At 38.1% G+C, this 144,179-nt stretch overlaps 1 long non-coding RNA gene across 3 annotated transcripts; it reads left to right on the top strand.

Moving 5' to 3' along the window:
- The first annotated feature begins 39,771 nt into the window (after nt 1-39,771).
- Nucleotides 39,772-133,083, top strand: LOC120533617. Of its 3 annotated transcripts, none has more exons than XR_005634581.1 (7): nt 39,772-39,946; nt 85,428-85,540; nt 88,645-88,712; nt 93,298-93,400; nt 101,779-101,947; nt 105,474-105,624; nt 132,883-133,083. It is a non-coding gene; the product is annotated as an uncharacterized LOC120533617 (long non-coding RNA). The 3 variants fall into 3 exon arrangements; XR_005634579.1 differs by having other exon boundaries at nt 132,880-133,083; XR_005634576.1 differs by lacking the exon at nt 132,883-133,083 and having other exon boundaries at nt 105,474-108,330.
- The last annotated feature ends 11,096 nt before the right edge of the window (nt 133,084-144,179 follow it).

Here is a 144,179-nt window from a genome sequence, read left to right as displayed (position 1 = left end):
AACGGAAGAACTTAAACCCAATTACAGTAAAAATAATTTCTTTATTCTGTATTCTTGGTGAGCTAGAGAGATTGTGAGACTGCCTCTTCCTAACTCAGTCAACTGATTTGGGTTTAAGTAGAATATCTAAAGTAAAAACGTTCTCTCTTTTATATCCTAGAAAAGAGAAAAAAACCCCTAGCAGTTCATTCTAAGGTTATACATAGCTTAAGGTTAAATCTTAATTTATGACATACTGGAGTATCCTAAAACATGGAACAAACAGCCATTTGCATTCCTAAGGAATACACCTTTCTAATTATACACACTTAGAATCAATTTAAACATTCTTACAGTTCATTACATTAGTTATAAAGATCTTACATTCTTCACAGGGTCTTCTGATAGTATCAGAGGTCCGCCTTTTCTCATAAAGGAATGCAAGCTAATAATGTTTTATTTTTTTCTTTCTCAGTTTATAAAATAGATACTGCTTAAAACAATAATAAAAAACTGAAACATTATTTCCACATAAATTAGTAATTATCAGAATAACTTGGAACATTTTAATTTACACAAACTCTTTTTAAAGTTATGTTTATAGAAGAACATTTTCCAAATAAGGTCTGTCAGAAAATTAGTTTGTAAGATTTATGACATTTGCTGTTATGGGACAACATCAGTATGTGGAAGAGACATTAGTTGGTTAGTTACACTTATGAAGAGCAATTGTTAATGGACAAATCAAATTAATTCCAAATCTTTTCCTCCTTTTCAGACTTATCACAACTTTAAGGCTACCCATAAAAATCAAATTTGCTAATTTGAGAGGATAATTTCAGATTCTTTACCTCACATAAATGATCAGATTTTGCTATTGCTTATGTCTGTGCTTTATTACGGAATTGAATTGTACTGATGGTAAGTGCAGAAATTAGTTGTAACTACTTAGAACATTGTAATCGTTACTGTACTATTCAAATATGTGTTGTATATGCCTTAGTCAAATATTACTTGCTATACTAATACACTAATAAATATGACTTTGCTTTCAAAAACCCAACAAACAATACAAATTTAGTGTTTGCTGACTCATAATCAGGTATTAAGTATGCCATTTCAGCAGCTACTCTAATCACTAATCTCTGAGATTATGTACTTCCATTAACACATTGTATGTCATATGATTAGAGAGACTTGCCTTGTACTTGATAACATTAACAAACGTCTGACTAATGTGGAAATTTTGAAACTCTAACTAAATACATTTTATTTTGTAAAGATAAATAACTAGATATGTGTGTGAGGTTGGCACCCCATCAAAATTCAAATCCTGTCTTGCACCCCTTGCAGCCAGGATAGGCACTGAACTGGTTACATCAGTCAGAAAATGAATATTAACACTGAAAAGTGCAACTGTGCTCTTTTATTGCATCTGTGTTTGGCACTGTATTAAAAAGTGAATAATATCACCACTTGCTAAATTCTCTCAACCAACAGTTGACTGTTAACAAAATTACATTACAAAGTGTGTATTTTCAGGGCCCATTCACATCTAACCTTTGTTCTAGCCTTTCAGAGCTATTCCAGAATGCTTCTAAACCACTTGAAAAGTTATTTCTCATTATTTTCAATGACACTGTTCACATCTAAACTTATTAGCAGCAAGAAGTTTAGAAAACTCCATGCTGATTTTTGGAGTGTTTTCAGGCAAATTCAAATTCTTTGAAATCAACAATAATGTTCATAAAACGCTGGTAAAAGAAAACAAGCAGCCTAATTGCTGCGTTTTTACAGGAAGTCAGTGCCTCTTACTGGATCAGCTAGTAGTAAAGCAGCTCATTGAAACTAGTAAAAAAAATGTCATCATGTATGCACATGCTTCATAGAGAGTGAATGTGTACATGTACCTTGCAATCAAGTGGAAAGAATTTAAGAAAAGTTAAAGGTATACATTTAGTTTTAATCAGGTTAAAATTCAGTACATATGCTTTAACATATAGGCAGAATGGTAGCACAGAGCTGGCATTCCTTCCTTACAGCACAAACAGTAAAATGTTTGCATGTTCTGCCTGTGCATTTCTGGATTGATCAATATTAGTGATTGTGTTTTTAGGGAGTATTATTACCTGTTTTAACACTGAATACCAGAAATGTGTCAGTAATACTTTTCAAATAAGAAAATAGGATTTGTTCTTCGTAAAATAAATAACATCCATCCCATTTTTACATCCCCAATCTAAGCTACTGATAAACATTGGCCAGACTGCAATGTTTTATAAAAACTTTATAAAATAGCTGAATTAAAACTAAAGTGACACTTTATTAGTAGATTTTTGCTACTGAATTGCATGCAGCATACTCTTTTCTGATTGGCAATGCAATTGAGCCCTGAAAAGGACTGGTTCACTGCCCATCACATTCCCTTTTTACTTTATAACCAGTGCTGCTGCAAAAAACAGTGTGATCCTGGGAAGGTTAAATTTACCCCTCAGCACATGCAGGATTGAATGTATATGAATATCACACATGTTCAGTTCTGGATGCACCTGCATAACCTCTTCCTCACTAGCAGGACAGGACAGAGCATTTGCATGATGTTGCCATGACAGCAGAAGCCTTTATTTCCCAAAATAATGCAATACATTTTTTTGCCATATCACTACTTATGTGCTTATGAATGCACTTGTGTAAACCTAGAAGTTTTCAAGATGCTGCCTTCTTTATAGAAAGTCCATAATTGTCCTCTTAACTCCCTTTGCTGCAGAATTGGGTGACCCTGATATGTGCACTCACAATTTTGACGACAGCTCTTCTTCAGTACAGCAGGATTAAAAACACTAAACTTATAGAAGTCAGTCTGGAGACACAACAATCACTTCACAACATGACAACACTTCAGAACCTACAAAACTGAAATGATTTTATATTTTCCCTCGGAAATGCTTCTTTGAAAAATGCTTTGTAAGAACTAAAAAAAAACCCGAAAAGCACCTGGAAAATACTCAAAAAATTCCCCTTGGGATTAATAAAGTATCTATCTATCTATCTATCTATCTATCTATCTATCTATCTATCTAAAACAAGCCCAAAATATGCTTTCAAAGCAACATCAAAAAGCTCGAAAAATGCCAAACAAATGCTGAATATGTACAACACTCAAGTGTGAAAGGGCCCTTATTGTTAATTCTATGGTGGCATAAAAGACACTATACTGAAAGCCTTTTTAATCTTTGAAAGTGCAGCAGATTCCCCCACTTAATTACATTAAACCAGTGTTTTTCAGCCTTTTTGGTGGTTGTGACCTACTTTTTCCCATAAAAGTGGGAGAATCGATGCAAATCTAGAGTGATCATCTTAGCATCTCCTTTGGTGAACCAAGCATGATCATTAGAGCTGGAAGGGGACCAAGCACAATCTTTAGAGTGGTGACCCTTTGCCACCCACTAACGCCCACTATCAATATAAACAATAGCAACTCATGATCCCACTGGTCACAGCCCTATGAGAATTAAAAAACACTGAGTTAAACCATGCAGGATTTTTAAGTAAAGGGTAATGTCACAGGAGGCTGGGGGTCATACCCAGCCAGGATGCCTGGAAGGACCGCAGGAAGGAGGCAGTCAGTACGTTCCCCGGGCCTTCTGGGTGGCAGTTGTTTGTCTGATATTGCCAGCAGACTGTTTGGTAAGATGTCCTAAATCTATTTGACATATTTGGTACAGACCTTAATTTGGCCCTGGGCCAAAATGTTACCCTTTATTAAGATGTTGTGCCTTTTTGTGATTATTTTGTGCTCTAACAAATGTTCCATGCCTTAGAGTTCAAAATGTACTTTTATTTTTTGAAGCTAAATACCGGAAAACTTTGATTTGTTTCGTTCACAACCTGTTTGTTACAGGGTTGGGCAAACATTCTTGGTGGTGCACCAAATTGTCAATAATGACTCTTACAATGGGTCATGTAAAATCTATGTGGGCCTATAAACCCTGGTAATCTAGCACATACATTAATGACAAACATTAGCTTTGCTCTATTGAATAGTTTAAATCTAAAACCTTTTATTAAAAGCTATTTAGAGCAATGAACATTTTAGAACATTAATAAAGTTTTATTTCTAAAGCAGAGCACAGCAGGTTTGCAATCCTGTAAATCTATTTTTAAGGTCACTGTTGCACTGAATTTCAATTACTTCTGGAATATTGTTCACATTAACAGCAAAATAAGGTGATCAAACTGAAAAATCTGCCGCATGACATCTGAAGTCCTGAGAATGAGATTTAAATGCACATCAAAGGCTGGCAATCTGAGGTACATATATGGTAAAGTCCATACTTCTGTCTGAACACTGTTCCTTAAAATTGGGAAAATGAACAGGTTTGGCCTGTTGCAACTCTGTCAATTTACTGTAAATTTTGAAGAATGGTAAAAATCTTTACATATAATACGCTACCGTGGCTGTTCATTTGTCTGTCCAGGATTTTAAATCACCTGGGGCCTCATGTATAACGCCGTGCGTAGAACTCGCACTATAACATGGCGTAAGCACAAAAGCCGAAATGTGTTTACGCACAGAAAAATCCAGATGCAGGAATCTGTGCGTACTCCAACTTCCACGTTCTTCCGTTACATAAATCCCGATCAGCGTGAAAACTAACGCTCGTGCACGCGCATTATGTAACGCCCCAAATCCTCCCAGAATTACGCCTATTTGAATATGCAAATCAATATAAATCGCCCTTAAGCGCAGCCTTCTGTGAAAAGACAATGGGAAAAGCACGGGGAAAATATAAGAATTTCAGCGAATACCAAGTGGAGGCAAAGGAAAAACATACTATTTGTTCAAATAAACCGTGGTATAATCAACAAAATGAAGTTGATCGAGTGACATAGCGTGTTGGAGAAACTTGAAAGCTCACATTCACAAAATCGCACAGTGCCGGAAATAAAAAAGAAGTCACATATCAAAGTTGCCGTGAAAAGAAGAGTTGTAGCCCACCGTCTGAGTGTCATATGAAAGTTTATTAGGGTACAGAGAAAAAAGGCACACGGTGGGGAAAAAGCACGAAATGTCAACTTCAATCTCGACATTTCCACTTTAATCACGTAGTTTATTTTGTCATTTAGTAGAACATTATAAACTTCATCTTAAAATCGCTTAATTAACCAGTTTCTCAAATCACATCGTAATTAAAGTAGCACGTTAAATGCTTTGTTTTGTATTTGATCTTCTACTGTATGTGATCTATGTGTGTGAATCACTACTTGCTTCTTAAACTGGCTCTCTTCCTCCAACTGGACACAGAGTCCATTACATTTGTGATATTACAGCTCTCTGAATAACTAAAATACTGAGATGTATACGTGATGTCATTTTCATGATGATAGGAGCTAAAGCACATTATTAAACATGTGTTTCATGAGCCTCGTGCTCATGACAAGCATTTATCTTTTGTCAAAATTTGTCGCTGCGTTTTTAGCTGTGTTGTTATTTTCTTTCTGTTTTATATTCAATATATTTTATGCCCCAAGAGTCCTTGCTTTTCTTTCCCCAAGTAACCGATCGCCACACAATCAGCTCTGTAATAGAAGTTAAGCCATCTGTAAGCTTAGCACCGATTCTTCAAAACGTTTAAAGAACATTGAAATATCTTCGTAGTACATGTTTAATTATTCTATCCTTCACGACACTCCCAGTGAAGAATATAGATTATTTAAATGAAGTTAAAGTTTTATGTGTATAATTTAACAAACATATTTTGCTGCATTTCACCTTAAAATCTAAAAATGATATCGTCATATGTAAATACGCGCTTTATAAAGTGGCCCAGGTTGTGAGATATTATAACTGTAGTGCAAGTTTACAGTGTGGTGATTGTACTTATAAGTACAAACCGTTCTACAAGGAGCAATTGATTGAGTGCATTTAAAGTTCTTGGGATTAAACTGTTTCTGAACCGCGAGGTCTGTACAGGAAAGGCTTTAAAACGTTTTGCAGTGGCTGAGACAGCGTGTCCTTAAAGCTGTATACCGATAATTCTCTTCCGATCAGCTGCTGCTGTGATTCACACTCAGATACAGTGATATAAATACTCCGAGTCGTGCAGTGAGAGTAATATGGAAAAAGATGATCCGCTGTGGCAACTCCTAACGGGAGGAGCTGAAAGAAGAAGAAGAAGAAGAAGAAGAAGGAGAAGTGAGAGCAGTTATGGTATTTGGAATACTATGGCTGTTCCCTGGACCATTATATTGTTACGAAGTTAATTACAATCAGATGCATTACACTAATAAACAATATGCGGTTAGTTTCTGTGTATTTATAAAGCCGCGTCATGAAAATAATGAGTAATCACACAAGAACAGTACCATTGCTTTGACGCTGGGTGCCGCCAGTTTGCAAAACCGAAGCGGAGAACTTCGTGCATACAAGGCATGAGGTACCGTGGAAAAGTGCGTGGCTTTTACGCCAAGTGTAGGTTTTATACATCGCGATTTGAATGTGGAAAAGTTCTTACGCAACATTTCTGTGCGTACGCACCGTTTATACATGAGGCCCCTGTAGTTTGCAAACTGTTTGACCTATTAACCTGAAATGTGGTACACATATAATACGTGACGTCTACTATCCACTTTCAGGGCGAGGATTGACCTCCAAGGTTATTCCTCTTTTTATTTTAATTTTATTGTAGAATCAACTCTCTGTAGTGGCCAGCAGGGCGGCTGTGTGGCACATGTGTACGGGCGCCGTTCTCATCCCTACCACCTTCGCTGTCACTTCTCCTACTTCTTCATATCTTAAATCATTCTTGAGGCAGATTAAAGACTTAAGTGCCAGCTTAAGTGGAAAATTAAAGAAAACCTACTAAGTAATTCCAACACAAACACTGACTTAATCAGTTTTAATGCAAAAACATGTTAACAAAAGAAAAGAAGAAGCAGGCCGCTAGGGTGGAGAAAAGAACAGCTACTCAGGAAGCAGCAAGCACATCAACCTCTGAGCAAACGAATGCTAAATATACAGAGAAAGAGTATGAAAACTATGACTGCTCAAGTCAAGTGTATTCACTGCACGTTATCGTGCAGTGCGCGTTACTGGTGATAAAATAAAAGCTTTGCAACAAAACTGAAATGAGCTCATCAGGAGAGCTATAACTGTCATTCTCTTCTGACTGAGCCATTAAGTGTATGAAAAACACACACATTGCCTTAAGGCATGGTGGGGATGTTGCTGTTTAGTAAGTGTAGTGTCCGTTTTCATTGATCTGCAACCTAAAAACCTTTCTCCATTTCTAACTTCCTTCTTTCAAATTGGCAAACAGTGCTCTTTATATTGGTTTGTGCACAAACCTGGAGTCACACCCAAAGTTCTATCTTTAGGGGTGCAGCTGACAAGCACATCAATTGGTGATAAATTCAGCCATGTGCAAACTCAGATTCTTTAAAAATGTACACATAAGACAAAGGCAGGCAAGAAACATAAATATTTATCCTTCTATGTGGCATTGCTACAGACTGTCTTTTTATGCACAGAAAAGCTTGGTTTATTTAATTATTTTTTGAATAATATAGCATGGAAACTTATTATGCATACATCAGTATCGTCATCTTAAGAACACCTCTGGAGAGACTGAATATTATACAAGTAGCCTGTCCTATAGTCCTTATCTATAGTGTACCAAAACCTGGTTTAGCACCTCTGCCACTTGTAAATAAAAACTGGTGATTCTGTGGGTAAAAGTAAAAATGATTATTTTTTTATTTATTCGTTCAGTAGGATAACGACATATACACATCTAAGAGTTATAAGGGTGTGTCAAGAGGAATACATCCTTCACATATGTGCTTTGGGTGATTGAGCCAGTGTGTTTACACTGTGTGTATTTTCAAGAGTATGGAGCCAATTTCTAAAGACCAGAAGGGGGCGTCTGAAGTGGAAATCCATGGCTATTACCATTTTGATCAGGGAAAGATGAGTGCTTGAAAGCTGCAATTAATTCTTTTGCAACTAAAAATATATACATTTTACATCCAAATAAATGGAAGTTTGGTAAAAGGGTCAAAAATGTGCTATTGAATTAAGTTTAGATTCTACAATATTCAAAACTAGCCAACCTACGACTTACCATACGCTGCATAATCAGGCCGGTTTTCTAATGATTTTTAAGCACAGGGAGAAAATTAACATTTGAAAAATCGGTAATGTAATAAATCAACAAGAAAAGCAACATTGTAACAATGCACGGAACGAACCAACACACAATCGTCCGTGACTGAAAACTGGCGGACCGCCATCGCTCATGTGCCCACCTCCAACTCGTCACTTGAGTCGTTGTCGTCTTTGCACAGTCCAGATGCACCTGTGACTCATGTAGACTTTCCGTGTTCCTGTAGGAGCATCTAAGAAGACGCATGTTTGTCGTGGATGCAAATTGCTGTATGTAGCGTGTAAAACAGTTTGCTATGGTGCATGCGGTCGTGCGTCGTAACCGAAAACTCGGTTTTTAAAGACTGCTTACTTCATTGTGTTTTAACCTCAGTTGTAAAGGATTGTTTTAAGGATCCCATGGGATACCCCTCGCACACCGTTTTACACGCTGCATATGGCGATTCACCTTTGGTGTGGCTCCTTCCTGCATGCGCCATAGGTGTCTTACTTGTCGGCGGCTTAGTGAATCCACGCCCCTTCCGGCGTGCTTTCCATGGGTGTCTTTCCTTAGTGAATTATATATATAGATGTTGAAGAAGCTGATTTTAGTATCTTGTCTGTTTAATAAAAATTTTTTTCACATCTGAAACTACATCCTAGCAAATGTAGAACATTTTAGAACATGTGGTTTTCAAGATATCTACCCTCAACGCTGAGACCTATATACAATGATAACTTATGAAAACATTGACTTATCTTTTTCAAACAAGTCTTGTTATAGGCTGCAGGCTTATTATCCAATACTTATCATCATATCCTTCAAAATGGTTTGACCTATGTCCAATAATAACGGCTGTAAAAATTGGTTAATTTAACCAGGAAGTTTGCTATCCACACAAGTACTTTTTGACATAAACAATTAATTTAAATATACGTGTATGCACACATGCACATATGCACACGTCCACTCACTCACATACTCTAAAGAAATGTATAAGTGAAGGATTCTGACAGGTTGTTTGTCCTACCAGAGCACACACACCTAGATCTGGAAAGGTCAACGTGAACAAAGCGTTAAAGCCACCCTGTACCAATGTATCTATCTATGCAGCTTGTTTACTTCATGTCAATCGATATGTTTAGCTTCAAATTAAATCTTAATTTAAGTTGCTCATTTGATTCAATTTTCTTTTCATTTATCTCATAGTTTACTGTATATCAGTATAAAATAAGTATTATAGAAATTAATGTACTTAATTCAATACTATTGTACAGTACAATTGGTTGTCCTCATATCGTGGAATCTTCTTTAGCTATGTCTTTTCCAGGTTCCCCAAATCTAATAGAAAGTTTGTTTTTGAAAAATGGAAATCAATTATTTCTCTGTTCATTACAGTCTTAGCTTTCTCATGTTAAACTTCTGTTATGTTCTGAACTTAAAAGTTCTCTTCTTTGTCAAACTTGCATAGGCTTCATTTCGGTATGTTCAGTATACTCGGTACTGTCTGAAACAGTTAGCCCTCCATGCCTTACCAACAGCAAGGCAGATCATAGATTGGATTAGTCTCTACTTGGACTGTCAAGAAATAATTAGAATATTCCATTTACAAGCTAGCTTTAAGGGGTTATAATAGAACCTTCCATTAACTATGTAGTAATATATAGGCAAACATTTTAACATCATTTGAAAAATACTGATATCAATTTAATATAATCTAACTAACTAACAAATGAATTTTACAGCTTCTGATCATTGATTTCCTGTGGTATTACTAAAGTGTAATTTACACCGACCATTCTGTACGGATTTTTTCTTTATGGAGCCATAAGCTGACACAAATAATAGGTGACATAAATACTGTACATTACTTTCTTTAAGCAAGTAAATACTTTGAAATGTCAAGAGCATTCTATTGAAATCTCTTTGGCATGAAAGAGGGCCATCAGAGATTATCCCAAAACATTTTGTAAGGGTATAATCAACACGCACCTAAAATTTAAAACAGTTTTATAATACCTATTTCTAATTTTAATAAAAAATCGAACTTTTTATATATACATTACAAAGAAATTAAAGCTTCCTTGTAGTGTACAGTATATAAATATTTCAAGTACCTGTTGGCTGTGCTAACCATATATTCTCTGCCTTATTGAATGTACACAAATGAAGCACAGTGTTGGACCTGCACGAAAGTGTTAATTTTTTTCCTCTTTTCAGCTCAGTTCATTCTATTATTTATCCTGCCTCAAGCATATCAATTCACCGGTATGCTTCTACACAGAGAGCTTTTTGATATTTTCATTTTAATGTTCTGTATCATTAGTCGGCTCTGGGATAGGTTCAGGCTAATTCTGCTAGGAGTTGTCTGTTTGGAAACCACACACTGAGACAAGATCATTTCCAGGTGCAAACACATTCTTACGTTGCTTGTCCAGTCCATTCTTTTTTTTTTTTTTTGCAATAAAAGGATGCATTATAATTTTCTTCAGGCACTTTTGTCAAACAATGTGCAGAGGATAGGAATGAGGAGAAAATATTGAGAATTCTGGAGAAAGGTTTACGATTCATTTGTTTTGCTATAAGGTAGCTATCTTTTTTTTAATCATCAAATATTATGAAAATAATTTATCATTCATTGCAAACCTTTCCACAAAGCAAATGACAATATTAGAATGCACCTTATCTTATTTAGCTCTGCAATTGGCAAAAACAGACCCAAGATGGTACTAATGATGTTACTTATGTAATGTAAGCACTAATCTAATTCTCAGGAAGGTGATGGTAGGAACCAACCAGCCCCAAAGGCAGAAATCAAACAAGAAAAAAGCATCTACTATAGAAGACTGCGTTGTTTGCTTCCGTCAAAGCACATCAAATCTGGGGCTACCCAGTGGCACAGCCTAAACTGGGGATGTGTGGTTCACAGTTATTCACATTTTCCTTTCTTGCATCAGTCTGTTACATAAACTCAATTCATTTTCCTCGATTTACATGTTCAAAGCTGTTTTAGCTGTGCATAGACTCTTGCAGTTTAAAGGGAATAGCTAAGTGCCCATGAGCAACAGAAAATGATCAAAAAAGCTTCTCTTCATTTCACTTGCTGGAAGTTGACACTTGGAAGGGGGGCTAGTGAGCTGCAGTTTCAGTTTTCTTTGCCATTCTGCTCACATACGCTCATTTGGAAAACATTCCTTTTGAAAATAATGTTTTTTCCTACTTGGAGTTAAATAATCTAAAGTAAATCAGTATGAATGGAAGATTTTTAAATATATTGTATTTATCTCATTTGTCAGTTTGCTGTTTCCATTTTAATTTGCAGTTTACTTTGTTAGATCAGTAATGCTGTTTTGCATTTCTCGGTATAAATTAACATAACAGACTTTTCACCTCAGGCTAACATTTAGCAGTAAGCTAATATTGGTGGTGGTGTAACAAAATAATCACATTAAAGCTAATTTTTTTTAGAGTACTAAAATACCACTTTTGTAAATATGAGATGTGATTGGCTGAAAAGGATCCCATGACTGAGCAAGCATTGTCACAGTTTATATACTGTACATTTGACACATTTCTTGAAGTAGCTTTTTTGGTGATGTTGGTTTTAAGCAAAGCAAAGTGAAACTTGCAATTTACCTAATATGTCTTTTAATTTATATAGGGCCTTGTATGATGTAGCTGAACATGTAAGTTTAAATCTCAGTAAGTATATTTCATGTAAAATGTATTTGTCTAATCAAAAAACTACTCCAACTCCCATTGCAGTTGCCACTACTGCACGCAATGATTGCTCAGTCTATAGGTCTTTAAATAAAAACACAAGCTGATGTTATTACATTCCAAGCTCAGTAACATTTGTGCTGTTCATTTACTTCACTGTAAAGTGTAAAGGAAAACATAAGTCATTCAAATTAGGAAATGATGACTGCTGTTGGATCACCACAGCTACTGCCTCATAGCTCCCAAGTCCTGGCACAGACACTATATACAATAAGCATTGGTGACACATTCCTGTCATGTTCACATGGGCTTTCCCCTGGTTCTCAGGTTTCCTGTAGTAAACCCGAATACTTGCAATTTAAATTTCATTTATTAACTCTCAATTAAATCCTTATGTGTGTGGGTTTGAGAGTAAGAGTGCCCTGGCGTGGTCTGGTGTCCCATTCCAATAGGACTTGTATACACTCCAGCCACCTTCAGAAAAGCAGGGTATTCAAACATAATACATTTATTTAGCAGAATTCAACAAATTATGAATTTTATGTTCATACAGACACACTTGTCTTTAAAGCATATTTTGTAATGTTCACTCATGCAATAATTAGCTTTTTCACCCATATCCCATGGAAATTGACCTGGACTGCATATAGCATCACCTTATTAAAGGAAAGGTGGACATTTTATTGTGGTGAAATTGTATTCATTTCAAAAATACTTCATTTTGTCAGCCTGGTACTTGGGTGTCATCTAGACAATTAGAAATCTGGTATCACTCAAATTGCCAAGTTTCTGGTGGGGAAAGCAAACTAGGTGAGCTGCCCTAAACCCTTTGTTTCATTGAAAACCCTTCTTTTCATTGTTCTGTATTACAATAGAAATAAACTTCCAACACTGAAAACAGTTTGATGATACAAACTACAGGAGAATGTGAGTATGGAGCTTGGATATGGTCTTATGGTTAAGGTTTGTCATGGAATAGGCACGTGAGGTTTAGCAGATTGATGCACTGCTTATTAGGCAAAACAAAACACATTTGGAGAGCAGTAAAAGCCAAATGTGTACTCCGATGAAAGTAGTCTTCACAAGCTATAAAGTTTGTAGAAAAAAAATAGAGGCAAGGGTGCTAGACTGTATATATAATAAGAAGTCTATATCACCCACACACGTATATTTACACTAACATTTACAAGTATGAAGCACACACGAACCCAGTGCCGCAGCACCAATCACCCTCAGTCCAGGCCCTCAGTGCAATGTCTTTGCCTCTTCAGGTCCACCTCCATTCTTCTCCTCCAAGCTCTGTCCTCTTCTACCCACTCCAGCCATCAAATGGAGGGAGGTGGTCCCCTTTATACACACCCGGATGTGCTCCAGGTGTCTCCCGGCAATCTTCCACCGACACTCCTCAGTGTAGTGGAAGAACCCGCTCTGCATCCGGAAGCACTCCAGGTGTCCCTGATCCTGTTCCCCCCAGCACTTCCAGGTGTGGCGGAACTGCTAAGGTCCAGGGCTCCGTAGGCATCAGGGCGCCCCCTGGCGGTGACCACAGGCCCCTACGGGGCTGAGCTTCAAAGCTCTGTACCCGTGGTCCCTAAAGCCACCAGGGTGGTCGCCCCTCATGGTCTGGAGGTGCAAGCCCGGGTACCTTCCCCAGCCGCGTGCCACACCTTCAATTCAAGTTAAAAAGAAAAAAAACGATCTTGTCCAGTAAACAAGTCTGGAAAATAATTATAAATTGACCTCGAAGATGGACAGAAAGTAGAAACAGTTAAGAATTCTAAAACTGAAAACTATACAATAATGTAGTGCTTCGAATGTGCAATGCTTCTCTCTTGACATTACTATCATTCTTTTCACTAAGAAGCATATCTACTATATAATAAAAAGCTACTGTTCATGTGTGCGTGGACGTGTTCAGTCCGTCTGATCAATCTGATTGGTCAGATTTGGTCTGATTGATCAGTTTCATTTTGGTTGTTCAGTCAAACACACTCAAGACAGAAAGAGCTGGAAAAGACAGGTTCACACACAAAAGCATACTAAGGAAAGAAATAGGAGGAACCCTGAGTGTCACCTTAAAAAAATGGAAGTATTCTCTATCTGACTTTTTCACAGTGGGTAATGGGGGTCCATCTAAAATTGGTGGTAGTCGAAAAGTGGACAGGAGGTGAGCATGGTATCCTGAAATGACAGAGTCTGAGAAGCATGCTTTACAGGAATGCACCAGGCAAGAGAGGTTTAAGACAAATGAGAATACTGAATAAAGGTGTAGGAGGAACACTGAGGGTACACGAAAGGCAAGAGATTTCGAATATTTTTAAATATGTAATGCAGCTAGCTAGTATTTTATAAGACACATAGGTTTCACCTTCCCCACATCAGTCAGTAAAAAGTCACACCCATTTTCATTCTAAGATTTTGAAGACTGAAGAATCTGTCCAACCAACACAGGCTCCTAGTTTGATCCCCCTAACCTAAGACAGCATGACTTTAAGGGGCACTCAGCCCACATTAGTTGAACATCTTTTATCCCCTATACTCTGTCCTTGCCCTCTAGGAATGGTAGCATGAGTGGGCAAAGCCATTACTTGAGGAATTCTTAGGTATGGAAGGATGTCTTAGCAGCCACAGAAAATGTCACTAAAGCCTCTAGCTCTATCAGAAACATCCCAGTAAAATAAAAGTATTTGTGCATTTGATCAACTCTTGACATCCTTTACTGAAAAAAGACAGAGAAGTGTTGACAGAAGGTTTTGATATGAAATGCTTTTCATGTCTCCTGGTTACTTAATGGCCTGGTGCCGAACTTTGTAGAAGAAAGTTAAATATGTTATTTTTCAACCTTTCTTTGTATGAGCTTATGTATAGAGTGTTTAAAATTGGTCAGGGAAATTTATCAACACAGATTCAGACATTTGTTAGCTTGCACCTGATGCTCTGAGAAAGATATGCCTGACAGACAAGATACACCCAACTGTAATCAGTCATTTTGGCTCATATCACTGGGGTTCAACATTCTCCTTTTAAAAAACACATTACTATATCTCCTGTACCTTTCAGAAACTATTACCTTAGTTGAATTTACATGTTTTCACATTTTTGCAAGACTAATATTACATTGCTGGCTGCTGTTGAGTTAAGTACATTGGGTAATTTATTTCTTTTTATCCTCAGAAAATGAGATCTTTTTTATTTATTATTTTATTCTTCTTTTTACATTCATCTTAACTTTCAGCTTAAAGCGGGGACAAAAAGGTTTTCATCATTGCAGTATAGCTGTGAATGAACGAGATAGCATTTTGATGCATATGGAATTATAAAGAAATTACTGCTAGGAAGCCGTTTCCTCTGGCCATTTAGGTTTTAAAAAGGACACAGTGTTTTCTGCACTAGATGGTTAGTGTCTTCCAAGCAGGTGATGTTCATTTAATATTACTGACACTCTTGAGGAAAATACAATCTTCTTTTAGAGATGTGAGGTCAACTCACTCTGTGAAAAGGTTAGTCGATGGAGGAAGCAATTAGACGGGACTGAGAGGGAAAATCGGTGTTCTGGTATTCGGGGCCACTTTCACTTTGAGCTTTTATTTGAAAAATACCAAGTCTCTTCATAGATATGCGGTAACCTCTTCTTTTAGTCTTTTTTGTTAAGAAATTGCTTGCATTAAAATCCTTTATGGTTTGAGATTTTTTTTTTTTATTCCACGAGTTGCATTGCATGTGAATGACATATACTGTAAGTAGAGACTGGATTAATGTAAAAAATATATTTCTAGGTTTTTTAAAATATGTAATCTAGCATCTGAATAATTAGTGTACTGTTATGTACTGGAGTCCCATTCAGAGTTGGTTTCTGTCTTGCCTTAAATGCTGCTAATGTAGATTTTGGACTTCATGATCCTGAAACAGATTTAGTAGGTTGATAAATAGATTGCTAATCATTAGGCAATAAATTGCTGCATTCGTTATTAATGTACTTCAATTTAATTAACGATTTTATTCCTGTGGAAAATAAGAATATAACTTTTGTGTCTGACCATATCATTGGGAGGGGCACAATGGTGCAGGAGACTGGGTTTGAATCTTGCGCTGGTCACTGTGAGAGATCTGCATGTTCTCTAAATGTTTCTTTTCCCTTCAATTCTCTGGTTTCCCTCTCACATTCCAAAGGTGCGTATCTAAGGACTCTGTATTATAACTGAATGAGAATGTGCGTATGCAGTTCCTGCTGTTTCTCCCAGTGTTGTGCTCAGTGTCCTCAAGATAGGCTCTGGCCTCTTGTAGCTCTGATTTGTACAAAGCAGACTTGAAAATGGAGAGATGGAAGAGAAAAAAGGGGTGTGCAGACTAAAGGGTTTAGTGTTGGCCACAAGTCTTGAAATATAATTAGCAAGCCATTTCACAGTGATCAGTGCATTCAGATAATGAATAGATCATTAAAAATAGACCTTCAGCCCTTTGCTTACTTAAAAAAAATGCATTTTAAGTACAGCTTTCTGCTTACACAACTTATGCATCTTTGCGCTGAATTAGGACAAATAAAAAAATTGTTTACATAATATCCCAAATTAATTAGCACTGTATTAGTAGTACAAATGCCTACTGAAATTCTAGGTACAAAGAGTTTAAATCAGGTATTATGCTAAATAATAATTCAATTAAAAAATGTATCTAGTCACAGCTATAACTAATCACAAAGAATTAATGAATTAAATAAAAATTGAGAAAACAATCAGAAGTAAATATTTAGAAAAGTACAACTTGTGCACTTACTAATTACAATAGTAATAAACCCAGTAAAATTACATCAATAAACTACCATACAAGAGAAGGAGAAAATTATATTCCAAGCATTAGGTCACCATCAAGCAAAACATGTAACACTTCATGTAGTTACAGTCCATTGGGCTAATCAAAGAGTTAAGTATTTACAGTATAAAGATTTTGCTTTATGCTGCTCTACTATTTGGAATATAATTCTTTACTAAATTCTTTGCTTGTGGTTTACTGATGTAGTTTTACTGTATTTAGTAAGTGCACAAGTTACATTTTTCTAAATACTTCAGTTAGATTTAGATTATTTTCATTTTTTATTTAATTCATTCATTATTTGTAATTAGTTAAAGCTGTAACTTCATACATTTTTAATATAATTATCATCTAAGATAACACCTACTTCTGCGGTGGGTTGGCACCCTGCCCAGGATTGGTTCCTGCCTTGTGCCCTGTGTTGGCTGGGATTGGCTCCAGCAGACCCCCGTGACCCTGTATTCGGATTCAGCGGGTTAGAAAATGGATGGATGGATAATACCTACTTTATACTTCTTCTGCATAATATACATGGTATCTCATACTCAGTTACATTTTAAACACTACATGAGAGGAAAATACTACTACTACTAATAATAATAATAAAAATAATGTTGCAATATCAGCTGCCATCGCCACACTTACAAGCTATGATGTCTGGAGGTTTTGTGTGCTTTGATATTTTTCAGGTAAGGAAAGCAGAAATTTTGACGTAAGATAGTACCCAAGGTATGGTGCCCAAGAGTGGCTGTGTACTTTGCAGTATACGTATTGATTAGTACATTAAAGTATGAATTTCACTATACTTTGTATATGTGACAATACTAACCCTATAAAAGTATATATACACACGAATGGCGTCCAGCTGGCAAGTGGTCACTAGAAGAAAAAGTATCACTAGGATAGCACAGAGGAGGGCAATATCTCATAAAGAGCCTCCAATAAGACAAACAAAGCAGTAGTGGCAGCAAGAAAACCTCTTAATACTACAATGGAAACACAGAGGTTTCTGGGTGCAGTAGGCTGTATATGTATTCCAGGTGTCCCAGAAAGCCAGAGAGCAGGTACACCAGTATGAGAGAAAGAAAGAGAGATAAAGACAAACAGTCAACAGGGAATCATGTAATGCTTGCCAAGATTTTGAGTACACTGGTGGTCCAGCTACTAGCATTCCTTGTAGAGTGAGGAGGGAACACCAAAGAAATCACGGCCTCTAGAGGGCACATAGTTCATGAAGAGGATTATATTAGTTCTCTTATAATGCAGAATGCTGAGAAACTGTCTAGCTTTTTAGGCTCTAGCTTTGCATATCTGCAGCAAAAAGACGGCTACACCACACCATTAAAGTTATTTTAATGGTTCAGCTGAATGTGACTGTTTAAGGAGTTTTAAAGCTACCTCCATGCCAAAGAGAAGATGAGTGTAAAGTCAGGAAGATAATGGGTAAACTTGTAGGAGGAAGAGGTGCCATTATCTTAGGAAAAGAAATAGATGGGACGTGAACTACACTTGATGGACAGGGTCTCAGCCCCATTAATGTAGTTAGAGGTACAGTATAACCGCTTTAGTATCTTCACTGTTCTTTTTTTTACATTGATGTATCTCCTTTAGTGTATTCCCTTGCCATATTTAATTTTGCTAAATAAATGTTCCATTGCTGTATCTTTTTGTTTCCTTAGTATTTTTCTGTATGCGGAGTACTGCCACAAGGGGCCTCTCCTATTGCAATGTACAAATAAAATAATCTAATGTAGTGTCACTCAGCTAGACATTTATTCTCTCAAAGAGCAGAGGCTCAGTTTAAGAAGTAATGACGCCTCTAAAATCTCAGGATATCTTCTTTAAGCCATTACACAAACATCTAAATATTCAGTTAACGTTGTTTGGATTCATTTCAAAATGCTGGACATTTACAGAGGAATTACTTAGGAAGAGCTATTGAGCTTGTAATTTCATTTTATGCGAAGATAATTTTTTTGAGTTTGTCATGCCAAGTCTTCAAGCATTTTTGCCAGTATAATCTTCTTGCCTTGGGGATGTAATGTAGCTAAAATCAAATGTAAGTTGATCATGTTCTTGCATGCTTTATTTTATTAATACAATTATTAGTATCTATTCATTGATTTTCTAAACCAATTTCATCCAAATGTAGGGTCATGGTAAGCTGAAGCCTATAATGGATGCATCATATGCAAGGCAGGAACCAGCAACGGATGAGGCCCTAGTCCAACATATGACACACTACTCACACATCCACACTGACTCATACAATTCAGTTTATTATCACCAGTTAACATAATATGTTTGGCTTTGGGATCAGCAGGAGGCAGGAAGAACGTCAGGCTCCACACAGTGACTGGACTGTGAATCAAATATTGTGCCATTTCTGAATAATACATGGTTCTTAATATCACTTTGTTGGTGGAAAAGATTCTTTAGATCATGTGTCCTTTACCTCAAACTACATCCTCAGCTCTAGATGGAGGCTTCTTGTTTGAAGTTGACATTTTCTTCTCTGAAGCTTCCCTGAAGCTGGACTATAAGTGTGGTACTGAGTGACTTTAAAGCTGGGTTTGTACTGGGCACAGTATTGCAACTAAAGTTTGGATTACCCAAACCATTTGGTTTATTACACCTTCTCTTACAAAAAATGGAATATGGAATCTAATCGTGAAAGATTTCATTGGTCATTTTAATGTAGGAGACTGGAAATGACTGAATGGGAGGAACAACTAACTTAATTTAAGTCACAGTGATGAACTAGTATTGAATTTTACTGTTAACTATGAATTGTCTATGACAAACACCATTTCTGAATCAACACTTCAATACATTAAGTGTGCTAAGGTCACTAATGAACTTTGTTATTATGTTGTATCCAACAGAAGGCACACAATCTCTGAGACATCTGTTCTTTTAAATTAACAATCCAACTGAAAGGAAAAAAGTCCTTCTTTGTACTTCTTAGCCAGCAGCACAGACAGAACATAAGGCACAGAAGAATGTTTACACTTAACCAGTTTTAAATTTTGGCTTTTACTCCAAAATAATGCCTAAAAGGAAATCCAGTGAAATAGTACAATGCCAGTTTTGGAGATCTCAGCCTTACTGATATTACTTTCTCACACACTGTGTTATCGTCTGTCATTCATGAATAAGCTTTAAAGTATACGCAGGCTATGCCTGCCCTTTCATAATCTCAGGTCAGGCTTTGTTTCTAGTTCATCCAATGAAATTAAAACACATTATAAGCAGTTGCATGGTGCTCTAGCTAACATTTGTTCCTTCCTTGTCTTTTCATGGCTAACCTCCCCCCTACTGAACATAGCCTTTAACCTTTCAGAAATTCCTAGAACTTCAACAGTCCTTCTAAAAGGAGCCTACTTTTATTAACTCTTGTCTTCTTTTTGTTTAAAAGTGTAATATTTAAAATGTGTATAGAGTACTTACACATACAGATGTATAGATATATACACATAATTACAAGACCACAGCATTGTGCTGATTACTAATTGTTACTCATTAACCTAATGTTATAGCTGATCGGTGTTTTTTTACAATAGACAAACAGAATGTTAACTAGATTAACTGGTGCACCCAAATGGATAGTGTGGAGATGCTGGGAAAACTAGCTGATTCATTGTGAGATCACCTCCCAACTCTAGAAGAACTTCTTCTACATCTCAGGAAGGTACTAAACATGTGCTGTGTAAGATTATGTAGTAAATTTAAAGCACAGTAGTGTGATTTAAATCTGGGCCTTACACATCATAGTAGCAATTCTGAGATCAACTGGTGGATATCACCATTGATGGAGGCCATTGAGTTAAAAACGAAGACCCTCTCTGAGGTGTTAGAACAAAGGCACATCACTTTGATGTGGAGGTAAAATTGACAACAAAAAAAACTAATTGAAATGGTGTCTGAAACAAAAGGGCAAATGATGAGCTGAAATGGAATATGGTCTGAAGAAGGAATGGTCATTATGTGAAGCACCAAAATGTGCTAATATACTCTTTAAATATTAAGGATCATTGTATTTTTCAGTTGTGGGTGAGGCATTTCAGAAAATGTTTTTCCCCAGAGAAAGTATCTTGAATGATCTTTTAGGACTCTTATGTTGTCCAGATTATGCTGAAATGTATGGGTAACATGATTCTGTAATTTTGCAGTGAAGGTGGGGATTTTGCCACTAAATTAGAGATATGATGGTTCCCATTTTTAAAAAGAATACAGATTTCAGCTAATAATGAACCATAATCCATACCCTTATTGGTAAATTCTATGCAAAGCATGGAAAAGGATTACAGATGTTTGCTGAACTACAGAATCAAGAGGAGCAGGAGTTAATTCCCAGACAATGTTCTATTTAAAGGTCAACTTACTCCCCTTCTTCCCCTTCAACCACATGTGTAGCTACGTAAAGAATATGACTGGAGCAAACATGAGCTTTGCAGAAATCAAAATTATCTTCCACTGTGCTCTTATTCTGTTCCAATGATAACAGTACAGTTCGTGGAGAGCCAGTAGATGTAGATTGCATCCCATGGCTGTCCTGGGAAGAATTGAAACTACTTGCTTGGTAAACGCAAATTTGGTCTGCCTGAGGGCTGTTCCACGAAGCGAGCTAACCTCAAAATCCAGGCTTATTTCGATAATCCCGGTTTAATTTCTCAAAATTCGGTTCCACGAACGAGGCTAACCTGAAGCTCCGCTTAATTACTATGTCAACATGTGCTCTTGGACAAGCCTGCTTCGTGGCAGGTTAGTTGTGAAGCTTAGCTTAGCTTTATGAATATGATTGGAGAAGCCATGTGATGTCACAGCACGACATTCTGCGGGGCTGGGATTATTCTGCTGCTGTTCACTCCCTCTTTCGCACACATCGACCCTCCAATATAAAATTATTACAGATTACATGCAGGCGATTCTAATTACTTAGAAAGTATAAAATGACAAGGAGTGCATTGAAGGCTTTTACATGAATAACCATGGCGTGCCCATTTATTCATAATCCAGTTGATGAGGGAGCGAGGCTCCAGGGTTCCACAATTACTTCGGCCCAGGATAGATCCGTTGCATTTTGCGGATGATTATTTATACGAGCGCTATAGATTTAGTAGACACAGTATTGCATATTTGTGTCAGTTATTGGAACCTTACATTTCTAAAAAAATGAAATCAGGAAGGTTTGCATTGCATTAAAGTCCTTTTTAAATATATTCATTACCTTTCCTGGCCACCGAGGAATTCTTGCCATTAAGGAAACTTTCTTTGGAATTAATGGTGCTTAATCTTTAAACATCTACTCATTTACAGCACATAAATCATTACCTGATAAGTAACTGAATTTAATTTGTCAGGCTTTCCTAACATCATTGGAGCCATTGACTGTACACACGTTAGGATAAAGGCTCCAGCAGGTCCAACAGAGCCTGATTACGTAAACCGCAAATCATATCACAGTGTTAATGTACAGGTAAGTACTGATAATATCTCACATTTATATACAGGAGGTGAAAGTGTAGTCGTCCAACATTAGCAATGTATGTCATTACCATTTCCTAAAATGTTTCAGATGGTATGCACTGCTGAACATCTAATTTCAAACATTGTGGCAAAATGGCCAGGATCAGTACATGATACACAAATTTTTCGCGAGTCTTCACTGGCTCAAAGCCTCAGACAAGGCAAGTCAACTAAAATTCACAAATATACTATAGTTTATTATACTACAGTCTAATGTGTCTACTTTCCATTATAGGAATTTTTCCTGGTGTGCTGCTTGGTGACAGAGGATACCCATGTCTACCGTTTCTTCTCACACCATATACAGATCCTGCAACACAAGCAGAAAGACATTTCAACCATGCCCATTGTAAGACAAGGGCACGCATTGAAATGACATTTGGACAGTTAAAATCCAGGTTTAACTGCCTGCGGCATCTCAGAGTTACACCAGACAGAGTGTATGACATTGTAGTAGCCTGTGCAGTTTTGCATAATGTGGCAATACTGCAGCAGGAGCGTATGCCAATAATGACAAATTCTTCACTTGCTGCCAGGACCTTTTCGTTCCACTCATGTTGCTCCTGAAACCAAGCATTATTAATAATTATATTAATAATTACAATTATACATCACTTTTTATCCAAGATGACCCTATATAATTAACATGCTGTCCTGTTTATCAATGTGTTAAAATAACCTTAAAGTACCTTACAAGTGGTAACAAAATGCATATGTAAAAGGAAATTTTAATGACTATACATTTTGAAGGCTTGAAACTCATTTAGTTGTTAAATAGTTTGACATCCTTAATACAAAAGTTACTAAAATCATGTTCTTACGCATTTAACTTGTCAGCTATTTTCTGCCATGCAGCCTCACGAGCTTTGATAATACAGCTCGTGTTCCCCTTTCTAGTTATTATAGCTTTGTAGTCCTCATAGGCTTGTAATAATAATTCTTGCTCCGCCTGCGAAAAAAACGCAGCTCTTTCCTTAGTTTCCATTCTTACTTATCCCGCATCGATTAACAAGGCTGCCTTTTATATCGCGTGGATGCGCACGAGCCTCGCTTATCAAGCTTGGCTTGAATTAGCGGAGATTAAATACACCTGAATTTTGTTCGTGGAACTCAATGAGCCTGAAGTGAACTGTTAGGCTAACTCAAGCGAGGCTATTACAAATAAAGCTTGCTTCGTGGAACAGCCCTCTGGTGAGCTTGTGTTATATGTTAGCTACAACAACAATAACAACATTTATTTATATAGCACATTTTCATACAAAAAGTAGCTCAAAGTGCTTTACATAATGAAGAATAAAAAAATAAAAGACACAGTAAGAAAATAAAATAAGTCAACATTAATTAACATAGAATAAGAGTAAGGTCCAATGGCTATAGCAGCTCCAGCTGTGTTAAATTAGCCTGGCCAGGCATGTGTTATGTTATATACAGGAGTTCATCCCTTGTTCAAATGTTCTTTATTTTATTTATGTTATTCTATTATCTTTTTAATATTATTTTATTTATTTATGACTTAATATGGTCTTATGTTTATGTGTCTGTGAATGCACCTTGCTATTTGTATGTTGAGTCTAGTGGGACTGATAGCCTTGATATATTTTGTTTTTTGCTTCTTGCTCTTGTTTCACGGTAATGTTTTCTGTTTTTTTTTTTTGAAAATTGAAGTTTCATTGTTTCCATCTGCTACTTCTGTGGTTTTCAGACGAAGAGCCTCCCTTTTATTGTTGGGGCTGGGCGGGCTAAAAGGCTGCTTCTTGGCTTTAGTGGTGTGAGTCTCATTTTGATTTCTATTCGTCATTTGAAATCTGAGGCTATATTTTAGAAGTTATCCCTCAATTTCAGTTTGTGAGCTAGAAGAATGTATCAGTTATGACTGTGAGTCTCACTAAAAATCTTGGTCTATAAATCCCAATGGGAAAGGTAAAGCATAAAACCCTTGGCATCAAGAAACCAAAACTAACATTTATTTTATACTAGCAAAATACCCGCGCTTTACAGCGGCGAAGTCCTGCATTAAAATTTTTATTAAGAAGAAAATGAAACCTTTTTAAACTGAGGGAAAATATGCCAATAATTATTTGTTAAGGATCTCTTTGTATACCATGTTGTCAGTTCGGCCCTCCGGTTGTAATATGACCAAGCTATGCGCTGAGCTTACTCTTTAATCGGTTTCAGTTTCATGGTTTGTTTCAATTACGACAGTATTTGCAGGATTTGTTGTATTGAAGTGACATTCGGCATCTATCAAGCGTTGTAAGCACACAACCGGTTTCATCGATAAAATCACATCCAGCTTTTGAGAGTTTAAACATTCATAAACATCAAAGTATCCACTACTGAAATCGTCACCTGTGAATCTAAGATGTTTAAGAGGCATTGGCAGTTGTCGAAAGGTGTAAAATATTTGGCCATTTCGGTACACTTGAAAGCGACAACCGAACAATTCAGCGGCAGCCATCAACTCACATGCAGAACCATAGGTGAAGGGCTTAAGCATTTCACTCTTCTAGTGCTCCTGTGTAGTATAATTATCTCCTGTACCATCATCAGTCCACACCTTGAACCTGTCCCAGTCATTCAATACATAAGACACAAAGTTCCTCCGGATATCAAGAGTGAGCCTGATATGGCCGTGCAATATGTAACAAAGAGAATGGAAAAGGTAGGTGCCATCTTCGGGCATGGAAACCACTCGGTAAGTGACAGCTCTTTGATCGATAGTGATCACCTCGATAGACATGGTAATGGGGGTTGGAATGATAAAGGAAATGGGTACCTGAGAAATGTAAAGTAAGTCTAAAATACCTATACAATAACTATAATTGTAATAAACAAACAATAAAACAGCGGAGAAGCCGTGGATTAAACAAAAAGGCTGTAGTTATCAGTAGGGAGACGTTAATCCCGTGGCAAAGCAAGGAAGGGAATGTAGAGACCGGAGCGACGGACGGTCTTATATAGGCAGGCAGCCAACAACGTGGAAGGCATTGGGATGGGGGACCCAACGCCACCTCACACAGTAGCCGAGCTGCAGGCTATGGACGTATATATGTACGTAAGTAGGATTCAGTTAGCGTTGGGAACCCGTGTACCAAATTTCTTGAAGATGGGCCCATAAGTAACAAAGACTGTTGAAAAGTTCAATATGGCGGCCAACAGTGGCGTCATACCACTGAAATAAGTACGTACATTGGTTTCGGTTAGTGCAGGGAAGCCGCCTACCAAATTTCGAGAAGATGGGGCCATAAATAAGAAAGTTCAACATGGCGGACGTTGTTGACCGTTATGACCATTACGCGTAGAATTTCGAAATGAAACCTGCTTAACTTTTGCAAGTAAGCTGTAAGGAATGAGCCTGCCAAATTTCAGCCTTCTACCTACACGGAAAGTTGGAGAATTAGTGACGTTGGAAAGTTCAATATGTCGGCTGACAGTGGCATCATACCACCGAAATAAGTATGTACATCTGTTTTAGTTAGTGCAGGGAAGCCGCCTACCAAATTTCGTGAAGATCGGTTCAGCCTTCTACCTACACGTAAAGTTGGAAAATTGGTGACGTTGGAAAGTTCAATATGGCGGCCGACTGTGGCGTCATACCATCGAAATAAGTAAGTACATCGGTTTCGGTTAGTGCAGGGAAGCCGCCTACCAAATTTTGTGAAGATGGGGCCATAAATAAGAAAGTTCAACATGGCGGACGTTGTCGACCGTTATGACCGTTACATGTAGAATTTCAAAATGAAACTTGCTTAACTTTTGTAAGTAAGCTGTAAGGAATAAGCCTGCCAAATTTCAGCCTTCTACCTACACGGGAAGTTGGAGAATTAGTGATGAGTGAGTGAGTGAGTCAGTGAGTGAGTCAGTCAGTCAGTCAGTGAGGGCTTTGCCTTTTATTAGTATAGATATAATTTATAAAATAAAGAAAAGGTCAAGAATAATGTAATGTGCTAATCCAAATTCAAAAAGTCCAGAGAATAAAGAATTAAAAAAAAAATTCAAAGTTGAAAAGTGGTATCCTAAGAGGGAAACTTTATGAGAAGAAAAACCAGAATCAAGAACACAAAAGTAAAAACCAAATAATAGACCTAAAAATTCAAACCCCAAAATATTTTCAAAACAAAAAGGTTAAAAGAACAATAAATTTGTAAAATCCAAACAATATGAGCAGGAATTCATGTTTATCCCTGGCCTTTGTATAGGTTGAAGGTGACCCACATAACAGCAGTATCATGAGAACAAGGACAATAACTAACAGAATTAATACAATTATAATACACAATGATTAATAAATAAGATAATTCTAAGTAAAGAATAAAACGATACAAACAATACAATAAAACAAGAAAACAAAAATGTATTAAAAACATAAAACATAGCAGAATTAATAAAAAACAACAGAATAAACCAATAAAAAGAAAAGAAACTAAAATCAGGTACAGTGGAACCTCGGTTCACAACCATAATTCGTTCCAAAACTTTGGTCGTAACCCAATTTGGTTGTGAACTGCAGTAATTTCCCCTATAGCATTGTATATAAATACAATTAATCTGTTCCAGACCGTACGAACTGTATGTAAATATATTTTTTTAAAGATTTTTAAACACATATATAGTAATTATACCATAGAATGCAGAGCGTAATAGTAAACTAATGTAAAAACATTGAATAACACTGAAAAAACCTTGAACAACAGAGAAAACTAACACTGCAAGAGTTTGTGCTATAGCGCTACAAACCACTCGCTAAAAACACTTTTTTAATGAGTTTTAAGCACATGGAAAAAAATGAACATTTGAAAAGTCCGTAATTTAATAAACCACCAAGAAAAGTAACATTGCAACAATGCACGCTACTAACCGATCACTGTAAACAGAAGTGAGGTGGAGGTTAAAATCCAATAGTAAAAAGTCTTCTTTAAATACGAGGTTAAAACAATGGTCGAATCTGTCTCTTTAAAAACAAGCCCGGTGCATTCTTCAACTGCCTTCTCGGCCTAATGCATCCAGCCCGCTCTCTCACTCTCTCGTGTGTGTGTGTGTGTCTGTGTGTGTCGCTCTCGCTCGCTCGCTCGCTGCACGGGGAATACTTTAGTTGCAATACAAAGGGAGAGACTCAACATGTGTGGAAATCATCGGCACGCACAAACCGAAAGGGAAACTGGCTTGTTCATATACTGAGTATGTGGTCGTGAACAGATGCAAAAGTTTGGTGAACTTTTTGGTCATAAACCTATTTGTATGTGTTCCGAGACGTTCGTGAACCGAGGTTCCACTGTACAAAGTTTTGGCTAAAAATGACAATGAGATCCAACCTGCAGACATTGCAATCAAGGTACAGCCTCACTAGGCCACATGTTTTGGGTATACACCAAATTAACATAATTCTGGACCAAAATCGTTAAATGCCTATTAGACAGCCTTGGTGTCACAGTCACTCCAAACCCATTAACAGCTGTGTTTCATGTACCCCCAGATGGGCTTAAAGTGGAGAATGGCAAACAAACTGTAATTGCCTTTACTACACTATCAGCATGTAAACTTATCTTGCTCAAGTGGAAGAATCCTAGTCCACCTCTTTTAAGTCAGTGGATAATTGATGTTCTATACTATTTGAAATTAGAAAAAAAGCAAATTCTCACGTAGAGGATCTGTTCAAAACTTTTTAAAAACCTGGCAGGATGTAATCAATAACATTTTAGAATAAGCATTTATACTGGGGAAAAGGATCCTCTTCCATCTTTACTACTCTTAAAGTTTTATTCTGGTTTTTGGCCTTCCTCTCTTTCTCATCGGTGGGGATTGAATTGAATTTAGTTTTGTTAAGTTTGACTTTTTTGTATGGAATATTACTTGCTTTAAATAAATTTCATAAAATAAAAAAAATAAAAATGACAATGACAATGAGGAATGCTAACCACAGTAGTTGCATGCCAGATCCTTTTTTGTATCACAATGCAAAATAAAAGCTACATTTTAATATTAAGCATTTCACACTAAGCTTTTCACTCTATTCACTTAGACACTTCAGTATGTTTTGAAGAAGACTGAATAGGTACAGCATAGTTTAAAGGTCAATGTCTTAGTTGTCAAGAATGAGGAAGTACAGGAAAGTATACAGAGGAAGATGTTGGTGAAGAAGAAGTGGAATAGTCAGAGAGATGCAGAAAGTAGACAGGAGTGCAAAAAGATAAAGCATAAGGTGTAGAGAGAGATGGCAAAGGCTAAAGAAAAAGCATATGATCAGTTGTATAAGAAGTTCGGCACTAAGGAGAGAGAAAAGGACCTGTACCAATTGGCTAGACAGAGGGGCCGAGCTGGGAAAGATGTGCAGCAGGTTAGGGTGATCAAGGATAAAGATGGAAACATGCTCACAAGTGAGGAGAGGGTGTTAAGCAATGGAGGCTTTGAGAGGCTGATGAATGAAGAGGATGAGAGAGAGAGAGAAGGTTAGATGATGTGGAGATAGTGAATCAGGAAGTGCAATGGATTAGCAAGGAGGACGTAAGGACAGCTATGAAGAGGATGAAGAATGAAAAGGCTGTTGGTCCAGATGACATACCTGTGGAAGCATGGAGGTGTCTAGGAGAGATGGCAATGGAGTTTTTAACCAGATTTTTTAATGTAATCTTCAAAAGTGAGAGGATGTCTAAGGAGTGGAGAAGTGTACTGGTACTGAAGCTGCAGTAACTACAGGGGGATAAAATTGATAAGTCACATCATGATATTATGGGAAAGAGAAGTGGAAGTTAGGTTGAGAAGGGAGGTTATGATTAGTGAGCAGCAGTATGGTTTTATGCCAGGGAAGAACACTACAGATGTGATGTTTGCTCTGAAGGTATTGATAGAGAAGCATAGAGAAGGACAGAAGGAGTTGCATTGTGTCTTTGTGGACCTGGAGAAAGCATATGACAGGGTGCCTTGAGAGGAGTGGTATTGTATGAGGAAGTCGGGAGTGGCACAGAAGTATGTACAGTAAAAGTGGTACAGGATATGTACAAGGGAAGTGTGGCAGTGGTGAGGTCTGCAATAGATGTGACAAATGCATTCAATGTGGAGGTGGGATTACATTAGGGATTAGCTTTGAGCCCTTTCTTATTTGCAATAGTGATGAACAGGTTGCAGATGAGATTAGACAGGAGTCCCTGTGGACTATGATGTTTGTTGATGACACTGTGATCTGTAGCGAGAGTAGGGCATAGATTGAGGAGACCCTGGAAAGGTGGAGATATGTTCTACAGAGGAGAGAAATGAAAGTAAGTAGGAACAAGACACAATACATGTGCATAAATGAGAGCGAGGCCAGTGAAATGGTGAGGATGCAGGGAGTAGAGATGGCAAAGGTGGATGAGTTTAAATACTTGGGATCAACAATACAGAAGAACAGGGAGTGTGGAAGAGAGGTGAAAAAGAGAGTGAAGGCAAGGTGGAATGGGTGGAGAAGAGTTTTAGGAATACTTTGTGACAGACAGGTATCAGCAAGAGTGAAAGCAAAGGTCTACAGGATGGTAGTGTGACCAGCTATGTTATATGGGTTGGAGACGGTGGCACTGACCAGAAAACAGGAGACAGAGTTGGATGTGGCAGCGTTAAAGATGCTAAGATTTGCTTTGGGTGTGTTGAGAATGGATAGGATTAGAAACAAGTACATTAAAGGGTCAGCTCAGGTTGGACAGTTTGGAGGCAAAGTCTGAGTGGCGAGATTTGGTTTGGTTGGACATATGCAGAGGGAATATGCTGGGTATATTGGGAAAAGGACGTTAAGGATAGAACTGCCAGGCAAGAGGAAAAAAGGAAGGCCTAAGAGAAGATTTATGGATGTGGTGAGAGAGGACATGCAGATGATGGGTATAACAGAGCAAGGTGCAGATGACAGGAAGATATGGAAAAAGATGATACACTGTGGCAACCCCTAACGGGAGCAGCAAAAAGAAGAAGAAGAAGTCTTAGTTATCAAAGTGTTTATGAAAGATTTATACAAATATCCAACGAGTCTTTGGCCAATAGTGGAAGCATCATTCCACAATAAGAAAGTATAAAGTTGCTAGACACTGGCAATGTATTTTTATTCTTCTGCAATTTCTATTAGAAGTTAGACAAAAATGGATGATAGTAGAGTGCAAAAGAATAAAAATGTGTAAAATGTATGGCCGGTGAATAAATTAATGGTATTTTTGCTTGTGTAGTTTTAAGAAAAAGGAAAATATATATTTTAAAACCAGATTTTTTTTTAAAGAGCATGCTCTTTTCTTTAGAGACTTTTAGCAGCCATGAACCCTGAAGCCACCACCTTCCATCATAAGAGACACAGAAGGAAACTGCAAAGACCTTACAAACACATTACATTCTCAAGGCTGTCAGTTTGCAAAATCTAAATATATTCCATGCCCTAGAGTCTGGCTTTTGTTTCTTGATTTTAGTCCAGCATGTGCTTCATCCTGCAAGATTTCTTGCTGTGCTTGCGATACCCAGCTCTATGGAAGCACTTCAAGTAATCTTGCCGGGAGGTTCAGACTGATCAGCATCACAGAAATAACCTAAATCAGCTGATGTAGCCAGTCCTGATGAGCACTACTTTATTTTATACTCAGCATTATGACTTAAAATTATGCGGCTTATACAGTTTCAACTACTCTTTACCTGTCAATAGACTTTCCTATGCCTCCATCAATTTAGTCCATATAGATTTTTATTAATATAGGATTGGCTTTGACATCCTGCAAATAAAACTAGGAAAGGAGGAAACAATAACATTGCACATAAGCGCTGTCTTTGTGCATACATTTTTATTCTCACTGTATATACAGTATATATAAAATAAAATGTGGCTGCAGTACCAGTAGTATAGTTGCATGTCTAAAGTAATGTCTGAATGTAACCAAAAACTAAGTTTATCATTAATATTTTTAATGCAAATTGTTTTAATTTGTCCTCTGCTGGAGAAAGGTGGTCATCTTATGTATAAAGTAGGTGTTATCTTCAACAAAATACTTTAGCAACAAACTTATCTAATTATAATTACAATCAAAGTGATAATGTAATAAACTGAAATTAGTTAACAGTGTGTTATTCAAGGACTTACTACGATAATAATAAGTAAGTAAACCTGTTCAGTAAGTTTCAAAAGAGCAAAAATAGAAACCAAAATATAACCGACTAATAAATCACCATGAGACAAAGTCTATACAGATGCTGTGTGTAATTACTGTCCTTTGTGCTGATCATAAGGTCCATGTACAGGAATAAGCTCCTTTAAAATAATAAGGTTCTTCACCACAGCAGTGTATTTAACTCCTTCATCTGCCAACCTTTTTCATGTGTAACTCTTCTTCAAAGCCCAAGATATTACATAAAGACAAATAAAGTACTGTAAAGAGCACTGTAAAGAGAGACAGACACTCATACAGATTTGGGGTTTTAGCCCCATATACTGTAAACAAAATTGGTCAATTGTTTTTCCACAAAACTCAAAAGACATTGAAGGGTAGGAAGACGGACAGTTTATAGGGAAGGACCGAAAATTAGAACGTGGGATGCTGGGTAAATCGTGATGGTGTATGGGAGTCTGACATCATCGATGGGGCAGCAGAGGGAAGAAAGGAACCCGGAAGTGTTGCAGCTCTTTGAGTTGTCCGGGCAGTCTTACTGCGGTGGTGTCTCTGTCTTTCTGAAGAAATAACAAAAGAGAGGTTAGTATGCTGCCATTGTCCCCTGGCAGGACTTGTCGTGGTGCGAATCAGGTCCTTAAGCTGCTCCCCAAGCACTCGTGCGTGACATGATACCGCCCTCAGCCCAGACCCGTCGGGTCGGGTGGCCTGAACCGAGAGGTCGTGAACTCGAGAGAGCGCATCAGCGTTGGTTTGCAGGTTACCTAGGCGATAAATGACAATGAACTTTTACGGCTGCAGGTCCAAAAACCACCTGGTAACCCAAGGATTCAATTCCCTGTGAAGGGCCATCCACTGGAGGGCTGCATGATCCAACACTAGGGTGAACTCCCAGCCCAGCAGGTAGTACCACAGGAGTCCTTAATATAGGTGCTGTTGTGAGGGCAATTTTTAAGTCACTGAATGCCTGTTCCATCTCTTCATTCCACACCACATGTAAAGGAGCCCTTTTCATTGTCAAGTCCATCAAGGGGGCAGAAAAACTGAGGTACAAACCGGTGGTAGTAGCTCGCTAATCTTAAGAAGGCTTGCACCTGTTTTTGAGTTTATATATTCCAGCGCTGACTTTATATATTCCGACGCTGACTTTATATACTTAAGTTTTGACTTTATATATTCCAGCGCTTACTTTATATATTCCGAAATATTCCAACGCCGTCTTTATATACTCAGGTTTTGACTTTATATATTTGGGAATGACTTTATATATTCAAGTTTTGACTTTATATATTCCAGCGCTGACTTTATATAATCAAGTTTTGACTTTATATATTCGGGAATGACTTTATATATACAAGTTTTGACTTTATATAGTTAAATTTAGTCATCATTGCATAACTTTTTCTTTACCATAGAAATTTAAAGACTAAATTCAACTTCCATTCCTACCAAAGATATTTCTGGCAACTAAATAGAACCTACTTATATCCAAATTCGAGCTATTGAGCTGTCGCCTGCCTGCCTGAATAAGTCACCCTCGCTCTTACTTTTTACCGTTCATTTAATCATGGCTAGTGGTGGAAAAATTATAAAATGGAAGGAGGATTACACTGAGTATGGCTTTACCAAAACAATTATTGATGGCGAATCGATTATTCATAAAGCTTCAATTGGTGATCTGTTTTTCTGTGTTAACCTCATATTTTTTCATACTTCTTCTCAAACCAAGGGGGTGCAAGGGTAAAATGAATCGGGAAGCTGATCAGTGTAATCGGTGTACCAGGAAATCATGCATTGACAGAAGTTCCCCTTTGCTTGTAATGCAAAAAGTGATATTAAATGCATTATTTTTTAACGCGTTATGGAGCACATGCATCGACGCTTTTCAGCTGTACTTGTGCTAAGAAAAGGAAACATTTTAAAAATAACGTAACACGATTGTCAATACAACCTTTTGTAAGTAGTGCCTGGAGGATTCAGTGTGGAGAAACTCTAGAGACAGCGTGTGTATTAACTTGTGGATTTTTCTGTGAGTATTTGGTGGCAGCGTCACAAAGTCGCTTCCGTAAGACTGCGTTAGCTGGGAGCTCAGCTCAGAGCGAAATGAGGTGAATGGGAGGGGAGATGATGACGTGACTCCCCACCCGCCTTAACTGTCAATCCCCCACAAACACAGTCTCTCGGAATTTGCATAAGCACAGCCCTTCACCTTCAATTTTAACTTAGTTACAAAGTGATCAAAACTCTCATTTATATCCTGCGTCCTCTCATTAAACTTGTATCCCGCATTACCCGTGGGCATGACAAATTTAAACTTTAGGTTTACACCGTGCTTTGTTTCCGAAGTAGCTGCAGTCATGAATATGCTTGTATGTGTCACTTGCTTGCTTCTTATTGTTTCGCTGCCTTCTCAATTGTATAATGCATGTTTTTTTCAGCGCTTTTTGGAGCTCTTCCTTGTTTTCTATGTACTGTGTTGACAGTCAGTTCACGTGATTACGTGGGAGGCGTGATGATGTCACACGAAACTCTGCCGTCCACGGCTTTCGAGCTCAACTCCATTACAGTATATGTAGAAAAATAGCTTCCAGTTATGACCATTACGCGTAGAATTTCTAAATGAAACCTGCCCAACTTTTGTAAGGAAGCTGTAAGGAATGAGCCTGCCAAATTTCAGCCTTCCACCCACACGGGAAGTTGGAGAATTAGTGATGAGTCAGTGAGTGAGTGAGTCAGTGAGTGAGTCAGTGAGGGCTTTGCCTTTTATTAGTATATAGCAAAATACCCGCGCTTCGCAGCGGAGAAGTAGTGTGTTAAAGAAGCAATGAAAAAGAAAAGGAAACATTTTGAAAATAACGTAACATGATTGTCAATGTAATTGTTTTGTCACTGTTGTGAGTGATGAGTGTTGCTGTCATATATATATATATATATAAATATAAAACACACACACATAAACATATATATATACATATCTATACATATACACATATATACACATATATATATATCTACATATATACACATACATATACATACACACATACATACATACACACACATATATACACACACATATATATAAATATACATACACACACACATATATATACATATACATACATATCTACATATATACACACACAGCTATTTCGTATCAGTGCAATACGCTGCTTGTTAAAACGGATAACTCCGCTCTTACGTGCAAGTCTGCGTGGATATTATGAACTATCGTATTTGTTCAAGTTCTATTTAAATTTTAAATAGAAGGAATTTTTATTTAGTCGACAGAAATATCTTTGGTAGGAATGGTAAAACAGACAGGAATATTATTTGTGAATAAATCAACTCAAACCTTAAATAACTTAAAAGAACAAACATTCAAATTTCTTTACTCTTATGTAAATTTATATAAAAAATAAACTTAGATTTTAAATATCCCAAAAGATTTTGCTCTCCATAAAAATATATCCTTTCAAAATTATACAAATTCAAATATGAACATGCTGCATAACAAAACCTGGAAATATAAATAAAATGTGTTCCTTTCAGCAATAACAAATCAAATCATTCAGTTGTCTTTGCTCATATGTCATTTTAGAGCTGGACACCTGGCATCTTTTTGGCAACAAATTCGTTTATGTTTGGTGTGAGGTTCTGTGTTGTGGAGATTCTCAGGATGGATTGCAGGTGCTCATCAGTGAGGCGACTCCTGTGTGCTGTTTTGTTAGTCTTTATCACTGAGAAGAGCTTCTCACACAGATATGTGCTACCAAACATGCACAAGGTTCGAGCCGCATGTAGACGGACTTTTTTTGTTCTTCAAAGTCACCAAAGCGCCGTGCAAACTCAGTGCGCTCGGTTTATCAGCAAAGTGCGTATTTGGGAACACCGTAGTGACGACTTGGTTCAACATTACTTGGCAACAGGGAAAGTTGCACTGGTGCATTTGTGTCTCCCATAAAAGCAACTTCACTTGAAATCACTTTGTGATTGTGCACGGATAAAAACGTCCGCTGAAGTGTCAGATTCTTATTTAATTCTTCTGCTTTCTGTATCTTCTGCATTGCATTCAGGTCTTTCAGCCTCACTGATGAACACCTGCAATCCATTCTGAGAATCTCCACAACACAGAACTCCCTGATGTTTTGTCTCATAGTGCCGTCTTAGATTAAATTCTGTAATTACAGCCACATTAGCTCCACAAATGAGACACACGGGTTCAGTAAACATATACTCAGCCTCCCATCGGTTTTTAAAGGCTCTATTTTCAGAATCAACTTTTCTCTTCAGCATCGTGTGAGCTAGCTTCGCAATAACTTGCAGCATCATAAGCTAGACTTGATTAACGCGGTAAGTGTTCGGCAAGGCAGCTGAAGCGCTGCATTATGGGATCTGTAGTTTATTGTGTTACCAGCGCTTCATATACCTGGGCTTTAATAACAATAATACAGTATATACAATGATCTCGTGGGCAGGATATAATTACACGCCGGGCCGGATGTGGCCCGCGGCCCTTGAGTTTGACACATATGGACTAAATAGAACTTGAAAAGATATATTTTTCAAATGTGATAGCGCAATTCAGATAGAGTTGACGCACACTACAGCCTGCATGCCTCAATAAGTCATCCTCCCCTCGCTCTTACTTTTTTACCGTTCATCTAATGATTACACCGAGTATGGCTTTACCAAAACAATCATTGATGGCGAATAAAGTATCCATTATTCGAGTATGTACATCGGGATATATATATATATATATAGAATTTCGATATAAAACCTGCCCAACTTTTGTAAGGAAGCTGTAAGGAATGAACCTGCCAAATTTCAGCCTTCCACCCACACGGGAAGTTGGAGAATTAGTGATGAGTCAGTGAGTGAGTGAGTGAGTCAGTGAGTCAGTAAGTGAGTGAGTGAGTGAGTGAGTGAGGGCTTTGCCTTTTATTAGTATATATATATATATATATATATATATATATATATATATATATATATATATATATATATATATATAATATATATATATATATATAAAGTCTGGTACATCTCTGGGTGTTTTTAGGGGTTAACATATGGTGTGTTTTGCAGTTGCTGGAGTCCAGGTCTAGAGTCATCCAAACAGATGCAGAGAGAGAAATGTGGCAGACTGCAATTCTGGACCTGATGTCCGATGAAGAGGATGCCATCGTTGATGGAAGACCGGTGTGGGTTGTGAGGTCTCCACCTCACAGGAGCCCACAGTTGTCTGAGCTTTGCCAGCAGTTTCAGTCCAGATTGGAGGCGGATATGCGCTATGCTCTTACACGCTGACGGAATTGGGCCAGAAGAAGATTCATTTTTGGAACTTTAATAAGCACTGGTGCATGTGTTTGTTTCAGTGCTTTTAATTTACTTGCACCGTCATATTTGCACATTTTTTTCTCCATATTTTCAGTTTTTTCTTATTCTTACGTTGTATATTTATTAGTGTTTGGTTTTATTTTAATAAAAACATTTCTGAATCAATTTTATTCTCATTTTTTAAACGGTGCGGGGGATGTATAGTACAGTGGGGGGTGGGGAGTGTATATGGTCCGTCTACATACCTGCCCAATAACCAGTCAAGTCACTAAGCTATGAGGGCTTGGGTTGGGCTAAATAAAAAGTGTGACCAATGGAAGTGTTTTTGTTTTTTTTTAAATCAACCAATCAATGTTGAGATAAAAGACCAATGTAGAACAGCAGAGTTGTACAGAGGTGTAAAATGAAAATGGTTGTTGAGGTGTGAATGTCTCCTTGAAAGAGCCTTGAGTGGATTATTTGCCATGGCAACAAATGGCTGTACCATGGAAGAATCCCTCAACAAGATACATTCGAATTGGTATCAATCCGGAAGTATCCTAGGTTGGTGGAATTTGATGTATACGCTCAGTGGTACTTGTAGATACTTCCGAAAGTCAGTGGTGTATACAGGAGTTTCCTAGTACAGATACACCTCTTTTCATGCAGTGCAAATACATAACATAAAGCAATTATTTCCCAATCATATGTATCATACAATGAAGCATTATAAATGACAATTCTAGACCCGCAGTTCAGTCTCATAAAATAACAGTAAGAAATAGATTAATACATTTAAACCAGGCTAGTGACAATGTTTCTTCAGTAGGATCATACATTACACAAAATTAACACATTGCCTAAATTATAACAGGATGTTACATATTTGAATTTAAGTGTTTTAATTTTTTTTTTTGTTTTTTTCTCTAAAACAAAAATATCTTATAACATCCGTACCATATAGCTCATCTTATTAAGAGACAAAATCTTTTAAATGTCTGTAAGATTTTACAATAGTTCATATAGACTAATGCTTCTAATGTATAGCTGAAATAATCCATTTAGCTATGTGCATTATCACTGAGCATTAACTTAATACATTGATGCAATAACAACTCTTCCTAAAATTAATCACTTACAGAGACAAATCAATACATGTATTTCACTTCTAATACATTTTGTAATTACTGAAGTGATAATAATAATCATTTGTTATACATCAAAATATGTAAACCTTCTATACTGTTTTTTCATGAAGACTAAGAGAAAGAAATCAGTCTAGTGTTCATTTGTTTGCATTTTTTCATTTAAACATTTAACACTTGCATTAAATCAGCATGCAAGAAAATTATTCCAATAGCTGCTGTTCATTAATTTATGATTGATAAATATTCACTATCCTTCAATTAGATTATTTCTAATTGCTCTGCCCAAACTTGCTATTAAGCTATTTTTTACAACTTGTATAGAAACATAGTTTGTGTTTTTTTCATCCGTTGGTCACTGGATTTGCTGAATCTAGAGAAAAAGAACATCTATAAATTTAAATTAAACTTTTATGCTTATAATACTTTTCATGAAATTCAGATTTTAAAATTCTTAACTCTTTAATTGACCATGTTACAAGCTATTCTGAGATTTGTCTAGGTCAAAAAGTCATGGCGTTATTTAAACTCTGCATCTGTTTGCAGGCTTCAAAGACACAGACCAGGCACAGATTGTGTTATCAATCACAAATCATGATCACGTATATATATTCACATGTATTACAATTAACTTTGAATATTATTATTTGGGACGTCTCCCATTTCTACAGTTTTATTTAACATTCTTAGTCAGCTGACGAACATAGGAAGACAGACTTTATAATTATTAAAAATTTATTTATTCGTCTTTTATTTTTCTTTTCTAGATTCTAAATCCTACTTCATGCCCAAGCAACATTACTTGGCTAAAGCAAAAATTCGTTCTCTGGAGCACAATCAACCTTTACTCGTTTCAGTCATTTTTACACACAGTATTTGGCAATTGCGTCATTCTTTCAGATATATTCACATACTCTTGTTCTCTTTTACAACAATACTTCATTCACAGAATAAAGTTCTCGATTTCTAGCACACATGCTATAAACTCACTCGAGGTTGTGCTTTTTTGTTTGTCTATAAGGTTTCACCATGCAACATACTTAAACGCGTCTTTTCCTTCATGCTTATTATTAATCAAACAACATCTCAGGCCGCAAGTTGATATTACTGAAAATATTAGGAATGCTTCTTACCTCAGTTTCATACGCGCTATTTTCCAAATCATGGAAATTTCGTGGTGAACCCCCGGAGTCAGCGGCAACAAGGAAAAACAAATATTTTCTGTGGTGATCCCTTAAATTCAGCGGCAACAAGAAAAGTCCACTTGTGGGGAAATCACACAGCACAATTCCACAACAAGAAAGTTCACAAAGAATATCCTGACTTAACAAGGAAAACATACATGCTTGAACCTTACAAGTGGCAAGTGTGCTAACCACTGCACCACCATACATTCCCTTAAGAGTTTCCAAAATACACAACCTCCATTCATGCATAATCAGACACATGCTGCATATCGCAAGAACTTGTCTCCCTTCTTATGTAGTATTATTAAAAGAGCATTTTTCCCTTTAAACTTGATCAGGGTTTTAAAGGAAAAATGTTTTGCTCGTTTACAAATCTTAAACAAAAGTAGAAACATTCTATTTTATTTGCTTTAAACCAATTAAACATATCGATAATTATCTTTCTTTGTCTTATGAGAAACTGCCTCATTTTTTAACTTCACACTTATCCAATTAATCCCTTCTTAAAACAAAGTTTTGCCAGTACTTGCCAGAAGGTACAAAGGCATGTTTCTCATTGTAAGTTTTAACCCCAAATGTATTTATTCTTTTTCCACTTTGTTGTTAGAGCTCTTTTGAATTTTAGCACTTACAATTTCTTTTTAAACATTAGCTTATAATGCGGGTTCATTATTTAACCTATATTTAAAAGGCAATTTAATAATTTCTGTGTGTTTAAACACACGGCAATTTCTTAAAAGTACCAAAATAGGTGGGTTTTTTCCAAAACCTTTAACCTTTAACCTTTACCCTTGTAGATAGAATGATAGGAACAGCTGGTGGCTTTCAGACTGCTTTTACCACGTGGACGAACCGTGTATTTTTGCATCGGGCTGCTAGGATGCCATTAAAGATTTCTCCAAATTATTTTAGCGATTGTGATCGAGACGTTATGGATTTTGTCGCTGTTGATTTTATTTTCATCTTTAAGTTTTTCAGCTCCGCTGGATTATTGCGCAAATGGCAAGGTAAGTGCATTGCCTGCATGTCTGTCTACCTGCCGCAACTAAATACAATAACACGCCGTTCTTTATAGCTTTTCAATATTGTTTTCTAATGGCTAGCGATGTAATTTATTTAAATAACAGTGTTCCCCATCACAGCATGTACTTTTCAGGCAGGTTTTGGACTTGTACTGAAGTGCATTAATCTGTGCTGCGCCCGTGATTGCCGTTTCATTTTACTGGACAGCCAGTCTCGTGCTATAAATTTCAATCTTGTTGTTTTCCATTTATTTTGTCCGGTTTTAGTCCCACTTATGCGTTGTACTTAAAAGTCCAATCTTAAAAGTCCACTCACATACCGTATCTAGCAGACGCTACCATGATTCGCCAACAGATGTCGGGTTTTCTTTCCAGCCTCATGCACTGTGCTGATTTTGACAAGACCGCCTCTTGTCTTTTGATGGGATTAATTAATATCCCTATTCCAATTCGGGCCAGGCATGTTAAGGCAGTTTTATTTCTCGGTCGGGAGTCCATTACAGTGCGCGCGACCATCCAAAATATACCAAATATTTTGACCGAGCCTCCCATTCATCAGTATAAGCATATTTTTATATATATATATAAAATATTATAAATAATATATAGTTATTAATGTAGCCACAATCCTGTCGACTACGCCAATTATGTTTCCTGAATAGGCATTAGCTCTCCTGGGAATGTTTTCTTTTGAAATTGCGGTATATTAAGTAACTAAACAATATAGTAATATACCAGAAAAGGTGATATCCCTCCCATCGTGATTACACCGGTACAAAAATCACATGAGAAAAAATATACTTTAGCTTACATTTACTGACGGTTAACGCGGTTACAGATGGGAGGCATATGGACAGACTTTATCCAGGTGGGAATCTGGATCAACACAGTCAGCCATTTCGCGTCCCCACACTGGGGGGTTTTTCGGAAACTTTGCCGACACGTGCCCCAAAGGGTCTGGCTCTTGTCCAAGCCTTTTATACTGTTCTTCTTCAGCTTTCTGGTCCTCTCTGTCTCCAAACAAGGGCAGGAAAGGGCTGAACTCCTCCTCCACAAAATACAGAAATATCATAGTGCTTAAATGCCGGTTCTCATTCTCCCAACAAGGAAAGAAGACTTTGTACTGACAGAGGACAGAAATACTCTTCTGTGTTTCAGCTGACTATACAATCCTCCAGTTGTCTTTGGCTATCTAATCCAATGCTTGGCTAGCAATTCTAACTGCTGAGCCCCTGTGTGCCAAATTTAACATGCACCTGTGAATAAATCCATACCAGTGAGCATAGAGACAGTGACATTAATATTAAAGAAAAATGTAGTATAACAACATGTTCCTCCCAGGTGCCGGAAAAAATGAGCACGTCATTGACATCATGTCAAGAGTAGTCAAGTAACGGCCCGTCCCCAGTCTCTCGAGGAGCTCATCCACTTGGTGTATGGGATAGACGTCGAATATGGAGACCTGGTTAAGACATCTAAAGTCATTCAAGAATCTCCACGACCCGCCTGGCTTAGACACGAGGACGATAGGACTGGACCAGGGGCTATAGCTCTCCCCAATGATGTCCATCTCAAACATTCGTTTAACCTCTACCTCCACCTCAGCACGTTTCACCTTGGGGAGGTGATAGGGCCGTTCCCTGACAATCACCCCCGGGTCTGTCACTATGTCATGCTGAATCAGCGAGGTCTGGCCCGGTGCTTCACTGACGACCTCTGGGATGGACAGGATCGCTCTTTCAAGCTTCTGTCACTGGTGGGATGCCAAATTAAGACCGAGGTTAAGTGGGTTTTTTTCCGAGAAAAGTGAGAGGGCAAGGCTGGAGACAATGGAACTCTTCCCTGTCCTTCCATGGCGTCAATAAATTAATATGATAGACCCTCTCACTTGGCCGACGGTTTGATTGACTCACCAAATAGTTGACGAGCCCTTTTCTCTCTTTAACCTTGTAAGGTCCTTGCCAATGGGCCAACAACTTGGAGTGGGAGGTGAGCACAAGCACCATTACGTGATCCCCCGGTTGGAATTCGCATAGGGAGGAATTCCAGTTGTAATTCTGGACCAGCTCTGCTTGAGCCCTGGACATGTCTTCTTTAAGTAGAGGCCGAATTTTATCCAATCTAGAGTGTAACTGCATAATATATTCTAAGAGGTTGACGGAGGGAAGTGCCTCCCCTTCCCAGCCTTCTTTTAGTATATCCAATATGCCCCGGGGTTGGTGCCCATATAAAAGCTCAAAAGGGGAAAAACCTGTGGAGGCTTGAGGTACCTCCCAGTAGGCGAAAAGTACTAAGGGTAAAAGTTGGTCCCAGTTCCTACCATCCGTGCTGACTACCTTGCAGAGCATCTGTTTGAGTGTTTGATTAAATCCTTCTACGAGGCCATCCATCTGTGGATGATAGATGGATGTCCTAAGATGCTGAATTCGAAGCAACTTGGCAACCTCCCTAAATGTATCTGATGTAAAGGGCGTACCCTGGCCCACGATGACTTCTTTCGGTATGCCAACTCGGGGGAAAAAAAGCCTACTAATTCCCCTGCAATATTCTTCATATTAGCAGCTCGCAGGGAAACCTCTTCCGGGTATTGAGTTGCATAGTCAACCATGACTAAAATGTACTTATGACCACGCACCGAAGGTTCTAGGTGTCTAACTAGATTGATACCGATCCTCTCAAAGGGAACATCTATAAGGGGAATTGGGATAAGAGGAGCGCGGTCCCTCCGGGGTATCTGCCGCAGCTGACAGACTGGGCAGGACTGACAGAAACACCAGACCTCCTCATTGACCCCGGGCAAGTAAAACTGGAGTTTTATTCTTTCCAGGGTTTTTTCGGCCCCGAGATGGGTGACTAAGAGGTGGGCATGAGCTAGTTCGCAAACCTCCCGCCTGTAGGTCCGCGGAACTAATAGCAACTTCCACACCTCGCCTTCGTGCTCCGCAACTCGATATGACAGCTCATTATCCAAAACAAAGTAGGGTCCGTGTGGTGTGGAATCTATTGACAATATGTCGTCCGTGGACACGATGGCATTCCAGTCAAACTTCAGGGAATCATCGTTCCACTGCTCTCGTTTAAATGACGCCAGCATAGACTGTAACTGAAAGTTATGCCGGCAAGTGGGTCAAGAATCCGATCCGTTGGAGCACCCGCCTTCCCCGGATCCTCATCCGGTTGCACTTCCGGGTCGAGGTCCATTACAGAAGAGAGCTCCCCCGGGTGGTCTACGTCATCATTAGTTGCTGAGGAGCACGGCGTGTGAGCAGCTGGGAAGGCCCCTTGACCCTCCATAGTCAGACCCAACCTAGGAATAGGAGTGGTGATAGCTTTACCGCATTTACTTTCCAACCAGTCTTGTCCCAAGATAACTGAAAAGGGGATCTCCGGCATTAGAGCAACCAACAGTCGTTTAGGAGTCCCTTTCCAGATTATTGAGCACTTTGCGGACTTATACGATCTGGTCTCCCCGTGTACACATTTTACGCTCGTTTGTTGAGTGACCCATTGTCGCGGTAGGACATAATGGTAAGCAAAAATGGTAATATTACTCCCGGAAACAAATAACGCCACCACCGAGTTCCCATTCAATAACACCACTCCCGTATTTGTGACCGCCAGGCAGTTCGACAGAGCACAATACCTCTCTCCTTTGGCCCAGCTGCAATCCTTTTGCTCCATGTTGAGAGGACTGGTGGGAAGTAGGTGTCCCAGCTCGCCACACTTGAAACAATGCGGCAGCATGGGCACCCGGTCTCTTGGTTTGGCCGGGGCCTCTGTGACGCGACGAGTAGGTTCAAGGGTGGCAACACGTCCCTGCCGGGTCTCAGTTGTCGCTCCAGGACCTCCAGAAGGTTGTTCATGTCCTTGAATGGGTGCTTCTGGACCTGCTGGGCGAGGTAATGTGGCATTGCATGGATCAACCCCTCACAAGCCACTTGCTCAACCACATGGCGAGCCTGGTGTATATCTGGCCGTAGCCAGCGCCGAGCTTGCCCCATTACTTGCCGGGAGTTCGGGGTCGAATCTCCAGTGCCACCATGCCCTCCACTGCTGGTCAGAGGTTACAACATAGCGCTTATATATCTCAGGCCCTCAGGAGGTCGTATTGGGCAGCTTCCTCCTCAGGGAGATCATGATAGGCCCGCTGTGCAGGCCCCTTTAGGTACAGAGCCAAGATGGACGCCCACTCCGTCCGCGGCCATTGGTTCCGTGTTTCCATCCTCTAAAATATGGAGAGGTACAACTCTATGTCGTGCGCCTCTGTAAGAGAGATGATCGGAGGTGGAGGAGGTCTCGCGGGCTCCGGCCTTACCGCTTCTGCTGCAGTCAGCCACCTATTAGTTTCGGCGAGCTCCGTCTTAGTAGCCATCTGCTCAATCTTGACGGCTTAGAGCTCGATTGCCAGGGTATTGAGGACTGCATTCAGGTCTTGTCCTTCACTCATATTTCGGACTTCTATCCTGCCAACTACACCACTGTAAAGAGCACTGTAAAGAGAGACAGACATAAAGATTTGGGGTTTTAGACCAGTATACTGTAAACAAAATTGGTCAATCGTTTTTCCACAAAACTCAAAAGACATTGAAGGGTAGGAAGACGGACAGTTTATAGGGAAGGACTGGAAATTAGTGGGATGCTGGGTAAATCGTGATGAAATCTGAAGAAATAAAGAAAGAAAGGTTAGTATGCTGCCGTTGTCCCCTTGGCAGGAGTTGTTGCGGAGCAAATCTGGTCCTTAAGCTGCTCCCCAAGCGCTCTTGCATGACAGTACCAATAGTCTATAATTACAATGCTACTATATACAATCATATGCAAAATGGTAAAAGCTATGTATATTGGATTCAAGGCCAACTTGATACTTACAAATCTTAGATAAAAGTGTCATTCTTCTGCTTTGCCAACTGAAAAAGAAAAAACTTATTAAATACAATAACTTATACATGTGTATTAGGAAACTAAACCAAGGTAAACTAATGTATATAAACTCCTGACTTACCTTAGTGAATATATATAATAAAAACTGGAAATCAATTGTATATATATAATATGTAATAGGAAGAAACTAAAATCTAAAGGGGCTGGATAGTGCACTGTTAATATAAGACAAAAGAACTCGGAGATCTCTGACTTACATTATTGAAAGAGTAAAGGTTTTAGAGATAAACTGAGCTAAAGCAACATTAAACATCCTGAATAAGTTTCACTGTGGTTTTTCTTTGCTTATTTATTCAAAGTTCAGGTGGCAGAAGTTTGAAAACAAAATGGAATTCAAAAGTGTTAAACAAGCGGGAGTTGAACAATTGAGTGAATGTTTCTAGCTTGGCATAATCAGAAAGTAGTGCTTTATAATTTCTTTTCATGAAGTGTCTTGTTTTTATGTTATATGAAAAGTTCTGAAAAGTCATTACTGTTTTGCTCTTACATATTATCCTTATATAAGCAATGACACCAGAACAACCGGAAAGCCTCCATAGTTGCAGTGATATTACAAACAACATAACATTAAAGATTTAAACAATAAACTGAAATACATTTCAAAAATCTAACAAATAAAAAGGTACTCCTAATTCTAAAACCATAAACTAAAATGGCTAGAGATCATGACAATTCCATTTGCATGATAATTACTTAAAACACCAGGATATGAAATATTTAAGGATTAAGTGCATTTACTGTCAAAGTTTCACAAAGCAAATTTTGCAATGTTTCTAACTCAATATAAAAGAACACAGTGACCTCCTTTAAATGTTCAGCAGAGTGATGTGTCATTTTCACTGTACATTTTAATGAAGAATCAAGTGAAAGAAGAGTAATGAAGTAATATATAAAACAGTCCAGGAACCAATTACAGATTAATCCACCAGCTGTAAATACTGTATTGTCAAGAAGTCTGGTCTACCAATTAGAGGTACATTTGTCTTCAACCTTAATACTAAAGCTAGATTGATCATTCACTCCCTAAAATTATCCTAAATTCTCAGTCATTACATGCTGATGGATTATGTTTATTTAAGGATTTCCTGGGATAACATTGGAGACTAATGTGGGGTAATACTTAATCATTATCAGTTTCAAGGATTGAAGAATTACTATGGCAAATAATAACAGAATAACAATTTCACCTTATTGTTTCAGGGCTCTCAACTCATTTGATGTCAGCTTCCTGTAAGAAGCACACACCCACTGCTCTTTTTCTTCCCTAGCAGTAGCTACTTTTCCATTGGAATGCTAGGGATATAGGAAATTTTTATATTTTTAAATGGACCAAGAGATATTTGAAAGTCTAAAACCAGAAATGTGTCATTAACCAGAAAGTCAGAAAAACTGTTGTCCAAGCCAAAATGCTAAGCAAAAATAATAGTCAAAAGGGATGATTTTCAATACCAGAGTTCAAAATAGTCACATGTACAAAACCGCTTTGAGTTATTTACAATCTCGGATAATTCTCCATCCGTGGAGTTGGCTTATATAAAGTTGCATCAGTGACATCACAATGTGCAAATTCTGGTATTGTGCCAAAGCAACCTCAAAGTGTCTCAAAATGGAGGGGCATAGAAAAAGAACAAAAATTTAATCACAGTAAACAGTAATATCAAAATTAACTTAATAAATAAACTTGTAGTCATACAAAATCTGAAACAATGGTATAGGCATAATCTGTGTTCAAAGTTATTTTTGTAATTTATGAAAAATGTAAAATTATTTAGTAAGTAATACATTTTTAAAATGACATTTCAATCATAGCATCCATTCTGCATGATTTCTTGCTAGTAGGTGACCAAGATTATACTTTCTGCTGCATTCATTTAATGATTGATTTTGGATTAAAAAATAAAAAAGGCTTTTCTTTTCATGCTCCTTTGTAATTTGGGCATTTTCCCTAAGCAATCTGTTTTAACAAAGTTCATGTAATTATAAAGCATCATTCAGAAGCAACTATATAGTATACAGTATGTTATGACCACAAGGAAAAGGCTAGTGATCAATAATGGAATGAAAGAAAGCAGGAAAAAAAGCAAGCAAATCCCTTTGTTTGAAGATGAATTTTTGGATACATGATGCTGGATGCCACCAATTTTTAAAAGCAAACATAGATTACATGTCACATAAACCGGCGTAGAACAATAACAAGGCTGCAGCCATTTGAAAACTCAATAAAATTACATTCAAAATTAGGTGGAGATGACATTACCTTTAAAACAAGAAAATGCATGTATTGTGAGAAAGACACATACATATATTTCAAATGAACAAGCTCAATTCTAAACTTGTCAAAAATGAAGCTTCATCACAGTATAATGTATACATCTGAGTACTGGATTGTCCGGCTGCTTTTCAGAACCCTTTAGATCCAATCATTTTTTTATGATTATAGATATGAATTGCCATTTAAGACTGACTATAATATCAAATAAATAGCTTCTTTAAAAGCAAAACAGTAATGGATAAACTGACCTTTTATGAATTATAAGACATTAGACTAGGTGCCAATTTAACATAGATCTCCAAAAAGACATACAGTTTAGGGCAGTATTTCAAAAAGAAGTGAATTGTTGGGACAATCTTAGGCTGAAACAAGTTCATCGAATTGCTTTTTCCAGTTGATGTATGTAATATGCAGAATCAAAGCCATTTTCAATAACGTCATGATTGAGTAGGCACAACTACAACTAAGGTAACCTTTCCTTGACTAAACTAGAGCTGTATAGATTGGTGTTGAGAAGTATTACTTAAGAATCCAAAAGCAGCGTGTGTCATCATGTGTTAAAGATGGAGAGAGATGAGACAAACTGCCTTGAGATCAACAATGATCTTAGAAATCTAAACAACATGGTGGAAACAATGAAATGCTGTTAACAAAATGGTGATGACCAAATAAATAAAATGGCATTGTGAAAAAGAATAATAATGACTAAAACAAAAATTTAAATCCCAACTCAGCAAAGGTTGAGATTATATGGAAAATATAAATAAAACAGAAACAAAAAAACAGTATAAAGACAAGATATTTAATGTTTAGTCTGGTCAGCTCCGTTTCCTTGTAAAAGTGTAGTTACATCCAGAAAAAAAGGAAGCTGTACAATAACAGTATTCAGAAACACTGTTGACATCTTTTGGCTCAGATTAATCTGGAATGGGTCATAACACTGTGGAAATACGTATGGTGATTGCACAAATAAATATTTCACAGGTTTTTTAAAAGAACCACCCAAACTTTTACCAGCTACTAAGTCAGTGTCAGTGTGATGGCAGGGGTGTGATGATGAAACATTTTATTATTATTTATAATTATTTTCTTGTTTCTCCTGCCGTAGATAAAATTTTGGTGATAGTTTTGTTATCAGTGTTGTGGCAATCTTTCCCATGATGCACCAGCTGTGGGCAGAGTGACGTCATTGATGCGAGTGTATAAAGGTCATGGTGTGCATTCTCTGTAAGAAATCAAACTGAAATTAATATCTAACAGGAGACACAAAAAGGTAAATAAATTGTGACGTCATAACAATGTAGCTGTTATACTCAATATTTAGGAGTCTCAGTACATAAATGCTTATTAAGTGTTGTGAAATGGAAATGAAATGTTGCAAAGTACTAAATTATTTAATGTCCAAGCATTTTTGGAATACACTGTAAGTATCAAAATTAAAATAAGTATTTATTTCTGAAAAAATAAAATTGTTAGTTGTACAGTACAATCAAATAATGGGCCGTTATACTATTTTCAAGTCATAGATTACTTACTATCATTTACTAATGGATGCTTTTTTATTTTTATTTTTCATACTGTCACATTTTTTCTGAGTTGGGGATGTATATTTATCCATCCATCCATCCATTTTTCAACCCGCTGAATCTGAACACAGGGTCACGGGGGTCTGCTGGAGCCAATTTCAGCCAACACAGGGCGCAAGGCAGGAACCAATCCTGGGCAGGGTGCCAACCCACCACAGGACACACACAAACACTCTAGGGCCAACTTAGAATCGCCAATCCACCTAATCTGCATGTGTTTGGACTGTGGGAGGAAACCCACGCCGACACGGGGAGAACATGCAAACTCCACGCAGGGAGGACCCGGGAAGTGAACCCAAGTCTCCTAACTGCGAGGCAGCAGCGCTACCACTGCGCCACCGTGCCGCCCGATGTATATTTATTTAAGGAATATCATATAAACCTATAGTTTTCAGTATAGTGTTCATGACATTCAATTCATAAGAAATCATCTAGACTGGGTAATAGAACTAAAAATGAGGCATCGGTGTAGAACCCACAAAGGTTTGCTTCTTTCACCTGACCCTAACTACACAGCTAATTCCAAATGACCATAACCAACACAGTGCTTGAAAAACTAAAACACAAAAGACACATGGTCAAAAGTGTTCAAAATCAGTTTAAATAAATATACAAATAGCTCTATAACACGTAAATACCTGTGGAGTCAAAAATTACAATTTCTTGTTTCCTAAAGACATTACAATTCCACGTCCTTGTAATAGGACAGTGTGCTTAGTTTTGTCAAAATGGTGACATGAAAACCAGAAAACAACAAGAAAGTGTTACATAAAATCAATAAACTAAATAAAAATACACAAAAACATACGTAACTGGCTATATACCCTGACACCCAAATGCCATATTTCACCAGCATTTCTAATTCATTAAATAGCATCCCCAGTAAATCTGTGTTGTGTTGCAACCTGAATTTATTCCTTGGCTTGTGTTTATTTTCCTTTATGTATTTTCTGTTTTTAACACTAGAATTACCAAAGCCAACCAAAAAACTTGTAAACCCAGCCCACCTTAAATTCGTTTGCATCTGTCCGTCAGCGTCTTTTGTTTTGTAAATGTGTCGATAAGCACAAGCAGCCTGCTATTCCATCCTCCCACCATGGCAGAAATGGCAAAAATTTCTCCCAGCTCAAGCCTTGTTTATCTGGGAGTGAGGTATCGGGAGCTGTATAGTGTAAATCATGTGTCGTTATTTGGAACACATGAATTTCATGTGTGTTCCGTGTCTACAAAGATCTATGTAAGTGTAGCATGACAGAAATGTTGAACACATACCGTCATGTTTTAGTACTCACAACAAAATTTTGACATGAAGTGTATCATGTGTGAAGACTGAAGTCCAAATATCAAATAAGCACTTTCACAAAAGGTACAAGTATAACAAAACAAGTGCGCTTTAATTTAAGACTATAACTGAAGAAAAAGAAATCAGGTTAGTGTACTTTGTTGTTATGACTACTTTGGTAATACAGCAGCAAGAACTGCTGATTCATAATCAACAGGTTGCGGGTTTGAGCCTTGTCACATCACAAAAAAAACATTTTCAGTAGTGAGCTGCTTATTGCTACTATTATACAATAAAAACATAAGTTTGATTTGAGTCTGTAACAGCAATTACCCTCATTCAAATGACTGAGAACAGCAATTGGAACCATAAACAATGGCCACACCCAGACCCAACAAACACAAAACCCTGGTGCCTGTGGAATATTACTGTAAATGGCAATGCAATAATATCAAAACTATTAAAAGAAATATGTTATTACTAATTTCAAATAAGAAAAATGCAATGTAAAGACAAAGGAAAATACAATGTATTTTTCTAAACACTATATCTGAAATGGTAAAGTAGCATACTGTCAAGGTGCTTTTAGCAGATTCACTGCCTGACAAGAATCTGGAAGGGCATTTTAACCAATATCATAAGAATGTAATTTGGCTAATGTACCTTACTTGATACGTAGTGTACACTGTTAATGATTATTTTTTGAAACATTATTGTGCATGAATGCATCACCAATTATGGTAAAGAAAAATAAATGGCACCTGGTTAAGCAGAAAGCAATTTGTAAACCTTTTAACTCTCTGCATTTTATTGTGCCATACTGGGAAAAAAGAGGTCTCAAAATAATATAATGGAATTTTAATTTTTTTGTGAGTTTTTCTTTCAACAGCCTAAGTGTATCTATATACAGTATTTCCACTGTGTTAAAAATGTAGATTTGCACATTTGGATGCAAAATGCATTTCAGAGTTGAAAGCTTCAGTGGTCAGAATTTTTTGAAATGTGTCCTTCCGAGTCCATTACCTTGGGTGAGCATGTTCTGATTCATCAATTTAAGCATGAATCCTTGATCCTCCCTGGTGGTGTGAATTATAATGGCTCCTGCCACTATCCCGTAAAAGCTTCTGACAGTGTGTCACAGTTAAGATACCATTAACAGCTATTTGTGTAAAAAGGCAAGCGTCTGTACTAACAAATGGCTTTGCATACTGTACAACTACCAGAACAGGTTAATCTGACTCTGTTTCCACAGTCTATTTTAAGATGAATAAATAATTAAGAGATAAACAATTTATTGAGTGCTGTAAAGAATCAGATAAGGATTTCTGCCTTAAGGGCCACTACCATTTTGCATACAGAAAAAATCTGAACAACATGTACAAAAATAGATTTGATCAGTATGCCGTGGTTTCTATCATGCCTATCATTACTCCACCGCAGCACACTAGTGAGGTTTCATTTATTTGTCTGGACTATTGCCTGCTCCCTGAATAATTCCTGGATAATTCCAACATACACAAAGATGGTGCTTTGGAAAAGATTTCATGAGTGTATGTGTAACATTAGCAGTTAAAGACTTATATGCCAAACATATTTGGGATTATTTGAGCATCACATTTAATGTATTGTGCTCAGGCATCAACAACAACAACAACATTTATTTATATAGCACATTTTCATACAAAAAATGTAGCTCAAAGTGTTTACATAATGAAGAATAGAAGAATAAAAGACACAGTCAGAAAATAAAATAAATCAACATTAATTAACATAGAATAAGAGTAAGGTCCGATGGCCAGGATGGACAGAAAAAACCAAAAACAAACTCCAGATGGCTGGAGAAAAAAAAAAAATCTGTAGGGATTCCAGACCATGAGACCGCCCAGTCCCCTCTGGGCATTCTACCTAACATAAATGAAACAGTCCTCTTTGGATTTAGGGTTCTCACAGAACACCAGGGACACCATGGCCAGGGAAGTACCCTTCTAGGGTGCATTCAGTGTGAACTTTGTGAATAAGGGGAAACTTGTGCATACATGTGAAGAACACATGAACACACACTTTCATTTGTACTGGTTGACTTTATATTATACCGATGTACTGTAAGTATAGACGTTTATGGGAGTGCATTTCACCCAAGGTATTCACCCAGCTGAAAAAGGCTCTGTGACCAGGTAATAAAAAAATTAATTTTCCAAAATGAATGGAAGAAAAACAAAACTACCTCTTTTATATAAATTAAGACAAATTTAGAAAGTTTTATGCATGTTGCTGAATTAGTGAACATCTCAGTATAATTGGTCGCTGGAATTTCTTTGGAAATTCTCTTGGGTTAAAATATTGACAGCCGTCCATTCTTTAAATTCATATAACTTTTGGGTACCTGAAATAGTGCTAAGAGAACAGGAACAAGAATCTGTACTTGTTGGGTATCCCTGAATTCCTGAACTGTCACTATTTCGGATTGCTCACAGTGACAGGATACTATTAAAAATGGCCAATGTTTCATGGGTTCTTTTTAATTCCATGTATATGGAAGATTGGTCAAAATTTCACTATTGAGTTAAGTTCAGATTCGGATTCCACGATGTTCAAATTGCTGAAAAAGTTGATTGTTGCATGAAGTCTGTGTGTGTTTCTGTGGAAAATCAAAATAGATTTTCCTGTTTAAAAATTATTTTTGTGGGAAAAGACATTTTTTGTATTGTCTAGAGTTCCTGAGTGTTTCTGCGATATCTGCCCTGGATGCTGAGACCTATGTACAATGATAACTTCCAAAAAAAACTACTTTTTTGAAAAAAGTTGTATCATGTTTTTTTTTTTATTTTACAAGCTCCAGGTCTGTTTACTCCAATACTCATGCATACCTATGTACAAAGATAACTATCATAAAGATTGTTTGATTTAATTGGGCTTTTTGCAGTCTGGTTTATTTAGCCATAAGACCAGGCCTATTGATTTGCAAAAAAATTGCATGAGCAGTTTTTAAATACATAATTTACTTAAATATACATGAATGTAATTATGGAGGTAGTTTTAACATAACTTGACTTAAGATTGTTTGATTCAATTTCCTGTTCATTTTACTCAACATGTACTTGTGTATACAATAAATATAATTTAAAGTAATTGATTCTATATTATTGCACAGTGTAGTTACGTCTATTGTATTGTAAAATCTTCCTTTACGTGATTTCCTGCAATATCACCATAGCGAAATTTACAAAGAAGTACTGTATAGACCAAACCATACCGATTTTTTCCTTTAAGTGTGTAGCAGGATTATGGATTAAAGGACTACATTTCCCATCTGCCTTGAGAGTATTGCCCAGATTGGACGTCTGCATCAGCCAAAGGGGCTGCTGGGGTCAAGAAGGGCTGGCGGGAACAGTGAAATAAGTTTTGTTGTTTGGTGTTTGCCTCTCTGTGTTATCTGCAATACCACCACTGAATATCATTTCTATCCTGGATCGATGAACCTGTAATGATGTGTGGAATGTCCCAGGCCTGTCTGTTGTGTGAGTAGTGTTGGATTATTCGTCGTGCTTCATTAGAGGGAACGCTCCCCAAATCTCATTATCCCTTGCCGCATCAGGATTACCAGTAGGACTGTTTAATACATTACTTACAGAAAGCTGTACCCTGGATTGTCATCTTTTCCTCCATTCCACTTCATCCACTACTGCTGCATTTGGACTGTTTATAGACTTGGTTATTATTGTTTATTGTTAGGTGTTTATTGTGTTATTGTCGTAGGAGAGTATGGAGTGTTATCTGTTTATTTGGTGTTTATGTTCTTATTTCATTTAATATACAGCTTTATTAGTTTATATACTGTTATTTCATGTCTCTTTGTGTGAGTAGTGCAGCCAAGGCTGGGTGTGTTTCTTGGATCCCCACCAAAACAAAGTAAACAAATCACCATCCATACGACGGTATGAATCTGAGTGGCTCCAAACCACTACAAATGGCTGCTTTCAGTTACATATGCTTGATTACATGTTTACATTACTTAGAAATCTTAATGTACTTAAATAAACCACTACTCATTTCATTAAATGTAGTGTAGTCACTAATTCTTCGTCTGTTAAAAAATTAATTCAATAGCAAAATATGCTTTCCATTTATTGTTTTTACTGTTGTTACTTTCCACTAATGTTACTTTCACTGATTATTTAGCAGGACATCATTCTTATTTACAGCCTGAAATTATTGACTTTCCTCAGTGGTCCCAGCATCCATGTCCAGAACATTATGTAAAAGACTGTCCTGCCTTCTGTAAACACAAATTGTTTTATTGTTAATATAACCTACCCATTTATTCATTATCAAAACCACTTAATGGCAACATAAGACTCAAGCCAAAAACATCCTTGAAATGGACACACACTCGTGCACTCATTCACATGGTTGACAATTCAGGGTTCACTGTTAATTTGTATGCCGTTAGAATGTTGGAGTAAACAGGAAATATTTACCTGGTGAAGATTGGAACTGTGGAGCTATGTGCCAGCAGAATTAACCACAATGCTAACCTACTTTAAACAATGTCATTGGCTATTTGACAAATTAATGTGAAATACACAGTCATTTAAACTATATATACAGTAGTTCTCATGGTCCTCTTTATCAAACATTTGTTGAAAAATATAAGTTATGACTTGCATTCGATGATATGAGCATGGAATGAATGCCACTACCATTCCATAAAACTCAGATTCCAATTCTATTCCCAGATAGTCTGCCTTCTGCATAGACTTTCTTGTTGTCGGCAAAGTCAATTTGGATTTTGTTAGGTGACTGGCTGACTGCACGTGTGTATTGATGTACGTAGGTGTGCATGTGAGAAGCATGGGAAGCTCTGTATTGGACTGGTTTCCTGCACAGCTTGGGTTCCAAGTTAGTACTAATGGTTTCAAGGAAGGCTTTGATCCCTCATGACCGGGAAAAATAGATGTTAAAAAATTAACTGCTCGAGCTCTGTCAGCAATACAATATGTAAAGCACACTGATGCCATGGTAGCATAATTCTGTGTGGGTGAACATTTCTTTCAAAGTGACATTTTACAGGTATATTACCTGACAGCACAGCAAGTAAATTGGCTTTGCATTGGCATGGTGAGTAAAATAAAACAGTATTGATCATTTCATTCTGAATTTAACTGCTTACTTTTATTCTTGACTTTGAGCTTTTTAAAGCTATCCACAGTGTTTTGTGATAGTTAAGCTTTTAAAAACCTTAACTTACTTTTTTGTGTAGCATTTAATAGTTCAGTAAATTGAAAGTAAACTTATTGGCAGCATGCATATATTTGAGAGAATCTGAGATCCGTAGCATTGTTTGAATGATGGTAATGGTTGTGCTGAGCATGAGTGTTGTTTTTTTATTTTCAGGTACATTTCTAATTGAATGTTGCACTCTTTTATTATTATTTCTTTGTATTTATTATTGCTATTATTATTTGGTTTGCTGGCCACCATTTTTTTTCTTGACAAGCTGAATTAGGGCTTATGGACTGCCTGTTGAAAGAAAATACGCAAGACAATTTTAAAATACAATGTTTCACAATTAATAGGTTCTTCTAAATAGTAGCAACATTTTTGTTTAATTGTACTAGAAATACCAATTCAGGACTTCCCAAAAATTGATTTATGCAACAAAATCTGAAAAAGTATCTGATAAGTAACCAATAGAGAACATGATTAGGCCAAGAATTTAAATCAAATCCTCCAGTAATGATTCTGCATTAGTATTTAAAATTTAAAAAAATATAAAACTAACCCAAAAATATTTGTTGTTTAAACTGTAGTTACTAAGCATTTACACACTGGGAGATAAATTTGTTTTGGATAACAACATTACAGTACAAAATCTTGCCTCTAACTACGTAATGAAACTTGACACTACTCCTTTAGTTGAGGCAGCACCAAATAGTTTTACCGCCCTTCATAAATCAAGAAATATAATTCCAGAAGAATATTTTGGAATAATTTAATGTGATAAAAGCAAATTGCTTTAAAAAAATGTGGGTGATTTAATATCCTTTAAAGTGTTCTCCCAGACGAGTTGCCAAATCAAATATAGCCTATGAAGATACTTAACACTCGGTACCGATGATGCAGCTGAAGCAAATTCAATAAGAGAACATTTAGAACAGAGTGATACAGTATAAGACATTGTGAGCAGACTCAGCAGTATATAAAAGATTTCTCAATCTAACTATGCACTAGAACTTATCCTAATATATTGTCATTTACTTGAGAATTTTTATCAGGCCTTTACACTGGTCACAGTACAGGAATTTTCATGTTTTCTGAAGAAGTTTCAGGTATTATGCTTTTAGATTTAAATACCGTGTTTGACGCAAGTGACCACTCTGTGCTGTTACAAGGGCATTACATAGGGCTCTGAGGCACAGATTTATCATATTGACATAAGTACAGCATTTACAGAAATATCATGTTAGTATCATTATTTTCTTAAGTTAGACACTGTTTGGCTGTGTAAGTGTAGTATCCAGCAAGGGAAGGTAAAAGGCCAATGTCTTCACAATGTAGGCAAAAACTACTGAACTTTATTATTGCACATACTTAAACTATATACATAACTGTTGCCTCCCCACTCATTACCCCACCACCTCCCACACTGCAGTGCGTGTGAATTGTGTCCTTACAGAGGCGCAGCGCCTCCCGATTCTACGTGATGTCCCTCAGGTGCCAGTGCTTAGACCATTAATGTTTTCACTTTCCATTCTACCTCAATAATATTGACTTGCAATCATATGAAGATAATACACAGCTATATATTTCCTTCAGACAAAATGATGTTTTCACTATTACATCCTTAATTAGTTGTCTTGGAATTTTAAATAATTGATAGGAATGATATGGACCATAACAAGCATTTGTGATTTGTCAAGCTAGTAGGTCTAAACATTAGTTTTACTCTGCAATCAACACCGAATTTAGAAGTTACCTTTGACACTAACCTGTATTTTACAGCACTCATTACAATATCTAAAAAACTTGCCTTTTCCAACTTAAATATATAAGAAAATTAAGACATTGTGTAAGTATGGATGATACTAATGGGTTAATTTATGCAATCACTTCTACTGGGATTGGTTGCTGCAATGCATTATTCGCAGTCAAGCTGTTGCTTTTGTTCTGTTAATTCAAAATGATAACGCAAAAATTATCACTGGTACTAATAAGTATGACCGTATAACTCCTGTCCTTAAATCTTTATACTACCTATAATTAAATTTCGGGCTGATTTCAAAATCCTTCTTCTTACATATACAGAAAGGCCTTGTCTATATATATATATATATATATATATATAGAAGCCTACAATAAAATTTAAAGATGCAGACCTACTAAAGATTCCAAGGATTAATAAAATTAACTGTGTGAGGGCAAGCATTTACCAAGAAGGCCACAAAGCTGTGGAATGTTCTGTCTACTTACACTAGGAATGCCAAATCAATTTCAGGATTTAAATTGTAACTGAAGACTTACTACTTTAATCTAACATAACTTGATTAGAACTACTGATAAGATGTGTATATTGCATCTCTGTTTGTTAATATTTTTTGCAAACATGTAAACATGATAATATTTATAAACTATTAATGACCCTTCTCTGTTTTGTTTTTCTTCGTGGTATCCTGCTGTGATATTTGGTGCAACTTCTATACTGCCAAGCTACTAATCCTGCCCATGGGAAAGACACCAGAGAATGTATAGATTTAATCTTGTTAGACTGCTCAGCATGTACTTTTATTATTGAATGTTTTGTCAGACTTTGACTTTGTTCATTGTAATCAACACAGGCTGGAATAATACTGTTGTTTGGAGATTTTTTTTTTTTCTTCATAGTCAGTAGGTCCTGTGTGATTTATAATGTTAATGGATTTATATGGCCATTGTTTGTTTATGTTAATTAAATAGAAATTATGTTTTGTGTGTGTTTAGGTTAATTTGTATGCTCATGTAAAGTATATAAGTGATATATGGTTTAACTATTTCTGTTATAACATTATTGTACAGAATTGACTGGTGAAAATAAAGCATGTAAGTTCTAAAATCATAAGAAGACCATGGGCCTCATGCATAACCCCGTGTGTAGAATTCACACTAAAACATAGTTTACGGAAAAAAAGCAGAAATGTTTCTACACACAAAAAAATCCAGATGCATACATCTGTGCGTATGCCAACTTCCACGTTCTTTCGCTAGATGAATCCCGGTCAGCATGAAAAGTAACGCACATACACAAGCCTGCTGCCACTCCCCAACTCCTCCCAGAATTATGCCTCTTTGAATATGCAAATCAATAGCCCTTAAGCTCGGTGTTCTGTGAAAAGGCAATGGCAAAAGCATGGGGGAAAATAAAAGAATTTCAGTAAATACCAAGTGGAGGCAAGGAAAAACGTACTATTTGTTGGTTTAAACAGTGGTATAAACAACAAAAGGAAGTTGATCGAGTGACATAGAGTGACGGAGAAACTCGAAAGCTCAAGTTCACAAAGTCGCACATTGCCCGAAATAAAAAAGAAGTTGTCAGATATCAAAGTCGCCATTAAAATGCGAGTCGTAGCTCACCATCTGGGTGTTCTATGAAAGCTTATTAGGGTACAGAGAAAAGAAATAAAAATAGGGACATAGTGGGAAAAAAGCTGGAAATGTCAACTTTAATTTAGAAATTTCCACTTTAATCACATAGTTTATTTTGTCAATAAAGTAGTACATCATAAATTTCATCTTAAAATCATTTAATTTACTAATTTCTCAAATTCCATCGTAACTAAAATAGCATGTTAAATGCTTTGTATTGTATGTGTTCTTCTATGTGCTCTATATGTGTGAATCACTATGTGCTAAAGCATTATTACACATGGGAACACGGTGGCGCAGGGATTAGCGATGAACTGGCACCCCATTCAGAGATTGTTCCTGTCTCCCGCAAGATGCTTGCTGTGCCGTGCGCAACCTTCGATGAAATAATTTATTGCAGCAGTACTGTCTCTTTCAAATATACTAACCCCCCATTCCTATCCTTCCTTTTCTTTCTCCAAGTACCCAATCGCCACACAATCAGCTCAGTAATAGATGTTAAGCCATCTGTAAGTGTAGAACTCCAATTCTTGAAAACTTTTAAGGAACATTGAAATATCTTTGTAGTGGATGTTTAATTATTCTATTCATCTATCCTTCCAGTGTTGCGCCAGCCCCAGCAAGAATACAGCACAAGGCAGGAACAATTCTGAAACAGGGCACCAGCTCCTTGCTAGCACTGCGACACTGTGTCCTCACATGTTTAATTGTTAAAAATATAGATTATTTAAATGTTAACATTTTTTATGTATAATGTAATAAACATATTTTGCTGCATTTCATCTTAAAAATGATATTATCATCATATGTAAATTTGTTCTTTATAAACTGCCGCAGGTTGTGCAATATTATAACTGTATCACAAGTTTATAGTGAGGCAATTGCACTTATAAGTACAAACAGTTCTACAAGGAGCACTTGATGGACTGATTGATTGCATTTATAGTTCTTGGGATGAAACTGTTTCTGAACCACAAGGTCAGTACAGGAAAGGATTTGAAGCGTTTGCCGTGTGAGAGCAGTTGAAATAGGCAGCATTGCTGAGGCAGTATGTGCCAGATGCTGTATACTGATAATTCCCTTTTCGATCAGCTGCTGTAGATCTGTGATTCCACACTCAGTTACGGTGATATAAATACTCCGAGTGGTGCAGTGAGAGTAATATGGAAAAAGATGATCCGCTGTGGCAACCCCTAACGGGAGCAGCTGAAAGAAGAAGAAGGTGCAGTGAGAGTAACAACACTAAAACAGCTATGGTATTTGGAATAGTTTGGCCACTCCGTGGACCATTATATTGTTACAAGTTAATTACAATCAGATGCCTTAAACTGATAAACAATATGCAGTTAATTTCAGTGTATATGATAAAGCCATGTCAGGGATGTGGATCTTAAAAAGAAAGGGAAACCACACTGGAACAAAAGCACTGCTTTGACGCTGGGTGGCGCCAGTTTGCAAAACCAAGCAGAGAACTTGTGCACACCAGGGTTTGAGCTAGTGTGAAAATGTGTATTGCTTTACGCCAAGTTTAGGTTTTATAGATTGTGATTTGAGCGTGGAAACAGGAGTATGCAACATTTTTGTGCGTACACACTGTTTATTCAGGAGGTCTCAGAAATGAATCCTTGTATAGCATTATATCATAGTGAATTCAAAAGATACATGTGAGCAGTTCTTCTCTGGTTGACATGCAGCATGTCCCAGCACCTACAACAGTACAAGCCAAGAGATTGCTGCAGTTCTAAAAATTCAAAAGATTATTATACTGTGCATCTGTGATGTGAGATGTTTTAAATCAAAATCTGAGCTCAAAAATAATTATTAATGATTACAATTCATTTGAAATTGGCACCATTTCTGTATTAGTCATGTGGTGTTCCATATCACACATTTTCATTCACCACATCTGTGTACTCAATGGCCATATTCTGATCCAAAAGGAACTGAATTTCTTTACTCTGGAGCAATTAAGTATTTTAAATTAGCAAATTTCTGTCAGCTCAGTAACAGAGTAGAAGTTTTGAAGATGAGTAGACAAGCAAATTAAATTTTAAATATTTGGGGGTTTTTGTGTCACTGTGTTTATGGTTTAATATAGTGTTTCTCTACCCATGAGTGGCTGGATGTCTATATGGGTCTTCAGCTTAAGTTAAAAAAAAAACAAAAGTAAGCTAGCCATCACTTTTATGTTTTAGGGGGCTGATAACTGCTGATTTTAGTGATGGACCCAGTCAAAGGCTCCTCCATACTGAGGAACTGAAACCACTGACATCAAAAAGGTTACAAGCAGATGAAAACCAGTTAAATTACTGTGTGCTTCATTAAGAAAGCCAAAGTGCCCCATAGCATCACTTACTCTAAACTGTTCCAATTCCATATCAGCCTAACAATATTCATCTGAAAAACCTGAAACAAACAAAGACGTTAAAAGAACACAGAACTTCAATTTTATGAGGGGTAGATTTGCTTTTACAGTGAAGTATGGCGAGCAATGGCCGTTATGTGTTATCTGTGGTGTGGCACTACTAAATGAAAACAATAGAGATTTGCAAACAAAGCATGATACTGACTGAAGTAAATCGCTAAATGAAAAAATGAAAATCTTGAGGCTTTACAAAAAATTTTAGCATGTTTATACAGCAAGCCAGCACAAACTCTGGCATCATCTTGTTGCACAAATATAAGAAAGCTCACTATTGGAGAACAGCTTGCCTTGCTTTGTTCAATAAAAGTGTGCCCCACATTTCTAGATGAGCCACCTGCCTGCAAACTAAAACATATTCTTCTCTGCACACTTACCAGTTTCCACGGATTTCAACAAACTTGTAAAAATTATCCCAACACAAATGGCGCTAAACTTCATTATTAAAAACCCATGTTTCAAGTTATTTTTGGGTGAGTTCCATACATATTTAATCTATTGTGTACACTATTTAAATATTAAATATGTATATATTCATTCATGTGTGCAATTCAGGAGAAAATGTTGGCCAGTTTAGATGAAATTCCTGCTAATAAAGGGACATCATTAAAGAAAAACAGATAAAACTGGGTCCCAAGGCCAAAAAGATTGCAAACCTCTGGTCTAATATACAGATATTTTTTGTTGAAGCAGGATAAATGACTTTCTTAGGGTTTTATAATATGCCAGTGGCAGGAACACTAATTTTTATACTGTGCTCTGTAGTCCTGCCTACATACTAACCATTTTTCAATGACTCAATGTGATAATTTAGTTATTTATGGTAAAGTCTGTCCTCGTACTACAGAAGACATTCCTTTATGTCTTATGAAACTGAATGCAACTCAATTTACTCCTAGAATGTATTCTGTTTTTCCAAAAAAATATGTGGACATACAGTATACACACTTGGCACCACCTGTAATTAAACCAAAAATCTCTTAAATTGAACATGAAAATTCACTAAAAAGCTAATTTAATGATGAATATGTGCAGCTCTGGTAGCTAGATCACTATCACATCCAGGCATGGTGTCATCACTGTATCATAATAAGCTTATGTATCGAGCATTGAATATTTTTTGTATAGAGTGTATTGTGAAGGAGAGCCTGACTGGCAGGGTCATAGCCTAATGACTTACAATAAACCTTCAAAGGAGATGAAAGAAAAACAGTGCTGTTTTATTTTATCCTGCCTGCAAAGTAAAAGTAACCATCTTGCTATGCTTTTAAAGCTTTTTCTATCATCAAAATTAATAATATAAAACACCACTTTGAAAGAAAGTACCCTCAACTTCAAACAGAATTTTCCACCTAAATAAGAATTAAAAAAAAATGGATTTCTGCCAAAACTTGGTCTTTTGCAGCTACTGCATACTTTAAATTAAATCTGCATAGGGGAATACAACCACAGCATCTTTCTGTATTAGGGACCAACTTGCTAAAGGAAAGAAAATGATTGTTCAATTCATGGTGTTTAAAACACCCACAGGTTCTGCCCATACCAGTGCGGGAGTGCCAGAGTGGTCACTAAAGCGTGGTGCCTTTCACATGTGCAAGATGTACAAAAGAAGCAATGTTATGGCCCAAACACATGTGATGTTCCCCCAAGATGCTAACATTCATATAATCCAGTAGACTCCAGAATGTTTATCTGGAGTGTAAGAGAGACAGGGAGAAATGAAATTAAAGAAGATCTGGCAAGAGGTGTCAAAGTGCTTGCCAATGGGTAACAGAGCTTAAAAAATAGAACCAAGGTGAGAACAAAGAGGACTGATGGGTAACGAGGGATAAATATATTGTGCCCAAAGTTTGTGAGACGTTTTGACCGAGTAATGAACACAAAGCAAGAGGGAAAAGGCAGAGCATAGTCAGAATAACAGGAGTGGATTAAAACTGGCAAGGAAAAAAATTGTTTGTTAAGTTCTAAAAAGGGCAAAACCAAAATCAGAGTCACAGAACCACAAGGTAAACACAAATGAGCTTGAGTTTAATTCCACCAGTTATGGTCAGTACAGCAACCCCTCAAGGAGACATATTCAGCCCAGTCCACCCTTGACCGAAATGACCATCCATCTGCCGCAGCCAGGTGTTAAGTGGGCCACCTCTTGGCTTGCTACAGCTGCTCAGGTCATCAACAATGAGGGTCCTGTGAGCCGGATCACCCTCGGGGAATTGTGTCACATGGCCGTAGTGCTATAACTGACATTCCCTCACAAAGCAGGTAATGTGCCTCATTCGGGACTCTGTGAGCAACTGCTTGTTTGACACAAAGTCAAACCAGTGGTACCCAAGGATTCTCTGAAGAGACACAGTACCAAAGTATTTCAAAAGAAGACACTTAAATATTCATCCTGAGAGATCCACAAAAATAATCTGATCATGAGTGCTAGGAGACAGGAGAAGCGTGGCAATTTATGGGATTAAGCAAGGAAGCTGCCTGGGAGACCTAACCTGTTAAGGATAAGTGAGACATCTGAAATGAGAAAAACACTGGTTGTCACAGGTGGTACAGCCAACCCTAACTCTAGAAGTAGTTTGGTGGCTTCACTGTGCACCACAGGCATCCTTGATTCTTGAATCTCAAGAGAAGAGATTAGGAGAAACTTCAACTAGCGAGAATATGAGGTCAGGTTTAGGATAGAGACAGAGAAATGGGAAGTGAGAAAAAGGAATGCTGGGGTTTGAGACTGGTTGAGGAAAGCCCTGAAAGGAAGGAGAACTTGTATTTACTTCTGTTTGAACTTTGTGCTTTCCTTTTTATCCTTCTCTTGTGCTTTTTATCTAATAAACATAGAATGTTTACTCCACTTAGGATTATTAATGGGATAGGGGGCTAGAAAGAGGACCCATCATATCTCAATATGCATGTAAAATATGTGCCAAGTGTATTGCTTAAAATAAGCCAAGTATTCCATAAAGAGATAAAAATCATCCAACCATGAATTCCCCAATCAAATGATCACATGTTTAAATATTCTTCAGGTGTATTATTGCTACTTTGTAACAGTAAATTTGCCATATCAATACATCTTTTTACACCAGAATTATTTTGGAAAAATAATCTTTAACAACTGATTGACTTTTTTGTGAGGACAGGCAAATCAATGGTCTAAATTAAATATTTTTCACTTACAGTTCCATTTTAATTTCTTTTCATGAAGATTAAAAGTTGACACTTTAGATTCACTATTCAGATTAAGCAGGTGACAAAGACAGAAGAAAAGTCAATACAGCATAGTAATGGCATATTTTTCATTGTACAATATCAATACACAAGAAGGTGCAGTAACAGTGGTCTTAGAAATGCAATCACTGCCAACTGGAAGATATGGCAAGTGACACAAGGCACCATAACAACCACAAACGAAAAATGGCATAGAAATGTTGTCTGAGGGTGTATGGAATCTCAATATTTAATGATGGGAAGTTCATGCTATGAAGACAATCTTTTGGGTTCTTTGATCCATCCTCTTGGAGTACACAGCACAGTGGGGGGACAGAAATGTTGATATTGTGCTCTATAGTCTGATCATTTTAGCCACTGGGCCATCTTGCCTGACAAGTATTTTTCAAGAGATTAATTAAGTTTGATAATTTGAGAATGGTCTAGCTGGTCTAGCTGCAGACCTAATTGAGACAAGCTAGTGTAAGTCCCCAGCTGACTGCTTGTCAAACCTTCCTCTCCTGGTCTCCTTGATTTTTAGGACATCCATATCACTGACAGTCATGCACAGTGAGTGATATAGGTACATCAATATGACTAACACAAAAGTAACTGTAACATTTTCATATTCTTTTTTTTTTAGCTTTCTTTTCGCTATGGTAAGTTAACAAATTTTACCGCAGGCACTTAAAAACTACTTTATTAAATTATCCAACACAGTCTAGCAACAGAGATCTGAAGCTTCACTCCTTTGAGGAGCCAATCAAATTGCACACATCCTACAGTGTTTTGCAGTCTTTGCATTATCATCACTGATGTTATGTGATACAAGCAATTTTTGAGTTGTTTTCAACACAACCATTTTAAATGTGTACCTCGAATATCAATCTCATAAAACATCCTTAAACTGTGGTTAAGATTAGGCTCCTGGGATTGTTATCTCATTCACAAATAATCATGGCTATTGAGTAGACATGTCTTTTAGAGGGTATGCCATGGTCATGTGGATCGTGGACTATCTTACAGACAGACCTCTGTATGTGCGTCTCGGGAATTGCAGGTCTGACATTGTGTGCAGCAATACAGGGGGCCGCAGGCGACTGTACTTTCTCTGGTCCTGTTCAGCCTATATACATCAGACTTCCAATACAACTTGGAGTCCTGACACGTGCAAAAGTTCGCTGATGACACTGCTATTGTGGGCTGCATCAGGAATGGGCAGGAGGAGGAGTACAGGAAGCTAATCAAAGACTTTGTTAAATGGTGTGACTCAAAATACCTACAACTGAACACCAGCAAAACCAAGGAGCTGGTGGTGGATTTTAGGAGGCCCAGGCCCCTCATGGACCCCGTGATCATCAGAGGTGACTGTGTGCAGAGGGTACAGACCTATAAACAACTGGGAGTGCAGCTGGATGATAAATTGGACTGGACTGCCAATACTGATGCTCTGTGCAAGAGAGGACAGAGCCGACTATACTTTCTTAGAAGGCTGGCGTCCTTCAACATCTGCAATAAGATGCTGCAGATGTTCTATCAGACAGTTGTGGCGATCACCCTCTTCTACACGGTGGTGTGCTGGGGAGGCAGCATAAAGAAGAAGGACGCCTCACGTCTGGACAAACTAGTGAGGAAGGCAGGCTCTATTGTAGGCACAGAGCTGGACAGTTTGACATCCGTGGCAGAGCGACGGGTGCTGAGCAGGCTCCTGTCAATCATGGAGAATCCACTGCATCCACTGAACAGTGTCATCTCCAGACAGAGGAGCAGCTTCAGTGACTGCTGTCACTGTCCTGCTCCACTGACAGACTGAGGAGATTGTTCCTCCCCCACACTATGCGACTCTTCAGTTCCACCCGAGGGGTAAATGTTAACATTATACAAAGTTATTGTCTGTTATACCTGCATTTTTATCATTCTTTAATTTAATATTGTTTATTATCGGTATGCTGCTGCTGGAGTATATGAATTTCCCCTTGGGATTAATGAAGTATCTATCTATCTATCTATGTAGTACTATGGGCCATAGCCACACCACTTTCACATTTTGCATGTGTAAACCACGTAACATAAATATTCCCAGTTTCTCAATCACAGAGCTCTCAAGGTCTGGAGCTAAACTTTTTCTAGCCGTTGGTTTATAAAGGAATCAGCTATAGGATTAGTTCCTAAAGTCACCTTTAAATCTTTCCCTTGTGCACCTTTCAAACTGGCCGGTGGGAGGCTCACAGAATGATAACACACGTGACAGTAGGAACTGTCAAGTACGTATGATGTTATGATGGCCATCTTATTTAAGACTGTGCCACATACTTTTTTATTGTCTATTTTTGTTTGTCAAACTAAACATCTTTAGCAATAGAAAACTAGTTTCAATTTAATTTTGACATCTGTTTGTTTCTGATCTTTAAATCTGATTTTGGCCTGTTGTTTCAGTTGCCAGTCTATGCAATTCCTATGTAATTAATCTTCTCACATCTAACTACTCTCCTTTTCAGCTCTAATTAACCTGTCACCTCACTCAGCTTTAGAAATAAAATTAAATAAACTTGTATTCTTCTTTTACAAAAGCTCAAATTAATTATGAATGCGTCATAATGAATTAATGAGTGTTTACTTAAACACGGTTTCCATTTATTATAAATAGGGGTCAGTCTATGTTTCTCTAGTGCTGTTGCGAATTTCACAACTAAAGCTGGCATCACAGTAACGACTTTTCCAGTGATTTTCCATTCATACTCTTTATTTTGCATAATCTTAGTGAGTTGTGAATGTCACGGAGCGCATTATGATTGCCACTTATATAATATGACATTCCCAGTGACTTAGTCATAGCATTCTACATTTTGCAACAACAAAATGAGGTTAGATTTTATCTCATCATAGGGATAGGCTTGTGTCTGTGTGAGAGATGACAGCAAGTAAAAGCTTAGTTCTAAGTACAATGTATACAGTGTGGCTGCAAGGAAGGAAGAAAGAAAACGGGTGTTTTGTATCAACCATTCAAACAGAGGGGAGCATTTTGTGTTTGAGGGCTCATGTTTGTAGAACTGCAACAGAATGGAAAAAGAAAAAAGTCAACTCACCATACAGCTTACAGCAACCGGTGCTGTCAGGCAAGAGTGTTAACTGGCTGTCAGAATACAGCAAGCTCAGGATAAAATATAAAACCGTGCTTAGAAATTGTGAGGGAGCTGTGTAGTCTTTTTGTTATTTCTAGAGATGACATCTGATTTCCCGAGGCAACAAGATCCAGTGAATGCAGTTGTTAATTGCTGTGAGACTCAAAGTTGGGCAGTGTGACGTTGACCTTAGGGAAATCCAGAAGGTGCACATCAACAAAAAAGCATGACAGTGTATATACCCAGATTCCCTTTCTAGGCATTTTTAAACTTTTCAGGCTTTTTTGATCAGTTAAACCAATGGCATAATGAACAACATTAAAACATTATTCATTTCAATACAATTCAATTCTTTATTGCCATGTGTTCAAGTACAAGTGCACATGCAATGTAACAGATGTAGTAGCAGTGGAGGTGACAAGATTACTGATTGTTCATAAGTCTAATTGGAGTTTGGTAAAATCTTCCTGAATCTGAAGGTACATGTTCAGATGGACTTTAGACACTTCACAGTTTGGAGGATGGGTGAATAGTGGCAGTGCAGGATGGCTGGAGTCCTGCCTGGTACTGTTTACCTTCCTAAGACAGTGTTGGTGTGGATGTCATGGATTGCAGGGAGGTGAATGCTGCGCTGTTTTCACCGCATGCTGCAGAGCTCTGCAATCCTTAACCGAGCAGCTGCTGTATTAGAATGTAATGCATCCTGTGACAATGGATTCCACAGCACACCTGTAGAATCTGCACAGGATTGTAGGTGACATCCAGGCCTTTCTCAATATCCAGAGAAAAGAAAGGTGGTATTGAGCTTTCTTTACTACTGCAGTGTGACTTCACCATTTAAGGTCGTCAGTGAGGGTCACCACAAGGAACCTGAAGCTCCTAACCTGCCCCACAGCCTCCCCTCTGATGTAAATGGGACGATCAGTCCCTTAGTTTTGCTAACATTGAGGATGAGGATACTGTCCTGGCACCATTCTGCCAGAAATCTGACCTCCTGTCTGTAAGCTATTTTGTCGTTGTTAATATATATATTAAGACAATACGCATTGTTTTTTCTGCATTTTTTAAATACAATACAATAATCCATTTAATTTATTGGACATGTCAGGGAATCCTAGCAGTATTGGGTCTAAGTCATGAATCAAGCCAGTCAAACACGGAGCCCACTCACTCGCACACGCATCCACAATCATATTGTTTCTGGAGTCTTCTATTAGACTAAACACACACACACAGCTCTGGGAACTTGGGAAGAAAACCAAAGTAAAAAGAGAAACACTCACACAGACACTGTGCCAGCTACAATAATTAAAATAGCACTTTAAAAATGCAATTATTGTAGTGTACATCTTTAAATACAAGAATATGGCTATATTCAGCAAAGCGCCTGGGTTTGAAGCGAACCTTGTTCTGCCAGCGGCTGTGTCTTTGGACGAGACATAATTCAAAGGATTATGCTTCCCGAACAGAAAACCCATTCAGGCCAACATGCCAGATAAGGGAATTTAACTTGTCTAATTTAAGAAGATATGAAAGTTCAAAGCCAAAGCCATTATGTAAATCTTCACTGCTCCCAAGTAAATTTTGATGGACTCAAATTAATTTGACAGAAGTGTAGTAGAAGTGCAGGGCAAGCTTCAGAGGTGGCTCCTTTCAGACACAGAGAACAGATGGTAGGTTTTTCAGCAGCTTTGTGGGTTTTGTGCAGTGTGACAAGCCTGCTCATGTTATAAAGCAAGTGTCATTTTGCAGTCTACTTCCTCTGGGGTTTGCTGGGAGCCTTGCCCAAGGTCAAACAGAACATGTCAGAATCACATGACAGTTTCTTTTCACCAGCAGCCTGCTTTGCTTCCTGAGTGCATCCCTCAGATATACTTTATTAGGACACCAGCCACAGAAATTTGGGCGTGGAGCAGGGAATTTGAGCTTGCATTGGCATGACATGTCTCTATTTTCATCTTTGGCTTTGATAAGGCAGCTCAAATTTTCAGTCAGTTACTGTATATATCTGTGCAAATGGATAAAGATGAACTGCCTTGCCGCAAGAGCTTGAAAAAAATGTGTTTCACCACAAATTATGGGGTTGTACAAACAGGAAACATATCCAGTGGGAGTACTACAGGCTCAACACAGAAAAATCTAAGCAAGGGTGAACAGTTGGCACAAGCTATATACACTGGCAAGTGGAGAACCCTTTGTGAAACTAACATGAGTAATATGAGACTGTTGAGGCCGTTATTTAGAAAAAGTTATTGGGACAGTGCCCTGGCGAAAAGAAATATACTGAAGGAGTGGCATAGGCCTCTGTTAAGTCCCACTATCCTTGTGAGTATTGCAGGCAGTCAGAAATGCTCTGTGACATAGCTGGCTATAGAATAGCAGCAATCTGTGGAAAGGATTTGACTTAGTTTAGGGGTACAGTAACAACTTTAGCCACTAATGGAGCAACACTGTATTGTGGCCTCAGGCACTTAGGAACCACCTAAGATCTGATATATATGCCCTCCAATGCTGCTAATATCAGGAACTGATTCTTCCACTTTTATTAATACTGTGTGAAGGATCTGGTGGTAATATCACATGACAGCCTATTTCCACATGTTTTTATCATTACAAGCAAGAACGCTTATGAAGGAAATACTAACAGATAAATTATATCAAATGAAACTACAAGATTTTTACCTACTTATCCAATGTTATAATACCAAAACTTTAATTTAGTGAAAAAACAGAAAATGCTGGACAAAAGAAAAATTATTCTGATAATAGTAGTAGTAGTAGAAGTATAGTAATGTGTACAGAGTACAGTGACATTCTCACTTGTATGTCTGACCAACATGTAACTGGCCGTCACCATAACTAACAAGACTCAGTCCGAGGCAGGGTTAGGAAAATCACAAGGAACAAAGCAGAACCATTCATCAACACTCAACATGCCAGCCAGTTACATAGGAAAGCTCATACATTTTCTTACTCCTGACTAACTCTAGCTAACATCATGTGTTTAAAAATAATAATCCAATATCAGGATGATAAAAACAGTGTACCATGATCTTCTATATGCAAGAAATGATTGATTACTCAATGCATCACATGACTACCATCTCATGAGACTGGCAATGGCGTAGGTACAGTAAATAGTATGGCCATGCCCTTGCAGATGTAGTCACAAAATGGTTGCACTCGCAAAGAAAGAATTGTACAAAAAGGTGTTGCAATGATAAAATGTGCTTACATGCTAAAAGTGCTTTTATACTAAAATGCAAATTCATCACATCCAAGAATGAAGATGTGAAGGAAATTGCTGCAGCATTAATTGTCTCCTCTACTGCTTTTTATTGTTGTATTTTAATTTTCATTTTTTTTATTCGCTGTCCAGGATTGTGCAGCTCACTTTATAATTTTCTACTGTTTTTTTTATATATTTGCCAATACACTTTTCCATTATGGATCGGTCACCACTATCAGGCCAAACTGCTAGTATTTCATCTGTGTTTCAATGCACCTGTATCTCTTTGCACCAGAAAAAGAATCCAAATCACCAAAACACGAAGCAGTGCTTAAACAGTATTGTCATCTGCACAACAACATGGACTGAAACTAGGGACATGTGAGGCTCAACACTGCAAAGGTGCTGAGAAAAAGGCAGTGGCAATAAAATTGAAACCAGAATTAGGATAATTCCACTCATGTCCTGGTGCTAGTGGAAAAGCACTATAATGAATTGACCAGCATGTTCAATGGGGAGGAAACGTCAACATAATTGTTATTAATGGTGTGGCAAGTGAAGGTAATAGTATTCTGGCTTGGTCTCCTTCAAATGAATAAATAATATAACACACATTGATCCAATTGTGAATGTCAGGAGAGCACAATATATAAATATATTATAAACAAAAGAAGGCCCTTCTGCTCTCTGGTGTTGGTATCATAGTATATATCTTTTGCTGGCTGACTTGGGTGGCTGGCTCATCCACTTCCATATGTATGAAAAATCTACTTCATTTTCCATTCTTTAGGCTATTTCATAACCTCTCTGTTTCCCCAACAATGACCTATTAGTCCAGGCCCCACCATTAGAAGAGGTTGGGACAAGGATTGGAATTTAAAGCCCCTGGGGGTGAACATATAGATCAAAATAACTTTGCTGTCAAGGATGCCTTAAAAATCACAGGTATGCCAGGTTAGAGATTCCCCTGGAACAACTAAACCCCTGAAATTAGAGACACTCGTACCAACGCAATCTCGCCTCTCTTACTTTGCCTTCAAACTGTCCAACCTGAGCTGATTCTCTAATATACTCGCTCCTAATCCTTTCCATTCCCATTACACCCAATGCAAATCTTAACATCTTTAACTCTGCCACCTCTATCTCTGTCTGCTGCTTTCTGGTCAGTACCACCATCTCCAACTCATATAACATAGCTGATCTCTCTACAGTCCTGTACACCTTCCCTTTTACTCTTGCTGATACCTTCCACAAATTACTTCTGACACTCTTCTCCATCCACTCCGTCCTGCCTGCACTCTTTTTTTCACCTCTCTTCCATAATCCCTGTTACTCTGAATTGTTGATCCTAAGTATTTAAACTCATCCACCTTCACAAACTCTACTCCCTCCATCTTCACCATTCCACTGACCTCCCTCTCATTTATACACATGCATTCTGTCTTGTTCCTACTGACATTCATTCTGCCCCTCTCCAGAGCATATCTCCACCTCTCCAGGGTTTCCTCAACCTGCTCCCTACTCTCGTTAAAGATCACAATGTCATCAGCAAACATCATAGTCCACGGAGACTCCTGTCTAATCTCGTTGGTCAACCTGTCCATTCATATTGCAAATTTAAAAGGGCTCAGAGCCGATCCCTGATGTAATCCCACCTCCACGTTGAATGCATCTGTCACACCTACTGCAGCTCTCACCACTGTTACACTTGTGTCGTTCATATCCTGTACCACTCTTTAATACTTCTCTTGAATGCTACTCCCGACTTCCTCATACAATACCACAACTCCTCTCGAGGGACCCTGTCATATGCTTTCTCCAGGTCCACAAAGACACAATGCAACTCCTTTTGACATTCTCTATACTTCTCCATCAACACCCTCAGAGCAAACATTGCATCTGTGGTGCTCTTTCCTGGCATGAAACCATACTGCTGCTCACTAATCATCACCTCCCTTCTTAACCTAGCTTCCATTACTCTCCCATAACTTCATGCTGTGGCTTATCAATTTTACCCCCCTGTAGTTACTACAGCTCTGCACATCCCCCTTATTCTTAAAAATCAGTACCAGTACACTTCTTTTCCACTCCTCAGGCATCCTCTCACTTTCCAAGATTCCATTAAACAATCTTGTTAAAAACTCCACTCCTAAACACTTCCATACTTCCACAGGTATGTCATCTGGACCAACGGCCTTTCCATTCCTAATCCTCTTCATAGCGTTCCTTACTTCCTCTTTGTGAATCCATTGCACTTCCTGATTCACAATCGCCACATCATCCAACCTTCTATCTCTATCATTCTCTTCATTCATCAGCCTCTCAAAGTACTCTTTCCATCTGCTCAACACACTCTCCTTGATTCTGAGTACATTTTCATCTTTATCCTTTATCACTGTAACCTACTGCACATCTTTTCCAGCTCAGTCCCTCTCTCTAGGCAATCGGTACAGGTCCTTTTCTCCCTCCTTAGTGTCCAGCCTCTCATACAACTCATCATACGCCTTTTCTTTCGCCTTCGCCACCTCTCTCTTCACCTTGCGCCTTATTATCTTGTACTCTTGTCTACTTTCTGCATCTCTCTGACTATCCCACTTCTTTTTCGCCTTCCTCTTCCTCTGTATACTCTCCTGTACTTCCCCATTCCACCACCAGGTTTCCTTTACCTCCTTCTTCTGTTCAGATGTCACGCCAAGTACCCTTCTTGCTGTCACCCTTACTACTTCTGCTGTAGTTGCCCAGCTGTCTGGCAACTCTTCACTGCCACTCAGTGCTTGTCTTACCTTCTCCCTAAACTCAACCTTGCAGTCTTCCTTTTCCAACTTCCACCATTTGATCCTTTGCTCTGCCCTCACTCTCTTACTCTTCTTCTTGATCTTCATCCTACATACCACCATCCTATGCTGCCTAACTACACTTTCACCTGCCACCACTTTGCAGTCTTTAATCTCCTTCAGATTGACTCTTCAGCATAAGATATAATCTATCTGTGTGCATCTTCCTCCACTCTTGTACGTCACCCTATGTTCCTCCCTCTTCTTAAAATATGTATTCACCACAGCCATGCCCATCCTTTTTGCAAAATCCACTATCCTCTGACCTTCTTCATTCCTCTCCTTGACTTCATACCTACCCATCACCTCCTCATCCCCTCTGTTCCCTTCATCAACATGTCCATTGAAATCCGCTCCAATCATCACTTTCTGTCCCTTCGGTACACTGTCCATCACTTCATCCAACTCACTCCAGAAATCTTCTTTCTCATCCATCAAACATTTGCAGGGCTTATGCACTAACAACATTCATCATCACACTTTCAGTTTTCAGCTTCATAATCATTACTCTGTCTGACACTCTTTTCACCTCTTAAACACTCTTGACATACTTCTCCTTTAGAATAATCCCTACCCCATTTCTTCTCCCATCCACACCATGATAGAACAATTTGAATCCACCACAGATCCACCTGGCCTTACTCCCCTTCCATTTAGTTTCTTGCACGCACAATATATCAACCTTCCTTCTCTCCATCATATCGGCTAACTCTCTTCCATTACCAGTTATACTGCCAACATTCAAAGTTCCTACCCTCAGTTCCACTTTCTTTACCTTCCTCCTGTCCTTCTGTCTCCGAACAAAGCTCCCCCCTCTACTTCTCCTTCTTCGGTCAACAGTAGCCCAATTTCCACCAGCACCCTGTTGGCTAACAGTACTGGTGGCAGCCGTTGTTAACCCGGGCCTCGACCGATCTTGTATGGAAATTTGTATTGTTGTCCAAATGCCCTTCCTGACATAACCCTCCCCATTTATCTGGGCTTTGGACCGACATGAAGAAACACACTTACTTGTCCATCCCCTGTGGCTGGGTTTACCTCTTTACTTGTTGTTAAACAATGAAAAAAGTCTTTAGGAGGTGGACGTTTCCTTATTCTGATTATTTTTATATATAAATCACTGTCTGGAAAAGGTGTTGCACAGCTCGGCAAACTCAATCTGCTATATAAAAGAAGGGAGTAATGAATATTTCTAGTCCATGTGAGGTGTCATTTTGGTGACAGTTCCCATATACAATATGAAAGCATCTAATAAAGACACAATCATTGAATATAAGGCTGATATAACCTGGAGTCCCTACATGCACCAACAATAAAAGAGACAGATTTCTAATTATTGCTACTGTCAGACTTGAGACGATTTCACAATAAGACAAAATGCCAGCCAGACTCAACATTTTAACATGTATTTTTTTGTACCTGTATTTTCATTAGAGTCAAGTAAGTACTTTATTTGCTGGAGGATCACATTTGTTTTTTTTTTCAAAAAATGTTTTTGGAATGAGCTTAATTCTAATGCCACAATAGTCTGAATGTGCTCACCCATTAGCACTGATGATTAACAAACCACTTTTCAAACTTTTTGCCCATCCCAAGTTTTTAAGGATGATGTAGGAGCTGCTTCTGTAGCACTCAGTATTAGGTAAAATAATGATTCAATCAATCGACAGCGCTCCTCTTAATGAAGCAGACTACTGCTGACATGAGCAAGTGTTCTAGCACTGGCTCCCAGACCGCTTAAGTAATCACCCAAGGCAAAAAAAAGAAAATCAATCAAGGTGTTTAAGAGCCATTAGTAAATTAAGTTACCCCTTATTTGTTGAACGCATATTTGATATGAAAGGTATTTTTTTAGGGCCACGGTTATAGTTTAAAGAATGAATACTCTAAATTCTATGCATACATTTTCAGAGGAGGTCCACATTCAGTGTTAAGTTCACATTAACAAGATAGAAATAACATTTTCAATAAAATATTGTTAAACTAGTTCTGGGTTGCTGAGGTAAAGCCTATCCTTGCAACACTGGGTACAAGGCAGGAAAAAAATCTGGACATTAGACCAGTGAATTAAAGTGAAATTAAGTTCAGAAAGAAATAAAAAGTTTGATTGATGACCAGCGTAAAACGTCCGGCAATGGATGCTCAATAATATAGACACAACTGGAGTTTAGCATCAGAACTGTTGCTGATATACAGTTTTCTTCCTTCTCATATTTGTTTTTCCCTTTTTCCAATGACTACTGAGCTCCTGAGTACTCTTAACTCAGGTGGAAAGGATAGTTATGGTGCTTCAGGATAGTTATGAGCATCACCAGTAAGATACGTAAACCACAGAGTTAGTGACAAACCTGACAAAATGTTGTGTCTTTAACTTTCTTTTCAGTTTTTTTGGAACTGGAGCCTTTACCTGTTTTTCCTCATACTTAGGCCATGCAGACCAAGCTGCACCCTACCAGGTTGTATGAGTACAAATACAGTATAGTATGTATGTTAAGGCCATTGGAGCAGTCAAAAAGTTGATAGTGAAGGTCATATTGCAGCCAAGGGCTTAATGACTTTTGCAATAGGAGGACTGGTCTTCACATGGTGTCTTTGTCTCCTTTTTCTAATATGTTTATCTCTCTCAAAATTCCCTATCTTTAAATTTTCTTCAGTGGTAGTTTATTTATCAATGATGTTGTTTTCTCTAAATCTTTTTTAAATCAGTTCCTCTTTTTACAAAACAAAAAGATCAAAATACAATCTATGTGATCATTTTCCATTTTTGTATTCATCATTATTATTATGAGAAAATAAGCCTGTACTGTATATCATATCTTCTAAACAATTTTTTTGCACAGTTAAACAGCTAGTAATATGGTCTGCACTTATTTAAGTAGTCATTTCATGAAAATGTCATGCTTCATTCTGTCTGGCATGGCTTAGAAAGTAAATAGCTATGCCTTATCTGTCATCCACACATACCTTGCTTGTTTCAAATCTTAACTTTTCTTCATGAAGAAACCTGGTAATTAAGTGCACAAAATGTGTATGGTGTTTAACTGAACAAACAAATGTAAATACTGTATGTTTTGTAGAGAACATCTTCCTTCTCTTAGTTACCTTAATTATTCATTCATTTTCCAAAAGTTACACAATGTTATCCATTCATTCATTCATTCAATCAATTTCTATACCGTGAGCAGGGTTTCAGGGAAGCTGGAACCCATACTACAATGTCATTTTGATTCTTAATTTGACTTATGGTTATAGCCATGTTGGTTTTGGAAATAGCATGCATTATTGGTCGTGTGCCGTGCTGTCATTACAACATGCGATGTTACTATACTGACAGCTTTTAACAACAACATTTATTTATATAGCACATTTTCATACAAAAAATAGCTCAAAGTGCTTTACATAATGAAGAATAGAAAAATAAAAGACACAGTAAGAAAATAAAATAAGTCAACATTAATTAACATAGAATAAGAGTAAGGTCCAATGGCCAGGGTGGACAGAAAAAACAAAAAAAACTCCAGACCGCTGGAGAAAAAAATAAAATCTGTAAGGATTCCAGACCATGAGACTGCCCAGTCCCCTCTGGGCATTCTGCCTAACATAAATGAAACAGTCCTCTTTGGATTTAGGGTTCTCACGGAAGGGCTTGATGATGATGGTCACGTAGACTTCTGGCTTTTAATCCATCCATCATTGTTGGAGCATCATGATGCTTTGAGTAGGTGGTGGTGGCGCAGGCCGCCACCACAAAGAAACTGGAAAAAGAAACAGAAGAGAGAGTAGGGGTCAGTACGGATTTTAGAGCCACCATGAATAGTTATTATGATGAATTGAACATACAGAGTATCAGGATTAAGTTAAACTGAAGTTATAAAAAGGCCATGTTAAAGTAATGTGTTTTCAGCAGTGTCTTAAAGTGCTCTACTGTATTAGCCTGGCGAATTCCTACAGATTTTAGGTGCATAGCAGCAGAAGGTCGCCTCACCACTTCTTTTAAGTTTTGTTCTTGAAATTCTAAGGAGATACTCATTTAAGAATCTAAGGTTATGATTTGGAATATAAGGTGTCAGGCATTCCGATATATAAGATGGGGCGAGATTATTTAAGGCTTTATAAACCATAAGCAGAATTTTAAAGTCAATCCTGAATGACACAGGTAACCAGTGTAGTGGCATCAAAACTGGAGAGATGTGCTCTGATTTTCTTATCCTAGTTAGGATTCTAGCAGCTGCATTCTGCACTAGTTGCAAATGATTTATGTATTTTTTGGGTAGTCCAGAGAGGAGTGCGTTACAATAATCTAGTGGACTGAAAACAAACGCGTGAAGTAATTCCTCAGCATCTTTCAATGATATAAGAGGTCTAACTTTAGCTATGTTTCTTAAGTGAAAAAATGCTGTCCTAGTGGTCTGATGAATATGCGATTTAAAATTCAGATTACAGTCAACAATTACCCCTAAGCTTTTTACTTCCGTCTTGACTTTTAACTCTAATGTATCCAGTTTATTTCTAATAGCCTCATTGTATCCATTATTACCAATCACTAAGATTTCAGTTTTCTCTTTATTTAACTTGAGAAAGTTACTATTTATCCATTCTGAGATACAAGTCAGACATTGTGCTAGTGAATCAAGAGAATCGAGGTCATCAGGTGCTATTGATAAGGACAGCTGTGTGTCATCACCCAGCACCACGTCCCATTCTATTTGAGGAACCGGCACTCAGCCTCCAATTCCTCCTGTCGCTCTGGGACGCCCTGACGGTCTGAGTCTCCTTATGGAAAAGAAAGAGACTCCTTCCAGTCTGCGTCCCTGTAGAGCAGCGCGATACTGCCGCCGACTTGGGGTGGAGGGTGCTAGGACCTGGGGCACTCAACAGCCCGTGTCCTGCCAGCCCCCTCGCTGTCTCTCCCCTCACCACGCGCACAGCCCCCTGCGCCGCATTCACTGTCTGGGACTGAGGACTGCTTACTTGAAAGTGATCGTTAGCTTCACAGCCGTTTTCAGCAGACCCTCCTTCATGCTGTACGGGGACGGCGGAACTCACCTTCCCCGCCGTACGCCTCCGGCTGAAGAATCCAGCGTCGCGCTGTCTGATCGCCTTCAGCAGCTCTTCCATAGACGCGACCGCCTTCATCTCCAGTACCCGCAACTCTGCCTGGAGGGCACGTAGCACCTGCGACACATGCTGCTCTGCGGGCTGAAGGCACGCCTCCAGCTCCGACAGAGCAGCCGGCAAAGACAGGAAGTTAACCGACGCAGAGCCTACCTGTCTGTCAGCCCCAAACGCGGGCAACTTCCTGTGGGCCTCTTCCTTCGGCCCAATCGGGTCTTCCCCCGGGACATTCCTTCGTCCCGCCTCTCTCCAGTCATCGGCGGGCACGTAAGACACACCATCCAATTGCATGCTTGTCAGGAGGAGGGACTTCTGGTCCGCGGCCATTTTGGCTCCCCTCCTACGGCGGCGACGTGCTTGCCGGCAGCCTTGCTGTTGCTAACGCCGCTCGAGCTGCAGCGTCTCCTTCTCTGCAGCTCCCGCAGCTGCCACCGTGCTGTCGAAGCCCCGCAGACCGGCATGCGCCCGCCACTGACACGGATCCAGGAAGTCCCTGCCTGGAAAACAGAAAACACGCCTGCCCCCAAGGGCCGGCTGCTGATAGGCAGGGAACTCACCTCCCGGGTCCTGTCTAACCGAGGAGACATCCTCGGCGTGGCCTCCCTAGACGCGATGCCATCCTGGGCACCTCCAGCAACGGCGCACCCGCAGGAGCCTGTATCAGTCCCGCTCCACACGCCGTCGACCCGCCTCCGGGGAAAACGGCTCTCCTGCAGACCACTGGCGGTCCGTGGGGTACTTTTACCCCGCGGGACTGTGTGCACGCCGCTCCCGCGGCACATGGGTGGGGTCCCCTGCTGCGCCGGGCCGTCCGCAACAAAATATTTGAATTCAGGTCCCCGTCTTGTACCAGACGGAGCATCCTGCCGACTACGCCAGATGTGGATTCGGCCCAGACACAGACAGGCAGACATGTTGTAATCCACCACCACACGTTTATTTACAATATTTACAATAAGGTCAAGTGCACACAAACAACCCCCAACACAGTCCTGGCCACACAATGCCTTCTCCTTTGGGCCGCCTCCACTCTCTCTCTCTTGCTTTGTCCTGCTTCCACCCGACTCCAGCTTCGACTGACGGGAGACGGCCCCTTTTATATTATCCCGGATGAGCTCTAGGTGTGTCCCGGCATTCCTCCCTGGACACGCCCCAGTGTGGCGGAAATGCCGGCTGTTCTCCCGGAAGCTCTCTGGGTGTTCCTTTTCTTCTTCCCCCCAGCACTTCCTGGTGTGGCGGAAGTGCTGAGGTCTAGGGTCCAAAAGGCATTGGGGCGCCCCCTGGCAGTGACCACGGGTCCCTACAGGGTTGGGCTTCCAAGCCCTCTACCCGTGGTCCCCAAAGCAACCAGGAAGGCAGCCACCACATAATTCAGGGTGGGCAATGACCCTCTTCCGGTCCCTCAAGGCGTCCTGGCTGGGTCGTTGCCCCTGGCATCCCTGACAGTGGTCATTGAACTGCATAATGACTGCCTTCTACAGAACTTTACTTAAGAAAGGCAGGTTAGAGATGGGTCTAAAATTTTCAAGAGCCGAGGTGTCGAGATCATCTTTCTTAAGTAGGGGTTTAACTACAGCAGTCTTAAGACAGTCTGGGAAGACCCCCGTATTTAATGACGAATTTACTATGTCCAGAACATTATCAATTAGCACGCCTGATACTTCTTTGAAATAATTTGTTGGTATTGGATCAAGGACACAGGTGGAGGGTTTTAATTGAGATATTATTTTTTGTAAATCAGGTAAATCTATCCTAGTGAAAGAGTTTAATTTGTTTATAACAGAATGCTGGGGTTTAGGAGGATCCTTAATGTTGGGGAGATGTACTATGTTATTTCTAATATCATTAATTTTTTGATTGAAAAATACACCGATAGCCTCACAGGTTTTGCTGTAAATACTTAGGAGGCATTCCTTTGAGTTGAGTTTTAAGAAGTACTTTATGGTGTGGCTGATCTTTGGATTTGTTAGCAAGTTAAGGAAATGATTGTACTCTAGGATTAGGACCCTTTAGCCTGTTTTTTTGACTTAGTCTGGCTTTTTGTTTGATTCCTTGTCATTTTGTGCTCTCATTGAATTTTGGTGTTTTGAACTCTACTGTGTTTCACATCTCCGTTTATGTATTTTTCCACTGATAGATCTCCCAATTACAAAATACCTTGGCATCAGCCCTTGAGGTTTATCAGTTCTTTCAGGCATAACCATTTTTAATTTCTTCCATGTTTTTTAATTACCGACCAATTTAGTGTCATCAAACAAACTGGAAGTACGGGTTCTAACTGCAGACTGTAAACACCGCTGCAATAAAATATAAGAGGAAAATGAATTAAAAATGATTTTATTTGTAAAGTGTATTTAATGTAGTAACCAGCCACTTCTATTAAATCAAATATTTTGCTATTTTAAAATGATGGGCAGCCTGAATAACCAATGAAGAAGTCTAATAGTTAGAATTTCCCTGATAAACAATTAACTATTGACAGATCCTAGAATGTTTGAATCCTAGCTTTATTTATCATCACGCACAGAAAATCAGCAAGTCTTAGAGGTCTCTGCATGGGTACCTTTTTAAAGTGAAGCACAATGGGTTATTTTTAACTACAAATGAATTAGTACACAAGATTTTTCTCCAGTCTTTAGAGTTTAAATAGATAGATAGAGCACAGCAGTCTACCATCTACAACCAAGGGGACCTCAAAATAAAGGACAAGCTCTTACGCAATCCAAGCCCTGCCCCATGACCCAAATCTTCAGTTCTTATCACCATATAAGGACAGTAAAGGCACCCTACTTTGTCATTCAAATTGATCAGCGAGTGATAGACACAACACTTTTGCAAAACTTCTTAGCAGTATTTCCAAGCTTGCAAGATCACGTAAAGAAAGACAGCCATCCAAAAAAAAAGAAATTAAAATGGATAGGAAGTAGCTTCCCAAACTGCTCCAGTGTGTTTTCTGGTCATGACAAGATAAATAAATAGATGGAGAATGGCATTAGATAAAACATAGATCGACAGAATTTTTTGGTAGGCTGTGTTTTATTAGAATGCTAAGTCTTCCTTTCAGTGATTTCTTTCCTAGATATAAAATAAATATCAATAATTCTTCACAGGCTATTAGGTATAAAGATGTGCTAAAAGCCTTTATACTGTCACCCAGCTGACTTTGTCTTTGAATTACGCGTTTGCAATATTGTCTTGTGGGATCTGCACCATTACTAATTAATGAATGGCTTGGAGGCAAGTTGCAGAGACACTAGAATATTCATATGCAACAACTTAATATTTAATAGCAAAAGAGAAATATTTAATAGAAATTAAAAAGAAGAAAAATTTAAGATTTTTTTTTCCTTTTGATTTCATCTAACTTCTTACTGGGTGCCCCATTAGTGAAAGGGTGGCCATGCATGGGCCTTCCTGATCCCAGGCCTGCCCTGTTGTCCTTCCCCATCCTGCAGGGCATTCATTTGTGGTTCTTTGTCACCACATAGTAGGGTGGGAAGTGACATAAATTCTCTTCAAATTCATATATTTTTATCACTTTTAAAATTCTATTGATGATGTAAACCAAATCAATTAGCTTTTCTCAGTTGCAGATTTAAAATGCATCAAAATGATTCCAGTTAGAAATGTTGTAAGGATTAGAGTTACATATAATCAGTAAATAGTTTATTCATTGAAGTTTGTATAGTGCCAGCTATGAAAGGATACAAATTGAAGATTATGTTTAAAGGGATGCTATTGAAATTTCACTTTTTAGGTCATCTACCCCTTCATCAAGACTCTCAGTCCACAGAGAGCACACAAAGAGCTTTTTCAATGTGTACAAGCCATATAAGAAGATAGGTTTTATCTTTTAAAATCCCTCCACATAATGTTCATTAAAAAAGAAATATAACAAACATGACTGAGCATGAACATGAACAAATGTGGCTTTCTCCCTCAGGCAAGGATGCTCCTTGAAACCAAACCCATAAAGGGAGATTTTTACAGTGTGGAAGCAATAAACCAATTTCAATAATGGGTTAATAAATAAATAAAGAAAGAAAGAAATTAAAAAGATTATAAAAAGATTCACCAAAACTTGAAAGGTAAGAATCCGTTGTGAAAGGTAAACATGTATAGCAAGTTTTAACACTGGATACCTCTGACTGGGAAGTGGAGGCATTATGTTCTGAATATTACTAGTTTCATGTTTTTCATGTCTGTTCTTTCCTGTTAAAGGATACTGAGATTTTTACAATGGCCAGGATATGTTTAGTCTAGAGAAGGAGGCACAAAATACTGAGTAGTAATTGAAATGAAGCAGATGAGAATGTGATAAATGCCTACATGTGAGATACTAATGTTACCTGCTCAACCATTTTCTGACCCTGCATATTTAAAATGATATACTGTATTCTTTTATAGGTGGTTCGGAGATATAAGAATTAGAAGATCTCCCTCACAGCTCCAGTTATCCTATTGGTTATGACGCCTGAGGAATTTGCATGTTTTCCCCTGTGTCTGCTTAGTTTTTTTATCCAGAAATTCTTGTTTCCTTAAACATAGTGACAGATGGCCGGGGCCCATGCCAGGCCGGGACGCCCTTTCAGCACATCTGCCAGGGGGACAAGGGTGGGAAGCCCAGTATCTCCCCCTGGATGCTAGATGGCAGGATCCCTGGGTTGCAGCGGTGCCATGGACTCCCCCAGGGCTTCATGGGGGTTGGAGTTCTGTGCAGCTCTGTGGGGTTCCGCAGGCGCCGCCAGGGGGTGCTGCAACAGGAGCGGCTGGCCCCATTTTGAGCACTAGTTTCGCCTTACCCAGAAGTGCAGCCGGATGTTGGCAATCAACCACCTGGAGCACTTCTAGGTGCCTGATAAAAGGGAGCCAGTGACCACCACTCAGCGGCCAGAGTTGGGTGGAGGAGGACAAGGTTGCTTGGAAGGAGTGGTGGTGCCAAGGAGGAAGAGAAAGTGCGGTGCATTAGTGGTGTGCTTGTGTTTGGGACTGTGGGTAAGACATGTGCCCACAGGAGAAGAAAATAAAAAGTATTTGTTTATTTTACACGTGCCTACTGTGTCCAATCTGTGTCGGGCCGGGCACTATACTATCTTACAACATATTGGAGACTTACAGTTACACTTCTTAGATAACAAAAGATTACAAGAAGCATTTGTTTTGGAGTTAATTATTACTTGAACAGAGTAAGTAAATTCAACACCCAAAAACACAACATAAAGGAAAGAAAAAAAGATGAAAGAGTACACAGAGGAATTTCACATGGAAAAACAGAACACACAAATTCTCCAAAGGTTGTCAACCAAGCTTGCATTTGCACCCAGGATTCTTGAACACTAATCATTGTAATTAATAAAATGAATCTGATAGAGGATGTAATAAAGATAAAAAGAGCACATAAGTAAAGCAGTCCTTCACACTCATTTATTTGGCTTATAGATTCAATTTTCCCATTTTTTCAACCTTTTTATTCTGTCAGAGAATATGGTTCGTTGATTTTGCCCACAGTCAAGTTTCAAGATCAGTCTTTTCACTGTTTTTGTTCAGTTGATTACTGAGGGGGCGGCACAGTGGCGCAGTGGGTAGCGCTGATGCCTCGCAGTTGGGAGACCAGGAGACCTGGGTTCACTTCCCAAGTCCTCCCTGCGTGGAGTTTGCATGTTCTACCCGTGTCTGCATGGATTTCCTCTGGGTACTCCGGTTTCCTCCTACATGTTAGGTGCATTGGCGATTTTAAATTGTCCCTAGTGTGTGCTGTGTATGTACGTGCCCTGCGGTGGGCTAGTGCACTGCCCGGGGTTTGTTTCCTGCCTTGCGTCCTGTGTTGGCTGGCATTGGCTCCAGCAGACCCCCGTGACCCTATAGTTAGGATATAGCGGGTTGGATAATGGATGGATGATTACTGAGGGTTCAATGAGAGCTGAAATCCGTATTTTGGGCAGTTACAGAAGTGAATAGGGTAGCAGGAGGACAAGAAGAAATATTTGAGTGATAAAGCAGACAAGGTCATGAAGCTAGCAAAACAATGGCAAGAATGCAGAGCAAATGTATTTAAGAACATAAATCAAAACCATTAAAACAACTGAAAAATCAACAATACTTGAGACACCAATCACTAGAGATGATTAAGATAACTGAATTAGTTCATAGGCATTGCTGGCATAGCCAAAAGTGTGAATGGACATTAGGTGTAATGTCCAAAGCCCTATGTGTGACTTAATCGGTTCCTTTCAAGTTTGCTTTTCCTCCCACCTTTGTCCCAAACACTTTCCATTTTCACAGTCAACTGTGCCTTAGGCATGAGATGACTTCAATCCCTTATTTGTTAATTGGTGTAAGTACGGTTTATCTGACTTTATGCACAAAATTACAAGAAAAATGTTAATTACAGTCTCTAAACAAGAATACATCTTTCCTAATCACCTTTTACTCAGACACTCCACAGGGTACTGTGCTAAGCCCACTTCTATACTCCTTGTCCACTATGCCTACGTGGCCAGACACAGCTCCAATTCAGTAATTAAATTTGCTAATGACACCACCACCATCAACCAGATCACCAACAGCAAGGCAGTTTATATAGATGAGGTTTGCTTTCTAATTCATTGGTGGCAATAGTGGCAGGGTAACAATTTCACCTTTAATGATTAACAAAATCAAGGCCCTGGTCATAGACCCCGGGAAGGAGATTGCAAACCATAAATCAATCTACATTAGAGGTATACTTTGAATTTCTTGGAGTGTACCATCACTGATGAACTGAAGTGGGCAGAACACATTTCATCTCTTGTCCAAAAGGCTCACCAGTGCCTATTTCTCCATCTGTTCTATATACTTCAATAGGTGCACAGTGAAGTCCATCCTGACTGGCGGTATCACATCCTGGTACAACACCCGCTCAACTGAAGAATAAAATGCACTGCAGTGGATAATGAAGGTGGCCCTGAATATTACTGGTACGTAGCTTCCTTCTGTTAAGGACATACTAAAAGACAAATAGTCTTATTAAAGACCAGCAATCCTGCACAGCTACTTTTTGCACTCCTCCTTTCGGGGCAATCAGTAAAGGACCATTAACATTTGCACCAGTAGATACAGGTACAGTTTATATAAACAAGTTGTAAGGTAGCTGAACAGTCAGTCTAATAATTCAAATATTATATATGCTGCATGCTATGTATTCTTATTTACTTTTTTTGTATTGTATTTTGTGGGCTGCTCTGAGGAGACACGCAAGTAATAATTTAATTGTACTATGTTCACATGATAATAAACTTGACTTTACCTGCCAAAAACAGTAAAAAAACAGCCAAAAGAGTCTGCAAAAAGCTCTATTCCATATTTTTTCTAAAGTCTAGTAACTGACAAATTTGTTTTAGAATTTATTCAGAAGCTTTGATGCGCAAAATGCCAGCTTAAATAGCATCTACACACTGACTTCATTTGGTGTGACTTCTGGTTATTATGGGATGGCAACAGGCATTGTCACTAAATATAAAAAGGTCACGCCTTATCTAAATTCCAGAAACAAAATTGTGTATCAGAAAAACAATTAATATAATGCAAAATATATAAATTTAATACTCTGGAAAGTACCAATTGGATCAAATGAGTCAATACTAATAACAATATTCCACACACTAATAACTACATTGCCATTTTGTTTCTCTTCTTTCATGGACACTGCCATTTTCTAGGTTGTTGTAAGGCCATTGCCATACTAATCCCCTTGCTAGTCATGTAGTCAATGACAGGTTGTAACTTGTGATATAATCACACTATAATTACACAAGATAGTGGTGCACAAGAGCTAGTATCCAAGAAAATGGAAAATTTCAAAATAAATAAATGAGTGCTAGGAAAAGACTTATAGGGATTTGAAATGTCATATTTGACTGTAGTGTCTGGATTTTCTTTTGTGGTTTTGGTGTTTTGGCTCAACAAATCTCTTGATCTTATCCTTAAAGGGGCAAACTGGCAGCAGCTTTCTCAGTCAGGTAGATTATGCTAAAACCTAACCAACAGAAAGTCTTCCGGACTTTTGATTCTAAGTGGAGTTTCAGGCTACCCTGATGTTTGCTGGACTGCCTGCCCTCTAGTATAATATGTAAACATAGCCAGGCCACCGCTCCTTCTTCTTTCTGTTTTTACCTGTACACTTTGCACATTCCTGGCAGGGTCTATCACTCATTTGAGGTCTAGAGTGTAATTTTCTCTCTTTGCCTCAGGTTTAGTAAGATAATTCTGTCTGTCCAGCAGCACCTTGGTAGTACCATTGCCTTTCTTATCCTGGCATCTCTTAAAGAATACAGCTTAGTCAACTGTGTCAATGTCTTTGTAAATTTTGTACCCTTAAGTTAACTTCTCTAGGTACTACGTCACAACACCGTGGACCTGGTATGGACTGCTTGCTTATTTACTGTGCAGATTTTGCTAATTCTGTCTATTTCTGAGTGGATTTTCTCCTAGTACTTTGGCTTCATTCCACACCACAAAAGAAATGAGTGTTTACTGGGATTATGATTCCAAACTGCCTCAGTATGAGTGAGGGTAACATGCACTGAACGGTTGTCCTGTCTGAGCTTTGCTCCTTTCTTGTTCTAATTACACAGAGACTGGCAGCAACACCCTCTAGATAAGTAACAAAATAACAGGTTTATAAAATGGTTGGAGAGTCAGAATCGTGAAAAGAAAAACTAATCTTACGTGTATTTTGAAAATACTCATATCAATTCACATCCTTTCCACTACAAAACAGCAGTATGTTTTGCATTTTAAGCAGTATTCATGAAACTGCAGTATAGACAGTTTGACTTACAAGCAACACTTTTTATAGACCCTCCTTACACACAAGCAAAACTGACATTAAAAAAATCATTCATTTTGCAGCAGTGCTTTAGAAAGAAAGAAAACTCTTATTCTGATTTTTGAATGAACTTACTGTTTATTGGCTCTGTGGTTCTTATCAGTACTGAAACCACACTTCCACTGGGTGATAAGGTAAAACTCACCAACATGGAAAAACAGGTGGCCAGATCTCCAAATTCCCTCAACTGCTTTTCAACATCTAATTTTAACATACTAGCATTACAGCAGAAGGTTTTATTTGAAGTCTATTGAAGCACCAGCTGGAACACTCTCACATCTTGTGTTTGACTTGTATTATTCGACTGAAAACTTGAATAAAAATATAGCTGAATAAAACAGATTTTCAATTTTAATGAAATAAACAGAGAATCTCAGAAAGTGGAGTTATTGAAAAGTGTGCAAGGTCATGCAGTGCTGTGGTAATAAAAACAGCTATTCCACATATTTAGACCTCCCTCATCTTGCCTGAGAAGCCTTCTGTGAGAAATTTACATGCAGAAGATATTCATAGTTCACAAAGAGGTCTCTATATTAACAGTGGCACCCATATACAGTATGTATGTTGTTTGTTGTTATTTTATAAGTTGGTTGACATTAGTTGACCACTTCCTTTGATCTGTTCTTGTCAGCAATATAGGTAACAGTGCATGTTAAGCGCAAGGAGACAGACTAGCACAGCGGTTATCACTGATACCTCACAACTCCAGGGCCCTGTAGTCAAAGTCTAGGCTTGCCATTGCTAGTCCAGAGTTCTTACTTTCTTCCTGCATCCACGCGGCCTTTCTCCAGTATTCCAGTTTGTTCTCATATCTCTAAGATGTATGTATCAACCCAATGTGTGTTCATACATGAGTGTGTCCTGTCTTATTCATGTGTCTATTTTGTACCTGATGCAGCAAGGACAAACTCAGCCTGTCTATGATTCTATAACTGTAATAAGCAGGTTTAGAAAATGAATGAATAGTAGGTGCAGGGAACTCTCTTGTTAAATCATCTCAGACTTCATCTAGAGTATGATAATAAAAAGTGGTCATTTGTAAAAGAATGAAAGTACCTCATATGCCCATCCTCATGCTAAATAAATGTAACTCAAATAAGAAATAATATCTATAAATAATTCAGATTATATTTTGCCTGATTTGTGACTGTGACTATTATATTTGGCTTCACTCACTCTTCTTTTCTCTTTTAGCATCACATGGTGGTTGCTAGAGGACACTGCCTAAGTGATGTTATGTGTGCAACATGCACTTTAGTCAGGTAATAAGAATAAAATTCAGACCTTTACTCGCATTTATTTTACTGTTTTTCTTGACTTTACTTTGTTAATAGACTATGATTCTTAGCTCCCATTTTGGTTTGCTCATTTGATGCTTTCGTCTCTCTGTTTTCAATCCTTTACAATTAGCCATTTGTCAAGTTCTTTATCTCCTTTTTTTTAACGTATACGGGCACAATAGTTTTCACCTGTCCTTTAAAGGGTATTGATTTTTCCAACTTTCCTTTTAAGGAGACTACAATTGGTAAGCTGTCATTTTTGAAACAAGCCTGTTTTTCTTTTCTTTTTACAAGAATTACATTAACAGATGTTGGTACTAAACAAGAAAAAGTAAAAAGGCAGCACTAAGATGAGTCCACTCGTGCTCTGCAAAGTTAGTTCAAGCGCCTGCCTACTTTACTTAATCCTAGGGAGCCCAAATAAAAAGCCATGAGAACCAAAAAATAAAAAGGGAGGATGTGCTTAAGTAAGCAAATTTATGAAATGCATAAGCAAGTAAATAAAACACTGAGAAAATGCCTCAAAACCAATGACATTGTGTTACTGAGCCTGTTTTACAGGGAAAAAACGGCTTCAGTAATCCAGCATGTACATGGGATGCAACAGCTCTAAGTCCACTCCGAGCAAAGAGATCTTCACAATGAAATCATAATGGTGCCACTAATCTGAAAATCCAGAAACAGCAGGTAGTTATAAATCAAACAGTAAGAAAGAAAAGATAATATTTAAAATGTACACAAAGATACCATGAAAACATACTCAATCATCAGTTGATTTTGACACTTGCCAATACAACTTGATTCTAATGAAAGAAAAGCTACTTTAAAAAGCTGTAAGTCAAAAGTTGTTTCTCTGTATGAAAATCTTTCCAGTGGGCAGTGGAAATTAAGCACTTAGTAACAATGCGGTTTTTCTGTACAAGCTCCAGAAGTTTCACGTAGTCAGCATAAGGAACCCTTCATGATTCGTCAGAATAAAAATGGTTCTGTGTGTGCATAGAGGGGAAAAAAATGAGAAGAATTTCCATTTCTCAAGTCTTCCCGCTATATTTTCATTCTTAGTGGAATGTTTGACTTTGATGGCATGCCTCAAAGGTCACTTTTTCTGTAGAAATGGCATTCATGAGATTTAATGTTACAAGAAAAAAAAAAATCAACTGCACAGAAGAAAGAGTTTCTTTCACAGCTTAGCCTTCTGGCTCTGTTTTACAAAGAACACTCTGTGGCATGACAACCAAACAAACATGTTAGTGGTAACAGTTATGTTCTTATTTTACTATTTGACCTCTACTGTGACACCATAATGAGTAATGGTATGGTTATTTTCTGTTATTTTCTTCTTTTTTTGTATAGAAAAGCCCCAACAGCAAAAATATTACAGATGTGAACAATTAATCCATTCTTCAGTTTAGTTATCCAAAATGTGTTAAAAGGAAAGAAAACTAACAGGTCTCAAGCCCACTCATATTAGTGGCCTTCTGTCTTTTCCTTCTGTAGTGTAGCAAAATTAATCTTTACATTCTGCAATCAGTGTTGTACAAATAGAATCCACTGACAATTTAATTTTGACTGTAGCCAGAAGGAAGAGAGAGCCAATGTAATACCCTAGACAATCACACGTAACAGTGGTATAGGATCAATGTGTTTAGAAATGTAGAGTTTGTGCTAAAAAACAAACACTTCCTGCATCACTTGGACTGCTTTGGATCATCCATGCACCCTTACTTAACTATGTGATGTGTCCTATGAAAGATTTGATTGATTTACCACCCTGTTGTTGTCCAATGTAGTTTACAACAAAGCTCTTTATATTTCCTCTAAGTCTCACCTTCTGCATTGGATTGAAACTGAGTCACTGCCACTCAGTATTGAGGTGTAGGCAACTAAATTATTGTTTTGTAAGAAATGTTTCTGGTGTAAATGTATCTTGGTTTCATAAATGTGGTGTTGTTTGATTCTCACACAGTATACTGTAACTCCTGAGTCATAGCCAGCCACCTGAGCATTTGAGGACAGAATGCACTGAAATGAAAAATATACATTATGCAGATGTTGACCGAGAGCTTAGCACTGCTGCATCAGTGCTGTGGGTTTGAAACTTGGCCCAGTCCCTCTCTGTGTGAAACTATTCATCCAGTGCCCATATGGGTTTTTCTCTTAGTGCTTTAGTTCTCTTGAAAATCTTAAAAATCAGTATTTTAGGTTAACTGCAGAATTTGGAATTTGGCCCAGTATGTGTGTAGCTGACACTTTATCCAATGTTAATTCTTCCCTTTCAACAGATCCTGCAGGTAAAGGTGTAAACTCTGGTTTGGATCAATGGAGTCTGAAAATTAGTGAATGGAAGGGTAATAACTAGATAAAACACACACACCAATATGCTGAGCAGAACTGATTACAGGATATAAACTGCTGGATCAAAACTATTCTTAATAATGTGTATTTCATAACTGGCATTATATAGTGTAATATTTGACTTTGTTATTAACCAACTGTATTTTATTAGTATATCACACATTTTCTACTTACATGGTCACAATGCGCAGTACCTAGTTGAGCTAGCTTTGTCATGGCTTAAACGAAATGATGTGACACATTAAATAGTCAGATTTAATTTGAGAGCAAAGCCATGTGCTGCAGACAGAAATTGTGTGTGTGTGTCAGAGAGAGAGAGAGAGAGAGAGAGAGAGAGAGAGAGAGAGAGAGAGAGAGACCAAACCAATCAATCCAATCCATTTTAATTCAACTCATTTTTACATAACACCCTCCTTAGGACAGCTGAATGTGCTGCACAGATTCTCAGGTTCAGACAGATCATATTTTACAAGAATGACAAACTAATGATACTGGAAAAAACATTAGCATAAATATTTAATAATAAGACAACATGCATTAACAATACTGGTAATCAGATAAAAAACTGATTATGCATTATGTATGTATGTACACACAAATTATATATTATATATAGATTGTGATTTGGTGCCCAGTTGGCAAGAGGTTGCCAAAGTCAAAGTAACCACAATGATGGTACAGTCCAGTGTTAATATAGGAGAAAATCAGAATAGAAGTGAATAGTCAAAATAAAAGAAAACTTTATCTACTGCAATGGGCCTAGGCCTGACAGGTCTTGAATCCTTATCTGCCAGGCAGGGAATGTTTACATATTTACTCACCTCCTTCACTCTTCTGTCTCATTTGCTACTGTTTTTTCACTCTCTTTCTAATCAACTTAGACTTTGTTCTTCCAACTACTGCACCTTTCTTTCACTTGTCAACATTAAACTTAACCTGGCCATTATTGTTTTTTTGTGCTCAAGTAGCTGGTCAGGGCTTGCCTTTTCTGGCTAAATATAACTCCAGGCTAGAACTCTCCTTTAAACCATCAGTAACCCTTAAAGGCTCTGGTTTCTTGGGCAGATTGAAAGCTGCTTACTCTTTCTCTCACTCCAGGGTACTTTGTCTTAGGTACTGGTCCCTCCTATTCATTCTGTGGCCTGGCAGACATCTAGGTTCTTTTGAACTCTCCATGACCTCACTATCTCTCACACTCTAAAGGAGGCAAACCTTAATAATACTACCTAGTAGACTTTCTCTGTCTCTCTACAACTGTTCAGAGAGTCAGGAAGCCATTGCATAATTCCACATGTCTGCAGGAAATTATTGCTATTTTTTTCTCAAGAGGCCACCATCTGTCACACTTGTGTTCTTGGAGACTTCATGTCTAGGGCACAATGAAATCTATGACAAGGTTTACTTTCTCTAGCTTCTCTATCTATAGCTTAATTTTCACCTCTAAACTGACTGTCCAGTACCAATGAGTTTTTGGATTTTTTGTGCGAATTAGAAGTGTGATGGATTAGAACGCTTGCCTTGATCTCAACTGTGTTGAAGTAGACAATAGATGGCTGGGTGGATGTTGAACTGTATATTGTATATATTGTTTACCCTATACTACCCACTAATGGTGTGATTCTTGTTCAGCACCCCCGTGGCCCCACAGTAGAAAAAATTACCATGCTGGCAGTTCTTTCTTGGTTCTTGGGATATTAGTTTAATTTTAAAAGTGACGATCATAGTTTCTATAAAATAGATTTAATGTCTTTTAACTGTGACAACCTTGTTTTCACATAAATTACTGTATCTAAATGTTGTAAACACCCTCAAATGAGTTAGACTAATTTGTAAAGTAACACTGATTTATTGCCAATGTGTGAGGTCTTCAGGATATAAATATGTGTTCCATTTAGGTTACAGATTATTCTGATCCTTCCTTAACACAGTTAATGGGACGGAATAAAAGAACAAAAGTAATTGATCAGGTAATTGATTTTTCATAGTTGGATCTATGAGAGGTTAATAAATCTAGTATATAATTATGACCATGTGTTTAATTTTTAACATTTTGTAAAAATCCTAGAGACTCCTGCTGAGATTGAGTAACATTCAGTGGCAGGCGTTCTTATCCTTTAAAAGTAAATAAAAGTCACACATCAGCCATAATGTTCAATTTATGGAGAGGCTACAACATTGTTCTTCACAGCACCCTTCTATCTTTTTAATTTAGGGCATCTGGACATTTGGATTAACACAAGACCTCATGTAATTCATCTCTAACTTTTAGTCCTTTCCTTTCTGAGACTGAAAGGCTTTTATTTCAAATAAATACAGTAAGTTGGAAACTTCATAAATATTTTAAAAAAGCTGTGTAAACAAATACAAAGATCTATCTACCAGTTTTTTGAAGCTAACTAATCCTGTTCTTAAACACAGGGACTGCAGGCTATCACTACTGCAAAGAAGGGTGCAAAAATCAGCCGTGGTCACATTAATGCACACACCCACTGCCATTCATATGGAACCAGTACAACCAGTAAACATAATCTGGATGTCTTTGAGTTGTGGGAGAAAACTGAATTGCCCAATGAAAAACATCTGCCCCGGCCAGGATTCTGGTGCTGTGAGTCAGCAGTAGTAACAATTATGTAACTCTAAACAGAAAAATATATATCATCGTAAAATACTATCATAAATTATTAGTATAACCAGGAAAATATTGCTGATTGGCATTTTGACTACTTTACTGTATCTGCATAGTTAAACTAGCTGAGGCAATGTATAAAGCATTCTGCTGAGTTTTTATATTTCATTCTTATTCTAGTGTCATTTGGTACAGACCTGAGAGGGACAGGCTTCTTAAGTGGCCATAGACTATCAGAAGAGACTGGGACACCTAGATAATTCTGCCATAAAAGCAACTCCTGTGATCGTTTGTAGTCGAGTGTGCAGGCACAGAACTTAAAAAGCACCATTTGTAAAGCCCATTGGCTTTTGTATGAGATTGCCAGCAAGCCTCGGAAGCGACCCCTGTCCTTGAGTCGGCTCACAGGTCCAGGGTATAGTGTAACAGAAAAGACTGCCTCTGACCCCAGGTGAGCAGAGTGAAGTGTGGCCGATGGCATGTATGCACATCCAAGGGGACAAGGCAGTTGAAAGCAAGTGGAGCAGTGGGGTGATTGAGGAAGATGATAACAGGTCAGGCTGCTGAAGAAACCAACAGCCTTTTACAGGGTTAACTACTAGCAGCTTTCCACTAAGTGCTAAACCCGTTCATTTTAGAGATAAAAATCAAAACAACTCTAAAAGTGAGGACTAATGTCACTGGTGGACCCCTAGACCATGCTGAAGAGGGCTTGCTTCAGGATGGGTAGACCAGATATCCCTGCAGATGGAGTTCATGTTAACACTGAGGACGAGTGTTCCAAGAGGACGGCAGTGTAGTGCTCTGGGTCCAGACCTGAGGTAGTACATCGACTATGTGTCCCTGCTGCTAAACTCCATCAGCCTGGATGCATGGCTGTCGGTGAGCCTTGGATGTTGACCCTGGCTCACAGAAATGGGGGATAATGTGCCAGATGGGTTGCCTCTGACCTGAGGTGAGTGAAGTGAGGCAAGGTTGACAGCATGTATGCACAGGCAAAGGGACAAAGCAGCTGGGAGTGTGTAGGGCCACAGAAGACCTAAGCAGTGTGGAGAAATAGTCAAAGAAGACAGTAGCAGGCCTGACTGCTGAAGAAACCAACAGTTAGTTTCAGGACTCACTACCACCAGTTTTCTGCAGAGTTCTAAAGCCATTCATCCATCTCTCACTTTCTTGCGTTGTCACATTATACAGTATTTTCATTCAACTCATTTTATGGGGCAGTATTAAATGTTAAGTTTAAGAATGGAATAATAGGACACTTAGTTATTAAAGTTCTTTTTAAATATATAATATGTTGAAAACCTATTTTTAATATACACATACATTTTTTGATGGTGTTTCACGACCCCGGGGTTACGGGCTCAAATCCCAAGCCTGGACACTGTCTATATGGAGTTTACACGTTTTCTCTACATCTGTGTGTGTTGTGATTATGCCAGTAAATGCAAAATGCAAAGGGAAATCGTGCAGAAAAGACATGACTGCTCTAGGAGCTTAAAGAATTTATTTAGTGAACAAAACTAAACGGATGAAGCAAGATACTATTAAAGATAAACAAATAAAAAAGAGTAGTAAGTAAATACAAACAAAGCAAACGAAAGGGGGAAATTAACTGATATTGAAGAATAAAAAAATAGAAACATACATAATAAAGGCAAAACTGCAAAAGAAATAATATCCATCCATTATCCAACCCGCTATATCCTAATTACAGGGTCACAGGGTTCTGCTGGAGCCAATCCCAGCCAACACAGACTGCAAGGCAGAAAACAAACCCAGGGCAGGGCGCCAGCCCACCACAGGGACAATTTAGAATCACCAATGCACCTAACCCGCATGTTTTTGGACTGTGGGAGGAAACCAGAGCTCCTGGAGGAAACCCACACAGACACGGGGAGAACATACAGACTACATACAGGGAGGAACTGGGAAGCGAACCTGGGTCTCCTAACTGCAAGGCAGCAGCGCTACCCACTGTGCCACCCAAAATATCTCAATATACAAAGAAAATGTAATAACAAAATATACTAGTAAATGGTATAAGACAAAAAGTAGCAGAAAACACAAAGAGCAACATGTAAAAGTCAAAGAGATTAAAAAATACAAACATCCCAAAATTTAAAAAGCCAGACCAAAGTGCTAAACCTTAAATCAAATAGAAAGCCAAAATTGAAAAGCCACAAAATGGTACCCTAACAGGTCAAAGACCTCCAATTACCAGACACATATCCCAAGAAAAATACTCAAAAGAGGTGCAGTAACACAGTGAATCAAAAATACAACAATAATTCTCTGATTAAAGTAATGACACACCAAAGGATTTAGAGCCCTTAGTTACTGTAGCATAACCTATGTAATTACAGAAGCTGGAGTCAATTACCTAAACAGGGGTCTTATTACAGCATCTAATTAAACAATTAACAAACTGGACACAATACACTGAACAAATACAAGTCACAAAATTAAAGCAATTAACTGAAATTAAACTGAAAAGGGGAACTACAAAGCAGGGAGGAGAAACAGAAAGCAAAGAAAATAAAAAGGCAAAATTTATAAATGACTATAACAATGTGTGTTTTTCTATGGGTACCCCAGTTTTCCCACCAAAGACATTACTGATGAGTATACAAAACATTAGCCCACTTTGTATGTCTGAAACCTCTGGTCTATCCATGGCCGGTTGCTGCTTTGCACCCAATTACTGCCAAGTTAGGCTCTGGCTCCTCTGACCCTGAACTAAATTGTCCAAGATCAATAACAGCTAAATGAATTTTCATGTATCCCATTTACTGTAGATCAGATCTTTGTACAATTCATGCTAAACAAACTGCTTCAAGCTTACAAGTCTTTCCCTCTTTTAGTTTCCCATAATTACTATTTATTTATTTGAAACTGATTTATAGTAGCTTATTATTTGGATAAAATTCACCCTATCGATAAAAATCTCAGCAGTACCGGATGCATTCTTGACATACAAACATTGAACAATAATGTTTTGTTTAAATAACACTTTTAATGGGTATGTAAAGTTTAAACATTAAGTCAGATTTCTCAGTTAGGGCCCTATGATTGGACATAATAACAGATGTAACATATAAAAAGGGACTTCAGATAAAAACATGGAAATACACTGAATTTGGAAACCATTACAAAACGTCTGAGCGAATTAAACATTTTGAGAAATCTGTCTTTATCTGACTAATATGTTCATGTTTGTTGTTTGTGAATGCTATTCTTCACAGAACTCTGTTGTACTTCTATGTTTTTGGGTATGTATGTGTGCATTATAACATTCAGGGCGGGTGCCTATGCACCTGTACGTCAGTAAAGACCTGTGGGTTAGTTAGTTGAATTTTGACTAATGAGGGAAAGTGCCAATGTCAGCAACATCAGGTAGTCGAACAACATTTAAAAAAGTAAAAAACTCAATCTTAACCACTAAATTTAGGGCACAACAATGTCCCAGTGATTTTTATTTATCATTTCAACAAGTTTTTTAAAGTGTACCCACACTGTGCCTCAAATGAGGCCCTCTTTCTTTCTGTGAAGCTTGCTGATTATTGGAATGGTGCAAGGCGGTGATTCCTGAGGATTACTAATATAGCATTGCTGTTTGAATACTTCCTAGTCAGCTCTGATTGCACTGTGAGAGAAACATCAGCAAACACAAGAGACTCCTCACAGTCGATTCACTTAGTGAGCTCAAGAGCAGCCGTTTCACAATCCTTCACTTAAATGAGGATGTGTGTCAGAGACAGAAGTAAGTCAAGTAAGAACCACATTAGAATAAATTGCACTGATGAAGGAGATTAGAATGTAAAGACCTTTACTTTAATGAATTCAGATGATTGAATTGCACTTTTATTTATAGTTATATTTATTTTACATTATGTGCTGAAACTTAAATTCATGTATTTATACATTTATAATTTCATTTATTTGCTGAATAGAAAAATAAATCTGAGAAAACTAAAAATGGAGAAAAGAATTAATTTAAGGAAAAATCCAGTAGATTTCACCAAACTTTATTAATGTAGTGTTTTCTTGCAAATAATGTTTTCTGAAAATAAATGAATTTGTTATATTATTAATTTGTTAATTAATAGATTCATTTCTATTGCAAACTGCATGACTCCAGTCAGCCTCTTTATCGTTCACTGTTCTGGAATGCCATAATGTAATGGTATTATGCTGCATTTCCAAGCATGATAATGCAGCATCAACACACTTCGCTATGGTATCATGGATCCTAAAATCTTTATAATCATGATAAGAGTATGCTTTTGAAAAAGGTAGAAATGAACAAGACTTAGTCAATACACTTCTGCCCAAAACGATTTTTCCCTTCTGACCCAAAAGCAATCACCAGCCTTTTTAGCACATTTTCCCACAATTCCCACTACCAGTCTCTCTCATGAGAAGCAGTCAAAAGCTTCCTAGAAGCTAGTCAATAATAGTGTAGTCTTACCTTTTGTTAGCATCCCTGAGAAATCAATTATATTGTTCTGATAGGGGCAACCTTTTATAACACCATGCTGCTTCTCTTTTAGAATGTTTTCCTCAAGTTGATATCATTTCCTGTTTTCATTCCAGTTAAGGAACTCACCATTTATTTATTTATTTATTGCCCAGAGGAATACCAATTATTTCTCTGATGTGACCCCACATTCATCCCCAGTTTTACATCAGTGCTCCAAACGCTGTTCATTTTCATAGCAGCCTCCCTTCACCCTCTTGTTGTTTGCTGAGATCATCACCAGAGTGAATAGGGCTCTTCCTTCAGCGAAAAAAAAAATGCCGTACTAACCAGGGCTTGTTCGGCACCTCTAATTGACACATAATAGAAAAACAAAGAGCAAAACTGCATGTGCTTTATCAATGTTGAGGCCCTCTGCTGGAATCTGCGAAGTGGGAGCGTATTCCCCACTAATAGATTAATGTTCCCACAGCCACTGCTTACCAACAGGCCTCTCCAGGGGAATTCTCCTGGCACAATGGTCTCTATGTGTCTTCCTATAGCTAGGATAAATGAGTTTGTTTTTTCATTGACCAGCCACCAAATCCCCTTTCACTGCCTTGTTATCTTGTTTTGCTTCTTTGTTCTGTATCAAATGCAGATGAAAATGGACATGAGTATAGTCAATGGGCTAATCAGCATGTTAGTCAGACAGTCAATGGAAAGGGAGAAAAACAGTAAATTCATCACCACATGAGTCCATACAATATGAGTTAAAAAAAACAACAAAATCTCTTTTCAGAAAATGGTAAACTGATTAAGTTCACTCTTATAGAACTTGGTCTAGTCTGTGGTTCATAAAAAATAAATATATATACATAAATATATAGTGGAGCTTGGGGGGCATCTCAAACCCCAGACATAACTGCACCCCACACAAGTCCCTGGTTAAAAAATCCTTTTATTTTCACAAAAACACCTTCTCATAAATAGGTTTCTGACACAACAAATGTATGAATGTAAGTCTAAGGCCAAGAATCCTGTCACCTGTGCCAGTTGTGGATTATGGGGGTGTCACTCACACCCAAACACCAAACACAATTGCACCAGACGTTTTTCCAGGTTCAAAAGACCTTTTATTTGAAATTATACCTTTACAGGTTTTCTTCCAACTTCATGACACATTATGCACAATTTTTTCTCATCTACTTCTCCCAGACAAGCTTTGTCCTCCCCGTCTCCCAGTTTCAACTCTCAGTGCAGAGCAGCTTCTTTTATGCTAGACTTCAGTGGCACAACATTACACCAAGGAAGGAATTCTGGGTTGGCCTGAACTGCCATAAAGTAAAGGACTCCTCTCCCTGCAGTGCCCTTTGGAGGTATCCAAGGACCCCAACAGGACTGCCAATCAAAACTACAATCCTATGCAGCCCTTCAGGTATACAAACTAGAGCCATACCATACACTGCCTTCTAGTGCACTGGGAGAGCATTTGGTCTTGAGAAGCACTCTGCCTCTGTCGATCCATTATTCCTGCCTCCCAGCCAAGGGAGGTAACAGCACCCATTCAAGGTGAAGATGCCCATCTGTCCATGTTGTTACTCCATGGTGGCCTCCTGTCAGAGAGGCAGAAGACGTGCTGGGAGGAATAACCTTAGTCCATTATGATAGCATCCCGTGCTGGGTAAGGTAACATAATCCATGTCTTCCATCTCTCTCTCTCTCTATATATATATATATATATATATATATATATATATATATATATATATATATATATATATATATATATATATATATATATATATATATATATATATATACAGGTATATGTATATATATTGTGACAAGAAGAGACATGAGACATAGCAAAGGTTTTGGGCAGCCACCCATATAATCTGTATCCTGGTTGCAAAAAGTAAAAGTCTGAATGCAAGTAAAGTTTACAAGACCGAGTCCAAAACAGAACTGTCTCTCTATAGGAAGGGAGTGAGACTTTACAAGGAAGTCAGGGGGAAGTGATGTCATCCTGTAGGCTGGGACAGGAAGTGGCGTGTTCAAAGTCGAGGCAGTGGCTCCTTGTGGGATTTCCTGGGAAAGATCTGCAGGGAACTTAGAACCCCGCCACCCCCTGGGCAGATGTGTTACCATTATTCTCCAAGCCCTTCAGCTGCCTCCTATTCACACGTGTGTGACAAGATACATACATATTGTGGCAGATGGCCAGGGCCCTTGCCCATCCAGGAAGCTTCCATGTTGGGAGAACCGGGAGAGCAAGTGTGGCCAGAACGTTACCTCTAATGGAATGCTAGATGGCAGCCCCCCTGGGTTGCAGCGGTGCCTCAGACTCCTGAGAGCTTCTTAGAGCTTCTGAGAGCTTCATTGGAGTTGGAGTTTGCCACAGCCCTGTTGGAATCCGTGGGTGCCGCCACGGGGTGCTACAACTGCTGCTGAGCCCTGGAGAGTAGATCTTCCTCCACAACCGGAAGTGCTGCCGGAATTATGTTTACAGACACCTTGAGTACTTCTGGGTGCCTTATATAAGGGGTTAGAGGACATTACTCCATAGGCCAGAGTCGGGAGGAGTGAGACAAAGCTTGCAGAGGAGGAGTGGAGGAGAATAAGAAAAAGAAGAACAAGGAAAGAGTATTGGGTTTAAGGTGTGCTGCTTGTTCTTAAGACTGTGTTGTACTTGTGGGAATGAGGAAGGCGTTGCCCACAAGTGAAGAAAACAAAATAATAAGCTTGTACTTATTATCAGTGTGCCTCCAGCATCTGTCAGTGTCAGGCTGAGTGGCTGCTATGCCCTCTAGAGATCTCACTATATATATATATATATATATATATATATATATATATATATATATATATATATATATATATATATATATATATATATATTATAAAGCTGCTTGTCCCTGATTGACTCACAAACTATATTCAGATAGCTTAAGGTAAAACAGTTTTAAATAATGGATCAGCAGCATAGCCCAGACACTCAAAAAAATCCAACCATTCAGAAAAGTTAATTTTATATTGACAAATTGGAGAAAGCTGCAATGATATTTCATTTTTAGCAGTTAGAAATGAATGTCTTAGTTACGGTCCATGTAGTCATCCCTCATTCTGTATGGTGTCATTTATTAATAGATTACCCCAAAATAAATAATTAATACCTATTCATTTTAACCACAACATCTCTCACACTCTTCCTGCATGCATTCTTGCGTTTGGTAGTGCACTGCATTTTGCTGTGTTCCCAGTTTTATTTCAAATGAAGCAGCAGCTAATACGATCAAGAAGATAATGGATTTGACACAGAAATTCTTTTCTGAATATGATGAAAGCAGAAAAATCTTTTGCATCTGTCAACTCTAGATAAAATGTGTATAAATGAGTCTGCAGTTTCGTACATTTATAAGAAAGAAATAAAAATAAATTTGCAAAATTTTGCAGGTAGGTTACCAAAACTGAAAATTTGGTGTCTCAAGTGCATGATTAGGCTCTAAGTGAAAACGGAAGACGTCTTTAAAATTTGGATAAAAGATCTAGAAAGAAAAGTAACCTCTGTTCTTTTTCCATACCTAATTAACACTGGTCCATTGGAGGGCTCACACACATTTCTTTGGGATATGGAGTAAACTGGAGAGTCTGGGGGAAACCCAAGCAGGCAAAATTAGAATCTGCAAACTCAGTGAGCCAGCATGAGACTTGAACAGTGATGCCTTCAGCTTCAATAGCAATCTGAACTGCTGTGCAACAGTCTAGATTACACAGGTAAGGCATTGGTTTGATTTTTATGGAGACTTTTATTAAGTATGCATGTGACTTATTATTAAAGAAGACTTTCAAAATGTAGGCTTATACTGTTTTATTTATTAAGACTTTTATGTATGCCTATGGCATATTTTTATTCTTTTATTTTATTGATCATTTTATTTTACTTTCATTAAGTATGATCTTTATTAAATATGCCTATAGGGTTAAGAGGCAATGCTAACTACTGCTCCACTGTTAATATTACATGTAATACATTGGTTTAATTTTATAGAGTGGACTTTTTCTGCCTGGGGTGCTGTTCAATATTTGCAGATTTCACATTTTGACAGAAGGTCTTGGAACATAACCCACACAGAAAGTATGGAATGACTATATATAGAAGAATATTTATCAACACTACACAAGGGATATCAAAAATTTAAAAAGTTTATTCCTCCCCCTACTATTGTTTATAAATACATAATGCATATTTTATGAATCACATGTTTTAACAATATTTTATTAAAACTATGCATTAAATAAAAAACTCATTTTTGAATATATTCTTAAAAAAAAAGAGGCCATTAGAATATTACATTTTCTATAGAACTGTTATCATTTTCCAAAAAATATACTGAAGCTTAACATTTCATATCATTCCCACAATACCCTAGCTTTATGCACATTCATACATTAAGATGTGGATCTATTGTGTATTATTTTATTGTCTGGAAGCATGACATCTTTCGATATCCTTTCAATTTTCAAATTTCAATTGCCATATTCTATGGTAAGCCAAATTAACATTTAGAGATATCTCAAAATGAATTTTAAGATATCTGGAAATGCATTTTAGATATCTCAAACTGAATTACAGATATCTAAAAATGCATCTATTTTAAGATATCTAAAAAGCATTTTATGATATCTCAAATAGATTTCAAGATATCTTGAAATGATGTTCTATACATTTTGAAATATCTGAAATGCATTTTAAGATATCTTAAATGGAATTTGAGATATCTCGAAATAGGTTCCTGTGCATTTCAAGATATCTCAAATACACCTGTAAAATTCCCTATTCTTTCAATTGGACTTTCTGTCTATTTTAAGATATCTCAAAATCTATTTGAGATATCTTCAAATGTGCAGGAAGTTATGTTAAGATATCTGAAAATGTATTTCAGATATCTCAAAATGAATCTGAGATATCTTAAAATGAGTGGGAAGTTATTTTAGGATATCTCGAAATATAATTAAGAGATCTCAAAAAACATTTAAGACATCTTAAAATTCACTGTTGTATGAGATATCTAAAATACATTTTTAGATATCTAAAATTAATTTCATGATATCTTAAAATGGGTCTCTGCTCCATTTCAGATATCTAACAATGTATTACAAAATATCTCAAATTGTATTTCAAGATATCTAAAATGCATTTTAAGATATCTTTAAAAGGATACTCAATTATTTCAAGACATCTCAATAGCATTTTCAGATATCTACAATACAATTTAAGATATCTGAAATACATTTCCAGATATCTCAAAACAGCTTCCTGTCCATTTTCAGATATCTCAAATACATTTTCAGATATCTCAACATCACTTCCTGCTCATTTCAAGATATCTCAAATACATTTTGAGATATCTTATAATAAACAAGAAGTTCCATTGAAATAATAGGCAGTTTTACGGGAAATGATTTTGAGATATCTTGAAACCCATTTAAGATATCTTAAAATGCACGAAAGGTCAATTTAAGATATCTGAAAATTCATTTGAGATATCTTGAAATGCAGACACAATTATTTTGAGATATTTGAAAATGTATTTGAGATATCTTGAAATGCATTTGAGATATCTCAAACTGTATTGCAGATATCTTAAAATGTGAAGGAAATTATTTTAAGATATCTCAAAGTGAGTAAGTAAATTACATTTTACGATCTGAAATTCATTTTGAGATATCTCTAAATGTTAATTCGGCTTTCCACTGTATGGCAACTGTCTTGTATTGTTTGTGATTAATTCACATGTCTGACTTATTCCTGCACAATGATTTAGCTGGGAGTTTAAAATTAACACTCCAGTTTATAAGTGCATCATTAGTATTCTATAAATTTCTCTGTATCAATAAGCACTGCCATGATAAATGTGCTATTCATCCTATGAGAAAAACAAAAAGCTTGCAGAATACAAGCCTTAATTACTACTAGTAAATAAATAAATCCTGTTCTAAAAAGATCGAAATTAAGCACAAACTGAAATTTTCCAGCTCTTGCCTGCACTTCCAGAAAGCTGGTACAAAGAAAACCATAAGTGTCCTGTCAATTTCTAAACTACTTATCTTGGTGACATCTATGATGGTGCCAACCTGAACTCAGCAGAACAGACTACTTTACCATCATTGACATCATCTTACTTCTCTATGGGAATCAGTTGCTTATGTATGTGATTTTCCTCTAACTAGAAATCAAGTAAACTACATTCCACTTAATTAGGCACCCCTTCTCATTACAACAAATAGTCAATCATTTGGCTGTAACATGATATATGTAGTATCCAGACATGGTCAAGAAGTTGTTTGACCAAATATTAGAATGAATTTGACCAAAGTGATAGTTGATCATAGAAATGATGGGTCTTGCATTTAAGAAACTGCTGTTGTCCTGAGATATTCACCCTTTAAAGTCTTTAGAGCTTTCAGATAATTTTTCATTACACAAAGAACATCAAAAGCATGGCTGTTCTGTGGACAAAAACAACTTGTTAAAGAAAGGCCTGAAGAGAATAGTCAGACTCATTTAGGATAACAGAAAGACCCGATTTACTCAAGTAACATCCCTTTGTAACAGTTATGAGCAGAAGAACATTTCTGAACACACAATACATTCCATCTTGAAGCAGACTACTCCTATGAACTAAGAACAGGAGGATGAGGTTACAATGGACAAGTGATCATCAAAATTTGCAACAAAATATTGGAAACATGTGACCTTAACTGTTGAACCTTAATTTCTGTCGATGATAAGGTCAGAATTTGATGTAAGCATCATGGTTCCATTTTCACTTCCATCATAGTAGTCATGGTGTGAGGAATGTTTTCTTGGCAGTTATGAGGAATGATAATACCAACTGAGCATCAGCTGAATACCACAGTGTACTTAAGCATTGTTGCTGACTGTGTGCATTTATTTATGTCCACAGTCTACCCCTTTTGAAATGGAAACTTTCTGCAGCTTACTGCTTCATGTTACAATGCACACCTCATTTCAACGGTGCTTTACAAACTTCTGTTTACTCTAATGCACCATTTACTCTAATGATGAGGATGGTGGAATGAGAGGTTCAGAGCATGAAAGTCTAATTGAAAAATATTAATAGTAACACAAAAACATAGGAGAATAAAAAATTAGAGACTCTATCAAGTTTATATGGTTAGCTAATAGCAAATTTGTCCCAATATGTCATTCAGATTCCTTTTAAAAAGCTGTGAAGGTTTTCATTTCTACTACATGACTGAGTATGTTTTTTTCTAGATTTCCATGTATTTTTGTGTGAAGAAATGCTCCAGGTTTCATTCCTAATAAAAACAAGAACTACTTGATGCTACAAAGTCAGCATGGACCAAAAACCCCAAGGAAGGCTTCAAGCACCTTATTGAATGAAGGCCTCCGTGAAAGAATTTATGTAAGCAAAAATGGCTCTGCAGGTCTAGAAGACTGGTGTACCTAATAAGGTCATTGACTGTACATTGAAAATCAAAGGTGGAAAAATAAACAGAATAATATTTACAAGATGACGCAGTGGTTATGTACATTACCTGACTTTTGCTAACAATTGGGTTCTGTTTTTAGTAACCTTGTGGAGTTTGAGCATTCTGTTTGTCAACTACAATTACAAAGACAGACATGTTAGCTCAACTGGCCCAGTATGAGTGTGTGCATGAGTATTATGTGATGAAAAATCTTTTCAATTATTGGGTCCTAGGTTTTCTCTGACTCAATTGAGAAAGACTTTTAGCACTCTGTGATGCTCTGTCCACTTCACTGGCTCAGTACTCCTTGTCTAACATCTCATTTAACATTTGATATTGCACTGTTGTCAATTTGATTTTGTTCTTCATTGTTAATAAAGTCATCTCTGCCCAGACTGATGACTGCCTTTGCCTAAAGTAGACATGAAAATAACTGCCTGCCATGCTTGCTTGCTGAAAGATAAAAATAGCATGGATATCAGAGCCAGCCAGCACTTGGATGAACAGCCAGTCATTAATAAGAATAACAATCTCACATCTGTTCGTGTTTACTTCAAGTGAGTTCAGTTTTAATTAGGCACTCATGGCAGAAACTTCCATGTTGGACCTGTGAATGCAAACTAAACCTAGGGAGCCTCCGATCAAGCTCCCGTAGAAGTGTGCAACATGGCACAACATCTGGCCAGACACGAGAGGCCTTTAGGATGTAAAGGTTGTGTAAGCTCAGCAGAGCCATTTTAACACTACATCTGGCTTGGTTCTAATCATAAATACCCATCACTCTACAAATTAAAATGCAAGATTGGCCCCTCAAGGGTTGCTGACAGAAGAGCTGCATTTTGAGATCTCAGCTAGAAGTGAAACATTTAAATACACTAATAACATCACAAAGAAGCATGAGTGCCATTTTCTGAGTACACTAAGCCCTTCATGATAAACAGGCCTCTTAAAATTTACATGCTCTTTTCTGCAGGATTTTTTGGTCTGCAGACAACGCGCATTAAAAAACTGCAGCTGCTTACAGGGGCTTGAAAAATACCAACTGTCATGGGAGTCCTCAGCACTGAATGCCTGTGGATTTGAAAATTCTTTCTAGTGCTGGCCACTGCCTGCAACACAGGATGCTAAAGGATGACATTCACAATAGAAAGGCACTCAATGAACATAAGTTGTCCATTTTCAGGATTCTGTTGGTATTTATTGTGAGGTGGTGAGGAGCTTGAGTTTACTATGTTTCTTGTTGTAAAATTGTTCCACTACTATTTTATTCCTGCAATATATAAATAACTAAATATATAAGTAAATAGGTTAATAAAAAAACAGTTCTTTCAATCACAAACCCACTAGTAGTAGTAGTATTGTCATATGTGCAGAGTAAAGTGAAATCTTTGCTTGTCTGTCTAACATGCAACACACAGGAATGTATTACTATACAAATATTCATTTTATTGAATAAAAACACATTTCAGCTACAACACAGATATTGATGAACTGATTTCTCGATTGACTAGCTAGATGAACCTTTACTTCTCCAGATCAACTCTTAAATGTTTTGTCCATAAATGTTAATACTTTCTGGTGGTTCCAGTTATGCTGTATTTTCAGCAAAAAGTGCCTGGTGGGCGCTTTCACTTTTGTAAATAAACTTATGTGCGATCTCTTTGTAATTATAAGCCAATAAAACTGAAAAAATGATGAATACTGTATCAGCATTTGAAGAGCCATCAATTGGCTAGATTTCACCAACCTCTGGGTCAGTCAGCTTTTCCAGCTGATCTCCTCCACTGAAAGAGTAGTCACTTGGTCATTTAAAGAGCCTCCTTTTCAAATCACAACACAGACCTCATAGCAGTCAGTTATTCTGTGCTTCCAGTGGCAGTGTAGTTTCCCTACGTGTTATAGAGTGTTTGCTTTCAGTTAAAGTACATCCTCTTCATCAATGGATATCTGATTCCAGTAAGCTTGCAGTCATTAAGTTGTCAGGGTTTGTCTCTTCGTCCATTTAAAGTGGAGCCCTTTGATCACTCAGGTAGCTTCAACCTGCAGTCACAATGTAGCTCCTCACTCACTCAATGAAGCACCATTTTCAGCCACAGCAAAGTCTCTTGATACACAATGAGGCTTCACTACTGCCCTTAATTAGTCAGTAAGTCTCCACTTCTATTCACAGATTGGATTTTCAATTGGTCAGCAAGTCTCCACCTCATTCCACAAGGAAGTCTCTCACTTCTGCAGTGAGCCATCACCTTTATCCCTAGTGTGACCTCTTGATCAATCAATGAGTCATTGTCCGAAAGCACAGCTCTTACTTTCTCCTGTCAAAGTTCATTGTCGCTTGTTCACTGAACCACGTCTCCCAGCCACCGTGCACCATTTCACTTGGTCAGGAAGTATCTATTTTCAGGGACAGTACAGCGTTTGACAAACTCAGATGAGTCTGCCACCAATTACAGAAAACCTTTTTGATTGTTGAGCAAGTTATCACCCCAAGCCTCTAGACAGCTTCTTATTCCATCAGCCCTAGTCCAAAGAGTAGCCTTTCTCTTGCATGTCTGATATCAACTGCTTACTGCATGCTTTAATGGCACATCTCTGACTCTCTGTGTTTAATTATTTTAATAAAATTAACAGATTACAAAAAGGGTGTAGTTGATTAATGTTTTCTTTTTAATTATCTGGAGTTATTTTTTGGTGTTAGAAAATAAATATCTTGATGTGTTTCGTATTTGCATTCACAGCTCTTGATTCTCTGATTCATTTATCTGGCAGTCTGGAAATAGGCTCTTTTCTCACTCCATTATTTGCACATATTTCAAAGATTCTCTTGAAAGAATCTCTTCCAATGGACCTGCTCATTCAGTCTAGTTGCCACTCTGTGCTAGAATTGTGCCAGGACTCAAAGTATGAAAGAAAAAATTCATAATATCTCTCTCTATATAAAAAAAATCCTGGAATAGAAAAGCAAGGCGACGATACGTGATCTTCTCGGAAGTTCTCGGCAGACATTTAAAAGACCCGCGAGACAAAAAAGACTGACCACAGAGCATATAGTGGGGACCGTAAACATGAGACTTGGTGCCAAGAGATTGTCCCCGGGCAGTCTCATGGGGACGTAGAACATAAGATTCTTGCAAGACACACCTTTCTTATCAAATTAAGAGCAAGGACAGCCAGCAAAACATTCAGTCATGAATTCAGTCACGTGGCACATGCAGATCCTGTGCTCTCAGCAAAGAAGAAAGAGCAGCGTGGAGAAAAGAGACCCAAGGCACGATACACATCCACAGAAATGTACAGAATAGGAAAGCAGTAAAATACGAAAGTATTGTAGCGTCCCAGCCAAGCTGAAGCCTTTTTTGTTTTAAGTGACTGTTAGGTCCGATTGAGGGAGGGCAGAGTACAGCACAAAAGACTGATAGCCGGGTGCTGATTGATGCGGTAAGGGGGAGGCAAGACCCATGGGAGGTGGGGTTGGAGAGGGTGCTAGAAAGTTGTGTTTGGGGTTACACAGTCAGCGATTGTTAAAGTAGAACTTTTGTGACACTTTATTACGTCATTCGCTACGGTATCAAAAAAAAGATAGTACAGATCGCATTGACGCAAACAAAAGGAAATTAGTTTAAGTCAGAGAATTTCAAAAATGGGGTTTAACTCACATGCATTTATTGGTTACTTTGCAAAAAAATTAACTGCTGATGATGTGGATCATTTTGTCTGTGCTGAAATTCCAAACAGAGAAACCTATCCTCAGTTATGGTACAAAGTCATTAAATACAAGTCTCACAGACCTCATTTAAAAGATTCAGCATATTGGGACACAAAAGATTCCAAATATTGATTTTACAGAGGTTCTGAAATGAAAGTGAAACTAATGAAACAGCAACAATTCAAAGAAAAAAAAAAATCTTACAAGTGTGTATCCGGAAAACCAAATATGGGGGTTGGCGAGCGAACCGAGCAGGGGCGAAGCCCCCTAGTACATATTATAGAATGATCAACCTTACCACTGCATTTTGATGGGTTGGTTCCACTATCCTTAGTTACTTTTCAGAAGCCTCTTCAACCCTTAAACATTGATAGTCTTAGACTGAGATAAGCCAGACAAATGAGGACACATACATTCAGTGTACAGTGTACTGTGCTTTTATTTAAATCAAACGGAAAAGTATTAAAACAGTGCATTGCATACAAATCTTCCCAACAAATAAATAATGCAACAAAATTTGCTCAGCATGAGTTACCCTTAGTCCCATCTTGAGTGGCAGCCACACGCTCCTCTCATGGCACTCTTCCTGGCTGCCTGCCTCCATTCTCTTGCACCAGCTCCTCCTGAGCCTTTCTTCTTTCAAACATCTCTCTTTAAGCTTTGTATCTCTTTTTTCTGCTCTCATTTGTGTCTCCCCTTTCTGCCTAGCAGGTTCCCCTTTACTGTTCCTGATTGAGTACAGATGTGGTGAGGCACCTGACTGATCCATTCACATCTGCACATGAGTATGCAATCAGCCAAGTTCCCTAAGCAACCCCAGAGCGATGCATGCTGGTGCATACTCACACCTGATCGGAGCCTGCACGCTCTGGGCACTGATTATTTATTTAAAAACTGTACTTCGGCACAGACCTTTTATCACAAGAATAACATTCCCATATTTTCATAATTCATTTCAGGGTCAACCCAGGGAAAAGTCTGTTCTGGCAGCATCAAGTGCAAGTCAGGAAACAACCCCAGGAGTGGTGCAAGTCATTATCAAAATATACTTCCACTGGGCAAGTCAAGCATTGCAAATCAATTTAACATGGAATGTACAGTAGGTGGGAACACAAATATCCAGAGAAACAACCGCTCAGTGCTTTGAAAAGGACCAAACAACCACCTGTTACATTCACATTGTTAGCAATTAGTGCTGGTCCATGGAGACTAAACTTGAATCTGTAACATGATTAGAAGTCGGTTATTTTTTCTTGATAAATATTTGAAATATCTAATTATACCAAATGGAATATTAGAAAGTGTGGCACCATATAACACATTAGAAAGCTATCATAAGTGACAATAGGGTCTTCAGATCTGTAGCTTAGAATTGACATTGAATAAAGTTTTACACTAAATTGTGAAAATTTAATTTGAAAGTAGCTGGAATGTCTTATTGAATTGCTATTTCAACCACGCCCCTGCTCCTCTGAAGATCTGACGGCATTCATGGCGCTTAACAGTCTAGTTAGTGTTCAGAGTGCAGAATAAATCCTGCTTAGTTGAAATCATTTCAGTTAACCAGGCCAAAGTGATTAAGAAATGCTATTGTGGTGAAAGGAGCCTGTCAAGTGAAAAAATACCAGCCAGGAAGTTGAAAGAGTGATGCTAAAACTGAGCAGATATCTGTGGTTCAGATTACAAAGTGAGATCACCCTCACTCATTATACATTTAAACATATTCTTGTCAAAGAGGATTATAGTCTGTTATATATATTGCCTTTCAGATCTATCTGTTCTGACAAAAATGTGTTCTGAAAATTTTCAGGTAAGAAAGACAGATGTTTCAAGGTAGTTACACTCAATAATCATGGTGCTGGTAGGTGGCGAGGTATTTAATTATGATTACCACATGCAAGAAAACATTTTACTGTGCACTGTACGTGTGACAATAACAAATCCATAAATGCAACATTTTAATGTTCTGTCATTAGTTTCAGATATTTTTTTTCCTGGTATTCACTGTTGCTAGATTAAGAGACACATGTAATATTATGGATGGCCAGCTGAGCGTGTGACACCAGAGACTACAGGATAGCAGTTTGACTTTTGCCACACTAATCAAATGGGTGATAACCTTCTTTAATTATCATACTATAACAAGACCCCTGTTTCCACTCAGCAATAAGCTAATGACTAGAAGAATGCGAATGAGCAAATTTAAAAATACAGGCCCTCAGGTTCCTGTGAAAGCAAAAGGCTCTGCAAATCATCCAGGCACCCACCGGCCCCCCCATCTGTTATAAATCACACTGCTTTGTAAGAAGCCCCACATTTTACGAGTGTTGTCCAAATTGTCAACACCTTCTTAAATTGCTTTCTCAGATTGGCATCAACCAACTGCAACTATGTGCAAAGTTAAAGAGTCAAATATATCCTGTAGAGGAAGTAGCGTTAGGCAGGTGGAGCCTTTTCAAACTGCTGCATGTTGCTGACTTTCTCTAAATTATTTTTTTTGTGCACACATTAGTGTTGAACTTCAGTAATGACAAGAACTCATGAAACACAATCTTCAGGGCTTTATTCTCTGGGCTGCTTATTTAACCTGCTATTTGTCACTTCTCTGCCTTGTTTACTGTTGAGCCTGTTGTTTTTAAATTCACCCAGTATTTGCCCTCCATCATTTTATTATCACATAGAAAAAACCTATCAGATGACGCATTTGTGTATGCCCTTGAGCGGAAGCAATCCACATATCAAGTGTTCCAAAATATGTCACTACTAATCATAGGCCTTACCAGTTACCTCTTACCTCTGTTGAGCTAAAGGGGTCAGGTCAAAGTGCAAATATGGCAGAGAGAATGTGGTGTCTGCTGAATATTTAAAAGTATGTGAACACTTCAGTATCAATGGTGTAAAAGCTGTAGCACTATAATATGCAGATTTGGCATGAGTACAATTAAGGTAGGCTGACCACCTAAGAAGTCTACCAAGTTTAAAACGGACAGGACTTTGTCTATTTAATAACATTTTTTTCCAGTATGTAATCAGATATCCAATCTTTTAACTCATTGACACAATTAACTAAGGACACAATAAAAGAAAGGTCACTTGGACTGAAAGAAAGATATAACTGCATACAAGTGATGGCATATACTGTTTTTTGCCAATATCTATATAACTATAACTATACAAGTACTGAGCCCTAACAATAACACAATATCTAACTTTGGAACGTAATGATGTAATTTCTGTACACACTGAAATTGATTTAGTAAGTATGAAGTAAACCCTGTAAGGACAGAAGTTGAGAACACTATGCAAAAAAGCCACATTGAAACTTCTCAATGAAGTTGTGTTAAATTAGACTGAATCTGTGTAGGAATTACTTTATCAAGTACTTTAGAAAGAAAATATACATGTAAAATAGTTCTAAAATTATTAAGTACATTTAGCTCTAGTTTTGATTTTTTTTTAGTAATTATCTGATAAATGACATTTCAGTGCATTTGCAACTGTATCAGTCAATAATAATCTGTTCATAATAATTGCAATGGGTGCTGCCAGACCAGCAATTGAGTTTTTCACTGGTTTTGATTATACTGGTAATAGATGTCATTTTAGAAATAACGTCTTGATTTCTTGCTGTGTAATAATGTTAATATTAATAACGTAGTGGGCATAAGAAGAGGTTGGTTTGACAATGGAAGTTTGCAAGATAATGCCAGTAATGTTAGTTTTATCAATAAAGATGATAATAACATCTGTGCTGCCTGTGTTTTAGGAGTTGTGCACGGCAGTTCAGCCTTCCAATGTGTCAAATTAGCAGCTGTTCTAAACAATAAGTGATGACTATTCCTGTTTTCAGCTGTTAGTCTGGATTAGCATTCAGAGTTGGCCAGAAAAAGAGCTTTTTGGATATTTTTCTTAAGTTAATAAATCAATTAAATATGTATAACCTTTGTTCCTTTGACTAGGGGTTTGGGCAGTTTCCCTTTCCCAGTTTTTTTCATGTGATTAGGCCTTTGTCAGTTTAGGTTAAAACCTTTAGGCTTTAGGACACATACATTTAAATATTCAGCAGACACTATTTTCAAAAGCAGCTTTGTTTCCTTAATTGTAAAATTCGAACATAGATCACAAACGTTGCACCAACACAACTAAAACTAGTCTTGAAGTTATAATGTACAATTAATCAGCACCCACCTTTGTAAGGAAGTTTGAAGTCATATGATGACATACTGCATTACAGTTATGTATGGATTATACTCCACACTAATTTAAGTATGAACGTGTACAGTTTATACTTTATACTATTTGCTAATCACTTTATTGTAATTGGTGTGATTAAAAAAGTATAATAGGGTATATAAAAACAGACAGGTTGGTAGCAAATTTACCTTAAATGTTAACATGGATTAAAGAGACTATGATTGAACTTTGAAAATGTAGTGTTTATAACTCTACCTGTTGAAGTTGACTCACAGAGTGGTATGGGAACACATCATTTCACAATTACAAGGTTATTCACTGCATTCAGCATTATCTATCAAGAGCCATTATGTTCAACTTGTCACATCAAACCTGAAACATTATCAACAAGTCTACAACATCTTCAGTCTTGTAGATGACACAGTAGCATTAATGAACAAACTAATCACTATAAAAAGAGTTTCACCCTCCAGGAAAGTTTTGCATTGCATTTGTCCCTATTTGTAACTCCACAAATCCCAAAGGTTGAGTTTTAACTTTATTGTTAATTTACATTTGGCCGATTATGAATGATTATTGCTGTGTACCTTAATATGTCATGAACCACAATGATTGCCTGCCTAGGGCTGATTCCTGTGTTGTGTCCATTCTTCTGAAATAGGTTCTACCTCCCTGAATTAAGTGGGTTTAAAAATGTTAGGTAATGTCTGAAAGTCAGGGATGAATGGACTTTCTAATGTTTCCTGCTTGCTGATGAACTGTAGTTTTCCTATATGATAGACCTTAGGAGTAAAAATTTCATTCAATGTAAGGAATACAACACTATTAATTAATTAGAAACTTAATGTGTCCTGGGTTCAAAAAGCTGGTTTATACTTCACACTCAGAACGAGCACATGCACGCATCATGGCTGCCACATGTTCCCAGCATTCATTTGCACATTTTCAGAAATGAATGTGACGCATGCATGAATTGTAGCAGCTGCAAACAGTCAGGGGGGAGGGGGGATACAGTGTGATAAAGTTAGAACGTGACATCAGAGTCTCTGTTTACCATCTACATGTGACAGCAAGCCGCTTTGTGGATCCTACAGGATCGATGTGCGTGTTTCGATATTTAATGAATAGTTCAATGTGGTGAAGCAAAATGCCGACGTACAAATGGTGCTTTTATATTCAAGCATCGCATATTCCCCATCATAATGAGACAGGGGGCGGTACCCAGCCGGGATGCCTGGAAGGACCGGGAGAGGGACTACGCCTCCTCCGGACCACCAGAGGTCAGCTGCCCTGGTTTGTTTGGGGACCATGGGAATGAAGCATGGAAGCTCAACCCTATAGGGGCCCATGGTCACTGCTGGGGGGCGCCCAGACGCCTGAGAAGCCCTGGATGTCAGCACTTCCACCACAACTGGTGGTGCTGGCGGATGGAAAACCAGGGACACCCAGAGTGCTTCCGGGTGCTTGTGCGGCACTCGTCACGAGGCACCTGGAGCACATCCGGGTGGATTTAAAAGGGGCCGCCTCCCTCCATTCAGCAGCTGGAGTCGGGTGGAAGAGGACAAAGCTCGGAGGAGAGGAGTGGAGGCAGTGAAGAGATAGCAGGAGTCATTGTGAGGCCTGGACTGAGGGTGTGTGGTGCAGGGGCACCGGTTTGTGTGGTGTTGTACATAATTGTAAATAATGAATAAATGTGTGTTGGTGTTTGAACCATCGGTGTCTGCCTGTCTGTGTCGAAGCTGGTTTCCACAAACAATAAATTTTAGAGGTTTCACATATCATCTTCTGTACCCTCTTTGTTTTTTTTGCACTGTCACAACAGCATCAGAATGTATGACAGTGTATTTGAGCCACAGAGAAAAAAAAGTTAGGGACACAGTGAAAAGGTGTATTTTTAACTTAAACCTCAAAATGTCTACTTTAATCTCGTAATTTATCATTGAAGTAGACTGTCGTAAACTTCATCTTAAAACTAACCCACTTGTTAATCACTACATTCTTCTGGGGCTTCCTACTGCATTGACTGCAGTGGCAAACAGCAATCAACACACAGAATACATTAAATTTATGGTATTCCAGCACTCTGCACATTTAGAATCTTTAGATTTATACTTGATATAACTTTCATGAATGGGCGGCACGGTGGCGAGGCACGCTGCTGCCTCGCAGTTAGGAGACCCGGGTTCGCTTCCCGGGTCCTCACTGTGTGGAGTTTGCATGTTCTCCCCGTGTCTGCGTGGGTTTCCTCCGGGCGCTCCGGTTTCCTCCCACAATCCAAAGACATGTAGGTTAGGTGGATTGGTGATTCTAAATTGGCCCTAGTGTGTGCTTGGTGTGTGGGTGTGTTTGTGTGTGTCCTGCGATGGGTTGGCACCCTGCCCAGGATTGGTTCCTGCCTTGTGCCCTGTGTTGGCTGGGATTGGCTCCAGCAGACCCCCGTGACCCTATTCGGATTCAGCGGGTTAGACAATGGATGGATGGATAACTTTCATGATGAAATGCATTAAACTATGTATATTACATTTTACAGATAAATTGATAATTTAATTTAAATAATGAATACTGTTTATTAAAAAAATCATGTGGGGGCGGTAGTGCTGGTGTCTCGCAGCGAGTCATATCCCTGGTGTTCCCTGCCTGGTGTTTGCATGTTTTCCTGGTGAGTTTCCACAGTGTGCTCCAGTTTCCTTCCACACATATGCAGGTTTGGGGATTTGGTGATGCTAAAATGATGCTAGTGTATGTGAGTGCTTGTATTCACCTTGCGATAAGCTGATGCCCCGTCTTAGGATTACTTCTGCCTCGTGCCCAATGCTAGCTGGAATGTGTGCATTCCTGGATTGATGGATTTAACCATTAAACATTTCAGAGATATTGTGGCAAGGTGGATGTTCACAACACAGCGAAGCTGAACCTGTTCTCACCGTGATAATATCTCACACTGCCACCTGGTGGAATCTTCCAGATTTACGTAAAATACACGCACAAGTATAAACAGTACAACACTTGCGTAGCAGTAGCGTCCACAGGCGCACATGTCGCATTGCATGTAGCATAAACCCGTCCTAATCCTGTGCTGTTCTGGGAGACAGGACAACAACTTTTTTAAACGCAAACTTCCCTGTTACAAAAAGAAGTGGCAACAAGTATCAGGAAATGGATGAAGTCAGAAATATTCACGCAAAGGTCGAAACTGGAAAATCAAGTTACACAGTGTCACAAGAACAAAATAAAGTCATCAAAAAGGTTTGCGGCAGCCATCCGTATATTGTTCCTTGGCTGTAAAAATGGTTTAAATTGAACAGAGATGTTCACAGATATGAGTCTAAAACAGAACTCAAAGATGGCGGCTTTATTAGCCAAGCACGGAAGTGACATCATCATTGGCACCGGTACCGGAAGTGATGTCATGAGTGGTGCCGGAACTCTGCAGGATTTCCCTGCAAGGGATTGAGACAGTCAGTCAGTGCACCTCGCTGCCCCCTGGTCTGCCGTATAATTACTATTATTCAGGCCCTTTAGCTGTCTCCCAATCGCACGTGTGGTACAACAAACATTAAAGCCAGAAATCAAAACCTTAAGTCAAAGTTAAAAATTGCAGACTATACCAAGTGATACTGATTCAAAGAAAAACACATATATTTTTAAGGATTTATTTACAACCTCAGATGACTAGGAAATTCCCAGTGCTGACCTTTTACCTTGTTGTGGCAGTGATGTAACATGCCATGTACTCCCAGGTCATTTCTCTAGCAATATTACAGCAACCATAGACAACATGTTGACACCCATGAAAAACAAAATTGCGCTGGAAAAATGTCATGTCTTTTTTCCAACCTGTTTAACACTAGTTTCCCTGTTAAAATTTCACTCTCCTTGCACACCCTTACATATGCGAGGAACCTCCAATGTCTGTATCACCACACCAATTGCCCAGTAAAACCGTCTTTGTTTTGCAAACATGTCAATTAGTGGCACTCGACCTGAACTCAGCCTTTCCCCCATTCATCTAAAGCCATCCTACAGCCAGAATTTTCGCTTTCATCTCAAATCTGTGTTGAAAATGTTATCAAGTAAAGAGTTGTAAGGAATTATATAGGGTTATATTATTGTGATTTGAGAGACAGACAGATTTGATGTCATTCAAGTGGTTACTAGAATATAAAAGAAATACTTTCACAAAAGTTATAACAAAACAAATGTGTGTTTTATTCAAGAATAAAACTGAATAAAAAGAGATTGTTCAGATGTCATGTTGCTAACCCAGCCACAGGGGAAGCACAAACCACTGTATTTCTTCATGACAGTCCCAAACCCGGATAAATGGGGAGGGTTACATCAGAAAGGGCATCCGGTGTAAAATTTTGCCAGATCAATATGCGGATACAGATTTCCAATCCAGTCAAGGCCCAGGTTAACAACGGCTGCCACCAGTACTGTTACCCAACAGGCTGCTGGTGGAAATTGGGCTACTGTTGGCCAAAGAAGAAGAAGAAGATGGGGAAGGAATGTCCAGAGGCAGGAGGAGAAGAGGAAGGTAAAGAGAGTGGAAGCGAGGGTAGGAACTTTAAAAGTTTGCAATATGACTGGTAAAGGAAAAGAGTTATCTGATATAATGGAGAGAAGGAAGGTTGAAATATTGTGTGTACAAGAGACCAAATGGAAGGGGAGTAAGGCAAGTGTCAGAGACGGCTGTGGAGGCGACCTGGCTAGGACGCCCAGGAGGACCGGAGGAGGGTTTGCACCTTCCCCAGACCATGTGGGGGCAACCGCCCTGGTTGCTTTGGGGACCACGGGTAGGGAGCTTGGAAGCTCAAACCTGTAGGGGCCCGTGGTCACCGCCAGGGGGCGCCCCTGTGCCTTTGGAGCCCTGGACCTCAGCACTTCCGCCACACCTGGAAGTGCTAGGGAGAAGAGGAGCAGGGACACCCGGAATGCTTCCGGGGATGCAGCCAGCACTTCCGCCACACTGGGGCATGTCGGTGGGAGATTGCCGGGAGACACCTGAAGCACATCCGGGTGTGGATAAAAGGGGCCGCCTCCCTTCATTTAGGGCTGGAGTCAGGTGAGGAGAGGCAGGAGAAGAGAGAGTGGAGGAAGCCCGAAGAGAAGGGCAGAGTGTGAGAGGTCTGGACTTTTGGGGAAGTCTGTGGGTTGTTTGTGCACTTGAACTTTGTAAATAGTAGTGTTAAATAAACATGTGGTGGTGTTAACAACATGTCTGCCTGTCTGTGTCCGGGGCTTAGTCCACACAAGGTGAATTGGAGGCGGGTTCAGATTGTTCTACCATGGTGTGAATGGGGAGGAGAAATAGGGTAGGTGTTATTATGAAGGAACAGTATGTCAAGAGTGTTTTGGAGGTGAAAATAGTTTTGGAGAGAGTAATGATTATGAAGCTGGAAACTGAAGCTGTGATTATGAATATTGTTAATGCATATGCCCCACAAGTAGGGTGTGCGATGGATGAGAAAGAAGATTTCTAGAGTGAGCTGGATAAAGTGGTGGGGAGGGTATCCCAGTGAAAGAGAGTGGTGATTGAAGCAGATTTAAATGGACATGTTGGTGGAGGAAAATGAGTGGGTGATAGGCAGAAGATCAGATGGTAGTGGATTTTGCAAAAAGGATGGACATGGCTGTACTGAATACATATTTTAAGAAGGAGGATCACAGGATGACGTACAATAGTGGAGGAAGATGCACACAGGTAGATTATATCCTATGCAGGAGGGTCAGTCTGAAGGAGACTGGATACTTCAAAGTGGTGACAGGGGAAAGTATAGTTAGGCAGCATAGGATGGTGGTCTGTAGGATGATGTTGGATATCAAGAAGAGGAGGAGAGTGAGGGCAGAGCCAAAGATCAAATGGTGGAAGGTGAAAAAGAAAGACAGTAAGGTTGAGTTCAGGGGGGAGGTAAGACAAGCACTGGGTGGCAATGAAGCATTACCAGATAGCTGGGCAACTACAGCAAAAGTGGAAAGGGAGACAGCTAGAAGGGTGCTTGGTGTGACATCTGGACAGAGGAAGGGGAACAAGGAAACCAGGTGGTGGAATGAGGGAAGTACGGGAGAGTATACAGAGGAAGAGGTTGGCGAAGAATAAGTGCGATAGTCAGAGAGATGCAGAAAGCAGACAGGCATATAAAGAGATAAGGCATAAGGTGAAGACAGAGGTGGTGAAGGCTAAAGAAAGTACATATGATAAGTTGTATGACAGGTTGGACACTAAGGAAGAAAAGGACCTGTATTGATTGGCTAGACAGAGGGATGAAGCTGGGAAAGATGTGCAACTGTTTATGTTAATAGAGGATAAAGATGGAAATATACTCACAAGCGAGGAGAGTGTTTTGAATAGATGGAACGAGTATTTTGAGAAGCTGATGAATGAAGACAATGAGAAAGAGCAAGAAAGTTGGATGATGTGGACATAGTGAATCAGGAAGTGCAATGGATTAGCAAGGAGGAAGTAAGGACAGTTATGAAGAGGATGGAAAGAATGGAAAAAAGGTTGTTGGTCCAGATGACATACTGTACCTGTGGAAGTATGGAGGTGTTTGGGAGAGATTGCAATGGAGTTTTTAACCAGCTTGTTTAATGCAATCTTAGAAAATTATAGGATGCCTGAGGAGAAGAGAAGAGTTGTACTGGTACTGATTTTTAAGAATAAGGGGGATGTGCAGAGTAACTAGAGAGGGATAAAACTGATGTGCCACGGCATGGTTATGGGAAAGAGCAGTGGAAGCTAGGTTAAGAAAGAAGGTGACAATTAGTGAGAAGTAGTATGGTTTCATGCTGGGAAAGAGCACTGCCAGCAAGAGTGAAAAGGAAGTCCCACAAGATGGTGGTGAGACCAGCTATGTTATATGGGTTGGAGTTGGTGGCACTGACCAAAAAACAGGAGACAGAGATGGAGGTGGCAGAGTTAAAGATTTTCTGATTTGCTTTGGGTATAATGAGGATGGACAGGATTAAAAATTAGTACATTAGAGGGTGAGTTCGGGTTGGACGGTTTGGAGAAAAAGGGGCGAGCTTGCTTTGGTTTGGACATGTGAAGAGAAGAGATGCTGGGTATATTGGGAGAAGGAGTTTAAGGATGGAACTGCCAGTTAAGAGGAAAAGAAGAAGGCCTAAGGGAAGGTTTATGGATGTGGTGAAAGAAGACATGAAGGTGGTGGGTGTAATGGAGAATGATGCAGAGGACAAGAAGATATGGAAAAAGGTGATCCACTGTGGTGACCTCTAACAGGAACAGCAAAAAGAAGAAGAAGAGTTCAGATTTCATGTTGATGTAAATGTGTAAAGACTGTCTATTTAAAAATAATAATAATTGGACTTAACACATTTTCATGCATATGTGTGTGTGTGTGTCCATGCACGAGAGAGAGAGACAAAGACAGAATTGATGTAATTCAGATGCTTACTAGTATATAAATAAACATTTTCATAAAAGGTATAATAAAACATGTATGCTTTTATTCAAGAATAAAACGAATAAAAGATCTATCAAATGACATGTTGTTGTGAATGGGTAAAGACTGTCAAATCCAAATATTGTTTTCAAATAAAGATATTTTCATTCATGTACAGTATGTGTTTCACATTCAAGCAGTTATATTTGATATAATAAATACATTTCATTTGAGTAATAGTCTGTGTAAATTTGTTAGTTGTAAAAGTCAGTGCTAAATGACAAATTATGTCTGTGTGCCATTTTAATTACCTTGACATCACATAAGCGCAATTGTCACCAAAGTAAAAACTCACATTCAGTTTGATATAATAAACATATATATTTGATTTGTGTCTGCAAGACCTAAAATTTCTTATTTTGTCGTACATTTATGCAGATCTTTGTAGACACAGAACACACACGAACACATGTATTTCAAATAATGATATATCATTACCTATATAATTCCTTACAACTCTTTGCTAGATAAAATCTTCAATGCAAACTTGAGCTGAAAATGAAAATTATGGTGTTGGGGAGGGGGGGGTAAATAAAGAGGATTAGTGTGAGGAATGGCATTATGTTGGTTGAATGGGAGATGGCTGAGTGCAGGCTAAATGCCACTAATTGACACATTTGCAGAACAAACACAGTTATTAGAGGGCAACTGATGCGGTGATAAGGATGTATGAGGTTCCTTGTGTGTGTTTAGAAACAGTAGAACGTTGTAGGGGAACACAATTTCTTACAGGTTTTTAGGGAAACTAGTGTTTTAATCCAGACTAGGGTCTCCCACATCCCAGGGCATACAGGTTAGGTGAGTTGGTGACTTTTAACTGTTCCTGTTTGAGTGTGGGCATGTGTAGCCATTGACATGGAGTGGTGCTTTGTCTAGGACTGATTTCTGCCTTCAGTCTGTGCAGGATATGCTCTGGTCCACAATGACATAGAATTGAGTTATGCAGGTATGATAATATTTGGTTGTTATGCTGCAGACTGATTTGTTTATATTATAAGTAAACATAGATGGTGAAAGTTAGTTGTGTAAAAATTTGGAATGTAAAAAAAAATACAAAAGACAATTCAGAATGTTTTCTATTTCTACATTTTTATACTAAATAATCAATGTAAACTCCAGTATGTAATCCTACTTATTTAAATATAGGGTCACAGACGGCTAAAGAGAAAGTAAGCCAAGGGATAACCCTGGAGGAGATGCCAATCAATCATAAGACACTCACTCACTCCACACGCAGACACTCACACTGGGTCTCTCTGGAGTGCCCAGATCAGGTTTACATTCACATGTCTGGGATGAGGGGGAAACCGAGCCATTATGGCACCCAGAATCCTATGCCAGCACTGTGCCAACTTTGTAATATCCAAGAGGTTATTTTATTTATTTATTTATTTATTTAATGGTTTTAAAATACACAATTGATCATTAAATAGTTTGTTATTATTCAAACAAAACCAAAGAAATTACATTTGGTTCTTTTTAACAGACAGATTTGGTACTCTGGGCTTAGAATAGTTTAAAAGCTTGAGAAATATTCCACTTTGATTACAAGCTAGAGTCTCATTTTATCCCTCCAGGGGAAACAGCATTGTGCTGCACAATCTGCATTTTCACAACTGTGCCCTGAGTGCTCATCCATGGCATTGCTTAATTTCCTTTGATTCTGCAAGCCTAGCTTATTCTAGCAATTGCACAGTAAATCATAAAACAACAGAAAAGTCACCTTATGTTTCAATGCTGGAAAGATCTGCAGTAAAGACACATCTGTTTACAGTATCTAAAAACAGAGGTACACTAGCACATGCTGCATGAACACTCATATTTGCTGTCATATTCCAGCAAAACCATGTACTACAGCATTCTGTATAATGCCCAGGAAAGCATTCTCCTAACCATAATGGGCTCTGTGGTGTTTATTTTCTCTGGGGCTCTGTGTCACATGTGATTTTGTTTTTCACACTGCTTTGATAAGCTGGCCTTAGTTAAAAATACTTCTGATATACCTACATCATTACTATACAAATGTATATACAGTATGACCAGCCAGTACCCCATTTAATGGAAGAAAAAGAAACTAAAAAAAAGTTCAATTAATATTTGGGATGGTCATGGACATCTTTGTCCTCTCATGCCTTGTTCTCTGTGTGTCTTTCTCTAGTTCAATTTGTGGAGCTTCATGCTCTTCTGAAGGTGGTCTAAGATTAAAATCTTCCAGTGGCATTGGATTTTAATGAGCTTGTGAGCCAGAAAAGTCTAGAGCTCTGGTGCTGGGTTGGAAGTGATGTTAGCAGGCTTTGTCACCTGGGTTGTAAGTGAAAGGAAAGAAGCTATTAGTGACTGCACATCCCCAGGCTGAGACACCTTACCTATCAGAATTGTCTGTATGTTTCCTACACACTTGTGAGCTGTAGACATGGACAAATGTGTTGGTACCCTTATAGCTCATTGGAAAAGAAGTGTATGCCTCCTAAAAAGTGATTAAATGAAAAGCAATTGTCCCATGTATATCTGCACATCATCGAGTAAAGCAAATGTAAAAAGAGATAAAGTACTGTTTATTGTACAAAGATATTTTAAAATGGCCTGGACACATTTGATGCTATCCTTACAAAAGATCATTAATAATTGGAATAGGGTGATTTTCAAACTACCTGATTTCTCTAATTAGTATCGCACATCTCCAATCATGCAATCAGTCATTCAGCCTACTTAAATGGCGAGAAGGAGTCAGTCTGCTGTTTGGTATCATCGTGTATCCCACCCTGAACATGGACCAGAGAAAGCAAAGGAGAGAGTAATCTCAGGAGATTAGAAAGATAATTATAGTCAAGCATGTCAAAGCAAAGGCTATGAGACAGATTTATGTTCTTGTGACATCAGTTGCAAATATTATTAAGCAGTATAAGGTCCATGTGACTGTGGCCAACCTTCCTAGATGCGACCACACAAGGAAAATCCATCCATCCATCCATCCATCCATTATCCAACCCGCTATATCCTAACTACAAGGTCACAGGGGTCTGCAGGAGCCAATCCCAGCCAACACAGGGCACAAGGCAGGAAACAAACCCCAGGGCAGGGTGCCAGCCCACCGCAGACAAGGAAAATTGACCCCAGAATAGGCAGAAGTATAGTGAGAATAACAAGCAAAAAGCCAAGGTCAGCTTCCAAAAAGATACAAGCTGAACACCAGGACCAGCTTCCATCAGTGTCTATTCGCACCATTCATCACTTTTTGAATGACAGTGGACTCAAGGGAAGAACAATATAGAAAATCCAAACTGAAATTTTCTAAAATGCATATTGACAAGCCTCAGTGTGTCTGGAAGAATGTTCTTTGGATAGACAAAACTAGAGCGTTTTGGCAAGTCACATCATCTCTATGTCCACAGATGAAAAAATTAAGCTTTCAAAGAAAAGAACACCATACCTACTTTGAAACATTGAGGAGGCTTGATTATGTTTTGGGACTGCTTTGCTGCATCTGGCATGGAGTGCCTCAGGTCTGTACAGGGTACAATGAAATCTCTAGACAATGAAGACATTCTGCAATCTCAGTTGTAGGCCACTGATCCTCCAACAGGATAATAACCCAAAACACACAGCTATCCACAAGAATGACTATTCTGAAATTTCCCCATTAGCTCTGATTTGAATCATATGAACATCTAAAATAATTAAAACATTAAGTCAGGATAAGGCACCCTTCAATCCTGACAAAACTGGAACAGTTTGTTCAGAAAGAGAGGGCCAATTTACAGCCACAGAAGTCTCACAGAGAGCTACAGGAATCACTTGTTTGCAGTGACTGTCTCTAAAGGTTATACAACAAAATATTAGGATGAGAGTCCCATCATTTTTGCCATTTTTATTTGTGTTTTTATTTGAAATATTCCTTTGAATCAAAAATCTAAAGCAAATTGTGAGTTTTGTTAAATAAGGAATAAAGGAATAAAAAATGATGGGTGCCAATTAAATTTGATGATTTTTTGGTGGAGGTGTACCAACAAATTTGTGTATGTCTGACACCATCAGGATTCTGTCAAATGGTAATTCCATCCTAAGTCGAAGGTTGGTGCTGTCACCGAATGCCTCTCCTCTTTTTCTGTGTGCATGGTGATGTACCTTTGCCAGAAACTGAGGCAAGGTATGCAGCAGTGGAGTGGGAAGCTCTGATGATTAAATGGACTATTCAACAGGTGAGATACTACCATCTTGGCTGTGTGTTTTCCCTTGTCGCTGACCATGCCCCTCTTTAGTAGCTAGCACTGCACAAGGAGTCAAAGCCACAAGTCACTAGATGATTCTTGGATCTTCAGCTGTTCACATTCAGGAGTCAGAATCGCCATGGCTTCCTCCATGCCAATGTCAATGCTCTCTCTTAGGTGTATGGCCCCTCAGTTTGAGCTGCCCAAAACAATGAGTCTGGGCTAGGGGTGAGTCTGGGGAGGACGGGTGACACACATGTACGTTGGACAACTTCAAGGCTTTTCAAATGGTAAATCCATCCCTGCCACCTAATGTCTCTCCTCTTTTTCTGTCTGCAGTTCTGAAAACTTCAGGAACAATGATGTCTGGCATCTCTTCTTGATTCCGGTCACCTGAGCCCATACCTTCCACTTCTGTCTCCTCATAACCACCTCAACCCCCATCTGGGTTCAGTCTAATCTTGGGACAATATTAGACTGCCAATAAAATTGGCAACAATTATACGGGGATCACCTGCCAGATCCTCCAGCCTTAATGCATATACAGTAAATATATAGAGTCATGCGAAAAAATAAGTAAATACCATGGAAATTGTTGACTTTTTCAAAATATTTAAAACATGCAAACATTAAATCTTCACGCAAGAAGGGCCTACAGATAAAAGTGATATAAGTGACATGTTGCATTCATTCTCATAATCTAAATAACTTCAAATGCTGATTTGTCATGTGGAAAATGTAACTATGTTCCTATATTTATCACCAGTTCAAAACTATAAAATTAGAATCAGGTGTTCAATATTAGGGGCCAATGATTAGAAATCGTTAGGGAGTATGCAGGCAGAACTATTCCTATATAAACAGTAGATAGGGCTCGGTCTTCTTTTTGCTATTGAGGTGTGTGGTGTCATCATGCTGAAATCAAAAAAGCTCCTTAAAGCCCTCATAAAGAAGGTTGTGGATGCCTATGAGTGTGGCAAGATTGCCAAATTATTTGAAATCAATCATTCCACTTTAAGGAAAATCATTTACAAGTGGCATACAGTACATTTCAAATGACTGCTAAAATGTCCAGGATTAACAGCCCAGAAAATTCAGCCTAAGACCTAACCATTTGTTTCAAAGAACCCCAAAATTTCATCATAGGATCTGCAGCTACATGTATTGTCAGGGATGCCAGGGGCCATGACCCGGCCGGGACGTCATGAGGGACCTGATGTGGGTCTGTGCCCACCCTGGATCACGTGGGGGTCGCCTTCCTGGTTGTTTTGGGGGCCATGGGTACAGGGCATGGAAGCTCCGCCCTGTAGGGGCCTGTGGTCACCGCCAGGAGGCACCCCAATGCCTTGGGGACCTGTTCCTGGTGTGGTCGGAAGTGCTGGGGGGAAGATTTAGGACGGCACCTGGAGAGCAGCCGGGAGGACAGCCGGCGCTTCCGCCATGCTGGGGCGTGGCCAGAGGAGGAATGCCGGGAACACCTGGTGCTCATCCGGGAACCATATAAAAGGGGCCGTCTCCATTCATTCGAGGCTGGAGGCTGGAGTCGGGAGGCGGAGAGACAAAGCTCAGAGGAGCTGTGGAGGCGGCCCGAAGAAAAGGCATTGTGGCCAGGACTGTGTGTGATTGGGGTAATTGTGCACGTGACTGGGGTCTGAGTGACCAATGGACTGGGGTCTTTGTGACCAGTATTTGTAAATATAGCTGTAAATAAACGTGTGGTGGTGTTTTAACAACATGTCTGCCTGTCTGTGTCCGGGCTGGGTTCACAGTATCTACAATCAGAAACTGATTGCACAGATTTGATCCATATGCGAATTATGCATCATATAAAAGTGTACTTGAGAAAAATGTAAGGCCATATGTCCAAAAGATGAAGTTGAACCAGAAATAAAACTTACAATATGATAATGATCTGAAGCACACTAGCAAATGCACCAAGGGATGGCTCAAAAAGAAGAAATGGAGGGTTATGGACTGGCCTAGTTAAAGCTTTGGTCTGAATTCCATTGAAATGTTCTGGGGGGATTTGAAATGGAAAGTACATGCAAGAAAACCCATAAACATTTAGCAACTGACGAGATTTTGTATGGAGGACTGGTCAAAAATTTGGCAGAGTCATTGTCACAGAGTGGCGGGCACAACAGAGGTACTTTTTAATCAAAGGGACAATACCAACTTCTGACACCAAGGGTGTACTTACTTTTTATCTATTACATCTATTGATATTTTTGTTGAATAAATGATTGAAAAGGCACATTTTCCTAGTGTTTTATTCAAGTACATTACTTTTATCTGTAGGCACTGTTTGCATGAAGATCTACTGCTTGCCTGTTTAAAAATGTTGAAAAGGTTATCATTTTTCACATGACTGTACGTATATATACTACCTAAGTTTGGCTGTGTCATGGTGAGAATTCATATTTGAACAAACTGACAGAAGAAGAGGCAAGATAAGCAGGTAAATAATTGTTCTATGATTAAATCTTGTAATTCAAAGAGTCTAAATAAACAGACAGTTGGTACAACCACAAGGGAGACAAAAAGAAAACAAAATTGTTTTTATCAAAAAGATATAATACAAAAGAATCCAAAGTCAACTAAAGTCTTATTAGAGTCTTATTTTCAACAATTGATCACCTACTAAACCCAGGTAGCTCAAAGGAATGCCTCCTAAGTGCTTCCAGTGAAACCTGTGAGGCTGTCGCTGTATTCTTCAATCAAAAAATTAATGATATTAGAAATAACATAGTATATCCCTCCAACACTAAGGATCCCCCTAAACCCCAACACCCTGTTATAAACAAATTAAACTCTTTCACTAGGATAGATTTACCTGATTTACAAAAAATAATATCTCAATTAAAACCTCCACCTCGCTTGACCCGATACCAACAAGGTTTTTCAAAGAAGTATCAGGCGTGCTAATTGATAATGTTCTTGACATAGTAAATTCGTCACTAGATACTGGGGTCTTCCCAGACTGTCTTAAGACTGCTGTAGTTAAACCCCTACTTAAGAAACATAATCTTGACCCCTCAGCTCTTGAAAATTTTAGACCCATCTCTAACTTGCCCTTCTTAAGTAAAGTTCTAGAGAAGGCAGTCATTATGCAGTTAAATGACCACCTAAATAAACATGCTATTCTTGATAAATTTCAGTCAGGTTTTAGAACAAATCACAGCACAGAAACTGCACTCGTTAAAGTAGTAAATGACTTGGGGTAAATGCAGACAGAGGCCATTTATCTGTTCTCATCCTCTTAGATCTGAGTGCTGCATTTGACACCATTGATCACAACATTCTTAGAAATCGCCTTAGTCAATGGGTGGGCCTCTCTGGCAGTGTCTTAAATTGGTTTGAATCCTACCTGACAGGGAGAAAATATTTTGTTAGTTGTGGGGATTACAACTCAAGACACATGATATCCAATATGGTGTTCCACAAGGCTCTATCCTGGGTCCGCTGTTATTCTCAATCTACATGCTTCCGTTAGGTCAGATTATCTCAGGGCACAACGTGAGCTACCACAGCTATGCTGATGACACACAGCTGTACTTATCAATAGCACCTGATGACCCTGATTCTATTGATTCACTAACACAATGTCTGACTTGTATCTCAGAATGGATGAATAGTAATTTTCTCAAGTTAAATAAAGAGAAAACTGAAATTTTAGTGATCAGCAATAATGGATACAATGAGGCTATTAGAAATAAACTGGATACATTAGGATTAAAAGTCAAGACGGAGGTAAAAAGCTTAGGGGTGATTGTTGACTGTAATCTGAATTTTAAATCACATATTAATCAGATCATTAGGACAGCATTTTTCACTTAAGAAACATAAGTAAAGTTAGACCTCTTTATCACTGAAAGATGCTGAGAAATTAGTTCACGTTTGTTTTCAGTCGACTAGATTACTGTAACGCACTCCTCTCAGGACTACCCAAAAAGATATAAATCGCTTGCAACTAGTGCAGAATGCAGCTGCTAGAATCCTAACTAGGAAAAGAAAATCGAACACATTTCTCCAGTTTTGATGTCACTACACTGGTTACCTGTGTCATTCAGAATTGACTTTAAAATTCTGCTTATGGTTTATAAAGCCTTAAATAATCTCGCCCCATCTTATATATCGGAATGTCTGACACCTTATATTCCAAATCGTAACCTCAGATCCTCAAATGAGTGTCTCCTTAGAATTCCAAGAACAAAACTTAAAAGAAGTGGTGAGGCGGCCTTCTGCTGTTATGCACCTAAAATCTGGAATAGCCTGCCAATAGGAATTCGCCAGGCTGATACAGTAGAGCACTTTAAAACACTGCTGAAAACACATTACTTTAACATGGCCTTTTTATAACTTCATTTTAATCGTAATTTAACTTAATCCTGATACTCTGTATGTTCAATTCATCATAACAACTATTCATGGTGGCTCTAAAATCGGTACTGACCCCTACTCTCTTTCTGTTTCTTTTTCCGTTTCTTTGTGGTGGTGGCCTGCAGCCACCTCCACCTACTCAAAGCTTCATGATGCTCCAACAATGATGGACGGATTAAAAGGAAGAAGTCTACGTGACCATCATCATCATCAAGCCCTTCCGTGAGAACCCTAAATCCAAAGAGGACTGTTTCATTTATGTTAGGTAGAATGCCCAGAGGGGACTGGGCGGTCTCATGGTCTGGAATCCCTACAGATTTTATTTTTTCTCCAGCCCTCTGGAGTTTTTTTTGTTTTTTCTGTCCCCCCTGGCCATTGAACCTTACTCTTATTCGATGTTAATGTTGATTTATTTTTTATAATTATGTCTTTCATTTTTCTATTCTTTAATATGTAAAGCACTTTGAGCTACTGTTTGTATGAAAATGTGCTATATAAATAAATGTTGTTGTTGTTGTTGTTGTTGTTGTAAAGGCATTTTCCCAGATATGACACATAATGGTAGAGACTCATTTTTGTTTCCCTTTCACCTTTTACAAATTTTTGTAATCCTTCTTATTCTTCTAAATGTGTAATCAATAGAAATAATTACTTCATTATTCAAGCCCTTTGATATGAAGTACCTAAATATGGTTTGGTTCAGCCTAATGTCTTTATAAGTCACATGATTAGTTGAACATAGACTACATTTATATTTCATGAAACCATGTTAAAGACATTAATCTCAAAAAAAATCCCACAGAAGGGTGGTCTAGCTTCAAATAAAAAAGTACTTTAAAAAGACAGCAAATATTAAAACAATTGTATAACAAAATTTTTAAAAAGCACCCATCAAAGAAATGTATATACAAACCTAAATGTCAGAGCAAGAAGGGAAAGAATAAGTAAGGACACTGAGAGGTCTGAGGCAATTCTTTTAAAAAATAATCTTCTATTGCTAAAATACAAAAACTGGTGAATGGAGTGTCAAAACAAAAGTCACTGTTTAAAAAAAAATGTCATTTTAAAATCTGATAAAATGGTCAAAGTAAGTAAAGATGATTAATGGATGGATTGATTAATTGATATATACATTACTTCAGAATTTACTTGGGAAACTGAAATCAAATTAGTGACCCTAGGGTCTAATGAAGCAAGAAATTAACATTTTTGGTTACAATACTAAACATTTTTATCTTCAGAAAACAGTTTTTAATGTGACTCAAGGTGGAGACCGTGTCTTGCTATGAGCGTGGTTCCCTGTATCAGGGAATGGAATATTTAGGAAGACAGAAGGCCACATAGGAATAGCATTCCCAGAGGAATTCTGCTACCAGTTTACATCTTTCTACAGAAAAGTGCCTAAAAATGTGCAGGCATAGTGGCTAAAAAAGGTTCCCTAGCAAATGTTGAGATTTCACACTAACATAGCAAAAATGAATAGGTAAGAACTACTGCATTATCCAGTGGTGCAAAGCAGGTAAAGCCTTATCATAAATGTCTCAGGGCTGGAGGCTCGTGGAGGTGAAAGCTTATAGAATCAGTTATTTGTATTTGTATTGTATTTTGTTTATAATAAGTTTAGAATATGGAGAATTGTGTTTTCAATTTGATTTTCAATTAATTTTGGTTGATGAATTAAATTAATTAGGATTCAGTTTTAAAACATGAAAAAATGCAAAATATTGGCCAATCTTATGTTGGAAGGGAGGTGGGATATATGGCCATTTCAAGCATAACTCTTAGTGAGCCTGTGGTGGGATTCAAATATATGCCTTTGTGCTATCTGGTCCAGCCACGTAGGCTGTAAAAGTATTTTTGAGCTCCTAAAATAACTATAAAAGAATACTATTCTCTTCTGGGAAAAGACAGCTTATGCTTTAATGGTTTCATTTAGCTCCTGAAATATGCAAATCTTATATAGACGGATGAGTAAATATGTTCCAAATCCTTTTTTATTTATTTTTATTCCCAGTGTGTGTGCAGAAAACCGACAAACCATTATCAATTTTTTGGGGGGAAATCTGTCTGCTGCCTGAGGGTTTTTTCATATTTCACCCAGTCTCTTGAAAGCATTTACAGCTTAGCCATTTTCAAAATATTTAGTTTATATTTGGTTTCTATTTTGAGACACTTAATTATATTGGCATTACTTAACAAATGTAGTGAGGAGAAAATAAACCATCTCCTTATTCTGAAATCATCAGATTACAGTATCATTATCATCACAGTTAATGAGGGAAGGGAGAAAGCTTCCGACACCCAAAGACAATGAGAGCAGATTTCAGGGAGGCATTCATTTTCATATATAATTTTATGTCGCACTACTATACCAAAGGCTCATTAAATTTAATTGTTAAGTGATTATGGGTTTAATTCCCAAATGTAATCTGCTGGATGCAACTGCTTAATGATATTTAAGGAAAAAAGAAATCTCAAACCCTAGCGATTTGCTGCACCGACTGTATCCCATCTCTAAAACCACAACATTAAATCACTTTTTTCCCATAGTCCCTAGAACGCTTTGTCCAGCAGTCAGCTCCTTTGAAACTAAATAATACTTTTGTCTCCAAAAATATCATAAAACAGTTGTCCCGGCAATGATTCTTCTGTTCATTGGGATTTTAGTATCAGCTATTAACTCTGATTTCTCATAACTGTGTCACTGTGTGGTCTGTCACTGTGAGCTTATTTAATTTAGTTCTGTTGCATTTTCCTCACAGGTGTGAATTAGTCCTTGTTGTTTATGCGAAATATTCAACCATTGTAATGGAAGCAGGCAGTCTGGTATAACAGTTTAGCCCTGTTGCTGCATAGTTCAGTTACCAACTTGGTCACTGTCCACTGTCCACTGTTTGCTCACTCTCTAAATATCTACATTGGTTTTCTCATACATTAGCTGCTCTAAATTGGCATAATGTAAATGAGTATGGACACTATTGTGAGTGTGCCTTGTGTTGCACTGGTTAGTTTTTGTCTTTTTCCTGATGCTGCCACAGTTGGTTCCAGGTCCCTGTGACAAGAAAATAAAATGGCTGGAATGATAGATAATGGTGATCCCATGCTGCTATAACAGAAACCATATACATGTTGTCACACACGCGATTAGGGAGCAGCTGACTGGCTCAACGGAACGTGATAATTCATAGAAAATGGGTTTGGAGCAGAGTACTAACACCTGTCTCTTTTATTCAGCAGAAAAACAGACAAGTAAGACCCGCAGACGATTTCCCTTTCGTGTATACAACAACCGCTACCTCCCTCCTGTGTCATTTTGATGACATCACTTCCGGCTCCACATTTCCACATCATCTCTGGATCTTCCTGGACTTTCCCATCATACCCCTTGTACACAGTTTCCTGTCTGTCCCTTATATAAATCCAACTATTTCAGCAATACCTTTGTCCTGGTTGTAATTCAATTTCTTTGAATGTACAAGTCTGAGCAAGACTACTGGACACTTCAGCACGGGAAGGCAAACTAAGTGGAATTTGTTTCCCTATGTTTTCCTTGTGTCTAATGATGAGGAGACAAGGGACTGCCGAGGAGACATGGAGATGTACTGAGGCTAACAAGCAGACGTACTGACATCATCTTTGTAAATAAGAGAAATGGTTGGAGGGGGAGAACAGAAATAAAACTTACAATATGATAATGATCTGAAGCACACTAGCAAATGCACCAAGGGATGGCTCAAAAAGAAGAAATGGAGGGTTATGGACTGGCCTAGTTAAAGCTTTGGTCTGAATTCCATTGAAATGTTCTGGGGGGATTTGAAATGGAAAGTACATGCAAGAAAACCCATAAACATTTAGCAACTGACGAGATTTTGTATGGAGGACTGGTCAAAAATTTGGCAGAGTCATTGTCACAGAGTGGCGGGCACAACAGAGGTACTTTTTAATCAAAGGGACAATACCAACTTCTGACACCAAGGGTGTACTTACTTTTTATCTATTACATCTATTGATATTTTTGTTGAATAAATGATTGAAAAGGCACATTTTCCTAGTGTTTTATTTCAAGTATATTACTTTTATCTGTAGGCACTGTTTGCATGAAGATCTACTGCTTGCCTGTTTAAAAATGTTGAAAAGGTTATCATTTTCACATGACTGTACATATATATACTACCTAAGTTTGGCTGTGTCATGGTGAGAATTCATATTTGAACAAACTGACAGAAGAAGTAAAGGCATTTTCCCAGATATGACACATAATGGTAGAGACTCATTTTTGTTTCCCTTTCACCTTTTACAAATTTTTGTAATCCTTCTTATTCTTCTAAATGTGTAATCAATAGAAATAATTACTTCATTATTCAAGCCCTTTGATATGAAGTACCTAAATATGGTTTGGTTCAGCCTAATGTCTTTATAAGTCACATGATTAGTTGAACATAGACTACATTTATATTTCATGAAACCATGTTAAAGACATTAATCTCAAAAAAAATCCCACAGAAGGGTGGTCTAGCTTCAAATAAAAAGTACTTTAAAAAGACAGCAAATATTAAAACAATTGTATAACAAAATTTTTAAAAGCACCCATCAAAGAAATGTATATACAAACCTAAATGTCAGAGCAAGAAGGGAAAGAATAAGTAAGGACACTGAGAGGTCTGAGGCAATTCTTTTAAAAAATAATCTTCTATTGCTAAAATACAAAAACTGGTGAATGGAGTGTCAAAACAAAAGTCACTGTTTAAAAAAAAATGTCATTTTAAAATCTGATAAAATGGTCAAAGTAAGTAAAGATGATTAATGGATGGATTGATTAATTGATATATACATTACTTCAGAATTTACTTGGGAAACTGAAATCAAATTAGTGACCCTAGGGTCTAATGAAGCAAGAAATTAACATTTTTGGTTACAATACTAAACATTTTTATCTTCAGAAAACAGTTTTTAATGTGACTCAAGGTGGAGACCGTGTCTTGCTATGAGCGTGGTTCCCTGTATCAGGGAATGGAATATTTAGGAAGACAGAAGGCCACATAGGAATAGCATTCCCAGAGGAATTCTGCTACCAGTTTACATCTTTCTACAGAAAAGTGCCTAAAAATGTGCAGGCATAGTGGCTAAAAAAGGTTCCCTAGCAAATGTTGAGATTTCACACTAACATAGCAAAAATGAATAGGTAAGAACTACTGCATTATCCAGTGGTGCAAAGCAGGTAAAGCCTTATCATAAATGTCTCAGGGCTGGAGGCTCGTGGAGGTGAAAGCTTATAGAATCAGTTATTTGTATTTGTATTGTATTTTGTTTATAATAAGTTTAGAATATGGAGAATTGTGTTTTCAATTTGATTTTCAATTAATTTTGGTTGATGAATTAAATTAATTAGGATTCAGTTTTAAAACATGAAAAAATGCAAAATATTGGCCAATCTTATGTTGGAAGGGAGGTGGGATATATGGCCATTTCAAGCATAACTCTTAGTGAGCCTGTGGTGGGATTCAAATATATGCCTTTGTGCTATCTGGTCCAGCCACGTAGGCTGTAAAAGTATTTTTGAGCTCCTAAAATAACTATAAAAGAATACTATTCTCTTCTGGGAAAAGACAGCTTATGCTTTAATGGTTTCATTTAGCTCCTGAAATATGCAAATCTTATATAGACGGATGAGTAAATATGTTCCAAATCCTTTTTTATTTATTTTTATTCCCAGTACGTGTGTGCAGAAAACCGACAAACCATTATCAATTTTTTGGGGGGAAATCTGTCTGCTGCCTGAGGGTTTTTTCATATTTCACCCAGTCTCTTGAAAGCATTTACAGCTTAGCCATTTTCAAAATATTTAGTTTATATTTGGTTTCTATTTTGAGACACTTAATTATATTGGCATTACTTAACAAATGTAGTGAGGAGAAAATAAACCATCTCCTTATTCTGAAATCATCAGATTACAGTATCATTATCATCACAGTTAATGAGGGAAGGGAGAAAGCTTCCGACACCCAAAGACAATGAGAGCAGATTTCAGGGAGGCATTCATTTTCATATATAATTTTATGTCGCACTACTATACCAAAGGCTCATTAAATTTAATTGTTAAGTGATTATGGGTTTAATTCCCAAATGTAATCTGCTGGATGCAACTGCTTAATGATATTTAAGGAAAAAAGAAATCTCAAACCCTAGCGATTTGCTGCACCGACTGTATCCCATCTCTAAAACCACAACATTAAATCACTTTTTTCCCATAGTCCCTAGAACGCTTTGTCCAGCAGTCAGCTCCTTTGAAACTAAATAATACTTTTGTCTCCAAAAATATCATAAAACAGTTGTCCCGGCAATGATTCTTCTGTTCATTGGGATTTTAGTATCAGCTATTAACTCTGATTTCTCATAACTGTGTCACTGTGTGGTCTGTCACTGTGAGCTTATTTAATTTAGTTCTGTTGCATTTTCCTCACAGGTGTGAATTAGTCCTTGTTGTTTATGCGAAATATTCAACCATTGTAATGGAAGCAGGCAGTCTGGTATAACAGTTTAGCCCTGTTGCTGCATAGTTCAGTTACCAACTTGGTCACTGTCCACTGTCCACTGTTTGCTCACTCTCTAAATATCTACATTGGTTTTCTCATACATTAGCTGCTCTAAATTGGCATAATGTAAATGAGTATGGACACTATTGTGAGTGTGCCTTGTGTTGCACTGGTTAGTTTTTGTCTTTTTCCTGATGCTGCCACAGTTGGTTCCAGGTCCCTGTGACAAGAAAATAAAATGGCTGGAATGATAGATAATGGTGATCCCATGCTGCTATAACAGAAACCATATACATGTTGTCACACACGCGCGATTAGGGAGCAGCTGACTGGCTCAACGGAACGTGATAATTCATAGAAAATGGGTTTGGAGCAGAGTACTAACACCTGTCTCTTTTATTCAGCAGAAAAACAGACAAGTAAGACCCGCAGACGATTTCCCTTTCGTGTATACAACAACCGCTACCTCCCTCCTGTGTCATTTTGATGACATCACTTCCGGCTCCACATTTCCACATCATCTCTGGATCTTCCTGGACTTTCCCATCATACCCCTTGTACACAGTTTCCTGTCTGTCCCTTATATAAATCCAACTATTTCAGCAATACCTTTGTCCTGGTTGTAATTCAATTTCTTTGAATGTACAAGTCTGAGCAAGACTACTGGACACTTCAGCACACGGGGAAGGCAAACTAAGTGGAATTTGTTTCCCTATGTTTTCCTTGTGTCTAATGATGAGGAGACAAGGGACTGCCGAGGAGACATGGAGATGTACTGAGGCTAACAAGCAGACGTACTGACATCATCTTTGTAAATAAGAGAAATGGTTGAGTAACTGTTTTCTGTGGTGTGATAGTTAATTCAAAAATAGATTTTTCTCATAAAAACTTGTGTTTTGGTTGCTGCTAAGGAGCTGTGTGAGAGTTTTAAAAGTATTTTTCCCTTTAGGAAGGTTTTTTGCCTTTTTTTTCAGCTGCACAGAAGCAAAAGCAACTGGGTGTTTCAGGGTGCATTTGGAAAAATTACTTGTTACTTGTAATTTTTCTTGTTATTTGTATTCAAACTAGTGTCAGTTAGTCTGAGCAATAAGCAGAAGTAGCAGTAAATAGCTGGCTTTGTAGTGGCGAATAGTTATAAGAAACAGAAGCAGTGGTTCCTTATTGGGGAATATGATAAAGGCAGTGGCTGACAATCGAAGAGCTAAAAAGAAGGGCTCAGTGGTAAGTAGGCAGGCATCCAGTGTTAAGACATCAATAAGGCACATGTGGCTGTAAAAGAATACAACAAAGTAAGAAATGAACTAGCAGCGGATATTCTCCAAATAAGTTTGTCTGGATTGAACAAATGTTAGCGGTCAGGAAAGTAGAGCAGTTAAGAGGGCGACAGCATAAAGGTTCATTAATACAAAGGATTACAAAGGGTGTAAGTGGAGAGCTTTTAGTAAGGAATAAGACTCAAACTTAGGAGAACAGACAGAGAAAACTAAAGTTAACCTAATAGAAAGAAAAAAAAAATAGCAGGCATTCAAGGGGGAGAATATTACAAGAGCATAAGGGGCTAGAAAGTGTAAAATAAAAGTTCTTTAATCTAATTTCTTTCGGTTAAATTAATTTTTTTTTGTTTTACCATTTAAGTTAAATCATTTAATTTTAATAAAATAAAAAAGTCAATTTTAGTAATCCTAATTAAATTTTAATAATGAGGCTAATGCAATGCATGTCCTGTTGAATGTCAGACTTTTTACAGGACGGCTTGGAGGAGTCAGTCTTCTACAAGGTCTACATCTGTATGAGATACCAGCTGAGCTGGCACCTCAGGCTCAGGGTCGCTGAACCAAAGGAGGACTTGGATAACCTGCATTGTAGTAGAGAATTGGCAAACCTGGCCAAGGTGTTCTTTAGAGAGATAGTGTGCACCCCTAAGGTGGTACAGGAGGAGATTCCAGACCAGACAGGTAGAGAAATAATTGGGTCACGGTCACAAGGCGCAAGGTAAAGGGTGCACACTGTCTAGGGGCATCCACCCCAGAACTGCAAGTGTGAAACTGTTTTCAGGTCCTTGCAGAGCCGGATGGTGTCTCTGAAGATTCTAAGGTGGTTGGCAGGTATAAGGTCAAAAACAGTTCCCCGAAAGAAAGAGGTAGTGATAATTGGGGACTCGATCACAGGTTTGCTCCAGACACAGAGAGTTTTGCATTATGTGTTGCCTTCTGGATGCACAGAAGAGAGACCTCACTGGAAGGGTGGATAGGCTCTTGGCCAGAGCAGGGTTTGATTGAGTTTTCATTGCCCATGTTGAAACAAATGACATACATAAGGGTAGTCTGTCACTTCAGCGATCCAAATTTGAAGAGTTAGGTGCCTTGCAGAGGAGCAGAACTGACAAGGTAGTCTTTTCTGTAGTTCTGTCTGTGCCATGTCCCAGTCCAGGTAAGACTGAGGAGATCTGAAGGCTTAATGCGTGGCTCAAAATGGTGTAGGGTAGAAGGGTATAGGTTTATGGGGCATTGGGAATCTTTTTGCAGCTGATGGGACCTGTTCCACTGTGACAGGTTACATCTGAACTGGAGGGACACCAATGTGTTAGGGAGGCATATGAATAGAACAGTCATGGATTGTTTAAACTAGGGTATGGGGGGCAGGGAGTTTAGGACAGGCCAGGTTTAGAACTGTACATGGAGGAACAAGCAATGGTATAAAAATAAATAAATAAATAAATAAAAAATTATAGTAATGTAAATTCTAACTCAACATTTAATTGTAAAAATAAAACAAGTGAAATATTAAAAATAGCTTGCCTTAATGCTAGAAGTATCAAAAATAAAACAAGTGAGTTGTATGTTGTATGGAGTTGTATGTAGAGGAGCATAATTATGATATTATGGCAATAACGGAAACCTGGCTAAGTAACAAAGATGAGGATGAGTATAACATAGAGGGATACACATTTTTTACGAAGGATAGACAGAACAGAAAAGGAGGTGGGGTTACTGTTTATGTGAAACAGAATTTAAACACAAGTCCTATTCAGTTGGTCAATGAGCTCCATCTTGGTAAGAACATGTGGCTGTGCCTGGAAAGTAATAAGGAAAGAGTTTTATTTCAGGAGTGTGTTATAAAAAGCCCACTGCAGACAGTAATTTCAACACATATCTTTTTAGCAATATTGAAAAGGCAAGTTAATGGGGTATATTATAGTCATGGGGGATTTGCAAATAGCAGAGCATAGTATGTTAAAGCACTAGCACAGGATGAAGCTGGTCTAGATTTAGTATTTTGTAATAATCAGGATAGAATTGATGGTCTAGAGGTGATTAAACTAGTAGGGTCAAGTGACCATAATATAATACAATTCTCAGTGTTTTGGGAAAGTGAGGCTGCAAAGAATAAAACTGTTAAATTTAACTTTGGTAGGGCAAAGTCTAAGGAATATAGACTGGGATAAACTTTTAAGTATGGAGCTAGTCAAGGAGCAGTGGAACAGATTTAAAAAAAATGACATGAAATGCAGGGTAGGTACATACCTAAATTTGGAATTGGTAGGAAATTTAAAACAACGACAGATTGAGTTAATAAATACTTAAAAAAAGTAGCTGCAAAGGAAAAAACAGCTCTATAAGACTAATAACTCCAATGTGAATTGTAGGGCATATTAGAACATGAGGACAACCATTAAGAAGGATATTAGGAAGGCTGTAAGACACATAGAGAGGAATATAGCAGATAAGGCAAAAGATAGCCCAAAGAGAACCTTTTCAGCAGTACAGTTACTTATTTGGCTGACACCTTTATTGAAGGCGCCTTACAACATGTATGATACAATTAGTTACCTTTCTTTTGTTTTTCCAATTGGAGCACAGGCAGGTCAAATGACTGCTCATGGTCACACAGTGTCACTAATTTGATTTGAACCCACAGCCTCAGGGATTGAGGTCCAAAGTCTTAACCACTACCCCACACTGCCTGCGGAAAAGAGCACTCAAGGAGGAAGTGATGTAAAGGGGAATTGAAAAATACAGACAGTGAAATTGCAGATGCTCTAAACTCACTTTTGTCCTTCACAACTGAGGAAGTAGATAACCTCCCAGTGGTAAAAGAGACTACTAAGGATGTACTGAGGGATTTACAAATTGTAGAGGGAGAAGTACTGCTTAGATTGAATAGGCTGAAATCAAACAGTTCTCCAGGACCAGATAATATTTACCCTTGAGTTCTTAAGGAGATTAACAAGTACATATATAAACCCTTCATTCATATTTTAGGAAGTCAGTGCACAGTGGGGAAATTCTGAAGAACTAGGAAATGGCAAATATTATCCCGTTATATATAATGTGTGACCGGACAGATCAAAGCAGTTATAGGCCAATAAGCTAATCGTGCATAGGAATTTTTAAGGATAAGATTGAGAAACACATGGCAAGAACAGGAGTTTTACTGAACAGTCAGCATGGTATCACAAGAGGGAGGTCATGTTTTACGAACATTTTGGAATTCTATGAGTAAGCTACAAAAGGTTATGATCAAAGTGTAGCATATGATATTATTTATCTGGACTTTCAGGAAGCATTTGATAAGGTGCTACATGAAATGTTGGGCATCAAACTAAAAGGAGTGGGAATTTAGAGAGTTTTTTGAAAATATGTTCAAAATTGGCACCGACACAGGAAGCAGAGGGAACCTTATCAGAATTGGCTGATTTTAAGAGTGGTGTTCCACAGGGGTCAATGTTAGGGCCGCAGCTATTTTTAATATATATATATATATGATTTAGAAAGGAATATAAGTAAGAAGGTGGTTACGTTTGCAGATATTACCAAGATAGGTGGACAGGTAGATGATCTGGAATTTGTTGAATCATTACAGCGGGACTTGAACAGCAAACTGGCTTCGGCAGATTTGTGGCAGTTGAAATTTAATGTCAGTAAATGTAAAGTATTATATGTAGGAAGTAAAACTTTTAGGTTTGAATACACAATGGGGCATGTGAAAATTGAAAGTACACCTTATGAGAAGGATTTAGGAGTTGTGGTGGACTCTACACTATCAATCTCCAGACAATGTTCAGAAGCCATTAAGAAGGCTAACAGAATGTTAGGTTATATAGCAGATAGTAGTAGAGTACAAGTCCAAGGAGATTAGGCTCAAGCTTTATAATGCACTGGTGAGTCCTCATCTGGAGTACTGCGTACAGTTTTGGTCTCCAGGCTGCACAAATGACATAGCAGTACTCAAAAATACCTTTTCAGTTCAATCAAATGAAGATCAAAGGGTGACATAATTGAAGTGTTTAAAATTGTGAAGGGAAATTAGTACAATAGATCAAGACTGTCATTTTAAAACGAGTTTATTAAGAACACAGGGACACTATTGGAAACTTCTTCAGGGTAAATTTTGCACAAACATTTGGACATTTTTGCTAAGACTGAGAATGATAGACACTATAAGCTATCAAGTAGTGTATAGTAAACAGTAAGACTTTAGGGACTTTCAAAACTAGACTTAGTGTTTTTTTTAAGAATTAAGTGGATAGGACTGGTGAGCTTTGTTGGGCTGAATGGCCTGTTCGCGTCTACATTGTTCTAATGTTCGGATTGTTTAATTTACTTTTTTTCTCCATTTTATTTTTATTTAAGTTGCAATTGCAATTTGGCTACAATTAGAGCACAGCCTGATAAAGCCTGAACAGAACAAACAGTAATTTGTGCAAAAATAACTTAAATGCGTAACGAAGAACAAGACTGGTGTGGCCTAGCCAACACGTTACTATTATGTCAGAACAACTCAGTATAAAAAAATAAATTAAGTGAAAGGATGTGGAATAGGTGAGGAACTAAAAAAACATGGGATTGGATGCAGATTTTTGTGGACAAACTGGCCCTTTGATGCAACACTGGACATGCTAAGCTTTGCTGTCTTGAATTATGTAAAAACTTGAATTGAAATTTACAAACGTGTTTCTTATTTTGGTTAGGCTTAATGTCAGGGGCACCTGTTAATGTGAAATGCTTGGTTAACATTTGGGATCAGGTTTATTTCTGTCTTATTACTCCCAGGGTTTGCTGCAGTGGTTATGTCTAGCAACAGTATTGCAAGTGTTTTTTTTTCCTGCTTAAGTTTCCCTCTCTCACCCTAACTTAAGCAGCCCTAGGGTAGAGGATGTTTGAGGTTTTTGGCTAGCTGAATGAGCGTTCAAAGGATAATTGATTTTCTTGAGTTTTCTTTGCTTCCTGTTCACAGCTTCAGGAGAATGGGTTTGAATCTCATTCCCATCATATTTTATACTGTGGTCATGTGTTAAGTTATCTCATTAGGAAATTTTACATGAAAACCTTTCAGAATATGACATTTCAGAGAAAATAATTCTTCCCATATAATAAGTCAAGATGTAACATATCATTGACCTCTCACATCATCTAATCATAAGGAAAAATAAGAAATGGTATGTTTTGGTCATATTTCACTTGTATTTGGGGTGGCACGGTACACACTAAAAGTGTCATGTCATTTTTGACCCACTTATTTCAGATAAGGGTTATTAAAAACACATAAACACACACACTATGGCCAGTTTAGCATTGCAAATTCAACCTAATCTGCATGTATTTGGATAGTGGGCAAAAAACCGGAGCGCCCAGAGAAAACCCATACAGACTCAGGTAGAACATGCAAATTATACAAAGGAAGAACCCAGAATGCAAACCCTCGTCACCTTACTGCGAGGTAGCAGCGCTACCACATTGCTGCCCCTAAATATGTTTAAATTGATTTCCATTTTCACAAAATAAATTAGACATAATCCATAATTAGGTTTTGTGTACATGAAGTATCAGATCAACAGCAACCTCACATTTCTAACAAAATACAGATCATAAATTTACTTGATTGCAGCAAAATGAAAAGTAAGACATAACATGTGGTGTTTTCCAAAAATTCCCAGAACACATATACACAGCATTAGCAAATTCTTCTCTCTTTTTTCATGACTCTCATTGTTATGCAACTCAAACTTGTCTACTTATAAGTGATCTTAATGAACATGCATCCTGTCCTAGTTTAATCACGCCAGCCCTGAATTAGAATCTAACTTTTTTCTTTTGACTTTTTTCCTCTTTGTGCTCCACTGTCATTTTTAAACTGAAAATGCATTTTATAGTTTTGAAAGTTACTGGGGAATTGTTTGACTTCAGTTTTTGCAACAAATAAACAAGAAGTTATATTCTTCAAGTATGATGGCAATGAATGAGATGAATACACACATAAGTCAAAAACCTGATTTCATTAAAGACAAACTTTGATTATCCACAGATATTTTCATGAACATAATTAGACTTGCTTACATGTTGAGACTGGAATAATTTGTATTTGTTTTCTTTTTTGTATATGGATTTTTTGAAGATACAAATAAAATATGGTAAAAACATTTCTAATGACAGAAACAATGTCAAAAATTAAATATATCAATTAAGCAAATGTTCCTCCTTATTACTGTTTTGCCTTTCATTTTAATTTCTAGGCCCTAAAGGGAATTTAACAAGAAAGGCTGATTTGTTACCACTGATGCCCCAGATCGTTTTCTCTTTTGCACGGTCTTGTTGTCTACCTGTAATCATGGAAATGCCGCTGACCAGAAAACCATGAGCCTCCAGCCACCTTCAACTGATTGTTCAGTATTTTAAAAAGTCAGTCATATCCAAAATCTAAAGGGGGCACTCCATAAAACTGTGGAGGAATACAAGGACATAGAAGCTTCAATAAGTGAACATTGGATCAAACATAATTATTGCTAACTAAACATGAGATAATCATGGTTGGTTCTTTGAGAGTTCACAATACATGAGCAAATACCCATTGGGTAAATGTTTGCATTTTGAGAGAATGTAGTGAAAATGTTCGTGAACATGTTCAAAATGGGGACCAGATCACAAGCGTGATCATATGGTCATTTCAGATGACGTCATAGAGGAGAGGTGGATTGAAGTGGAACAGTGAGCCTGGCAAAAA

This window comes from Polypterus senegalus, chromosome 1, assembly GCF_016835505.1.
Source record: "Polypterus senegalus isolate Bchr_013 chromosome 1, ASM1683550v1, whole genome shotgun sequence".
In the NCBI taxonomy this organism is placed as follows: Eukaryota; Metazoa; Chordata; class Cladistia; order Polypteriformes; family Polypteridae; genus Polypterus; species Polypterus senegalus.
Note: the sequence above shows the minus strand (reverse complement) of the source record. Positions and strands in the feature narration are given on the sequence as shown.